Source organism: Bos indicus, chromosome 22, assembly GCF_029378745.1.
Source record: "Bos indicus isolate NIAB-ARS_2022 breed Sahiwal x Tharparkar chromosome 22, NIAB-ARS_B.indTharparkar_mat_pri_1.0, whole genome shotgun sequence".
Taxonomy (NCBI): domain Eukaryota; kingdom Metazoa; phylum Chordata; class Mammalia; order Artiodactyla; family Bovidae; genus Bos; species Bos indicus.
In genome coordinates, this window is record NC_091781.1 from 10,671,433 (window position 1) to 10,784,904 (window position 113,472).

Genomic DNA, 113,472 nt, shown 5'->3' on the forward strand with positions numbered 1-113,472 from the left:
ACCTTCCGGGAGCGACCCTGCAGCGCGCATGCGCGGGCCGGACTTCCAGCTTGTCCCCTCCGGCGCTCGGTAGTGCTCCCTCGCCGAACTCCACGTAGGCCGCGCAGGCGCCTTGTTCTCACTGCTCACCTGCTGCCGTTGTCGCCGCCGCCGCCGCCGCCGCCGCCGGGGCTGGATGGGGGGCCGAGGCCAACCGGTGGCATCCAGAACAGAGAGACGCGGCGGCGGCGACGCCGACACCCGCAGGACGAGTGTCCCGACCGGCCCGCGAGCCCAAGGAGGAGGCGGCGAGGCCCGGCCCCCGCGGTCTGTGGTGTAGAGAAGCCTCCGCCGCCGCCGCGGCCGGGTCTCTCTGAGCACTCGCCCCCCAGGTTTCATCCACCTCAGGACCCCGCGTTGCGCGATGTTCAAGAAACTGAAGCAAAAGATCAGTGAGGAGCAGCAGCAGCTCCAGCAGGCGCTGGCCTCCCCTCAGGTACTATGGCCTCCGTGCTCCCCTGGTTCCCGACAACCCTTGACACCGGCTCGTGGGCAAAGGAGAGCGGAAGTTTTGTCCTGACCCTTGACTTCTAACCAGAGGCTTCCCCCAGATCTTTCCCTGGGAATGAGCTCAGGGCGGTCCAGGTCCTCCGTGAGTCCTGACCCCGGCCCCCCATCCCAGAACTCAGTTCTGGAGAGTAGGTTGTGGGTGGTTGGGTTTGTAACACCTGACCTCTTAATTTACCCCTGATGCCCAACCAGGTCTGAGAATGAGAGGAGCTCTGATCTTGCAAGATTTTTGACCCATACAGAAGGTTTCCCCCAGGCATCCGAGACCCCCAACTCAAGAGTGAGGGCGGAATGGGAAAACCAGGATCCCTTGTAATATCTAACCTTTGGACTGAAGTCCCCCTCTCTCATCCCCGACCCGAGACTGATTAACGGAGGGGCCCCTGGCCCGTGACGGAGTCTTAATTCCAAACCCTGGTCCAGGCGTGAGGGCCAGGGGTTGAGCCATTCCTGGCCGGGCTGCTTGCAGAAGCGCTGGACCCGAGAGAGGTGGCGGCGTGGCCGGCGTCCAGTGCCCGAGGCTGTCACGAGTTCGTCACTTCGCATTACTGGGTTGATCCGGGACGGGCGGAGGGGCGGGCCACTGTGGGGCCCGCAGGGCTTGCGCGCGTCCGCAGCTCTGCTTCTTCAGGAGTCTTGTTAATGTTTGTTTTTCACGAATGCTGTTGCTTCAGGAAATGACAATTTCCAGGAAAAAGGAGGCGCGTTAGTAGTGTTAATTTAAAGAAGCAGAAACAGTCTCCTAAGCCGCTGTGAATGTGTGTTTTGGTTGCCGGCAGCACGTGGTTCTTTCAGCAATGAGGAGGGCTTCTGCTAAATTGCTTCCCAGCTTTTCTGAGTCTCAACAGATTTAGTGTCTACACGAAAAGCTGGGTTTTGACTACTTGACAGGCATTTCTAAAACATTTGAAACAGAACATTTATCTTACATAACTTTTAAAAAACTAACGACCAATAACTACTAAATCAAGAATCTATTGCATTGAATTTATTCTGAAACTGTAAATTGAAGTTTAAAGCTTCTGTAGAGTGAAACAGTGGTTGAGGTATATTATATTATGGTACCTGAAAACTTGTTCATTCTCCCAAGGGAATTGTAAATAGTGATTAAGATTTGGATACTAAATATATTACTTTCAATACTAAATATATTACATTTACCGTGCGCTTTTAAAATTTTACAAAACACTGTTAATTTAAGAAAGAAAGAAAAAATAAAATGAAGTGAGAAATGTGGGGAAACAGGCACAGCAGTGAATGTAAGGGACTGTATACGTATCACTGATCCAGGATGCCACCTCTAAAAATTCTAAAAGAGAACTCAGGATGTGTTACGGAGTTAGCCACATGGAATTTCACTTCAGTGTTGTTTTTAATAGGTAAAATGTGGCCAAAAATATTCAGCAGTAGAGAATTGGTTAGATAAGTTTTGTCATATGGTTGGTTATTCTGCAGCCTTAGAAAAATGCCAGTATTTACTAGGTTTTTACTGTGCTAGGTATTTTGCTTGGGTAATTTGTTTCATTGTCACATAAATCTACAAGGTAGAATCTTTCACACCTGGAATGGGATTCAGAGAAATTAAGTAACTTGGCTGATGTCAGACAGCTAGAGTTAGAGCCCACAGAGAAGTAGGCTCTAACTGGTATTAAAAGACAGATTGGAAAACAGCATGTAAAGCGTGATCCCAGTTTTGTGGGGAAAGTATGACATGGTGAAAATAGTTTAAGAAGGACATGCTCCAAGCTGCTGGCGCTTTATTTGTCCATGTTATCTTTTTTTCATGAAAAAGAATTACTATCGATCTTCAACAAAGGGAGGTTGTCTTTGTTGTTGTTGTCGCTAAGTCCTGTCCCACTTGTTTGCGTCCCCATGGACTGTAGCTTGCCAGGCTCCTCTGTCCACGGGATTTTTCAGGCAAGAATACTGGAGTGGGTTGTCTTTTCCTTCTCCAGGGGATCTTCCCAACCCAGGTATTGAATCTGTGTCTCCTGTTTTGGCAGGCGGATTCTTTACCTTCTGAACCACTTGGGAAACCTGAGGTTGTCTTTAGAATCATGGTAAAAGGGCTAGTTACAGGTAATGCATTAGGGCTCCCAGTTCGTATGTCTTACTCTGGTAAGACAGTGCGTGTGGAGCAAGAAATGGCACTTTGTGTACAGATTTAAAACGATCCTTTTTGATGACTGTATATATATAGTAACTATATGTGTGTGTATACGTAGTGGATATATATATGTATATATATCGTGGGTGTATATATGTGTGTATATATATAGTGAGTATATATGTGTGTGTATATATAGTAGATATATATATATATATTTATCCAGAATGCAAAAGTAAATTGTTAGTGATCAATTGCTGATAGAAACTTGATTCTGTTCCTTGTCTTGATCCTTAACTATTCAGAACCCTTCAAGTTGAGAAATTCTGAATTATTATTTTTAGAGTTAAGGATTTCTTTCAAGTGTGAATTAAGCAAAACAAATATTTTTGGATGGGATAATCTTTTTGTAACAGATAAAACATGTCCTTGTTTTCTCATGCAAAGGATCCTGAATTTTTATAATATTATGTCTTGTTTTTTGACTATAAATTATTTTGTGTTGAGGGTGCCATACCCTCAGGAATTTAATGGGGTGTGAAAGACAATTTGCTTTTACCTGCTCAGGAGGATTTATGTGTTTGTTCTTGGTCTAGTTTTCCTGATTACTTTGTAGCCTCCCTTGCTATCTGCCCAATGTCTGTCTTCTCCCAGGTTTTAAATTGCTTTGGGCTTTAAATCAAGACAAGACCCTGAATTTCTAAAATTTTGTGTAAAATAAGGGCAAGTACCTAAGAGATTCTTTAATGCATTTTAGTGCATTAATACAAATTGAGACATTTGATTTGAGATTTTGGAGGCCCTTGTGTACATCTTTCCTGGTTCTTAGCTTGATTTCCAGAGGTGATATTGCTTGACAGGTATGTTTCAAATAGAGTGAGTCATCAGGTGTTGATAATTCTGGGATAAATGAACCGTTTACATCACAATACTTGCAAAACTTTTCAGTAATAGTAATAACGATAGTGTTCGTGATATTAATACTTTGGGCTTCCTTCAGTTTTTGAAAGTATTCAATAAATGCAAGACACCGTTTTGTAGTCCCCAGTCACTTCTCTTTGGAGCTGAGATTATTTCAACCCTTCTTTGGCAAATATTATTTTAAGTAAACATTTGGTCAACTCTGACTTTAAAAATAAAATTAAACAATTTCAAATCAAGTTTCACTTAATTTTTTAACAACAAATATCTATACTTAGATTTTTAAAATCCTTAGAATAAATTTGATAAAAATTAATAAAGAGTAATATAGGATACTTACTAATTTGTTAGGATGTATATAGTGCCGTGAATAAAAGAATATTGTTTTAACATTTGCAGCCCTTTTCATATATTACTCGGAGAAGGAAGTGGCATCCCACTCCAGTATTCTTGCCTGGAGAATCCCATGGACGGAGGAGCCTGGTAGGTTACAGTCCAAGGGGTCGCAAAGAGTCGAACACGACTGAGCGACTTCACTCACTCACTCACTCAGATATTACTAAAACTTAATTATAAAAAGCAGCGGCACAAACGGACTATTTTGTGATTCCACTTGTGTGAGTTACCTCGATTAGTCAAGATCAGAGAGGCAAAAAATAGAACGGTGGTTATGGCTGAAGAGAGGAGGGGGAAACGAGGCATTGTTGTTTAATGAGGATAGAGTTTCAATTTGGGAGGATGAAGAAGTTCTGGAGATGGATAGTGCTGATGGTTGCCCAACAATGTGAGTATAATTAATACCACTGAAGTGTCCACTTATAAATGTTTAAAATGATAATTTTTATGTTGTGTATACTTTACCACAATAAAAAACAAAACAATGTGGGCTCGCCCCAAACTTGCAGGATTATAATTTTTTAGAGTGGGGTCTCAAAATAATAGTTTGTGTAATAGGAATAAAAAAAAATTTCACAAGCAGGGAAAAGAGTCCCTTTCTGAAGGAACATAGTCTTTTTTATAAATGTCGCTTGGCAAAATAATTATCCTCAATCTAAAAAGCATAGCTCCCAGAGAGAAACATTTAGATCAGAAGAATCAGAGTGTCTTGAGTGTTAAATCTGTATTTTGATCAGGGAGCATATAGTGGCTATTTCTATTGCTTTGTATAGAATATACATTAAGTTCTTATATTTTAAGTAATAGAACAGTTCTTGTTTATGTAATTTAAAAAATCAGTGTGAAACTTGAATAGGGTAAGGGCCGTACAAAGTTCTTTCATCTGCCTCTTAGTTTGATAGGAAAAACTGGAGGAAAAACTTCTGAGAGAAGCTTTGTCTCTTGAGCTTATTGTGATATTCAAAGACCTTAAGACATAGATGCAAATTATATATAACTTTACATCCCACTGAAGCTGTGAGCAAATTCAGAAGCATCCTCCTGGGCCCAGGTGAGAAAGCAAGACTGGAAACTTTGATGCAGAACTTCAGTTAATGTGTTGTTAAAAATACAGGATTTTAAATAACCATTTAGTTTCTTTACCTCCTAAATCACAAAATATTAGGAAGATGTTTTCATTTACGTAAACATTTACTTGACTAGCTATAAAATTCTAGGTTGAAAAATTTCCCTCAGGCTGTTGGCTTTATTTCTCCCTTATGCTCTGGCAGCCCATTCCAGTGTTCTTGCCTGGAGAATCCCAGGGACGGGGGAGCCTGGTGGGCTGCCGTCTATGGGGTCGCACAGAGTTGGACGTGACTGAAGTGACTTAGCATAGCATAGCATAGCATATGCTCTAGCATCCTGTGTGCAAATGAAAAGTCTAATTCAAACTTGTTTTTTTCTGTATTGGTGGTTAACTTGATCTTTGAATCTTTTTTCTTTTTCTTTGATGCTAAAAAATGTCTAGTTTTCTTCTTTGCTTTTTTTTTAGTCTCCCCCTTTTCTTTATTTTTAAAATCTTATTAATGTTTCTAAATAAATTCTCTGTATATCCTTTTCCCCTCTTTTGAACTATTCCTTTTTTCCTTTTTATTCTATTGCTTTGATAGATTTCAGATTTTTATTTCAGCTGCTTCTATTGAATTTATTCTGGTCATCACATTTAATTTCCACAAATTAACACTAGTCAACTTGGGTAGTTATTATTACCTAGATGTTTTCTTGGTGCATTGCATGTATTATCTAAATTAATACATGAAATAATAAAAGGTATGGATTTTTATTATCCTCATTTTACAGATAAGAAATTGAGGCCAAGGGAGATTAAGTAACTTGTCTGTGTAGACAGCTAGTACCACACAACTCAGTGATAAAGCTGAGATATGAACCCAGGCAGTCTTGCTCTAAAGCCCATTCTCTTAACCACAGTACTTTTAGTTTGTTTTTTTTTTTTTTTTTTTAGCAGCAGCAGCAGCAGAGCTTCTCAAAACTCTCCCAGGATGTTATGTGTTATGTATACATGCATATTTAAAGTCTGTTCCTTGATCTGTCAATTGTTCTAGGTTGTTATACTTGTATGTATTCATACTGGTCATATTGTTTTTCTTTTTTTGAGAAAAATGTCTTGTTTTTATTAGTTGTTGGTTTATATTTATGAAGACCAGGTGGGTGATTTATTATCCAAACATTCTTAATGAATGGGGACACTGGTAATTATCTTGAAACTTAAACTGACGTGGACTGGGCAGGGCTGGGATTGCTGTGGTGAAGCTGGGGTGTGTTGTTACCCTGCTGCTGTATGGTGCCAGCCTCTGCAATTGGAGCGCTAACTCCTCCAAGGTGTTACTCATTGTATTTGGCTGTTTGTTTTGTCTGGTGAAGTGTTTGGGTTGAAGGAGGCTGACCCCGTGTAGCTGTTTGTTTCACAGACGTGAGACACGTTCCTGAGAGTAGTGATATCCCTTCTAGTGTATAAAGCTGATTTCCCCTGCCCCCCTGTTGCAATAAGTATCTTTTGCCTCTCCCAGAGCTGCCTTCTGTGTATGTTTGGAGTTATGGCTTCATTGCCCTGACTTCCCCACCAATTAGAATCCTTTTGCCTTTATTCTTCAAAAATTTGTTCTTTTTACTTATGATTTTCCCTCTCTTGTTCTAGAGTTTTAGTTAATCTGCTTTTCTACTTTTTTTTTTCAATCCTTCATTTCAGTGGGTTTTTGGGAGGAAGAGAAGTAAACAGTGTTCAGTCTGCATTCTTGTACTGGAAACCTAATACCACTCTGCATAAACATGCATTTATCTTAAATATTTGTCTTTTAAATTATGAATTCTTAACAAATGCATATTTCTTAGATTAGTAAAGATGTCTGATTTTTCTATTTTATTTATTTTATAGAGTTATTTGGCTAAGTTAGCATGGATGATGTTATCAGTATCTAGTGTCTGAAATGTTGGGAATAACATCAGTTCACTTATGATTTGTTATCAACTGTTGGATGAGATTTAGGATGAGAAATAGATCATCTTTTAATCTGTGTATTATGCTTTTAAATCATATGGGGTACCTTTTACTGGATATATTAGATACTCATGATTTTTAAATAAACATTTAAAATGAAATTTTGCTTTTATTTTTATCAAAGTAATACATTCTGTAGTTTTAAAAGATAAAGTCCTGCTAAAAGACTGTTATGCTAAAACAAAACAAAACACACTGTCTCCTCCAGCCTCCCAGCTCTGTCCTCTGTGTTCTTTCTGGAGACTTTAGGATCTTCTCTTGTTTTCTGAAATTTTATGGTGAACATGCCTTTGTGTAGATTTATTTTTGCATTGTGCTTCACTAAGTATGGTGACTCCTGCGCTTAAATTCTTGGAGAATTTTAGATATTATTTCATTGATAATACCCTCTCCTTTGTTTTTTCTCTTCTATTCTGGAAGACCAGTTAGTTTTTGTACCTTCAGGATAGAGTCTCTTATTTATTATTTTTTACTCTTCATGGTCTATTTTAATTTATTTATTTGTTTTTTGTTTTATTTGCAGTGGAAGTGTGGGGTCTTACCACTGGACCACAGGGAAGTTCCTTTTTTTGTCCTATTTTTGAGAGTTTGCTTCAATTTATCTAACTGTTCAATGAGTTTTTTGTTTTCTTTATTTTTTGAAGTATGGTTAATTTACAATGTTAGTTTTCAGTTGAATTTTTAATTTTTCCTACTCTGTTTTTAAATTTTCCAAAGGCTATTTTTGTCTTTTGCTTTTTCATAGCATTGCTCTTGCTATACTGATATATCTTTAACATTAAAAAAAAATTATTTATTTTGGCTGCACCAGGTCTTACTTGTGGCATGTGGGATCTTTATTTGCAGCATGTGGGATCCAGCTCTCTGACTAGGGATCAGACTTGGGTCCCTTTGATTGGGAGTGTGGCGTCCTAGCCACTGGACCACCAGAGAAGTCCGCTGATATATCTTTTATAGCTCTGATTTTTTTCTTTTGTTTTGAAGTTTTCTTTTAATTTCTTTTTTTGGTGGATTTTGTTGTTGTTGGCTCTTACATTGGAAATTTTCTTTACTGACTGCTCTGGGGTATCCATATTTAAAGGCAGGACACTAAAAATCTGATGCTATCTAGAAGTATCATGTGGTCAACACTGGGATTCCCTGCTGGGTGATAGGCTGCAATTGGCTTTATTATCGGGAGAAATATCTACCTGTTGATAACCTGAGATCTTTAAGATGTCATTTGATTTCTCCAGTGAAGCCTTTTGTTTTTTGGGCAGGGGGTGCCAGGTTATAAGCCGAGCTGCTTCGGAAGCATTGTGCTGGAGGTTCCACTGTTCACTGTGCAGAATATCACCTAATTAGTCCCTCTAGCTTTAGTCACACACTTTGCCCTTCACTCCTGTCTTACTGTGCTTGGTTTCATCCAGGTTGGAGCTGAAATGGCTCCAGAAAAATAAACCTTTGGTTTTTCAGAGGCTATGTAAGGTGGGACCAGGGACATGGGGATCTTTCAACCAATTTTTCTGATTTTGGTCCTGCCTCTGAACTTCTTCATTATAACTTGCATTGTAACTTTGAAGTCTTAAATCTTTTTAGGGCTCTGGAGATGAAAATAGGCTTGCTTCTTATCAGTGTTCCCTTCTCCATGGGATTGTAGTATCCTTAGCTGTATTATCGGAGAAGGCAATGACACCCCACTCCAGTACTCTTGCCTGGAAAATCCCATGGGCGGAGGAGCCTGGTGGGCTGCAGTCCATGGGGTCGCTGGGAATCGGACATGACTGAGCGACTTCACTCTCACTTTTCACTTTCGTGCATTGGAGAGGGAAATGGCAACCCACTCCAGTGTTCTTGCCTGGGGAATCCCAGGGATGGGGGAGCCTGGTGGGCTGCCGTCTATGGGATCGCACGGAGTCGGACACGACTGAAGCGACTTAGCAGCAGCAGCAGCAGCAGCAGCAGCTGTATTATCACTTTAGTATTCTTTCGTCCACACCCATTCTTCTGAAAATTGGTTGAAATTTAACTCTTTGGGTGGTGTTTTAGTTGCTAAGTCATGTCCAACTCTTGCAACTCCATGGACTGTAGCCCTCCAGGCTCTTCTCTTCTGTCCATGGGATTTCCCATGGCAAGCATACTGGAGTGGGCTGCCATTTCCTTCTTCAGGGAATCTTCCTGACCCAGGGATTGAATCCAGGTCTCCCGCATCGTAGGCTGTCTCCTGCATTGCAGGTGGATTCTTTACCGACTGAGCCACCAGGGAAGCCCCAATTCTTTTCAGGGGAGAGAAAAATAAGAAACTTTGGTTCACCTACCATATTTTTAACCAGAAGTCTCCTTAAATTACTTTTGAATGAGTGGACTTCACTATATTAAAGGGCTGTTTTTGAGAGGTGAACATTTATAACATAAGCAGTAATATTTGATTTCTGGCACTACTGTTTAGACATCAGGATGTAGAAGGTACTTTACTAAAGACATGATGGAAAGTTCTAATAATTTTGTAACTAGTAGATAAAGGCTTATGTGACATATTAACTCCAGGTTACTTTGGCATTCCTTTATAGCTGGGGTGTCAGGTAGATTGGCAGAGACTTTCAGGAGTACATGGTGAGGAGGAGTCTGTGACTGTGTCCTTGCTGTGATTTGGTTACTCGTGGGTCTGGCGGGGAGAAATGAAGCCAGATGTTAGGCTTGTGTAAGAATGCCATTCGTCTACTTGGGCTATAATTTGAGAAGTAAGTAATGTCAAAAGGCTTCTGGGCAGCCAAAATTTTAATGTCACTAACTTAATAATCCATAATTAATGTAAGTTATTAATAAAGACAGTTTAAAAAAATCCCTCATTTAGAATTTCCTTATGTTTATTTTGTCTGCAATTCTATTAGATGTAGTTATCTAGTTTCTAAACTAGTAACAGGCTGAAACAGATGGAGGTATGGAGGACAGTTATCCCCAATTTCCTGACAAGAAAGTGAAAAGCTGAGAATGCTTATGTGGCTGGATCAGGGTGCACGCTGCAAGATCTGGGCTAGCGTGCAGTTCTTCTGAGTCCCTTATCTGCTTCCCCGGTACTCTCTGGATCACTGTTTCTCAAATTTTTTTCACTGGGACCAGCAGTTAAACAACAATACCATTCTTTTTGCACAGACACTTCTAAGACAAAAGTTTTATAGAATCTTCATCTTTACGACATAAGATGCCATATTTTGACCCAAAATATTTCCTTCATTAAAAAAAAAAAAAGGTGATCCCCACCCTCTAACTGATTCCACAACCCAGCCGAAGTGCTTTCACCATACCATGCTGTCTGTATAAGATAATGTTAATAAACGTAGCTGCTAACTCTTAAATCTCTATTACATCAAATGTATCTAATATATTTTAACTATACCAAAAAAATTAGACATTGAAAAGCATTAATCTTAGGCTGAACAGCACACTCTAAAGATAACAACACAAATTTTAGATATTTGTATTACTGAGAAATTCTATATTAGTCAAAACTATGTTAATCAAAGTTTATTCCATTTGGGCTCTATTATCTGAGAGTTTTCCTATAAAGAGCTACCATATTCAAGACAGCTGAATTGTCAGATAGATACAGGTATCTAAAGTTATAAATTCAAGATGGTTAAATCTTAAGGCTACTGTTCTTAAAGGTGACTGCGTTAGTTTCCTGATGTTGAGTAACAACACATCACCACAACCTTACTGCCTAATAACCCAGTTACTGTTTCACAGCCTGTGTGTCAGAAGTCTGGCATGGCATGACTGGCTTCTGTGCTCGGGCCTCCCAAGACTAAGATCAAGTTGCTGTCCACATTGTGTTCTCACTGGCGATGAGGATCCTGGTCCATGCTCATGCAGTTGTGGCTGTGGGACACAGGTCCTTATTTCTCACTGTCTTTTGCAGCTAGTGCTGCCCACAGTTTCTCACCGCTTGACCCTCACAGGCCTTGGCTTTCCTTCAGGGTTGCAGGAGTACCTCTTTGCTTGCTGCCCCACCGCTGGACTCTGGACTCTGGACTCAGGACTCATTTGAAGGGCTTGTGTGATTAGGTTGATCCCATTCAGATAGTCTCCTTTCTGTGAGTTAACTTAGAGTCAACTGAGTAGTAATCTTAAATATACCTGCAAAATCCTTTTTGCTCTGAAAGGTAAGATCATCAGGGCAATGATACCACATATTTGCAAGGTGAGGGTGATTTTGGGTCATCTTCGAATTCTGAGTACCACGGTGACTAAAATTTTTTTTTCTTATAATGAAGTTGAGGGCTATGGTCAATTAATATTCAGTTGGCAATAAAAATATTGTGAGCCTGGATATAACCATCAGGTTTCTTGAAAAACAGCTTAGACATCTGTCTTCAGATTTCTCATGGCTGTGAGGATTAATTAGAACAAATTTAGTTTGAAGGAATGTAAATTCTTACGTATTTTAAAGTGAGGATAGCTGTTAAAGATGCAAGACTTTGGGATAAATACTCAAATACAGTTAGTTGGTTTTTTTTGCATATTTTCATACTTTGCAGTCACATCTATTCCCTCATTTGATTCCTACTTTTGCAACTCCAGAGGAAGACCTACAAACCATCAGGCCAAGCTTGGCCATGTGGTACTACTTTTCTGAGGGCAGTGTGTGTTAGAATCTATACTTTAACTTCATAAACCCCAACATTTGATTTTGCTGATTTTTCCAGAGCTGATGAGGCTCCAGTTAAAGATTAGGCTCATATGAGAAATCATTGTGCCAATTAAGAAGTTTCACAGTAGAGGTGTACTTTTCAAGTGATTTGGAGATCCTTGTCTGGAGTAGCCCTTTCTTGGCATCTGACTATTTGGAAAGCTGAATTATTAACCCCCAAATTTTTTGGAGATGTTGTAATCACGGCAGAGAGGGTTGGCTATGAGTTACTTCCTGTGGCCTAATAAAACTAAATACTTTCCTAACTTTTGCCCTCTCAATAGCCGTTTTATTAAAGGAGATACTACATATAACCATATAAAAGGAGATACAAATGGAGCTTCTCCCAGTCTTATTGGTAGTGTTTGAAACATCTAGAGTCTTTGAAGCTGGTATGAGTTGAAATTCATGGCTATGGGTGGGAAGGGTTATTACGTTTCCCTCAACCTCAGTGAGAATTATTTCTGAAGTGCTCTGAATATTTGTGATTTAGTTTCAGTCCTGGGTAAACACTGTCCAGTGACTGCTTTCCTTTCCCATTTTCTAAACACAGTGTTGGCTTCTAGTCATACATTTTTTGGGGGCTTCCCAGGTGGTGCTGGTGGTAAAGAATCTACCTGCCAGTGCTGGAAACATAAGAAATATGGGTTGGATCCCTGGTTCAGGAAGATCCCTTGGAGAAGGAGATGGCAACCCGTTCCAGTATTCTTTACTCGAAAATTCCATGGACAGAGGAGCTGGGCAGGGCTACAGTCCATGGGCCGCAGAGAGTCGGACACGACTGAGTGACTAAGCACACAGAAGCACATGTAAGTTTTCTCAGTTCAGTTCAGTCGCTCAGTTGTGTCTGACTCTTTGTGACCCCATGATTCGCAGCACGTCAGGCCTCCCTGTCCATCACCAGCTCCCAGAGTTCATTCAAACTCAAATCCATTGAGTCAGTGATGCCATCCAGCCATCTCATCCTCTGTTGTCCCCTTCTCCTCCTGCCTTCACTCTTTCCCACCATCAGGGTCTTTTCAAATGAGTCAGTTCTTCGCATAAGGTGGCCAAAGTATTGGAGTTTCAGCTTCAGCATCAGTCCTTCCAGTGAATATTCAGGACTGGTTTCCTTTAGGATGGACTGGTTGGATCTCCTTGCAATGCAAGGGACTCTCAAGAGTCTTCTCAAACACCACAGTTCAAAAGCATCAATTCTCCATCACTCAGCTTTCTTCACAGTCCAACTCTCACATCCGTACATGACCACTGGAGAAACCATAGCTTTGACTAGACGGACCTTTGTTGGCAAAATAATGTCTCTGCTTTTCAATATGCTATCTAGGTTGGTCATAACTTTCCTTCCAAAGAGCAAGCATCTTGTAATTTCATGGCTGCAATAACCATCTGCAGTGATTTTGGAGCCCAAGAAAATAAAGTCTGTCACTATTCCCACTGTTCTCCCATCTATTTGCCATGAAGTGATGGGACCAGATGCCATGATCTTAGATTTCTGAATGTTGAGTTTTAAGCCAACTTTTTCACTCTCCTCTTTCACTTTCATCAAGAGGCTCTTTAGTTCTTCTTTCTGCCATAAGGGTAGTGTCATCTGCGTATCCGAGGTTATTGATATTTCTCCTGGCAGTCTTGATTCCAGTTTGTGCTTCATCCAGTCCAGCGTTTCTCATGATGTACTCTGTGTATAACTCAAATAAGCAGGGTGACAATATCCAGCCTTGACACACTCCTTCCCCAATTTCTAACCAGTCTGCTGTTCCATGTCCAGTTCTAACTGTTGCTGCTTGACCTGCATACAGATTTCTCAAAAGGCAGGTCAGGTGGTCTGGTATTTCCAACTCTAAGAATTTTCCAGAGTTTGTTGTGGTCCATACAGTAAGGCTTTGGCATAGTCAATAAAGCAGAAGTAGATATTTTTCTGAAGCTCTCTTGCTTTTTTGAAGATCCGGCAGATGTTGGCAATTTGATCTCTGGTTACTCTCCCTTATCTAAGCCCTCTTCCAATTTCTAAATCCCTTGAACATCTGGAAGTTCATGGTTCATGTACTGTTGAAGCCTGGCTTGGAGAATTTTGAGCATTACTTTGCCAGTGTGTGAGATGAGTGCAATTGTGCATTCTTTGGCATTGCCTTTCTTTGGGATTAGAATGAAAACTGACCTTTTCCAGTCCTGTGGCCACTGCTGAGTTTTCCAAATTTGCTGGCATATTGAGGGCAGCACTTTCACAGCATCATCTTTCAGGATTTGAAATAGCTCAACTGGAATTCCATCACTTCCACTAGCTTTGTTCATAGTGACGCTTCCTAAGGCCCGCTTGACTTCGCATTCCAGGATGTCTGGCTCTAGGTTGGTGATCACACCATCGTTATCATCTGGGTGGTGAAGATCTTTTTTGTATAGTTCTTCTGTGTATTCTTGCCACCTCTTCTTAATATCTTCTGCTTCTGTTAGGTCCATACCATTTCTGTCCTTTATTGTGCCCATCTTTGCATGAAATGTTCTGTTGGTATCTCTAATTTTCTTGAAGAGATCTCTAGACTTTCCCATTCTATTGTTTTCCTTTATTTCTTTGCATTGATCACTGAGGAAGGCTTTCTTATCTCTCTTTGCTGTTCTTTGGAACTCTGCATTCAGATGTGTATATCTTTCCTTTTCTCCTTTGCCTTCTAAAACATTGATAAGGCTTCAACTTTATTTCACATTCAACTATTTTGTTGTTTAAAATTTTGAGGCCTCACTCTTCCTGTTTTTTGCCTTGGTTGAGTCCCTTAAGGTACCCTCTGCACATTCCTTCTATCATGTGTTGATTTTTCTGGTTCATCTTTTAGAAGGTACGTGTGTGTTGGAATTCTGAGTTGTAAGCAACAGAACTCAGCCCAGCTAGTTAAGCAGAAAAGGGATCTGTTGATGAATAAATAGTTGGTGACTTACAGAATTTTAAGGAGGGCCTGAAAGTCTGGGCTGATGGCTTTGCTCAGCCAAGCTGGGGGACAGCACTAAGAATGTTGCAGCCGCCTCAGTCTGGCGCACTGCTTCTCGCATGCACAGCTCTTGTGTGTGACTGCAGGAAGCTCTGCGTCTCCCTGCTCACCAGCTGACGAGCTTTATTAATTTTGCATGTCTGTTTTCTCATACCGCCCATATATGACTCAGAGTCTCATGTGGGTGTGTTCACTGGGCGAGCTCAGGTCACCTGCCCTAGATGAAAAGAAGACTAGGTTGGTGAGTTTTTGGAGTTCAGACTTAAGTACTTATAAGAGCTTTTTAGAAAAAGAGTTTATTTAACTTTTGTCACATTTTGTTGATGTTTTCTCCTCCTCCCAATTAAACTGTTCCTTTTGATTTCTGCTTCTGACATAAAAATATGTTTTATTCAGCTCTTAGTTCCCCAATCAGAGGACTGCGGGATTTGCAGTTCCCTGCAGTGGAAGTGAAGAATTTTAACCTCGGGACCACCAGGGAAGTCCCGGAAATCATTTAAATCTTTAATATAGCTTAAGTATAAACTAAAGGTCTGAGTGATTTTGTTCCCCCATATGGATGGCCATTTGTCCCAGCACCATTTACTGAACGTTTGTGTTGATTAGAAATGTTAAACTTAATTGTACACTGAATATGTACATATGTGTGTGTGTATGTGTGTACACAGTTTCTTGTGACCTCTCTGTTCCAGCATAGACACAGCAGCACACGCTGACTTGACAGATGGATGTTCCATTTGTTCATTTATTTTAACAAATATTTACTAAGTACTTTTTATTTATGTGGTGCTATACAGACTACAAAAGGGTAAGACATCAAGACGTTATTTTTTGTGTAGATGGGTTAAGGCCTATCTTGTTATGGATGAGAGGGCATCTTGAAATGTTGGTTTTATATTTTTAGGACTGTTTTTAGCTCACCTTAGAGTGGACCTCAGGCTCTAGTTTCAATTTGGAGCTTCTTGTTTACGTTTATCCTACGCGTTTTTGTACTAAGGATTGTAGGAGTCTTGAAGTCCTTCACAGAACTAATGGACTGGCATCTCAGTACTGGGCTGTGGTGTGCACAGTATTCTCAAAGTAAGACCTTTGATTAGAGACATATTTACCTCCACAGGTCATTATAATTGAATATTAGAGCTGGAAGGCACTTTCACAATTGAATTGACAAACTTGCTTTTAATGAACTTGGAATAATTTTGATTTATAGGAAAGCTGCAAAGATAGTATAGAAAGTTTTCATATACTTCTCACCTGGTTTCAGTCTCCCCTAATAAAATAATTTTATCATCACAACCTTATTTTGAGGTTTATTTTAGCATTCAGAAAGTTAATTTAGTGAAGGTCATAGTTCAAGTTGGTAGCAGAATCAGACCAAGGACCCAGTGGGTAGCCTGGGTCTGCTAGTTGATGACGTTTCATTTACCTTTTTTCATTTTCCATGTATTTGCTCTTTTCCTTCCTTTTACTGGGTTCTTTGGGCATGTACTGTGAGAAAGGACTATATAGTATGTCGTGTGCTCACGAGTGTAGTCTTTCTAATTTGTGCAATAATCTTTTAATCTAGGCTTCCTCCAGTTCTTCAACACCAACGAGAACCAGGAGCAGGACGTCTTCATTTACAGAGTCACTTGATGAGGGTACACCCAACAGAGAGGTAAGTTTAGAATTTCTTCCTTAATAAACTTACAAGAAGCTTATTATGCTTCTGTTTATAAGAAAAATGGGAAATTTTTTTGACATGTCAATTATTTAATTCCTAGATCTTTTTTTAGTAACTTTTTTTTTTTGCTAATAGTAATTTTGCTTTTATAAAGTGTGTTTTCTTTATATAGCTTAATTTGAGAGGATAATGTACTTTGCCTTTAATATTTGAAATTTTCAGAATGATGTGCTAACAATTTGTTCAACATTATTCGGGGAGAAGTCCCATATTTTCAGATTATGATTGGAAGCACTGAAGTAACTACTGATTCCAAGTGACATGCAGCTGGCACCATAGCTCAGATTAGATTTTTTCCAATATTTTTTCTTTCTGTGAAGGATTGTAAGAGTCCCAGAAGTACAGAAAATAGGGTAAAACAAAGTGCACACATCAGTGAATTTTTATGAAGTGAATCCCCGTGTGGCCACCATCAGGTCAAGAAGAGGCAAACTGCTGGCACTGTAATGCTTCCTCCCTCCCCTACAGAAGAGTACCGTCGTCCTGCCCTTTTGATATATGCTGCTGCTGCTGCTGCTTTTTCTAAATAGTACCTCTTAAGTATGCTTTCTGTCGTAAACATTATAATTAAACTGTGGGTTGCCTAATTTTTGGCTATGTCAAATTGTGCTGCTGTGAAGAGTCTTGTGCACTTCTCTCGCTGCCCACTTACAGGAAGAGAGCCACCGGGTTAAAGTGTATATGTAGGTTAACACTTTGGAAGCTGATGCCTGTGGTCTTTTTCAGGATAGTTGTAGAACTTTACCTTCCTACCAGGAGTTGATGAAAGTTGTCTTGAATTTCAGCTCTTCTGGTGGCTGTAATGTTCTCTTGTTGTAGTTCTAATTTGCATTTCTCTGATGACTGATAAGATTGAGCATTTTTCATCTGTGTATTTCATCTAATGGGACTGAGCATTTTTCATCTGTGTATTGATAACTTCTTTTGTGAAGTGCTTATTTCAGGCTCTTGCTCATTTTTCTGTTGGTTTATCTTTGTTTTATTGATTTGTAGGAGTTCTTTTTTGTACAGTATGGATAGGAGTTTTTTTAATTGGATATATGCCTTCTAGATATCTACTTCCTTTCTGTCTCTTGCCTTTTATTCTCTTAATGGTGTCCTTTGAACAGAAGTTCTTAATTGTAATGTCCAATTTATCAATATTTTATTTTATGTCTAGTGTTTTTCATTTCTTATTACAGTATTCTTTTCTTATCCTTGAGAGTATTTGCCTGTGTTATCCTGTTCTACCTTTCACATTTGAATCTATACTCTGCTTGGAAATGAGTTTTTTCAATATGGTATGAGGTAGGGATCAAGTTTCACTACCACCCTTCTCCCCCTGTAGCTATCCAGTTGTTTGATTCTTTCCACACTGCTCTACTGTGCTACCAGAAATTGTGTCCATATTTGAGTGGATTTGTTTCTGGACTCTATTTTCTCTTCTCCTGTTTGCTCTGTCTTTGACTTGTTCCCGTATTGTCTTCATAACTATTTTATATTAAATCTTGCCTTCAGTGTAGAGCAGGTCTTCCCTGTCTTGGTTTTAAAACCAAAATTTTGTAGATTGCTGGCTTAAACAACAGACATTTATTTCTCAGAATTCTGGAGGCTGGGCAGCCCAAGATCAAGGTGCCAACAGATTCAGTATCTGGTGAGGACCCTCTTCCTGAGATGCACAGAGCTATCTTTTCATTATGTCCTAGCATAACTTTTCTTTGTTGCATGCACCTAGGGAGAAATGGAGGAGTAGGGAGCCTGCTGTCTTTGTCTTTCACTTTTTGTAAGGGCAGTAATCTCATCATAGAGGTCCCACTCTTTTTACCTCATCTAACTCTAATTACCTCCCAAAGGCTTTGCCTCCAAGTACCATCACCAGATATCACTGGGGTTTAGGGCCCAAACATTCAGTCCATAGCACTGCCTTGTTCTTCTGGAATGTCTTAGTTATTCCTATACCTTCCCATATAAATTTCATGCAAATTTTAGAATCAGATTTTCAAGTCTTAAAAAAACAAACTCAAAACACAACACTGACAACAACAACAAAAAGCACATGTACAGAGAATTGAATTGGGATTGTACTGATTCTATAGATTAGTTTGGAAAAAGTTTCAGTATTATGAATCCAATTTTATAACCTTTCAATATTTTAAGTAGTGTTGGACTGAGAATTGTATGTAATGCATAATTGGCAATGCTGTTATTCTGTAAGATAGATTTCTAAGAATGGGATTGCTAGGTCATAGGGTGTATTTTTGAAAACCATTATTTAGTAGATGTTGATAGCAAAATAAAAACTTCATAGTAGTTTTTGCATTGAAAGTTAATAGTATACTGTGTCCTTAGTGTATATATTTAAATAATCTGACAAAGTTATATACGAGTATAGAGTATATGCATACTTTCTTTGCAATCTTATTTTCTTATGCATTATTTACAATATTGCATTTTTTTAACTTTAAGATTTCAAGTTAATGTTGTTGAATTTAGTTTATATGTGAAAGCAGTTTGAATGAAAGCTAGAATATTGAGCAGCAAAAACACTTTTTGCAGCGGTGTTAATGGCATCATTCCTACACTTAGTATATTGGTTGATATTATGGTATATTGGCTTACATACAGTTGAAACAATGAAAATAACTGTTGATTGCTACTATTGGTTTTTTTTTTTTTTAAGATTTGTTTTTTCTAGGATACTTTAAGACCTTTAAATTGAATGTATCTTTACAAAGTAATCCTTTCTGAAAGGGATGGTTTCAGCATTCTTTTACAGCAGGCTAAGTAAGCTAAAGGTTATTTTTAATTTTTCCCCATATTCCAGCACTAAAGCTCCTGTGCTTTTAGGTATAGCTTAGGAAATGGTTTCTGGTTGACAGCCAAAGCAATATCATCACTTCGTCCAAAGCATTTTTAAACAACTCTAAAAAATATTTTTGATCACAAAGTGAAATGTAAACCTTGGGTCAACTTATTTTGAAATAAATAAGGGACTTTTAAATTTCATGATCAAGTTACTGATTAAAAGGACATTACATAAAATTATCTTTTTAAGTCATCAGCTCTCTCTCAAACTCCCTGGGTTTTTCATTTTGTTAAACTTTTGAGGTGAAAGATACTCTGTCAGTGATGGGATCCTCACTTTTAGTTTTAAGTTTCTTTTTAGCAAAATGTGGAAGTTTAATTCAAAATACAAATATTTATTTGTCTGTCTCTCCAGGAGGTACATAAAGTCTGTGTTATCTAGAAAGCTTGAGAAGTAGAATGGTTTCATTACATTGATTTTCTGGTCAATTTAATGTTTTGCCTGTTCTCAGATATTGGGGAAAATCCTAATGTGTCTGGTTTCCCGTGTTAGTAAGTATTTTATATAAATCTAAATAAGTCTGTCTTTGGTAGCAGTGCCTCAGGCTTCCTTGTTGTTGTTTTGTCACTAAGTCGTGTATGACTCTTTGCGACCCCATGGAGTGTAGGTAGCCTGCCAGGCTCCGCTGTCCATGGGATTTCCCAGGCAAGAATACTGAAGTCCTGACCCAGGGTTTGAACCTGTGTCTCTTGCATTGGTAGGCAGATTCTTTATCAGTGAGCCACCTGGGAAGCCCCAGGCTTCCTTACTGCTACTGCTTCTGCTAAGTCGCTTCAGTCGTGTCCAGCTCTGTGTGACCCTATAGATGGCAGCCCACTAGGCTCCTCTGTCCCTGGGATTCTCCAGGCAAGAACACTGGAGTGGGTTGCCATTTCCTTCTCCGATGCATGAAAGTGAAAAGTGAAAGTAAAGTCGCTCAGTCATGCCCTTAGCAACCCCATGGACTGCAGCCTACCAGGCTCATCCGTCCATGGGATTTCCCAGGCGAGAGTACTGGAGTGGGTTGCCATTGCCTTCTCAGAGGCTTCCTTATAGGGATGTAAAAAATCATCTGTATGATTGTAGACATTGAAGGCCAAGGGGAGTAGGTTGATGTGCCCTGACACAGAGGTCTGTGGGGCTCTGGGATCTCATCCTGCACAGACAGTGAATCTGTCCAGTTGGGCTGATACTCTCTCCTGGGCTCCTAGGCCCAGCCTCAGTACCCTCAGCACAGGCTTCCTTCCCCTTTGTGTTGCTTGAGTTGAATCTTTGCCTCTGGAGCTGCGTGCCTTTGAGCAGTATGGAGTGTAGGATCAGGTAAAGGGCTAACTAGGCAAATGAACTACCTGCCCTCTGCTCCACTCTGATTTTTCTTTTTACTGAGATAAAATTCCTATAATATAAAATTTACCGTTTTAAAGTGAACTAAAGGTGGCTTTTATTACATTCACAGTGTTGTGCATCCATCACATCTGTCTAGTTCCACGACTTTTCATTATGCTAAAGGAAACTGCTTACTCATTAAGCAGTCATTCTCCCCTTCTCCCAGCCCCAGGTGACCGCTGATGTGGATTAGCTCTTCTGGATATTTCGTGCAAGTGGATGCACACAATATGTGACTTTTTGCATTTGGTTTCTTTCACTTGGCATCATGTTTTCAAGGTATATCTGTATTGCAACAGGTGTAACTCCTGCATTCCTTTTATGGCTCAGTCTGAAGACTTTTCTGAGAGAATGAGAACATGTTTGTTTGTTTGGAGTAATACCTGGAATAGATGAGTGAGAAGGGGGTGGTTTTTGGAACTGTCTGGCTTTGCTGGCTGAAGGATCTTTGAAAGTTAACTTTTCAGTGACTTAGATTTTCTCATGTGTAGGATGGGAACCGGAGAAGGCAATGGCATCCCACTCTAGTACTCTTGCCTGGAAAATCCCATGGACGGATGAGCCTGGAAGGCTGCAGTCCATGGGGTCGCTGAGGGTCGGACACGACTGAGCGACTTCACTTTCACTTTTCACTTTCATGCATTGGAGAAGGAAATGGCAACCCACTCCAGTGTTCTTGCCTGGAGAATCCCAGGGACGGGGGAGCCTGGTGGGCTGCCGACTATGGGGTCGCACAGAGTCGGACATGACTGAAGCGACTTAGCAGCAGCAGCAGCAGCAGGATGGGAACAGCAGTGCCTTCCTCCTGGGATTGTGGGGATAGCCAGTCGCACAGCATGTCCCTCTCCTCACATGCTGCTGGGCACGTGGTGGGCGCTTCCTGCGCTGTTATTGGGGGCAGCCTGGGAAGACAGGGTGGCCTGCTTCACTGTCTCTGCTTAGGTCCCATCCAGAGGGGAGGGAAGCAGATGGAGCCTTACGTGGATTAGGGCCCCATGGGGGTTACCTCTCTCTCTGTCTTTGCCTGCTGAACTTTAGTATTTGAGTTGTTTGACGGATTCTGTTCTGTGAGTAGATGTCTGTGCACATGTCCTGTATGTTCTTTTGCTTCCCTACATGCAGCACAAGCCTGGAGTAGAAAAGGATCCTAGGATTCCATCCCTACATGCTGTGTGGCTTTAGGCAGCTTCCTTTAACTTCTCAGAGCCTCAGCTTTAAACTGTGGTAAAATGAGTATCCATTCTCACAGGGTTCTTGTGAAGGGCAAGTGAATTCAGAAGTATGAAAATACTTGTAATTTGTATATCATATACAAAAGATCATTATTGTACAGAAAAGAAAAAGCTTTATCTATACTCACCATCTGTTGAACAGCACAGACAGGACATTTTATATTAAGAGTGACACTGTAGGGAAGGAAATAATGAAGCATCAGGCTGCTTTGGACTAGATGCTTTCCCAAGCTTCAAGAAAGATATCCCCTTTTCTTTCTTATTCTCTTGATATAAGCTATTTTTCAGAAACAAAATGCCGTCTCTTACCTCAGTAGTTGTCTTTGTATTTCCAGAAAATTTTCACTGTTTCATGTGATGACCCCTAACAGGGATTCCTGATACTCTCAGCTTTTGACAGGTCCTAAGCATTTTTTTGAAATTTATTCTTTGTTTCGGGGCTTCTGAAGGTGTTGTTCTTTAAGAATTATTAAGAATTATCTTCCAAAGTGATGGGTGAGAAATATTTTTTCATAAGTTTGGAATTAATTTTGCCCCTAAATGGATTGACTTTCAAAGCTGGATATGCTTTTTTCTTTGTTAGACTGTTAGATTATAACCTACCTACCCTCTGTCAGTTAATCAAAATAGAAGATAAGCCTGTTAGATTGCCTTTGATATCTATTCAGTTCTCATATTTTTTCTTTTGCTCTAATGATAAAACATGAATTAAATCAATAGGTTTCCTGATATTAAGCCAGTTGGTCATTCCTTGAATCAATTCTACTAGTCAGAGTGCATTATTAATATCCTGTTGTTGTCTGATACTTATTTTATTTACATTTCCTCTGTTTGTAAAGAGAGAGATTTATACTTTTCTTTTTGTGCCATCCTTATCAGAGCTTCCCTGGTGACTCAGATGGTAAAGCGTCTGCCTGCAATGCGGGAGACCCGGGTTTGATTCCTGGGTCGGAAGATCCCCTGGAGAAGGACATGGCAATCCACTCCAGCACTCTTGCCTAGAAAATCCCATGGATGGAGGAGCCTGATAGGCTACAGTCCATGGGGTCACAAAGAGTTGGACACGACTGAGCGACTTCACTTTCACTTTCACTTATCAGATTTAAATAATTGGAAACTTACTATTTCCTCTTTCTTTTCCCTCTACTCCTTCATGTATTTAGATCTTCTTTATTTTTTTCAAAAAATTTCATAGTTTTCACAGCTTAAATTTTATACTACTTTTGTTAAAATTTATTCACAAATATTCTTTTTAATGTTAATATACATTGAATTGTTTTCTTAATTTCATTTTAGTTTTCTTGTTCTTCTACAGAAAAAATAGGATTTTTATAAATTATTACTAATCTTGTTATCCTATAACCTTGCTGATACTTATTAGTTGGAATTAATTTTGCCCCTAAATGGATTGACTTTCAAAGCTAACCTTATTAGTTCTATGATTCCTTTAGTGGATTACTTAGTATTTTCTTTGTAGAAGATCACGTCATCTGGAGGTAGAGGCAGTTTTATATCTTCCCTTAATCTGCTGTCTTTTATTACATTTTCTTGCCTAATTCCCTGGCTAGAACCTTCAGTTGAGCAGTAGTGAAAGCAGACCTACTTGTCTCTCAGAGGGAAGGCGTTCAGTCTTAAAGGGAAGGGGGAAGGCGTTAGTCTTTGTGTCATTGGGTATGATGCTAACATGGTGTTTAGTATATTCCCTTTCTCATGTTGAGGAAATTCCCTGCCGTTCCTAGTTGGTTGAATGTTTTTCCCGTCAAGCAGTGCTGGATTTTTTCAGATGCCTTCTTTGCATCTTGAGATTGACCTGTGACCTTGTCCTTTACTCTGTTTGTTTGATGTACTGTATTAACTGGTTTTGGGTGTTAAACCAACCCTGTATAGGATAAGTTCCACTTGTTCATGGTGTTTAATTTTATATTGCTGGGTTTGCTAGGTTTTTTTTTAAGGATTTTTTTGGTCTCTATTCATAAGAGATATTTGGAGAAGGCAATGACACCAAAAAATCCCATGGATGGAGGACCCCGGTAGGCTGCAGTCCATGGGGTCGCGAAGACGAGAAGAGTCAGACACGACTGAGCGACTTCACTTTCACTTTTCACTTTCATGCATTGGAGAAGGAAATGGCAACCCACTCCAGTGTTCTTGCCTGGAAAATCCCAGGGACGGGGGAGCCTGGTGGGCTGCCATCTATGGGGTCGTACAGAGTCGGACACGACTGAAGTGACTTAGCACCAGTAGCAGCAGCATAAGAGATATTGGTCTGTTGGTCTTCAGTATTTTGGTGTCAGGAAAATATTGGTCTCGTAAAATGCATTGAGAAGTGTTCCCTCATATATATACACACACACACACATATATATATATATATATACACATATACATATATATGTATACACATATACATATATATGTATATGTGTATATATATATATATTTTTTTTAAGCTTAGTATTAATTCTTTAAATAGTTGGTATAATTTACTAATGATGCCATCTGATCTGGGCTTTTCTTTATGAGAAATGTTTTGATTACTAATTCAGTCTCTTCACTTTTTACAGTTCTGTTAATAGTTTGTGTTTCTTCCTGCATCAGTTTTGGTACTTTATGCCACCCATATTGTTTGTTGGCATGCAGTTATTGCCTTGTAATCCTTTTTATTTTGTAAACACAGTAGTAATTTTCCCTCTTTCATCCCTGGTATTAGTAATATGAGTCTTCTGTCTGTGTTTTTATCTGTTCAACAAATGATGAACCAGTTGGTTCCATTCTCTTGCTGAGTGTACTGAGCATCCTCAGGATTGCAGTGGCAAGCTGATCTTTTTTTTTTTTTTTTTAACTGGGGTAGCAGGCTGATCTTTGATGACTTATTTTTCTTAAGTCTCAGGTACCCTGAGACTTTACCAGAAATTCCTTGAATCTGTGTTGCTACTTTCCCAGTTTTCTGGCTTGATATGTGGGTTTGTTTTTTCTTTTAGTTTTTACCATCTTTATATACCCTTGGTCTTTTCAGTGCTAATTAGAGCTAGGGAACATTAGACACCTTGTCCTTTTTTTGCTGTCTTTTCAGTTTAAAGACTGTATGTTTTTATGTTTAGTAAAATTACCCATATAGACAAAATAGGGCTATAATTTATGATCTTGGATTTAATCAAAATGATTTAACCTCAGTCTGTACTGTGTATTTTCTCATATACTGCTATAGTGGATTTTTTTTTCTTGTATTTTCTAAGTGTATTATGTACCTAATGTATACGTTACTGCAAATAAGAATGAAATAAATTTGACTCAAAAAAGTAAGTTGTTGCTACAACAGCTATATATAACAGAGTTTGGGAAGATAGAAACAGGGCCTCTTCTCGTCACAGTAGAGCTACTAGAAGATTCTAAACTTTTTGGAAGTTCCCTGGCTGTCCAGTGGTTAGGACTCTCCACTTTCAGTGCTGGGGCCCAGGTTCAGTCCCTGGTCGGGAAACTAAAATCCCACAAGCCATGCGGTGTGACAAAAAAATAAAACCCCAAAGCTTTTTAGGGTCTCTTTCCTAAAAGAGGATAGAGTAGTACATAGGGGATATACTAATTCATGACATATAACAGTGGATGCTAGCTAGCAGATGCCTCAGGTCTGGCATTAGGACTTAATTTTCTCTTTGAACTCTGGTTGAGAAGGACCGGGAGGGTTCTGTGCTGCCAGAATTTGTTTTAGTGCTACAGGCCAGAGGCTAAAGTGGGGCTCACGGCACGCATGAAAGACAGCTGAGAAGAGCTTTTCCCAGCTTTTGCCTAGAGCTCTCTGTGGCCCATTGTGAGAAGCTGCTGTCTCTAGGGAGGCTTTGTGACCAAGAACTGAACCATACCTCCCTCACATGGGCTTAGTGACTGAATCTGTGATAACCTCTGTGTTGCTGTGGGGCTGGAAACCCAGACTGGGCCCCAGGGAGTCAGACTGACTGGATAAGGAGGGATGAGCACAGAAGGAAGGGGAAGGGTAATGCTTTCCTGAAAAGGAGCCTGTAAATGAAAATGATAAAAGAAATGCTGAGAAGACAACCAATAAAAACAGAAATTGGGCTGTAACAATTTATTCCAGGTGAAATTAAAATAATTAAAAGGGCAGTCTGGACAAGACTTTGAAAAACAAGTATCTTCAGTAAGGTAAATGAAGTAATAATAATTTCCTGAAAAAGAAGAGAAAATTGTGGACAGGAAAAAAAAAAAAAAAAGCAGGCCCCAAGATGGGCTAGGTAGGGAAAAATAATTAGAAATGTAATTTTTTACTTGTGTGTTTGTGTAACCCCCACCATCAAAAAGTTCATTTTAATTATAATTTCTTACACATCTAAATCATGATAGTATTTTGGTATATAGTATACAGTTTATGAAAGAAAATTATGCAGATAAGAATGTATATCAAAAGAGCTATCAGTAGTATAATAGAATTTATCCTTAAAACTTACTATAAATTTGTTTTAAAAATTTCTGCTGTATGTATTGGAGAAGACTATTTGTATATAAGTACAAATAAATGATTAAAGTTTTGTGTGTTTATCTGCCCCATAAATTTCCATGCTGTCTTTTTCTGTCTATAGAAAGGAGCAGCTCAGTATTTAAGACTTTGTGTTGTTTACCATGAATTGTTCTTATTGGTGTAGACTTTAATGCTGAATTGCCAGACGTGGTGTGTGCTAGGGTGCCTGTTGCATACATCATTTGTCTGTCAATAAGCAAGCTGTTTAAAGTTGAGTTTTGAGGTCCAGAACAGCTCAGCTCATCTCCCTGAACTTTCCCAGGAACTTATTATTTCTGTGGGTGGAGTGGTGCTAGCGCAAGGCCACTGGAGTGTGTGCGTGCTTGTGGGATGAGAACTTTGCAACATGCCCTTATGATTTGTTTTTCATCCTTTATTTTATGTTTATGCCTCTGCTCATTACCCTGAATGAGACAGCTCCTAGCCGGGATGATAGCAGAGCCTGCTTTTCTCTCTGAGTATACTATCTTTGCTTTGGATTCCTCCAAGCAGCCTAAAACCCAGACTGAAAGTGTGGTGAGTCCTTCCACCGCTTTCTGCACTCCCTGTGTGGGGAAACAGAGTAATTTGGTCATTCTAGAAGCATATCTCATGTTGCTTGTCACTGACCACCTCTCAAAGCATCTTCAGTGCTGTGCTGCTAACCTTGCTCTAAAAAAATCAGAGCGTAAACTGCTGAGTTCTGATGGCTGGTGTGTGTTTGCTAGCTTTTTAACAGCAACAAAATTTAACACTGTTTTCATTAACATAGCGAAGAATACTTTCACTTGGTATGAACTCTTAAGTTTTCCTCCCTAGGGAATGTTTGCTCATTAACTAAAAGAGGTATGTATTGCTAGGAATCTCTGTTCTACTCATGGTAGGAGGCCAAGAATATTTTGAGATGTGACTCACATTTTTAGGAATGAAAAAATCATTGTATATAAATCCGTAATTAAGCAATATTGAGTAGGCAGGTGGAGTCTACTGTAACAAGTTAGTTGCATCTTATTTTGGGAGACTACCAGTTTTCTGTGTATAAAACATTTGAAAGGAAACAATTACTCTTTATCTTTCAGCTGACTGAATTCATACAATTTTGAATCTTGTGTATAATTCCACTTTGGAAAATTTGCTAAATTAGTAAATTTAGCAAATTAAAAGTTAGAAGTTTGATTGCCAAGTAAGGTTAGCTTTTGGTGTTAGAATGAACACCAGCTGAACTGGGACTGAGGTTTTTTTTTAAACAATAAGAGTTGGTTTAATTTATTAAGCAGCTGGTGATGAAATTAGAACATTTCTGTACTTAATCATGGGGCTTCCAACTTGGCTTAGTGATAAAGAATATGCCTGCCAGTGCAGGAGATGCAAGAGACACAGGTTTGATCCCTGGGTTGGAAAGATCCTTGGAGGAAATGGCAACCCACTTCAGTATTCTTGCCTGGAAAATTTCACGGACGGAGGAGCCTGGCGGTCTGTAGTCCATGGGGTCTCAAAGAGTCAAACACAACTGAACAACTAAGCACGCACTCACATACTTATTCATGCAGCCAGCAAAGACTTGGTCTGCATGTGGTCAGTAGCAATCCTGTATTACCTTCCTTCTCAACTGGGTTTTAGGAAAGAAAGCAGCTGAGAGTTCTTGTGACGCCTTAGGTTGGCTCTCAGGAATAGAGGTCTCTTCTTGGTTCTGGGCTACCAGTTATACCTCACTGTTTTCAGTCCTGAGAGGGAGACAGGAGTCCCAGTTAGAGATAACTTACCAACTTATTTTAAAAATATAAAATGATGTTCCACTTCATGTAGTAGTAATGGAGGCTTGACAAAAAAAAATAGAACTTCTTCTAGGTCCACTTCCATAAGTACACAAAAACAATTCATATTGAATACCTATCCTATTACAAAAAAATGCTAATAATTTTAAAATGAAGCCTTTAGAACTATTTAAAATATGGTAAGTAGGCTAAAAGTCTGTGATAATCTTATTTAAATTTTGTTTGTTTGTTTGTTTATTCTGGTAATAATATTTCTCCTCACATAAAACCATGGTATAATCTTACAGCAGTTAAAAGTGATTGTTGAAAGATGTAACAAATCATAATTGAAGACAAATCTGGCAGGGAACCTGTGTGTACTTTTAAATTAAATGCACTTCAGAAACATTTTTTTGTTATCTCACAATTGCCTCCAGGAGACAGTGTTGGTGACCATTGAGTATTGACGTGTGTTGAGCTAGTTCTCTGGGCTTCTGTTGCCGGGAGGCATTCAGAAGTCTTCTTGCACTGAAAGATGGGCTGCATAAGGGGTTAAGAAGCAATTCCTGAGCCTCTGCTATCAGTCAGGCAAATGTAGGGTTCTTGCTCTCTAAGCGTTTGTAGTTAGTACTGAGACAAAAATGTCAAAATACGCTTAACAATTCAAAAGAAGTAAGGCTTTGTAGAAGAAAATACAAGCATAGGAAATGTGTTAGTCCCTCAGGCCAGCCATAGGAGGCTTCACAAAATAAGAGGTGTTTGAAAGTTGAAAGATGAGAAAGAATTTGCAGGGCAGAAATGAAGAAGGCATTATATGTAGTGACAATATCTGTAATTTTTGTTTCTAGAGATTCCTAACTTACATTTTCATGGTAACATAGTTCAGTACTTTCTTTAGTTGTCTTGCATTTATTCAGATATATAGTATTTTTTGCACTTACTCAGTCATGTCTGACTCTTTGCGACCCCGTGAACTGGGGCTTTCCAGGCACCTCTGTCCATGGGATTCTCCAGGCAAGAATACTGGAGTGGGTAGCCAGTCTCTTCACCAGGGGATCTTCCTAACCCAGGGGCCGAACCTGGGTCTCCCGCAAGAATCTTGTGGACAGATTCTTTACCGTCTGAGTTACCAGGGGAGCCTGATATATAGTATAGCAAGTAAATTAAAATATAGGTACAGGAAAGAAAAGTTTTTAAATATTATGCTGTTTGTTTGGTAGAGTGGTATTTCAAACAGTTGTAGAATAGCTGTTTTTGTATGGATCACAATAATGTACCAGGTTTTTTTACTACATACAATAGAATATCTTATGGAGCCCTCTTGTTTGCTTTCTCCATAATTTAAAGGTCAGTTACTTTTCTTTTTTTCCCTTGATAAATAAAATTCATTTAATTTAATTTTATTTATTAAAGTTTTAGTCTTGAGTAAACATCTTTTTAATATTCTATGCAACTGAATATGAAGTATACATAAAGCATTTTTACTGCACATAGACAATTACTTTTCAATTGCCTGGCAGAGAGACTTGCTGATCTCTGTGAAATATGTCTTTTATTTTAGAGTGTGTAGTGTAGGATATTTTTAGGGCTGGAAAGCATTAATTGCAATGTTGTACAAATGTATGCCGTGTATCCAGCTTCTAATTCTTTGAAATGGCAGAGAAGAGGAAGATAAAAGTTAATTCCTATATTCCCCTAACTGTTCTCCCCTGTGTAAGTTTAAGGAGGTGTCTTGGACTGATAAAATTTTATAGCTCTTTTTATGTTAGAGGGGCAAGGTATTTAAACTTTTATAAGGGAAAAATTTAAACATATAGCAAGAGTGGAAATAGCAATAAAAATTGCATAAGATTACTTGTCCTTCCCCCAATATCCATTGTCCGGTGTCAGCAAATAATAACTCATGGCTATCTTATACCATCCCCTCACACCTCCCTAACCATACCCCTCCCGCCCTCATCACACATGCAGATACCCCTCTCCCCCATCCCCATGGGATTATTTGAAGCAAATTTCAGAAATCTTACCTACCTATTTTGGTATATATTTCTAAAAGATGAAGACTAAAGCTACAAAATCATAGTACATTTATCACAGCGAAAATTAATAATTTCATAGTATCAGATACCTAATGAGAGTTCAGAAATTTGAGAACACTTTTGCAAAGTTGCATGCTTTCCCCACTTGTATTTAAGAATAAGAAGAGTCATATATTTGACCTTTTCTTGGTTAGCCCTAAGAGGTTGTAGGGGAAAACTTGGTACTTTTTAAGCACCAAGTTACTGAAACATAGTGACTAGTATTTGGTTGAATGCTTTTGTTTAAAACATGGATGTTACTTTATCATGAGCTGCTTCTGTAGGTTTAATTTTAGTTAGACACTTAGTGTATTATGAATAGTGTAGAATTTTGAATCTTGAAGAATATCAAACCTTACGGAACTAACACAGGTTTGATGTAATAAGTAGAATGCTGTGTAACTTAGAACATTTGTCATACCAACAGAACAGAACAAAAAACTTTCATTTGTGGAAGAAATTATTTTTAATTTTAAGTTTTTCTGAAAACTGTCCTACCAATTTCATTTAGACTGGTGGCTTTAAATGAATGAGGCATTTCCATTTCTTATTAGGAAGATATTTTTCAGAGCTTAGCCCGAATAACTTTAAATAGTATTTAATTGTAAGGAACAGTTGACATTACTTCCTCTGGATAGTTTTCTACTTGAATGAGTTTTGCTGACTGAATTCCTGATGTTAATTTTGTACTGAGGGAAAAAACTGGGGTGATGGTAATGGGGAGAGGCATGGGATTAGTTTGTAAATTTTGCTACATACTAATCCTTGCTATTTAGTTACAGATAAAATAGCAAAATGAATTTTCTAAAATACTTACCATACTAGTTTTGCCTTGCATGAAAAAATTCTAATAATTGAGCAGTTACTAATTTTGTTTAATAGATATGTGTGTCTAATAGGTTTTGGTACTTGGCCTTTGTTCTTAACGGTTTTAAAACTTTAGTTTTCTGATCCTCTCTTTACAGTGTTTCTTTGTTTTTCTTAGAATGCGTCTTTCCAAGCCACAAAATCTCCCGACAGTGTTAATGGAAGTGAACCCACAACTCCTCAGGTTTGTTTTAAATGTTATTTAAAAGAAAGAGCAAGTCATTTCAGTGTCAGTCAATCTATATTATTAGCCACAGTGATGTCCAAACACTTGATACAGTATGTATGGTAAATCCAAGTTTGTTGATGGTTTCTTGGAAAAAGTTTAAAGTGAAGTAATACATGTGTGTGTGTGTGTGTGTGTATATATATATATATATATATACACACACCAGTCTTGTAAGTTTCCATTATTGCTCATTTAAAAACTTAATGGCACCGAAGATAAAACTTTGAAAAACAGACTGACTTTATAGTTGTAAAAGATTAGGAGTAAGCCATACTGAAAGACATGTTGAGTTACATATTCTAGAATGGGGATGTAAAGAAAATGGCATTTTCTTTTAAAGTTTGTTCTAATGCAGAATATCTTATTACTAGCGAGTTAAGTTTATCTTTGACTTTAAAAAGTTATTTGGAGAGTGGGACTCATGTAACCTTCTTTTGACTCCTTCCAAAAAAGAAAGAAATTCATTAAAAAAAAATCTTAATGATAGCAGTGTCTGAGATGAACATTTATTATTTTTGGCTTTACTGATGATTATTCATCATTAACCTGGCTATTCTCAACAGTGTCTAGTGTAGGGCAGTAACATTGCTGATTCTGTGGACCTGGAGCACGAACATGGGCAGTTTCTCAACAGTCTGATTTATGAACTAAATCATGCAGACTAAACATTCTAAAGTATTGTCTAGCTTCCCAAACTCCATGAACAGCTTACCTGTGAGCTGAGAACCTCATTCTTTTCAGGGAGGCCAGTCAGATTCTGGGCCAAGTCCCTGGGCCTTGAAACATCCCCAGTTAATCCCAAATCCTTTTCAGTTCAGTTCAGTTCAGTCGCTCAGTCATGTCCGACTCTTTGCGACCCCATGAATTGCAGCACGCCAGGCCTTCCTGTCCATCACCAACTCCCGGAGTTCACTCAGACTCATGTCCATCGAGTCAGTGATGCCATCCAGCCATCTCATCCTCTGTCGTCCCCTTCTCCTCCTGCCCCCAGTCCCTCCCAGCATCAGAGTCTTTTCCAATGAGTCAACTCTTCGCATGAGGTGGCCAAAGTACTGCAGTTTCAGCTTTAGCATCATTCCTTCCAAGGAAATCCCGGAGCTAATTTCCTTCAGAATGGACTGGTTGGATCTCCTTGCAGTCCAAGGGACTCTCAAGAGTCTTCTCCAACACCACAGTTCAAAAGCATCAATTCTTCAGCGCTCAGCCTTCTTCACAGTCCACCTCTCACATCCATACACGACCACAGGAAAAACCATAGCCTTGACTAGACGGACCTTTGTTGGCAAAGTAACGTCTCTGCTTTTGAATATGCTATCTAGGTTGGTCATAACTTTCTTCCAAGGAGTAAGCGTCTTTTAATTTCATGGCTGCAGTCACCATCTGCAGTGATTTTGGAGCCCCCCCAAAAAAAGTCTGACACTGTTTGCACTGTTCCCCATCTATTTCCCATAAAGTGATGGGACCGGATGCCATGATCTTTGTTTTCTGAATGTTGAGCTTTAAGCCAACTTTTTTACTCTCCTTTTACAAATACATAATTTCTTGCAAGTGCCTTGAAGGAGGGGTAAAATATTGGGAGGCATCAGTCTAAATGTTACTGGACAGATCCAGTGATCTTTGAGGAATATTTATCAGAAAATATTATTTAGAATGCTTATTCTATTGTAGAATAGTCCAAACAGATTGAATATAATTGTGAATGCAAGAACTAGAGTGAATAACAACCAATGTTTTGATCAAATTCAGGAGAGACTTAAGTTTTGATTAAGGTGAGGAATGAACTTGTGTGATATTCAGAAAGTTAGTTGTGTTAATTGCGTTTACTGTGTCTCAGGTGTTGTTGATCATTTTATGTACATGATCTCATTTAATTCTTGTTACAAGGAGACACCTCCACTCAGAGTCCGTTTGCTTTTATACAAAATTCTGACAGGTTGGTTGTTGGTTGCTGTTAGCAAATTAGGAACAATGGATATCCCTGAAGCAGGTAGAATGCTTACTGTAATTGGGAGCAGGAAATCAGAGTTAACACCAAGGTAGAAGAGATGGTGAAAAGCAAGCCCAAGAGTTTATAAAGTGTAGCTGCTTGTGACCCCCTTACTACTGGGTAGATCATCTTCTGTAAATCAGTAGATTTTGGCACACAGTTTGTGGCAGAGATGTCATTAAAAAGGGTTACTCACTGTCTTTATCTAAAAAAGCAAAAAAGTGTAGTATACCCTTTTCAAAAAAATGTCTGTTATACTTAACAGTAGTTAACTCTTCAGTTTAATTTGGTACACAAAATTCAGGTAATCAGTACATAACATTCAGCTAATCAAAATGACTCTTCATTCATAGGTTGACATTTTACCTTGCTGCTGCTGCTACTAAGTCGCTTCAGTCGTGTCCGACTCTGTGCGACCCCATAGACAGCAGCCTACCAGGCTCCCCTGTCCTTGGGATTCTCCAGGCAAGAACACTGGTGTGGGTTGCCATTTCCTTCTCCAATGCATGAAAGTAAAAAGTGAAAGTGAAAGTGAAGTCGTGTCCGACTCTAGCAACCCCATGGACTGCAGCCCACCAGGCTCCTCTGTCCATGGGATTTGCCAGGCAAAAGTACTGGAGTGGGATGCCATTGCCTTCTCCGGACATTTTACCTTAGACAGACTTAAAAAAAACTCAGACATTTGAAAATAATCAGTGTATGCCACCATGTAATAGAGAAAAATATAGTTTGTAAAACAAGTATATATGAGCATTCATCCTTATCTGAGAAGCTGTGAAATAGTTTGATTATAGTTTTAGTGTTTTGGCAGTTTAGGATAACTATAGGATCTAGTATTACTGTCTTATTGTGTAGATAAGATATTAGGCATGAAACCTTAAATTACTTGCCCAGAGACTAGTGATTAGTTATTGATAGTGGAATTATCATAGATTGACAAAAACATCAGTCTCCCCAGCTATAATTTTTTTTTTTTTGCCATGCATTGCCTCATTTAAATTTCTATGTTGTTAAAATGAGATATGGAGAGCAGAGTAGTGGTTGCCAGAGGCGAGGAGGGTGGTGGCACGGCGAAATGGGCGAAGGGATAGAGAGCTACAGACTTCCAGCTATAAAATAAATAAGTCATAGGGATGTGTAATGTACTGCACTGGAAATAGAGTCAGTAATATTGTAATAACTTTGGTGCATAATCTGTAAAAATATCTAATCAGTATGTTTCATGCCTGAAATGAACATATCATTGTATGTTCTAAACTTCAGCAAAAACAACAAAAAATAACAACTGAGTTTCACTAAATTCAATAGAGCAAAACATAGGAATTTAAATGGCCATTCTCATATGCTGTTATTTTTTTTTAGGTTGTGGGAAAAAGTCTGGTTTTGAAAATCATTAATTTTTTAAAAAAGAAATTATAGTAGTAAAATTAAATTTTGAAATTTTCGTTGCTGTTTTTGAATACTGCTAGAAGTGAAAGACTGCTTTTAATTTTATTTTCAATAGTTATGAAACATTTCCAACATACAGAAAAGTTGAAAGAACTTTATAAAGTGAACATATGTGTACCTAACGCGTCAGTTCTGTCACTGATGCATTCATTACCATACTCTTTTTTCTGTCCATATATTCATTCCTCTATTTGTACCTCAATCTATTTTATTTTTTTGATGCCTTTCAAAGTTGTAGGCCACAGTACTAATGTTTTAGTATGCATATCGTTATCTAGAGATCAGTGTTTATAATTTCTTTTTTGAAGTGAATTTTACATAAAATGAAATGTACAAGCCTCAAATGTGCACTGACTGAGTTTTGACAGTTGTATGTGCCAAACCCAGCCACAGGTTATGGAAGATTATCATCACCCCAGAAAGTTCCCTTGTGGTGCTCCTCTCAGAGGCAACCTGGTTTAATTTTTTTCCACCATGCAACAGATTAGTTTTGCTTATTTTAGATTTTCATGTAAGTGGCCTCATAGAGTGCACTGTTCTGTGGAAGGCTTCTTTCACTCAGCACAGTATTTTTGGAATCTCATCCTTGCTGTACTTATCAGTAGTTTGTTCCTACCTGTTGTTGTGTAGTTTTTCTATATGAATATTCTGTAGATACTCACCTATTGATGGACACCTGGGCTGCTTGAAGTTTTCTATTATGAATAAAGCTTATGAACGTTATTGTAGAGTGTTACTGGTGTCGTATTAATGCTTTCCCATGATTTCTAGAATAAGATATACTATATAAAAAATGATATGTATCATTTTGATCAATCATTGAGTATTTCAAGTTTTCCCATTAGATCATCATTATCATATTGCCAGGTTAGGGTTCAGCTGAACAAATGTGTCCTAAGCACCTCCTGTGGAAAGCACTGAGGCAAGACTACAGAAATAGAGAATATGGATCCTGTCCTAAAAGAGTATAAAGTTTGGGGTGAGGGTGTGTGTGCAGTGGATACAATGTAGGAAAACATATTTAGTGCTTCCTATACGAGACATTATTTTAAGTGTTTTTGGCCATTTAATCCTCATAACAATCTACTAATTTTTTTTTTTTTTAAATAAATGAGGAAATTGAAACAGAGGTCTTAAAGTTAGTAAGTAGTAAAGCTGGAATTCAAATCAGGAAGTCTGTTCTTAACCACTGTGCTGTATTATCTCTGTAGTTGTTTTAAGGCATAAACAGTTAGTTGTTGTATCAGCGAGTAAGTAATGTTGAGTCAGAAGGCAGTATGTGCTCCAGGAGTGGTCCTGGTAAAGTGCTTAGCGATTAAGAAAGGCAGTTTCTGATGGGAGAAATCCTAGAAATTTGAACTCACTTCTGAAGGATGTCTGGGTTTCCATATGCATAGAAACTGTGGGCGATAGCACAGAGGCACACAGACAACGCATTTGCTCAGGAAACAGGAAGTTCCCTAGTAGAACTTAAGTTTCTGTTACGTGGAGGGGTGATTTTACAAAGAAATGGGTCTTGGGAACTGGGAATCTTGAACATAAGTGAAGGATTTTGATCTTTCTATTAAGTGAGAGTTCAAATTAAGAACTGGAATGAAATGAACCGAATTATATTTTAGGAAGAAATCCTAAAAATCCTAGTGACTGTGTGACACAGCGGCAGACCGGTGGGTAAGAGATCTGACAGAACAGAAGGTTGCTACAGATATCCAGCTGGCAGAGGATAAAAGTCTGAACAATAACACTGTTGGGGAAATAGGAAGGAGGAGTGAAAACAGGGTCAAGCGGGTGAGACAGAAAGGCGTTAAAAAGTAACTCTGTGTTCATTTATTCTTCCTTATACATTTTCCCCCTAATCCCCATCAGCTTTTTAAACAGTAGTTACAAATCAGGGAATGTCTTTGGTGCCAGAAGCCTGGCAGTGGTTGGAGCCCGCGGGAGCTGAGTTTCTTATGTAGCAGAAGCGCTGGAGACAGTTGTTAAAGACCCTTTCCCTTTGGCTTCCTGTCCTGCCCTCCGTTTTTCCTCTCATTCTCATCACTGCCTTTCATCCTCACAGTTCCAAGTTTGGCCTCCAGGAAATACATCTCCATTCTCAATAGGACAAAAGACACATTCCTTATCAGGAAAGTAATATTTCTTCTAGAAGGTTCCATCGTGGTTTTTGGCTGCACTGTGTGGCTTGTGGGCTCTTAATTCTCTGACCAGGAACTGAACCCAGGCCCCCACAGTGAAAGGGTGGAGTCCTAACCACTGGACTGCCAGAAAACTGAGGAAGGTCCCATCCTTTAGAGTCCCACTCAGTAGTATCCATTATTGGCTGAGCTTTGGCACACAGCCCACTCGTGGCTGAACCAGAGTCTGGGAAAAGCTAATTTTATTATTATTTTACATTTATATTTTTAATAATTTTGTTAGTTCTTTTATTTGTAGCTGTGCTGGGTCTTTGTTACTGTGTGGGCTTTGCTCCAGTTGCAGTGAGCGGGGCTGCCCTCTAGTTGTGGTGTGCGGCTTCTCATCACCCCGCCTTCTGTTGCACAGCGCCTTCTAGTTGTGGTGTGCGGCCTCTCATTGCCCTGCCTTCTCCTGTTGCACAGCGCCCTCTAGTTGTGGTGTACGGCCTCTCATCGCCGTGCCTTCTCCTGTTGCACAGCGCCCTCTAGTTGTGGTGTGCGGCCTCTCATCGCCGTGCCTTCTCCTGTTGCACAGCGCCCTCTAGTTGTGGTGTGCGGCTTCTCATCGCCCTGCCTTCTGTTGCACAGCGCCCTCTAGTTGTGGTGTGCGGCCTCTCATTGCCCTGCCTTCTCCTGTTGCACAGTGCCCTGTAGTTGTGGTGTGCGGCTTCTTATCGCCCCGCCTTCTCCTGTTGCACAGCGCCCTCTAGTTGTGGTGTGCGGCCTCATCACCGTGCCTTCTCCTGTTGCACAGCACGGGCTCCAGGGCAGCCAAGCTCAGCAGTTGCAGCTCCCGGACTCCAGAGCACAGGCTTCATAGGGGCGCAGCTTAGTTGCTCGGAGGCGTGTGGATCCTCCTGGATCAGGGAACGAACCAGTGTCTCCTGCATTGGCAGGTGGATTCTTTATCACTGAACCAGCAGGGAAGCTCAGAGCTAATTTTAAAAATCCTTTAATTGAAATGTAATGTATCACACTATAATATCTACATACAGAAAAGTATCATGTATTCCATATACAGTTTTCTGAATTTTCACAAACTAAACACAGCTTTCTAACCAGCACCCAAAATCAAGAAACAGAAATTACCAGCTTCCCAGAAACTGTTGTGTTCCTTTCTGTTCTCCTCTCACACTGGGGGCGGGGGTAACTACTGTTGTGGCTTCTAACACTATAGATTAATTTTGCCTGTTTCTGAGTTAATGTAAATAGAATCAGAAGTGGATATTCTTTTGTGTCTGGCTTCTTTTGTTTAATACTGTTAGTGTTAGATTCATGTATATTCTTGTTTGTGGCTATTAATCTTTCATTCTTGTTGCTATCTGCTGCTGCTGCTGCTGCTGCTGCTGCTGCTGCTAAGTCACTTCAGTCGTGTCTGACTCTGTGTGACCCCATAGATGGCAGCCCACGAGGCTTCCCCGTCCCTGGGATTCTCCAGGCAAGAACACTGGAGTGGGTTGCCATTTCCTTCTCCAGTGCATGAAAGTGAAAAGTGAAAGTGAAGTTACTCAGTCGTGTCTGACTCTTAGCGACCCCATGGACTGCGGCCCACCAGGCTCCTCTGTCCATGGGATTTTCCAGGCAGGAGTGCTGGAGTGGGGTGCCATTGCCTTCTCCGTGTTGCTGTCTAGTATTCCATTGATGATCAGACAACAGTTGATTTTTCCTGTCTGTTATTGATGAGCATCAACAGTAGTTTCAGGTTTGGCACTGTTTTGAACAGTGCTGCTGTAAGATTCTAGTGCATGTCTTTTGTTGAACATAATTATACATTTGTACTGGATATACAGTGAAGTGAAAGTTGCTCAGTCATGTCCGACTCTTTGTGACCCCTGTGGACTATACAGTCCATGGAATTCTCCAGGCCAGACTACTGGAGTGGGTAGCCTTTCTCTTCTGCAGGGGATCTTCCCAGCTGAGGGATTGAACCCAGGTTTCCCGCATTGCAGGCGGATTCTTTCCTAGCTGAGCCACAAGGGAAGCCCAAGAATACTGGAGTGGGTAGCCTATCCCTTCTCCAGCAGATCAAACTGCTGGTCCACAGAGTACATATGTGTTTAGTTTTAATGTTAATAAATGCTAGTAGTTTTCCAAAATGGATGGCTTTATATCCTCACCAATACTTGGAGTTTTCCATAGTTGTATTTTAGCCGTTCCAGTGGATATGTGGTAGTGTGTCATTGTGGTTTTAGTTCATATTTGAGAAGGTGAATGTTTAACCTGGCTGTATTGTTAGCCTGAACGAAACTGGCGTCTGGTGGAAAGGAAGAAGGGAGGATTAGATATCTCTTGATAGATAGTGTTGGATATCTGGTGATGACAGCTCAAGCCAGTCATGGCGTGAAGTGCTTCACATGTCCTTGTGTAGTACTCCTCATGAGCACCCTGGGAGGTGAGTGCTGTTTTCCCCAGTTTACTTATGAAGAAACAGAGGCATAGAGGGGCAGTGTAACTTGCCTAAGGTCATATTGCTGGTCAGTGGTGGAAGGAAGACTTGAACCTATGAAGTCTGGCTGCAGAGCCTGTGCTCTAAGCTGCTGCATCGTAGAGCCAGAAGAGTCTGCCACATAAGCTTGAGTATGGTGCTTAAGTAAAGTTTGTCTTTTAGTCTTCTTTCTCTAATACTGATAATCAATGTTTATTGCATATTTGCTACATTATAAGCAATTTGCGTGTACATGTTAACAAATTCAGTCTTTGTGGCATCCTTATGAGGTAGGTAGTATTACTATTACCATCATTATTATTTTTATCATCCCTATTTTAGAGAGGTGGAAACAAAACTCATGAAGTTAAGTAACTTGACTCATGTCTTGAACATTGATTGTGGTGGAACCAGGATTTAAACTTAGGCAGCTTTGCTCGGCAGCCCAACAGGCTAAATCGTGACACTCAGTCACCTTCCTGCCAAGCAGAGTAGATGTGACAGTTACCCAGCTTACCAGCTTCTGCACATAATGTCCTTGACATTGTTCATTAGTCTTGGCTCACCTAAAATAACAGTTATTTCTAGTGCTAGTCAGATTTCTCACTTGTTTGCCCTAGGCAGGTTACAAGGAGATTGTCTGTAGGAGCTGAAAAGCACTTTTTGTGTGGGTCAGAAGTGGCTGGTAATGGAGTAGGCGTAAAGTGGGTCTTCAGGGTTTTGAGCATGAGGGTCCCTCCTCTCCCTTAAGACTTTCTCCACCCTGTCCCAGAAGAGAGGTAAAACTTGCACATTAGGAAAGAATAAATGGCAAAGTACACGAAAATAGAAAAATGAAAGTAAAAATCACCTAAAGTCTAACCACTCAGACCCACCGTCTGTTAACTTTTTGCGTTGGTCCTTTAACAGCCTGGTTCTCAAGGTGTTTGTGGGCACATACATACCGATTCAAAACTATACGTAACTACTTTAATCAAAACGACCTCACGGTGTATGTGTCATTTTATAACCTGAGTTTTCCCGTTTAATAATAGTATGTCTTGAATCTTCGTACATACACCGTACTTGATATATCCTCCAGTGGTGAATATTTGGGTTGTTTTCAGTTTTTACTGTTACTAATCTGTGGTAAATCTCTGTGCTGATGAAGAGGGTGAGCCCCTGCTAACTCACACCCTGCCAACTACTATTATTAAATCTCTAAAATCTATAAAGTATTCCTGGTCTGATTTTTTTTTATTGTGTATTAAAGAGACTGTTTCTGTTGTCTTGTAATCTTTGCCTGCACATGGCCTCAGTCTCCTCTGAGCATTTCGTTCCTAGCATCTTTGAGATCTTGCAGTGACCCTGTTGCACTAATGAGAATGAGTTTCTAGGAAACACCTTAAGTACTGACTGCTGTCATGTGAACAAAACAATGCTGCTTTAAATAATGCAAGTTATTGAATTATAGTATTTTCCATGGCTGTTTTACAAAATAATGCATTATCATTAATATGCTAATTAAGAGAATAGCTCTTGCTGATGACTGTTTCTGATATGAGGCTTACTGATCCACGCAGAGGGGCTTGAGCTCAGACTCTGACTGCCCTTCATGATTTTGTAATGCTTACGTTTATTCCCCGAAGACAGTGGTAAGTAGAGCAGAGCCGAAAGTCGCCAGTCAGCTCTGCCTTTTGTTCTCTTACTGAGCAAAATGGGTTCACTCTGCGTTACCTACTCTCTGCCTGAGAAGAGTGTTAAGGACTGCACCTCCAGGCAGACTCCAGATTCAGCCACATACTTCACACCTCACAGTACATATCCCCATTTGCGGTCCTGGGTGTACACTGTGGTATTGTTGGCCCCTGCCTCCAAGGATCTTAGTTTAGTGGATGAATCTTACAGCGCACAGGTGAGGTCTGCTGGGAAAGCATGGCTTCCTTCTTTTTTACAAATGGGCAAACCGAAGGGAAGTGACTCAGTGAAGGTCATTCCACTGCTCAGTGACAGACCTGGGACCTATAACCCAGTCCTCAGACTCAAGGTCCAGAGCCTTTTCAGAAATAACCGGGCGTCTCTTGTTTTTCAGCAAACAATTTATTGTGTAAAATGTCAGGAATGAAGTTAAATGTGCTAGAGCTTTTAACAGATTCTTGCTGGTGATTAGGGAATAATAGAAGTCTAAATGTGTATTTTAACTCCCATGTTCTGTTGTGTTTTGGTTGTAGTCAAGTGACACGCAGTCTTTTGCACAGAAGCTCCAACTCCGGGTGCCGTCTGTGGAGTCTTTGTTTCGGAGTCCAGTAAAGGAATCTCTAGTCCGATCTTCCTCTAAAGAATCTTTGGTACGCACGTCTTCTAGAGAATCCCTGAATCGGTTCGACCTGGACTCTTCTGCTGCCTTCTTTGATCCACCCTCTGATATGGAGAGTGAGACTGAAGACTCACTTGGGAATTTAGACAGTCTCAGCAAAGAGCAGTTGATCCAGTGGTTGCGGAGGACGGAACGAAGGTTGAATGGCTACAAAGGGAAATGTTGTGAGGTAAGGGCATGATTTTTTTTTGCTAGTGTGAAAATTTCCTCCTCATGTTCTCTAATTCATGTTACGGCCTGGTCTTTACGCCTGTCGTTGGCTGAACTGTTGATTCCCTAGCTCCGCTGGATCCTGGTGGTGAGTAGTGTGTGGCAGTATCTAGTTAAAGACCTTCACCGGTGCTGAGGCCCTTTGGCCAGGACTCTTAGTAAAATTTTGGAGCAGATTGTTGCCTGTAGCCTTCTGATTCTCACATTGCTCTTTCTCCACCCTCCCTCTGCTTCTCATTCAGTTGGTGTGAGGTGGGGCCTAAGAACTTCTATTTCTATTAATAGCAGGCTCCAGGTGATGCTTTTGTTTGTGAGACTGATCTGTGACCATAGTTTAAGTAGTCTTTAGGCGATGGGCTGTAATCCCATTTTATGAATTAGGTATGTGAGGTATGTGTTTAAGTGAGATCCCATTTTATGTGTCTAGGTGAAATCCCATTCTGTGAATTAGGTATGTGAGGTATGTGTCTAGGTGAAATCAAATGTAATTTAGTATTTTTATAATCAAGTTACACTTTATTTTTTAAAAATATATTACCTATATTATTTAGTTTCAACTGCATATGCATCTAATTAGCTTGAATTGTCTATTAAAGGGTTCTTTTGACTTATTTTTTGACTTTCATAATGAGATGTTTTAGCAGAGCTTAGAACAATTAACTGCATTTATGTAGGAATGACTGATGTTATTAATGACTTTTTCTTTATTTTAGCTTGTTACAGCTTATCAGACTCTTCATAGAGAGAAGAAAAAGCTACAAGTAAGTGATTTATTGGCTATTTATATTGATTCATATGTAATTTTAAAATTAGAAAGGATATTGTAATAAGACCCTGGCTTTTAATAATTTTTCATATGACCAAAGTATTTAACCTGTTTTACTATTAGGAATTTTGATGCAGAGAATGGGAGAAGTCTCAAATGTTTTTGCCTCTGGTAGGGATGGGCTTCCTCAAGTATGCAGTATATAAGAAGTTTGGATTTAATTTGCTTGCCTCTCTCAAGTCTGTTTCCTGGTGGGTCAGTCTGTAGGCTGCATGTTTGTTTTACTGGTAGATAAATATACAACTTGAAGGAGATGGCAACCCACTCCAGTACTCTTGCCTGGAAAATCCCATGGATGGAGAAGCCTGGTAGGCTACAGTCCAGGGAATTGCAAAGAGTCAGTGGGACATGACTGAGCGACTTCACTTTCAAATACCTGAAGACATCTGTTTCTTATCCTTGTGTCAGGGTCCAAAAATAAGCATCCTCTCTTCTGTTTGCTGAGGTTGCTGCTCATAAAGCCCTCGGTTAAGTGTGTAGAGAGCAGGAGTGATGATAGTTCTCCTGGTGACTTACTTCTGCCCTGTTCTGTCATCCTCTTCATGGCCAGAAATCTCCCAGCAGGTGTCCCAGGTGATAATTCACATGTCAGAGCTAAGGGGAAGTAGCACTCCAGTTCAGATGGTGCTGTTATTTGTAAAATGCAGATGGTCTTCGTTCTTACTGTAGAAGTTATTTAAAACAGTTTAATGTCTTGTCCCATTTAGAGACATTAATTGTATAACCAAAAAATTATTTGTAAAGTGAGTTTTGGTAAACTTTATTTCCCCATGTATATTATTTTCAAATATTTAATTTACCATTAATAATAGTCTGCTTTGAGTACAACATTAAATTATATGACTTTGGTTTGGAATATAACCAGTTGAGAATAGTAACATCAGTTATTTGTTGCTGATTTCACTATTATAATTGTCCGTAACAAGTGTGGAAATTAGATTATTACACGTAAAGTATTTAATTTGATAATTTTTTAAACATGTGGTCTATAGAAGTGGGAGAATAGTTCTGATTTAATGCATTGTATTATTAATAATCCATAAACTCATTCTCAAAAGGTCATCTTATTCCTAAGTTCTGTGAGTACCTTGCTTGTGTTTCTTTGATTTGTCTGGTTTTTTGTTTCTAGATGTACATAAATCTACCACTAAGTGGCAGGAGAGAGTTGTGATTGCATAGTTGCAGAAGTAAAGGATGTTGGAAATAAAATTCAGTGATTTGTGATCTTTTTAACTTGATTGTCATTGATATGTCATGTGATTGTTTGAACCAGCTTTTTTTTTTTTTTCCTTTTAAATTAAAGGGTATATTAAGTCAGAGTCAGGATAAAGCACTTCGGAGGATTGGAGAGTTAAGAGAGGTAAGTTGAGAATAGTACTTTGAGAATAGTGACTAAATTTCTCATATTTATCAGGACTGTTTTATGTTTTGGGGTAGTTTCATATGTACCCCATTATAGTGAAAACTAGCCAGATCAGCCTACAAGACCAGGGGTCAGTTCTTTTAGTTTTTATTTGTGTGGTTTCCCTAAGATACATGTTGGTGAAATTACAGGCAGACCTTATTTTATCGTACTTTACTGTGCTTCAGAGATCTTGCAGTTTTACAGATTGAAGGCTTGTGGCAACCCTTTGTTATCAGATGATGGTATCTTTTAGTAATAAAATATTTTTTGAATTAAGGTATGTGCTTTTTTAATGCTGTTGCACACTAAATAGTTACTTAGTGTAAATAGTGTAAACATGACTTTTACATGCTCTGGGAAACCAAAAGTATTGTTTTATTGCAATACTTATTTTATTGTGTTGGTCTGAAATGAATCCATTATATCTCTAAGATGTTCCTGTAATGACTTAAGAATGGCTTATTTAACAATAGAGTATAATTTGCCTGCATAGACAGTCAGTGACAACTTCTAAGGCTAACCTGTCTCTTTAGGTAGTTCAGGCTTCTTCTTGTTTTTTCCTAATCAGCAACCTTTTTACCTTTTTGGTGAAGTAAAACAAGAATTATGTTTCTTGTAATTTGGGAGGAAGGGTGTAATTTTTACAATAAACTATCATATCCAGGCAAATATTTATCATTTGGAATCATGCTTTGCTAATTTCTGTTTCTGGTCCTACCTTAAGAAGATTCGAAAATATTGGCTTAAATTGGTTAGCGAACAGCATTTTAGGTCTCTGCTATATCATTTATCATAATCTAAACTATAATAGATGTAGAAAATCATGACAAAAATATAGCTTCCACATATGTAGTGACCACTGTGTAGCCATCACCAAGGTCAAGAATGTTGCTGGCCATCCAAAAGCTCCTCTGTGCTTCCCAGCCCATTCACAGCACCTTCTCTTTCTCCAAAAGTAACTGCCATGCTAACTTAAATGTATTTCCTTGTATTTCTTTTAAGGTTTTATCACCTAAGTGCATACCTTGAGATGTTATAGTCTTGCCTATGTAAAAAATTTTTTGATGTATCTTTTAAGTCTCTCTAAGTCTACTTGTCTTCTTCATCCCTCTCTTTTCCTTACACTTAATTTGTGGAAGAACCTGATGATAATTGAGAAGATCCAAAATTGCTCATTGGCCATAATCCCAACATTATAAACCTCGTAGACTTGAAATAACATCATGAACCCCTTATTGCGAAATTCAGACTTAAATTAAAGAAAGTAGAGAAAACCACTAGACCATTCAGGTATGACCTAAATCAAATCCCTTACAGTTATACAGTGGAAGTGACAAATAGATTCATAGGTTTAGATCTGATAGACTGCCTGATGATCTACGGATGGAGGTTCGTGGCATTGTACAGGAGGCAGTGATCAATATCATCCCCAAGAAAAAGAAATGCAAAAAGGCAAAATGGTTGTCTGAGTAGGCCTTGCAAATAGCTGAGAAGAGAAGAGAAGTGAAAGGCAAAGGAGAAAAGGAAAGATATACCCATTTGAATGCAGAGTTCCACAGAATATTAAGGAGAGATAAGAAAGCCTTCCTCCATGATCAGTTTAAAGAAAAAGAGGAAGGCAATAGAATGGGAAAGACTAGAGATCTCTTCAAGAAAATTAGAGATACCAAGGGAACATTTCATGCAAAGATGAGCACAATAAAGGACAGAAATGATATGGGCCTAACAGAAGTAGAAGGTATTAAGAAGTGGTGGCAAGAATACGTATAAGAACTATACGAAAAAGATCTTCATGGCCCAGATAACCATGATGGTGTGATCACTCACCTAGAGCCAGACATCCTGGAACGTGAAGTCAAGAGGGCCTTAGGAACCATCAGTACAAACAAAGCTAGTGAAGGGGATGGAATTCCAGTTGAGCTATTTCAAATCCTAAAAGATGATGCTGTGAAAGTACTGCAGTCAATATGCCAGCAAATCTGGAAAACTCAGCAGTGGCCACAGGACTAGAAAAGGTCAGTTTTCATTCCAATGCCAAAGAGTGTTCAAACTACGACACAGTTACACTTATCTCACACGCTAGCAAAGTAATGCTCAAAATTCTCCAAGCCAGGGTTCAACAATAGCATGTGAACCATGAAATTCCAGATGTTCAAGCTGGATTTAGAAAAGCCAAAGGAACCAGACATCAAATTGCCAGCATCCACTGGATCATCGAAAAAGCAAAGAAATTTCAGAAAAACATCTGCTTTTGCTTTATTGACTACGCCAAAGCCTTTGACTGTGTGGATCACAACAAACTGTGGAAAATTCTTCAAGAGATGGGAATACCAGATTTCCTGACCTGCCTCCTGAGAAATCTGTATATAGGTCAAGAAGCAACAGTTATTACTAGACATGGAGCAACAGACTGGTTCCAAATTGGGAAAGGAGAACATCAAGGCTGTATATTGTCACCCTGCTTATTTAACTTATATGCAGAGTATATCATATGAAACGCCAGCATGGATGAATCACAAGCTGGAATCAAGATTGCCAAGAGAAATATCAATAACCTCAAATACGCAGATGACACCACCCTTATGGCAGAAAGCAAAGAACTAAAGAGCCTCTTGATGAAAGTGAAAGAGGAGAGTGAAAAAGTTGGCTTAAAGCTCAACAATCAGAAAACTAAGATCATGGCATCCAGTGGAAACAGTGTCAGACTTTATTTTTTGGGCTCCAAAATCACTGCAGATGGTGACTGCAGCCATGAAATTAAAAGACGCTTATTCCTTGAAAGAAATGTTATGACCAACCTAGATAGCATATTCAAAAGCAGAGACATTACTTTGCCAACAAAGGTCCGTCTAGTCAAGGCTATGGTTTTTCCTGTGGTCATGTATGGATGTGAGAGTTGGACTGTGAAGAAGGCTGAGCGCCGAAGAATTGATGCTTTTGAACTGTGGTGTTGAAGAAGACTCTTGAGAGTCCCTAGGACTGCAAGGAGATCCAGCCAGTCCGTTCTAAAGAAGATCAGTCCTGGGTGTTCTTTGGAAGGAATGATGCTGAAGCTGAAACTCCAATACTTTGGCCACCTCATGCAAAGAACCAACTCATTGGTAAAGACCCTGATGCTGGGAAAGATTGAAGGTGGGAGGAGAAGGGGACGACAGAGAATGAGACGGTTGGATGGCATCACCGATGCGATGGACATGAGTTTGAGTAGGCTCCAGAAGTTGTGGATGGACACGGAAGCCTGACGTGCTGCAGTCCATGGGGTCGCAAAGGTCGGACATGACTGAATGACTGAACTGAATACTATCATCATCAATTATGATTACTGAAATTAGTTAAATGCACTTTTATATGCTATTGCAATCCTTCCAACATTTAAAAATCCTTTTCCATATCTATGCTGTTAGATCATAAAGCATAATATATACATTCTTTTTTTTTTAACTCTTGTGGTGTATTTGTTCTACAAGTATAGTTAACGTTCACCAGAAAGAAAAGATGCCCAGCTGTTATACTCGCACCTCCTCCAGCCTCTCCACTGCATGGCCCCTGACCCCTATGCATGGTTTTCTGAATATTAACACTTCTGTGACATGTCTTAGAGGTCAAACTAGAAATGTGGAGTCTTGGGCTGAGTAGGAGTTCAGGTTTTGTTTCTTCTCAGTCACACTTTCTATTATTACTAGAAAAGAGGGTACATTTAGCACTTTGTTGAGGGACAAATAATATGGCACTTTTACCCAAAAGTTTTTTTTAAGTTAAAGATATTTGATACATTCCACTCATCAGAATACCTGGGGAAATAATCAGAAAGATCTTATAAAACTTCTGCATAAAAATGTTAATTCCAGGATTTGCCCGAATTTGCAGACAGTCCAAATGGCCCAACAATAGGACAATTATTGAATTGGTTGTTATGTTTAGTAATGGTACAGAGCCATTTATTATTGTGCTAAAAAGTTCAAATAGTGTAGCTTTACATCAAAGGTCAGTTTCCTAGATACCAAATATATAAGGATGGATAAGACAAAGTCTTTGACCAAATGAAGCTCGTTTTCTAGTGGGTAAGACATAGACACACATACGTATATGCATACATATACAACACGCTGTTAGGTAGTAAACAGTTCTATTAGGGGAAATGAAGCAGCATAAAGGATTGAAGGTTGAGTGAGGCCTTTAGAGGGTGGTCACACACTGGTTACTCTCTGAAGAATTCATTATAGGGAATCAAGAATGGAAGTGAGAGCCCTTTAACAGGTCTTACAGCTGTAGTGCTGGTAGGAGTGGTGGCAGGGATAGAAGTGGTGGGAAATGGCCAGACTTGCTATTACTTTGAGCGTTTGCTGATGATTGAGAGGGAAAGAGAGGAGTCAAGATTGACCCCAACACTTTTGGCTTGGGTGACAGTGAATTGCAGCATCATTTGTTGAGTTAGGGGATAGTGAAGAGGAGATTTATTGGGAGAGGAATCAGGCTTCAGAGTCTGTAAGTAGTGTCACATGGAAGAAGGATTAGGGTTGTTCTTAGTGACCCCAAGGATCTAATCAGAAGAACTTTCTGAAAGTGGAAAGTAACCCCTGGTGCTGGGTCCAGTTCTGGAGCTGGTGGGACCCTGTTACAGTGGTGGTGGACAGCTGGCTAGCCACCCTGTAGGCTGTAGTCAGGATGTAAGTAGACAGTTCCTTTATAACCATGGTCTCTATTATTTGTGAAGTTTTTAGTGGTAGAATAAGGTAGCAAGAGGAAGGAGGAGGGGACATGATTAAAAATTGTTTCCATTGTATGCAAGGACTTCTTAAGATGAGATGAAAACATTCAGAACCTGAAAACTGTCATATTAATATAAATCACAGAAGTTTTTGTGGGCTGGTATCTAGTATGGTAGAAAGTAGAAAATTATTTCGGAGAAGGCAATGGCACCCCACTCCAGTACTCTTGCCTGGAAAATCCCATGGATGGAGGAGCCTGGTAGGCTCCAGTCCATGGGGTCGCTAAGAGTCGGGCATGACTGAGTGACTTCACTTTCACTTTTCACTTCCATGCATTGGAGAAGGAAATGGCAACCCACTCCAGTATTCTTGCCTGGAGAATCCCAGGGACAGAGGAGCCTAGTGGGCTGCCATCTATGGGGTTGCACAGAGTTGGACACGACTGAAGCGACTTAGCAGCAGCAGCAGCAGAAAATTATTTGGAAGAAATGAATTTTAAAGAAAGTAAAGGACTGCATTGCTATTAAGGAGATGCACAGCTGTTCCATACTAAAGAATTGTCCTGTGCAGGTTCGTGGGGGACAGTGGCTTTCCAGACTTTGGGATTTCATGGACTGAGAAATTACCTTTCATTTCCTTCCAGAAATGGGGGACCAGAGACTTGTCATAGGGCTACTTTTATTTTTTTCAAGTGAGGACATTGGGAATGAGGAACTAGGTTCTTTTATTGTCATTATTTCATGAAAGAAAAATTTTTTTTAATAACAATTAGGAAGGACATAGTCTCAGGATAAGATACAGTTGTTTAGATGAAAGATCTTTAGGTCTAAGAAAAACCTGTATTGATCTTAAGACCAGCATTTGGAGACTCCGGCTGTGGGGGAAGGTCAGGCCAGTAGTGAGAGGAGCAGACCCTGTGCTGGGAGACCTTGAGGCTGTGTGGGTGTTGGGAAGAGAGGACAGTTAGTACCTCAGCATTTTGAGAATTAGTAAATTTGAAACGATTCAAGAAGAGGGCGTTGCTTATGAGTCCTTGAAAATATTGTTTGAAGAAAAGTTTCTAGAGTTGTGTGAGGGATGGATTAAATCAGATGAAAACTTGAGGTAAGAATTCTCTCTGAAAGCCTACTGAAGGAAATTAATCTTCAAAATTATTAGAGATTGGGATTATGGTTATGTATGGGGAAAAAGGACCTAAACATTGTGGAGAAAGTAACGAAAGAATTTGGTTATATGCAGAGATCGGCAAAGAAAAATAAAATATGACTTTGACTATTTTGAGCTTAGAGAATGAGAAAAGTACAAATCCTAGAAAAAGAGAGGGGTTTGGATGGAATATCCACTGTGTTCCAGGTGTTAATCTCCAGCATTCTAATGGAGCACGTGTCAGGGAGAAGCCCTGAGGACTTGAAACTGAGCCCAGAGGGATAGCTGCCGATAGAATCAATGAAGGACATGGTGGAAACTCTAAAAGACAGGACTATAGGGAGGAGCTCTGCACCTGCAGAAAGCAGGTACCTCACTTAAGGAAGTAATTATTAGAGACTGAGTGGAGAGGTAAAGACCATTGGATTTAGTTAGGAATGCTTATTAATGCAGAGAAGGCAATGGCACCCCACTCCAGTACTCTTGCCTAGAAAATCCCATGGATGGAGGAGCTTGGTAAGCTGCAGTCCATGGGGTCGCTAAGAGTTGGACACGACTGAGTGACTTCACTTTCACTTTTCACTTTCATGCACTGGAGAAGGAAATGGCAACCCACTCCAGTGTTCTTGCCTGGAGAATCCCAGGGACGGGGGAGCCTGGTGGGCTGCTGTCTATGGGGTCACACAGAGTCGGACATGACTGAAGCGACTTAGCAGCAGCAGCAGCTTATTAATGACCTGAGAAAAGCAGTGTTTTAAGTAATGTCAAGAACTTGAAATATCACTGTTTGGTGATCCAGTAGGTCAACCTTTTCATTTGAGGAAGCTTCTGATTTTGGCAATTCATGTATTGGAAAAAGGAAGGCTCTGTTGATTATCTAGTTACTTACTGTATAACCATTCAGTTTTAGATCAAGTGAGTTTAAGATAGCACAGGCAGTAAGATGTCTTAAAGTAGGATAAAGTTTTACCTTTATCTTAAGTAACATTTTTTAAATCCTTTCTACAGAATTGTTAATTCAGCAATGATTAAGGTCTAAAAGTATGTTTTCTCTTCTTGGATCTTTATACTGTTTAAAGAACAGAATTATTTGTTGAGGTAAATACTACTGTTTTAAATGCTAATTATTCTCTAATTATTGTTGCTTATACCTTAAGAGTAATACAGTCTGGGTTGATCAGTTTTTAAGTTTTGAAAACTTCAGGTTCATATTTTTTGTTTTATACTGAAAACTGCCTGTGAATCCTTTATGTTTTAGGAGCTTCAAATGGACCAACAAGCAAAAAAACATCTTCAGGAGGAGTTTGATGCATCTTTAGAGGAAAAAGATCAGTATATCAGTGTTCTCCAGACTCAGGTAAAAAAAAAAAAGTGTGGAATTTTTGGATAAAGGAAAATAAAGGGATTTTGATGGAATATCTGATAGGCTCTAGATTTTTTTTTTAAAGGCCTATTTTTAAAACTCTCTGCTTTTCAACTGAGTTTTAAGGATAATTTTTGATTTATTGTGTTTTCTGGCTAAGATATCACTGAAAATAGCAAATACCAAAATTGGTTGCACTGGGAGTAAATTTGTACTTTTATTGTTTTCCCTCCATTATAGCAAAAATGATACCTTTTACTCTTCCCTTCTCTGTTTTAAAGAAAGTACTACTGCCATAATTTTTTTTTCCCCCTAATGAAAACCTTTTTGTTTTTAGGTTTCTTTGCTGAAGCAACGGTTACGAAATGGCCCAGTGAATGCTGATCTACCAAAACCACTGCCTCAAATGGAACCAGAGGCTGAAGGCGTCACTAAAGAGAACACAGACAGTGATGTAGAGCCAGTAGGTAAGCTTCAGCTTGTCAGGAGGTTAAGTTAAAACCTAGAGGAGGATGTTGAGAGATTCTAGGGCGGAAACTAATAGCCATGGACTGAGGTAGAAGTAAAATGTCCCTGACCCTCATATTTCTAGAAAGATGCGTTAAAAACAAAATTTAACTGAGTCCATCTAGAAGATCTTATTGGCATAATTCAGTGATTCATGAATTGGGCAGCATCTCCTCTAGCAGATTCAAAAGAGCTCCTGGGAGCTGTACAAAATGAAGGAATGAAAGACTTTTATAGACAGAAGAGAGTGGAACAAGGAAGTTAGAGTAGCAAAGAGTGGATTGGTTGTGACAAGGTCCCTTTCCTTTGGAGGATGCAGGGGTGTGTCAGGCATGTGACCTCTCTAGTGTTGACCAGGTGATTCCTGCTGAACTGGCTTAAGATTCCATTTCTGGGAGAGGTCAAAACTGTAATTAAGTCTCAGTTTGGTGGCTTGGGGCTTAACATATCCCTCCATCTTGGACCTGTTGTCTTGTTTTTAACAGATGCAAGAGTTTTGATGGTTTTGGGGCTTTTTATTTATTGTTATTTGGGAGAAAGTAAGTAAGTGTTTTACTACTTGAAAGTCCATGAGTAGCATACATTTGCATTGTCATTGAAATTCATTACATTATACTGTTTTATTGAGAGTGGTAGCTAGACTTCATATAAAAGGTCAGGTCTGCTCAAGATTAAGGAATATGCTCTTTGTCATATTTGTCGTCTTTTGTTTTTGAGTAATACTGCTTACATATTTCTACTTTAAAAGATCCCAGTATTTGCCCTATTATTTGCTTTCTAACTGAAAAGAAAGAATAGTTAAATTCTGTTTTAAAATCCAGTTGTAGTCCATCCTAGTCTTAGAGACTTTGAGCTATCTATTCAGTAAAATTCCCAGTTTTTGTTTACTAGCTTCCTTGCAAAGAAATTGATGATAAACTTTTGGTCCAGCCAGCACCAGAGCAAAGAGCTGAACAGCCATCTGTCTGAGCAGCCAGCCTGTAAGGGCTCTTGAAAAACTCTCTGGCCTGTTTCGTTAATGTAAGGAGGTGGAGAAAGTTTACATGCCAGGACTCCTTTCTGGACAAGATGAGAATGCTTTGGAAGGAATGCTTTACAGATCATTTTGTTACAGGCACTGAGACACAGGGGCCACTGGCAAAGAGTGAAGGATGGCCATGAGACTGTCTTTTAAGGAGGGTGGATTCAGTTAACTAGTGTTAACTCAAGAGTGCTGTGTGTCATTTGGGCTGGGGTGCAACCACGGAAGAGGTGAATGTACTGCTCAGCTCCTTCAGCTACAGATCACACAAACAGCTGCAAAGTAGAAGTTGGCAAGGGCATCCCTCTCTTCTCTGAGTGGCTCAGAGTATAGCAAAGCGTTGGGATGACCATACATTCCTGTGCACTAACAGAATCCAGGGGAGTCCTCAGGTTCTTTACTGACAGCCCCTGTTTATGCTGCTTTACTGTTGACAGTGGGAGATGGAGCTTCTGCTAAAGCAGTGGAAGCACTTCAGCAGAGAGTTAAGCGTCAGGAGAACCTGCTGCAGCGCTGCAAGGAGACCATTCGGTCACATAAGGAACAGTGTGCGCAGTTAACTAGTGAGAAAGAAGCCCTGCAGGAGCAACTGGATGAAAGACTTCAAGAACTAGAAAAGATGAAGGTAAAGAGCGAATGAGTGTGGCTTACCGTAGCCCAGTGACGGTAGATCCACAGGCCCCAGCGCGGCCTGCACCTCCTCTGGAAGGCCTGCCCCTTCCTCCGTAGACAGCGTGGAGAGGGCCCCCTAGTGCCCTGGGAGTCTACCGTTTACCGTCCTTTTGACACATCCTGTGTTCTTTTCTCCTACTAGACTTGTAGGAGTATTCAAATTTAGATAAAATGTTTAGAGTTCGCATATAAGAAGAAACTTTATTAGAGATGGAAATGAATTTTTAAAATTTTTTTAGGAGCTTCATATGGCTGAGAAGACTAAACTTATCACTCAGTTGCGTGATGCAAAGAACTTAATTGAACAGCTTGAACAAGATAAGGTAAAACAACAAAACTTACGATACTAAAATTTGTTGAAGGCCCCCCGCCCCAGTTCATTTTTGGAAGCAATTGGAAGCATTCAGACTTCTGCTTTCCAAAATTATTATGCCTGCTTCCATGAAAAAACCTCTTTGTTTTCATTTCTAGATTTATATAACTATTAGTTTTGTATCATGTGAAGCTGAATCTGTGATTTCTTGATCCAGTCAGCATTTTGATTTCTAGGTTAGAATGCTGTTGCAAAAGAAATTTGTTTATAGTACATAACTACTTTTTAGAGAAAAGTTAAATTAGTTACAGTTAAGGCATTACTAAATGTGAATGATGTAAGTATTGTCTTTCGAATATAATGGAAACAGATTGCCCAAAAAGTACAGCAGTGGTAATATATACATTAGCATAAATAAAAATTTCTGAAAATAAACTTTACAGTGTATAGGTGAGATTGGCAGTTTAGAGTTGGGACAGTAGCTTCAGCTATGACAGCAAAGACAACTAAAAAAATTCATAAACAAACAAACAGTTTTGACTAAAGTTTTTCAGCGCCAAGTTCATGGGTCCTTTTTTTTTTTTTCAAAGTAGCTTCCAATTAGTTCTATACCATCCACCATGTTCTTTAGTTTGGTACTTAGAGCTACAGATTTTAAGTGACCATATGATTAAGAAAGTATCAGAGCTGTTCTGCTGTTGAAATGTATTGTCAGTCTTTTCATTCTGTCCACTTTACTAGATTATATTCCATTAACTTCATAAAGACTTTGCTTAAAAAAATTTTTGAGAAAATTATTATAGAAAATACGGAGATTAATAAAAGGAATTCCTGTGAATCTATCACCCAACTTCAACGCTTAACATCTCATGGCTAATTTTGTTTCATGTGTATATTCCCAGCTGCCAGTATCCTCATCCTAGGATTGTTTTAGAGCAAATCTAAGAAATCTTTATCATTTCTTCTATAAGTATTTTAATATGTCTTTTAAAATAAAGGACTATTTTTATTTTTATAAAAATATAATGACATTATTATAATCACATCTAAAAATTTAATAGCAATTCCTTGATAACAGTCAACTATCTCAGCAGTTTCAGATTTTCCCTTTTGTCTCATACACTTTTGCTCTTTTTTGTGATGCAGAATCCAAATGAGGTTCTTTTATTGCAGTTTGATGTTGTGACTCTTAAGGCTTTTTTAAATCTATAGGTTCCACTCCTCTCTCTATCTCTTTTTTTCCACTGTGAGTTGGTTTTTGAGGAAACTGAAGGCTCACAATTTTGTTCTGAAATTTGTGTAATAATGCCCCTCTTACCTGGTTTTTAATCTGTTCATTAATATTAGCTGTCTGGAAGAGTCAGACCCTAAAGCAAGAGTTGACAAACCCTAGAAGTAAGGTTAATATCATAAACTAGCTGTCACAGAGTCTTAGTTTTCAAGAGACAAGTTGAACTACACTTTTTTTTTTGTTGTTAGTTGCAAATGACTGATTTAACATCTACTGTTTGATTATATTTCCCCCCAGCGACCTTCATTTCTTGTGTAGATTATCCAGAAAGTGGGAAGACAGTTAGCAAATTGGAGGAATGGGATTGCCCCACTGACAGTAATAAGGAGTGGTGTTGGGACCAGAGATTGTCACAAGAGGAAAGAGAAAAACCAGGTAGATCTGTACCACAGTCTTGGTCCATCCAGTATGGCAGCGGTGACCTTATACTCTTGGCAGCCTTTGGGTCTTCCCCCATATTAGAGCACAGTTCAGTAATCACGGTTGGTTGTGAGCCAAGTACAAAAGGCTGTATTTTGTTGATTTATTGTAAACTGTTTAATAAGACAGGGAAAATTATAGTAAGCATTTATGAAAAGATGATAAATCTTTTAACTAAAATGTGTTTTTAACAGTTTCAACTATTATTAAAACAATTTTTATATTAAAAATACCCTGATATGCCAGGTAACTGAAGTTACTGTAGTACATAGTGTAGTGTATACTCAGGACACAGACTTCAGTTTGTGAAATACTGAAATAATTCTTATGCCCTTGAAAGTAAGTTTGTTGTGTGCTCTTAATAATGCAGTTTTGTTATGCAAATGCTTTAGAGTCTGCACTTCTATTTAGGGAATGGTAATAGCAGAGACAAAACGTCAGATGCATGAAACCCTGGAAATGAAAGAAGAAGAAATCGCCCAACTTCGCAGTCGCATCAAACAGATGACTACCCAGGGAGAGGAGTTACGGGAACAGAAAGAAAAGTCTGAAAGAGCTGGTAAGAAATCAGGGGTTACTTGTTTTATATTGGAACTCAGAAGTCAGGTGAAGTGCTTGATTAACCAACATTTAGAAAAATTAGTTAAATATGGATAAAAACGTTCAACTCTAGAGCCTCTTTATAAAGATACAGTAGACTGTTCCTTAGAAGAGGCAGGGCTTGGTAAACTATGGCCTGTGCTGGTAATGCAGCTCATGCTTGGCCTAGAACCCTGCAAAGCCTACAGTATTTATTATCTGGCTCTTTGTGGAAAATGTTTGGTGACCACTGCCTTGGACTATCAAAATTTAGGTGTACATTTTGGAACAGCCCAGGTAGGCACAGTGTGGTACATACTAAATAACTGCTACCTTATGGATGCTTTGGGATAAACAAAAAGTATAAGATACAGTTTGCTTTTTTTAAGAGAATGATGGAATAATTCAGCATTGTACATAGCAGCATTATGTTCTGACCCAACAAATGCTAGGCTGTGAAGTGTTGAGACCAGCACAGTGTTCAGCAGGGTATGATACTGAGTAATGCAAGACAAAAAAGGAGAGGTGCTTGAAAGAGGTGAGAGTAAGTGAATGGGACCTTCAGGTTCGTGAAGATGGGAGTTTTGAGTTGGGCCTCAGACAGTGAATAGAGTGGGCCTATGCAGACAGGCGGGGGCAACACGCATTTCAGGTTCTAGATCATAAGCAGGCACAGTGACCACAGGTGGTGTGTGTCAGCTGGAAATCATTCTTGCTGAAGTGGAAAATGAAGTTGGATGTGAAGGAACTGACTGTTAAAGTCTGTAAAGATACTGAGTAGCTGAGTTTAGACTTTGGTGTGTTTTCCATGTTAGGAACCAGTAATAGGAAAGTATAAATGTGATGGAAACCAGTTTTGTATGTAGAAAAGAAATGAAGTACAAAGTTGAACTTAAGAGCAAAGGTAGAAACCCAGGTTTTGGGAACTGAGAGCTTTGGCCGCCTTGTCTAGGATGGTGGATCTGGGAAGAAGAGGAGGGGTTGATTCTGCAGAATTTGGTATCCAGCCAGCTTGAAGGGGCAGAAGAAAAGTAGGAGTCTAAGAAGACATCAGCGATTTAAGGTTTGAAGACTGAATGAATCACATGACGCCAGAATAAAGGAAGTCTAAATGGGGACACTGAGGAATGGAGTGAAATGATGAGTTTGCTTAGATTCTCTGAATTTAAGCCAATTATGAGCTTTCCAAATGGAATTGACTTGTAGAAATTTGGAAATAAGAAATTGGAGCATCTTTCTGGAGTCATTAGCCTAAGGTTGAAGGCTATGGTTCAATTTACAAAAGAGGCTGATTTCCCTGAAAGACTGCTTTCCTGGCAGCAGCAGCAGCGGTGGCGCCTGCTGCGGATGGCCGGCAGTTACTTTATGCGAGGCTCTGTCATGAATGCCTTGCTCGTAGTCACTCATGTATGTATTTGTATTTAATCCTTAAAATTTCTATGACATGTGTGTTACTTTTATTCTTATTTTACAAATAAGGAATGAGACAAGAAAACTTAAGAAGGTAGAAGTTAAGTAACTTGCTTAGATTCACCCACAGAAACTAAATGGGTAGTCAGGATTTGAATCTGGGGCATTTTGCATCCGGTGTCTGGGCTGTTAACATAGAGATCTTGCATTTGGTGAAGAGAAGTAAATGAGAAGAAAAAAATTAACTTGGGACATCATAGGAATTGTGGAAACTTAGGCTTCTGGGGAATATAGGAGGCATTTCCAAAAATGCAGAAGGTGGGATGAAGATTTTTTAAAATTTCTTTTAATTTGCATGAGGATTCAATTCCTAGAATGCAATTTCAGAAATGATTTTAGAAACCAGATTGTAAGGTTTAAGGAGAGGAATGGGTCTGAATGGGAGGGGTAGTTGGTTCACACTAGATGTGCTCCAAAATATCTTCTTGAAGTTGTTTGAAACCTAAGAAGATTTCCCTTTAGAGAACATTAGTAGAAAAATCTCTCAGGTTATAATCTCTAACAACTTCCTGGAAGCAGTTGGAGACTTGTGAGATGCTGTTAAACACTGGTTTCTGTGAACGGAAGAACCTACTGCAAAGTCTCAGCTTCTCATGTCAAGCCTTTTCATTTTTAGGATTGCTTTTGTTGACTGTTGTAGCCAGCTGAGAGAAAATGATGCTGGTGAAGGGTTTCATTTCCTTTTTAAATTGAGGTATATCTTGATGAGGGGATAGAAACCCATGAATAACAAATAAATTGGGGTGAATGATGAAAAGGCAGGTGAAACATACAGTTAATTCATATGTAGGATAACAATTTCCCAGGCTGCTGTTGCAGTCAACGGTTTTGTAGTATAGTCCTCCTCCTCTTACTTCTCTGAAACTCGGGTATATTTTGTCTTGATTTGTTTATTTTTTAGTTGAGGTTTAGTTGATATATACGTTTCAGGTATATAACATAGTGATTCACAATTTTAAATGTTGTATTCCATTTATACGCAAAATATTGGCTGTATTCCTTGTGCTTATACATGGTAGTTTGTACCTTTTATGTATTTTGTCTTTAAATATGATTTTCATAAAACTGTTTATAAATATTTCATAGCCTATAAGTTTAAAAACTTATCTGTTTATAGTACTGTCAAAGTATTTAAAATTAATAAATACTTAGAGAATTAACATTTATAGTTATTTAATAGAAATACTTACTTTGGAAAGTCTTTGGATAACAACGAGTGCTTTTATAGATATTTTTGAAATTATATTTGTAGTCATAATTATTGGGCTTATGATAGAAAATTGTAGCATACTGATTCCATATGAGGATGTTGTCCTTTAAAATCTATAATGAAACTTGGTTTTGTGCATCAACTGAATTTCATCTAATGGTTTTAGTTTAGTCTGAACAGAATTGTTCAAATATAATATGGTTCTTGGTTCACCTATAAGTGATTATTCCAATTAACAGAAAAGTCCAAATTTAGTACTAAAAGTAAGAAAATGTCTTTGTAAAGGAAGTAGAGTTTCTGTAGTAGCATATGAATATCATCTGGCACTTGGAGAATTTAGTTTCTCTGTTAAATGTTTGTCTTTCTCTTAGATTTAAAATTCAAAGGCTAAACAAATGGTTAAGATTTTTAGAAGTAAATGTGTAGATAAAATAATTATCAAAGAATCTGAACTCTTCTAATGCATTTTTTTTTCTAATGCATTTTTTTTGTAAAAAATTAATTTATATATTTAGCAGTTCTTGACATGTGGGTATTTGCAGACAAATAACTAATTTTGGGGGCACACTTATTCTGGAGGTCAAATCAGCTCAAATACATTCCTCACTACTTTTCTTAGAAAACAGTCTATTGCACTGCTTCTCACAGTTTTTCTCGACGAACTGTGATGCTTCTCATACGTTGGAGGACAAAGGAAATCTGAGTGTCTCTGATTTTAAAAAGAATAATACTATCATAAAATACTTAGACTGTGGGTGCATGGTAACACGCCTGCTTGATGTTGTATCAGCCTGTAGTACTTACTCGGTTCAGCCCTACAGTGGAACTGCTGGGCGTGTTTTCTGAAGCCCAGTACTGTAGCACTTTTGTGGTGTTAAAATTACTTATTTCAGTGGATAAAGAAAGCCAAAAAAGAAATATTTTTGTTACAAGCATTGTACAACACTGTTGATAGTATTCCTTTCTAGGTGTTATTTTAAAATAGATGGTCATATCATCAAGTAACCAGATTTTAAATTTGGAGAATTCTCAGCTTAAATATGTAATGGTGTTTTTTCACGTGCTGGGTATTACTACTAATTGTCTAGAATATTATCTCTTCAGTTCAGCACCTGTAGAGAATGTTAAGTTCACACTAAGTCTTGGCTATTTTGTATGTGCGTATGTTTTTAACTGAAATAGGAGGTAGAGTAGCTGGCTAATCATTAATGTAGTATATTACAAAAAACAAATTGGGAAATAGAGAAAATGAAAGCACATCACTGTTGTTGCAATACACTTCGATTTAGTCTTTCCATAATCCTTATTTTATATAGTTGTAATCATAATTGTCCATATAATTTTGTATGCTCCCTTTTCTTTATTTAGCATTATATTAGGAGAACTTTTCCATGTTGCTAATGTACTAACATATTTTAATGGCTTTATCAGAATGCATGTACATCGTTAACCATCTCCCTGTTGATCAGCACTTAGATTATTTTCTATTTTCATTATTATGAATAATACTATAACAACTTTATAATATAGCTTATTCCATCTTTGAATTTTTTCTCAGGATAAAGTCTGACCCATAAATTTCTACTCTTTTTTGTTAGTTATTTTTAAGTTATTTAAATATAGCCATTATAAAAGAAAACCCGCATCGTAGTATTAACACCTTCCCCCCATTGTTTTTGCCTACAATTCTGCAAAATGAGTAAAATATTCTGCTTGGATTAGGAAAGTTTCCAGAGTGAATTAACTTTCATAAACCCTGTTTCCTTTTCATGTACCCTGTTTTTGCTGAAGTTCTGTGTTTTATATGATTGGCTGCACTTTAAAATGTAGATTAACTCATAACATTGTCTGCTTTTTTATTGTCATGTTGTGTGTGTTCAGGAAATAAGTTGTGTTTTTTTTTTTTCCTTCATTTGTATAGGATAGGCCTGATAATGCCAAAGGCATTCAGTGGAACATATTTATTTGAAGAACCCTTTAAAATAGTTTCTTTTTAAACAATGTGTAAGATTTATGCATATTTATATAACAAACAAAAATCACATGTGTATTTAAGTGTTTTGTTAGTTGCTGATAATTTGTCACAGAGTTTTCTTGGAGTCTTAAGTCTCACGAAACATCTTATTTTTGTGCATCCACACATGCCAATAAGTGAATCATGGTGCCTTTCCCAAGCCTTGTATGAACAGGACTGGGGTAAGGGCTGTTTTTTTTCCTTATCATGGGTACTTAGTATAAGCTTTACAAAGAAAATTCCATGTTTCTCAGGCAAAAAATTAGGAACTAAAGTAGAATTTAAGAGTGCCATTTTAGGCAAATAGTAAGTACACATTTTGGCACTGAATGAATACCTGATGGAAAACTTGATTATTTTAAATGGGATTAGATTTTAATATAGGTTGTTTATTTAACAATCATATATTTGTAGGTGCTTGGTGCATTTCTGCAGTAGTAGCTGTGCATCCATATCTTTGGAAAGTCATTGTCACCCTGCACTAATTTCTGTTCTTGGCAATTGTCACTGTTACTGGAAAGCATCAGCAACTAGAGGAACACATTTATTACAGAATCATATTTTCAATTTAATTAAATTTACTTAGCTTTAGCCTAAGATTTTTCAAGGTCATCCTGAAGTTTTCAAAATATTTGATAGATAAATTCACATGATTAATGTAAGGAGTATGTGAAAATCTGGATAGATCTGTAAAAACTTGAAAGGTCAAAGCATAGTTAATCTGTTAGAGTGAATTTTGTTATGTATTTTGGGAAGTGGCTTGAAAGTAGATTTCCGTTGCAAAATGTGATTATTTATTAGATTTCTGAAGGCCCCAGCTTACAAGTATTGGCACTAGCTGGTTTATGCTGCTGGGTGGTAGTATCGTTTTATTTTCATTTATGTAAACTCTAGACCAGTGGTTTCCAAACTTTTTAGACACAAGGATCTCCTTGTACTCTTAAAGATTATTGAGGATTCCAAAGAGTTTTTATTATGTGGGTAATATGGATTGGTATTTATTATATTAGAAATTAAAGCTAAGAAATTTAAAAAATAGTTCATTTAAAAATAACAGTTAAAAACCTGTTACATGTAAGTATAAATGCTTTAATGAAAACTACCTGTATTTCCCAAAACACAATTTAGTGTGAAGAAAAACCTTATTTTACATCTTTGCTTATCTATTGTTTAACTTAATAGAAGATAACTGGATCTTCATGCCTGTTTCTACATTCAGTCTGTTGTGATATGTTAATTTGGTTGAAATAGATCAAGAACATCTGCCCTCATGCAGATAAGTATTTGGAAAAAAGAGGATCTCATAGCTCCTCAGAGAGTCTCAGGACTCTAGGATTTTGAGATCAGACTTTGAAACCTGCTGCTCTAGACTTTTGCTTTTATTCACAAAAGAGGCTTGATGATTGGGTGGGAATTCTGATAAGAACTTTTTGTTGTTTTTTTCTGTTAATTTGCATTTTATTCATTTCGTAGTACTAGCTTTTTTTTTTTTTTTTTAATACCTCATGCATTTCTGGCAGCTTTTTGCTGGAATAAAGAAATAGGCACTGGCTTACTTACTCATTCTTGGTGTTATTATTCATCTTCTTAGTTAATGTAGAGGTTGCCAGCCTCTCCACTTTTCTGCCTCTTTCCTTATTCTCTGCAGGGGGAGTAGAGTGGGTCTTGTTATTTTTGTCATAAAGTGTCTTCCAGGACAGTGCTACAAAATAGTAACACTGCCTAGAATCTCAGAATTCTGGCATTTGCTATTATTAATATGACTGGTTAGGACTTTGAGGATGGTGCGGGGAAGGATGCTGAAGTGACAAAAGCAAATGCCACAATTGTCCTAGCTTAGCCTGAGGCTTAGTTCTTTTATACTTGCACCCCCCGCCCCTGACACACACACCTTATAACTTCAACTGTCTTTGTGAAATACTTTCTTGATATCACCCAGTGCCTAGCATATGCTTGACAAATGGCAAACATCTAATAAATATATGATGAATGAATGGTTGGATTACTGAGCTCATGTAACTTGTATAGTGAGCATTTGTTCATTTTTATACCTCCCACGGATGTAAGAGAACCTTGTCTAAGGGGAAGGTAAGGAGCTGGCAGTAAAAGGTCTGACCTGTGTTTGTAACTGATAGAGGACTATTCCTCAGGTATATTACATTTTTCGTAGAAATGTTTTCACAGGTTTTTGTTTGAAAACGAAAATTGCCTGAGATACATTGAATTTTGCTTTGGAAGAACACCATGTGTTCTTGCAACATTTGGCGGCAGCTGGTGCTTAGCCTTCCCGTTGATGTGTGCTGTGGCCACGGTTTCCCCGCGCACTCCTGCATGTTGGCAGAAGGCTCGTCAGCTGGGGCTGATGCACGCTTTCTTTCTCCCCACTCACTCATGTTGTTTGGAATTGGAAGGTAAATTACGTAGGCCTTCAGAACATACCTCTTTAGTACTCAATGTTAAAATCCTAGTGTAGATTCCTTTTGGAAAGGGGAGGGGGAATTCACATTTAGAATATTACAGGCCATGGACTCCACTTACTGTATCTGGTGGTCGCAGGATCAGAAGGTGAGATGTTTCTGGTTAGTAAGTAGGCTCTCAGCATATCCTCCTTCAGCATTGAAATGGGACTCGTTTTTGGAGGCAGACTTCCTGTAAGGAAGTGGCTTCATTTGTGGTGCAGTGTAGAATGTGTTTGAAATAAGTTTTCTGTACATGGATATAGAAACGTGTTTTGCTGCCTCTTTAAAATTTTGTTTTGGGGGGACTTAACATTTTCATAAAGCACGATGGAGATGGAAAGCAGTGAGTTTTTCTAAGTCTATCAGAGGTATAACATGGTGAATTTTGTTGAGAGTTAGAAGCCATCAGTAACTGGTTCAAAAAAGTTCTGGTTCAGTAAGGTATGTTACTGCTCAGCTGAGCCTGATCAATGCCAGCATTCTTAGTTTTAGAAAATAATGCAAGGTAAGGATTGTTCCTCCAACCTTGTATAGTTAAGTTGATTTATCATCCAAAGGAAAAGTTGGAGGACTCAGTTCTTACATTTCAATAAAGATGTTGAATTAAAAGTCTCAAAGATGTCCTTTTAGGTATAAAATTACATGGCTTTTTGACAAGGTGGCAGAGCATGGGAAGAAAGGATTAAATTTAGATGAGAACTTTGGAACCAGATCTGTCCTACATTAATCATTATATGATGGATAATCAACTGATTTAACTGTTTTGGAGTATTAAAACACTAAAATTACAATGCCATATAGAATGTACTAAAATTTACTGAGTATGGTTAGGAAGATTAACTTTTGGAAAATTATATCCAAAAGGAACTTTGTGGCATTGATTTTTGTTGTTATTGATTAAGAAAGTGAGAGCCCTGTATCTGTTTTTATACTGTATTGGATTCTGGAATTTAAAAAACGGAAGTTTCACTTGGTATTGACTATGTACAGCTTTGTTTTGCTTAATTGATAGAAGCTTTTCATTTAAAACTGGGTCTTGCTGGAAGAATATCATAACTATCTTCAGGTTCTCTAGAGCCTGATTTAAGATATTTCTGTGAAGTGCTTAGAAATGCTAAGATACAATGTTATATGCCGAATATTAGCTGTAATGAAAAGACTGTGATGACATCCAAACATTAAAAAATACCATCATTCCTTTTTCCATGTTTTTCTTTCCCAGATGTAAGCCTTCAGCTCAAACTTAAGCAGTACGCACCCTGTTACAAGATTTCTTTCCTGTAATTGATCACCTCACTTGACTGGTTTTTGAGAAACAAGGAAACTAATTTCTTATTACGAGCAAGAGATGTTTATTTATGCTGTACACTAGAATTTATAGTAAAAGAATATCTAAAACAAATATATCATATTCCTTTAAATATTTTATTTACCAGAATATTTATGTCTAAGGATTATCATCTTGGTGTTTGCAGGCAAATATCACTGAAGTTGGAGTAGGCAATCTTTAAAAATAATTAAACTTAATTAATATTTCTTTAAAATTTAGACCTTATTTGAGCTATGGTTTTATACTTTGGGCATATAAAATGAATAAGTTGGATAGGTTTTTTTTAATATCAAATGCATGATTGCCAGAGAAGTTTTTTTTTTTTAAGGTAGTAAGCAAAGTAAGTTGTGTTTCCCAATTGTTAGCAGAATTCCACCTTTCTGTTGCCTTTTTCTATACCTACTATACTTCACCATTAAGAAAATGCTTTAGAATACAAGTTTGTCTTTAGTATGCAGTTTGTTTGTGAAAACCACTATCTGTTAAGTGAAATTGTAGTTAATGAAGGGGCTTTTTTATGGGATACCACCAGTTGAAGTTCCACATTTCTTACACCACTGAAAGTGAAAATACTGCATGTGTCAATGAATTGTCACCCTGAATATTTATTTCTTAAAAGGATTAAAACCCATCTTGAAAATTGGTGTTTTATTTATAGTTCTTCTCTTTGGTAAAGGGGAGTCTTCTATTCTTTGAGGACTGAAGAAAATAGTTGAGGATGTAATAGCACTAGGATTTTCACAGGATATTGTTCTGTCAGTAGAGAGAGAAGGGGGGAGGAGAGAGAACGTGTGTGTTTACACACATACAGCACACACATGCATACACACACATGCACGTATACACAAATATACATAAACACACATACTCATGTATTTTTGGTGTCTAGTTACTCAGCTCTTGTACCCATGCTGTCAGATTCTGTTTGATGCTGGGTGAGCTGTCCTTAAAGATCTTACTGTTGTAGCCCAGGTGACTGTTTTTGCAGAGCTGTATTCTTACTTATTTCACCCCCAAAACTCCCTGCTAGTAGTGCCTTTTTGTACACTTTTGAAACAGGAAAAGATTTCTTACTAGTTAGCTACATTAATTTGAAACTTACATAAGTAGTAGGTGTCATATCAAAATACATTGGTTAAATATGTGATTCAGTCAGTAAATGTTTAGGGAGAAAACCCTGGTTTTATTATATGGTTAAGAGGTTTGTTTTTTTTTTTGAAAATACGATTAGTCAAAGAATAATTTTTTCATTCTTAAAAATATCCCAGTGAGTATACAATAGTGTTACCTAGTTATTGATAATAGACAAGAACTTGCATAGCAGACAAAGAAGCAATTGCAATTATATGCTACAGAAGTAGGTACAAGTATTCATTTCTATGAATTTGCTATCCATAATGACACTTGTGGGGAGAGTGGGGCAAATCTTTAGTCATTTAATATTTTTTCCAACTTTGAGCCTAAGTTCATACAGTATAAGCCATCTTAACATCTGAATCCAGAACTCAATGACAAATTGCTTTCAGTGACTGGACCTTTCTTGTGGCTTTGTTAAACTACCAGTCAAATACGTCTTGGCTTTAAACAGTGATGAGTTTTTTAACACGTCCTGCTACTGCTGCTCTTAGTTCCCATCAATTGAATTTAAACACTTTAGCTCAATAATAGTATTTCTTGAGATACTTGTTTTCTGCTGTTTTCATTATAGCTTTTGAGGAACTTGAGAAAGCCCTGAGTACAGCCCAAAAAACAGAAGAAGCACGGAGAAAAATGAAAGCAGAAATGGATGAGCAAATAAAAGCCATTGAAAAAGCAAGTGAGGAGGAACGTGTCAGACTTCAACAGGAATTAAGTTGCGTGAAGCAGGAGGTTGTTGATGTCACGAAAGTAAGAATAATTCTAGATTGCAGTGGGTTATAGCAATTTTGAAACTTAAGTCTTATGCTCTTCCTACACTGTCTGCAGTAAAGAAGAGTAATTTATATTTTAGACCGTGTCCATTTCATGATGTTCAGGATATAGGAAAAAATCATTCTGATAAAGAAATGAATGTGTATCTTTTTGAGTATACTTCTCAGAGATAATCTCTGCATATAATTTCTCTTGTTTGCTTTCTAACCCTCTCTTTAATTTTTTTTTAAATAAAAGATGGCATGTTATTTTTAATGTTCTGTATTTTGCTTTTCCAAATTAATAATCTGTCTTGGTTATTGAGTTAATAACGATGCCCCTTTTGTTTTAAAGACAGCTCAGGACTTCATTTTATGAATAGCTCATAATTTTATCAGTCTTATGCTGATGGATAGATATTTAGACTTTCAGTTTTTATTGTTGGAAATTGTGAATATCCTTATCATATTCACTAACATCTGTTTCTTTAGAATAGATTCCTAGAAGTGAAATACTACTCAGGCAAAAGTTATGTGTATTTTTAATTATTGCCTAGTTGCTACAAGCTTGATGGAGGACCATTTATATTCAAGTATTAGAATATGTTCCCACCCCGACAAAGATGTTGTTACCTGACTTTTTAAAAGTCTTTATGAGCTAAGTTAAAAATGACATCATTGTAGTTTTAATATACATATCTCTTACCAGTATGACAAACATGTTTTTGTATGTTTACATGGAATTTATAGTTTTCTGTTTTGAGTTGCCTGATCAAATCCTGATTCCTTTTCCTCTTGGACTGTTGGACTTTTTCTTACTGATTTCTCACAGAAGTTTTTTATTTGTAGTAAAAATTAGCCCTTGGAGATAGATATTTTTATCCAAATAATTTTCAATTTGTTGTCTTTATCATTTTTTGTTGTTTTTTTTGGGGGGGGGGGCGCGATATGCAGAAAAGTTTTCTTTTCCTTAAATGTTAGCAAATTTTTCTTCTGCTTTAAGACATTCTCAATTGAGTAAAAAAAAAAAAAAGTGTTTTTCTCATGTGACACTTTTATGCTTTCATTTTTTATGGTTAAATTTTTGATCCAACTAAAATTTATTTAGTGTGAGGAGTGAGGTAGGGATCCAACCTAAATTTTTTCCAGATGACTACTTAGTAGTCTTCAAATCATTTCTTTCGTAACCTGTGTTTTCCCTTCTGACATGCCATACTACCTTTATTACATACTAAATTATTGTAGTGCTGTGTATGGGTCTTCTGGATTCTCTGTGCTCTTCCACTGCTTTGTCTGATCATATGCTGGTATTACACTAATACTAGTTTTACAATATGTTCTAGTTTTATATTGTTCTACTGCTTGATAGCCCCTCCTCATTACTCTTATGTTAAGAAGAGATTGGCTATTATTCCATGTTTATTTTGTCCAGTGGGCCTTCCCTCATTTGCTTGGTAGTTTTATTTGATTTTATTAAATTTTTGAATTTATTTAGGGTGGTTTGACATGTTTATAAGATTTGAGTCTTCCTATTCAAAAAAGAACAAGACCAATACTTAAACTTTTTAGTAAGTAGTAGTACATGCCTGGAAAGGTAGGCATAATTAGATGGGTGCAGCCAGGGCACCTTGCCCATGATGGAATGCCCTCTCTCAACGCATCCGTATTCCCCTTGCTACGCTTCTCCATCTTGTTTGGTGGGAACATATTTGTAACATGTGGAATTGGAGCTTCAGCCCCATAGGATTGACTGTTGAAGCTGTAGCCCTTCATGTCCTAAATGAGGAGCAACACTTTACTGGTTTTTCTTTAAACTCTCAAGAATTTGGTGAATTTTGATTTATGTGGGAAATATGTTCTGATTGTTCCTCCTAGGAATCTGTTAGCTTGATGATTGAACTATAATAAAGTATTATTTTGTTGTAGAGTGACATGTTTTATCTGGATGTTTCACTTTTAACTATTTGGCTGCTTTTTAGAAATCCTCAGAACAAATTGCTAAATTACAGAAGCTTCATGAAAAGGAGTTGGCTAGCAAAGAGCAGGAACTGACGAAGAAGCTTCAGACCCAAGAAACAGAATTTCAGGAGCAAATGAGAATAGCTCTTGTAAGTACCTACAGTATTTTGTTTTTCCCTTATTATAAAGTTGTCACGCCCTCATCCCTGCCTTCTAGGTTGAGATCACACTACTCTCAGCCTTGGCCTTTGAGGATGCAGAGAGACTGACTGTAGGCAGGAATGAGGCTGTCAGAATTTGTTAATTTAGTATTGTCTGAAAATTAAATTTGCTCATCTAACAAGCTTTCATTAATCAGTTTGTTTGTAGATCATTCCTCTCACCCTGGCTGTAGGCTATGATTGGGGGAAATAAAGGGGAGGATAGGTTAATTGAAGCAATTGGCCAGCAACTCCATAATTTAGCAAGAATGTCTTGATAGATATCAGATACCAGACTGAATGTATCAGAGCTTAAGGCTCAGAAAGTTTGCTTGAATGCATTTTAAAGAGGACAAAATGAAAATGACCAAATTCACAGATGGCACATGGTAAAGAATCTGCCTGCCAATGCAGGGGACACAGGAGATTTGGGTTTGATCCCTGGGTTGGGAACATTCTTTGGAGGAACAAGTATTCTTGCCTGGAAAATCCCATGTACAGAAGAGCCTGGTGGGCTGCAGTCCATGGGATCACAAACAGTTGGACACGACTGAGCACATATGCAGTTTTCCTTTTATGTAGAATGATATCAGTAATTTTCAGTCTATATGATGTTAAAAAAAAAAAGTAAAATAAGAAAAAATTGGCTGAACTAACTAAAACAATAACCAAAAAAGCAAAGATAAGAAAGAGTTGTTGGCATGGTATAATTTGAAAGTTTGAAACAAAAAATATTTTACTTAAATAGTGAAAAGCCTATTTAGATAAGTTACCTTAAGAAGTATTAATGCCAAAAATGTAGATTATTGTTTTTACATGAAGTTATTATCCATAAGATAATAGGTATAATTAAAAAATACTTTTAGTGTGAAAGGATGAGAAATAGTTTTTATAATTTTCATCTCCTTTCTTTTCCACATTTCTGTTTTCACTCTGCTTTGGACCTGGGGCTCTGAGGCTTTCCAGCAGCTGTGATCCTTGAACTGAGTCAGGGAGTTCTGTAATCTCTGTGGGGCCAAGAGACACATGGATTTACAGTACTGTTGGCTGAGGTTAGGGGTTTAGTTCATGGTTGTGAAATATACATCTGTATGGGCACATATTTGTATTCTTTGTTGGTCCAAAAAGGATTTGAAGTTGTTTACAAGAGTACTTAAAAATTACAACAGGACAGCATAAATTTAAAAGAGTAGCATGGAAATTAAAGGAACAAAGCGAGACACTAGGGACATAAATACAGCAGGGGATGGTGCTAAAAATTCTTGTCGTTAAAACCTGCTGTGGGTTTTCATGCTGGAGTAATTGGGGCACTGTAATTGGAGAAGGAAATGGCAACCTACTCCAGTATTCTTGTCTGAAGAATCCGATGGACCAAGGAGCCTGGCAGGCTACAGTCCAGGGGGTCGCAAAAGAGTCGAACATGACTGAGCAAGTAGCACACAATTGGGGCACTGCACTCTGAACATTGACCTTGTTAATACTGTGTTTTGGGAATCGATAGTTTCAGACATACTCAGCCTAGTGAGCGCAGGACACAAATAACACATGAAGCACACATACCTGCACACGTGCTCGTCCCCTTCCTACCTAGTTTTTCAAAGAAGTTAGTTTGGCATTGAGAGTCAATTCTGCAGACTATTAGCATTTCCTCTTTTATATTTATGGGCATAGATGGCAATGCATTTAAATTATAGTTCATGTTAAACAGTTTAGTATGTTTAAAATGATGTTTCAAAATTGATGTTATAGAAACTAATTTTTAAAAAACCAATCTGCTTACAGTATGGTACAAAATCTTTCCTTAAAGCAATATACTTCACAGAGTGAAATGGGCCAGATCTTAGGAGCTGTATAGGTTTTTAGAGTTCCTTGATCTAATCCATGTATTCACATGTAATCTCATTTTGATTAGCTTTTCCATGTGGTATTCCCTATTATAGTAAGGTATTTCTCACAAATTATACAAATTTACAGCCTAAATTTATATAAATTATATGTCTGTGGCCTAGAGTAGAAATATCAAACTCTAGAGAAGTGGTAGTGGTAATGCTGAAGATCTACATGGGTCTAAGGTGGTATGATTGTTTTTGGCACAGAATTATGTGACCCTGCACATTCAGTGATATTTTGCAAAGCATTTTAAGTAGTGAGTACATAGTAGACACACTTTCCAGGTAGTGCTCGTGGTAAACAGTCCACCCGCCAGTGCTGAAGACGTAAGAGACACAGGTTTGATCCCTGGAAAAGAGCATGACAACCCACTCCAGTATTCTTGTCTGGAGAGTCCCATGGACAGAGGACCCTGGTGGGCTGCAGTCCATGGGGTTGCGGAGAGTTGGACATGACTGAAGTGACTTATTTAGCATGCACTCGCACAGTAGGGTTACTGGAAACAAAATTTTTCATATTAGTTTTAATTGTGGCAAAGACTGGCCAGACCATACTGGAAAAGCCACTATGCCCTGTTTCTGCAGACCAGAGTGTGAGAAGAGAGAGATACGATGCTGCCTGCCTTGCAGGTCTGGTGTGCAGATCAAATGAAATGAATGATTTCTGTGGCAGTGCTTTGAGAATGCTGAAGATCTACATGGGTCTAAGGTGGTATGATTGTTTTTGGCACAGGAAAAAAGTCAGTCAGAGTATTTGAAGATCACTCAAGAAAAAGATCAGCAAGAATCGTTGGCCTTGGAAGAGTTAGAGTTGCAGAAGAAAGCAATCCTCACAGAGAGTGAAAATAAACTTCGGGACCTTAAACAAGAAGCAGAGACATACAGAACTGTAAGTTTAAACACTATTCAGGGCCCTGGGCTGTGGGGTTATTTGTATTAATACATGAAAACTCTTACTATCTCTACAGTCAATATAAAGTTGTAGCAAAGACTTTGTTTAGATACACATATACGTGTGCTCCTGGAAATGGCAACCCGCTCCAGTATTCTTGCTGGGGAATCCCGTGGGCAGAGGAGCTTGGTGGGCTAGAGTCCATGGGGTCGCAGAGTCAGGACGCAGCTGAGCACGCACACATACGTACACTCCATTTTAGATAGTCAGAGCTATTTGTGGGAGTGGTTTGGTGTCTGCCTATGGTGCTCCTGACTCTCTGCCTTTGGTTGACTGTGTTTGTCAGGCACTCACTCCGATTCTGTGCCCTCAGTAAGCAGTGCAGCATCCTTGCTCCACTGCTTACTCACCTTCGTCCTTAGGAAGAGGCCTCCTTTTGTAGGCAGCACTTGCCCTGACACCTTCTTACCTCTTCACCTTCATCTCATGCCATGTCTGGACATAATTCATTTTCTGTTTGTATCAGTTTAGTTACCCTGTTGCTCTACTTTTAGACTTAATTTTTCTCCCGTTTTCCCATATTAAAAAATCATCCTGTGATGAGCAGGTAAGTATGTCTATCTCAGTGTTCACATTTTTAAGGCCCTCTGTTCTTTCTCTTAACAGTGCATGAAATATTTGACCTATTAGGAGTGAATTAATAGTACTTAGACTTTTTAAGCCTTTTTGCTCTGATTTAGACAGTGAAACAGTCTCAGTTCTTATGCGTATTTCTAAACTGTGTCTTACTAGCCCACTTCCAACATTTTGTAAGGTGGCATAGTCAAAGGGAATGGGTACTCAGGAGGCCTGCATCTTTCACTTGTTAGCTTTATAAATTAATTATACCTTAATTTCCTTACATGTCACATGAAGAGGTTGGATCTGATAATTTCTTAATACCATTCCAGTTCTGATATTCCTTGGCTCTGCCTTAATTAGCTCTTTTTCCTTCAATCAAGATTGATATTTTCATGAGATAATAATATTTTACTATTAACTTTTTCTAAACTACTTTGGTAAAATTTGGTAAATTACTTTGATGTAAGTTCCTTCTTTTTGAAAAACATGTTCTAAGTAATAATTTTTTGTGTAAAAGCCAGATACATTATTTTTCTTTCAAAATTAAGTTATAAAAGTAATAGAATACTATAATAGGGCTTTTTAAAAACAGAAAAAAACACTGATCTTTCAACCAACAATTACTGTTATCTAGTTTATCATTTCCCCCCGCCACTATCCGTTCAGAATGATTTTGAAAAGTAGATAGTTGAAATAGTTACCCAAATAGAATCTGGAATTATGAGCTGTGTAAAAAATAGAATGTTTTTTTTCATTACATGATTCCTTTAGGAACCGAGCACAGATTCTTTGCCCTTTCTGGTGTTTGATATGACACGCAAAATTGTTTATCTAAATTGTAATTTTTAAGGAGGTGTGGACATCGTGTTGTGTATATCATTGCTAATAAATTAAAAACACATCTGTTTTCATTAACAGAGAATTCTCGAATTAGAAAGTTCTTTGGAAAAAAGCTTGCAAGAAAATAAAAATCAATCAGAAGATTTAACTAGTCATTTGGAAGCTGAAAAAAATAAGCACAATAAAGAAATTACTATCATGGTTGAAAAACACAAGACAGAATTGGAAAGTCTGCAGCATCAGCAAGATAACATTTGGACTGAAAAGCTCCAAGTCTTAAAGCAGCAGCATCAGACTGAAATGGAAGAACTTAGAGAAAAGTACGAGCAAGAGAAAGAAACATTGGTGAAAGACAGAGAGACACTCTTTCAGGCCCACATAGAAGAAATGAATGAAAAGACTTTAGAAAAGCTTGATGTGAAGCAAACAGAATTGGAATCATTATCGTCTGAACTGTCGGAAGTATTAAAAACGCGTGACAAGCTAGAAGAAGAACTTTCTGTACTAAAGGATCAAGCTGATCGAGTGAAGCAGGAATTAGAGGCCAAGCTGGATGAACAGAAAAATCATCACCAACAACAGGTTGACAATATCATTAAAGAACAAGAGATTTCTATCCAGAGAACTGAAAAGGCCTTAAAAGATGAAATTAACCAACTTGGGCTTCTTCTGAAGGAAAAGGACAGGCATTTAAAAGAACATCAGGCCCGTGTGGAAAGTTTAGAGGCAGACATCAAAAGGTCTGAAGGGGAACTCCAGCAGGCATCGACTAAGCTGGAGCTTTTCCAGTCACTGCAGAACACAACGCATGAGCAGGCTAAAGTCCATGAGGAGCAGCTGGCCCAGTTGCAGCAGCAGTTGTTGGATTTGGAAACAGAAAGAATTCTTCTTACTAAACAGGTAGCTGAAGTTGAAGCTCAAAAGAAGGATGTTTGTGCTGAGTTAGACGCTCACAAAATCCAGGTGCAGGATCTACTGCAGAAGCTTGAAAAACAGAATCGTGAAATGGAAGAAAAAGTGAAATCTTTAACCCAGCTCTCTGAATCCCAACTTAAAGATAACAACACAGAGCAGGAACAGAGAAAGCAACTCTTAATGGAAAAGGAAAATGTTATTTTACAAATGAGAGAAGCCCAGAGCAAAGAAACAGAAATACTCAAACAGAAATTATCAGCCAAGGAGGACAGTATTCGTGTTTTGCAAGAGGAATATGAAGCCAAATTTAAAAATCAAGAGAAAAAGATGGAAAAAATTAAGCAGAAAGCAAAGGAGATGCAAGAAATATTAAAGAAGAAATTGTTGGATCAGGAAGCCAAACTTAAAAAAGAGCTTGAAAATACTGCTCTGGAGCTCAGTCAGAAAGAAAAACAGTTCAATGCCAAAATTTTGGAAATGGCACAGGCTAACTCAGCTGGAATCAATGATGCAGTATCAAGACTGGAGACAAACCAAAAGGAGCAAATAGAAAGTCTCACTGAGGCACACAGGCGAGAGCTCGATGATTTCATAGCAGTCTGGGAACGGAAACTTAGTCAGCAAGCTGAAGAACTTCAGGAAAAACATGATATCCAGTTACAGGAGAAAGAACAAGAGGTAGCAGAACTGAAGCAAAAGATGCTCCTGTTTGGGTGTGAAAAAGAAGAGATGAACAAGGAAATGGCATGGCTGAAGGAAGAGGGTGCTAGGCAGGATACCGCGTTAAAGGAATTACAGGGACAGTTGAAGCAGAATGCTGCTCTCATGGATTCTCTCACACAGAATGAGGCTAAACTAAAAGCTGAACTTGAAAAGCTGGAGGTTGACTTGAATGGCTCTCTGAAGGAAAACATTTTTCTTCAAGAGCAAGTAGCTGAACTGAAGGTGCTGGCAGAAAAAGACAGGCTCAAGGTTTTGGAGTTTACTGAGAAGCTGAAAACCACAGATGAAGAATTCCAGAGTCTGAAATCTTCACACGACAGCAGTAAGAAAAGCCTAGAGGACAAAAGCCTGGAATTCAAAAAACTGTCCGAGGAGCTAGCAGTTCAGCTAGACATTTACTCTAAGAAAACCGAAGCCTTACTACAGGCTAAAACAAGTGAGCTCATCGACATCAGCAGTAGTAAAATCAGTGCCATTCTCTCTAGAATCTCCCATTGTCAACAGCACACAGCTAAAGTGAAGGAGGCACTACTAAGCAAAACTTGCCAGGTTTCTGAATTAGAAGCACAACTTAGACAGCTAACAGAAGAGCAGAATATACTAAATAGTTCTTTTCAACATGCTGCACATCAGTTGGAAGAAAAAGAAAGTCAGATTCAGAGCATGAAGGCTGATATCGAAGGTCTTGTTACAGAAAAGGAAGCCTTACAGAAGGAAGGAGGAAATCAGCAACAGGCAGCTTCAGAAAAGGAATCTTGTATCACACAGTTGAAGAAAGAGTTGTCAGAAAACATCAATGCTGTCACCATGATGAAAGAAGAGCTTAAAGAAAAAAAAGCTGAGATCAGCAGTCTTAGTAAACAGCTAGCTGATTTGAATGCTCAGCTTCAGAATAGCATCAGCCTAGCTGAAAAAGAAGCAGCCATCTCATCACTAAGTAAGCGACATGATGAAGCACAGCAGGAATTGCTGGATCAAGTGCGAGATTTATCTTTGAAAGTTGAAACTCTGAGTAAAGAGAAAACGTCTGCTCTGGAACAGGCAGATCACTTGTCCATTAAATTCTCAGAGTGGAAGAAGAAAGCACAATCAAGATTTACACAGTACCAAAATACTAGTAAAGAATTGCAGGTGCAGCTTGAGTTAAAAACAAAGGAAACCAGTGAAAAGGAAGAGCAGTTAACTTTATTGAAGGAGGACCTTGATCAGCAAAAGAAAAGATTTGAATATTTAAAGAGTGAGATGGAAGATAAGAAGAGTGAGATGGAGAAAAGGGATTTTAATTTAGAGACTGAGTTAAAAACTCAAACAGTGAGAATTGTGGAATTAGAGGAGCATGTTGCTCAGAAAACAATTGAAATTGAGTCCTTAAATGAAGTTCTTAAAAATTACCATCAACAAAAGGATAGTGAACAGAAAGAAATGATTCAGAAACTCCAACACATCCAAGAGTTAGGAGAAGAGAAGGACAACAGGGTTAAAGAGGCTGAAGAAAAAGTCTTAAGACTTGAAGAGCAAGCATCTTCCATGAAATCTGAACTTGAATCTGTGAAGAAAGAATTGGAACATGTGAATTCAATTGTGAAAGGCAAAGAAGAAGAGTTAAAAGCATTGGAAGATAGACTTGAATTAGAAGGTGCTGCGAAATTAGCAGAATTGAAGAAAAAAGCTGAACAAAAGATTGCTGCCATCAAGAAGCAGTTGTTATCACAAATGGAAGAGAAAGAACAGCAATACAGAAAAGACAAAGAAAGCCATCTGAGTGAGCTAACTACAAAACTGCAGGAAAGAGACAGAGAAATTCACATCTTGGAAGAAAAACTGAAGTCCGCGGAAAGTTCACCACAATCTGAAACGTCAGTTGTACCCAGATTGTCAGAAAATGTGGCAGTGTGTACTGAGCAAGAAGAAGCAGATTCCCAAGGCTGTGTGCATAATGCATGTGAAGAAAAACTTGGTGTCTTACAAAGAAATTTAATTGAAAAGGAAATGCTAGTGCAGAGGCTGGAGCAGGAAAAAGAAGAAATAATTTCCTCTCATTCTGAAATACAGTGCAGATACCAGGAGCTCTTAATAAAGATAGAACAGGCCGAAGCAAAACAACATGAGGATCGAGTGATGATAAATCAGCTTCAAGAAGAACTTGAAGGAAAAAACAAGAAACACTCCTTGGTTTCTTCCCAGCATTTGGAAGCAGAAGGAGACAAAAATAACGCAGGGGCAAAGCAGAACTTGGAAAATGTGGTTGACAATGTCCAGAAAACGCTACAGGGGGAGGACTTGACCTGTCAGATCTTGGAGCAAAAAATGAAAGAGCTGGATTCCTGCTTATTGAAAGAGAGGGAAGGACACAGAATTGAAATCGAAGAGCTGACCTCAAAACTTGAAAGTTTACAGGCTCTACAACAGATGAATGGAAAAAGTAAACCCACAGAAGTTTTGGAAGAAGGTGCTGAAGGAAAGTCCACATCACACGTGGTTCAGCCCAGCTCGCTTAGTAACATGGAGGCCGATCACAATGACCTGGAGTTTAAATTAGCAGGGGCGGAGCAGGAGAAGCGGAAGCTGAGCCAGGAGGTGGTTAAACTGCAGAAAGATATTCGAATGCTACGGAAGGAGCATCAGCAAGAACTGGATATAATAAAGAAAGAGTATGAAAAAGAAATGGAAGAGAAAATCAAGTAAGCTTTTATTTATTTTATTTATTGACTGTGCTGGGTCTTTGTTGCTGTGTGCAGGCTTTCTCTAGTTGCCGTGAGCAGAGGCTACTCTTCGCTCGCTCCTCACTGTGGTGGCTTCTGTTGTGGTGCACGGGATCTGGGCAGGTGGGCTCAGTGGTTAGTAGTGCATGGGCTGAGTTGCTCCGAGGCATGTGGGTTCTTCCTGGACCAGGGATCAAACCTGTGTCCCGTGCATTGGCAGGGGGGGTCTTAACCACTGGACCACCAGAGAAGCCCCAAGTAAGTTTTTTTTTTTTTTCCCCAGTATGATTATTTTTAAGGTAATCTTCCCTAATGAAATCTTTTTTGTGTCTTAATACAGTTAAATTTCATAACCTAAATTTGTTAGTATCAAGCATAAATATAGTAAGTTAAATACTGAAGAGAAATAAAAGCAATTAAATGCAAGAAGCAGTGTTTTTCCATGTCTACTTAAGGGGAAAAAACCCTTTCCTTGCATATGAGATGATGATTATTAGGTACATAACCCAGTAATTATTTTTTGTTTTATTATTTTTAGTATTAATGTTATATAGATGTATATGATATATATGGTATATGATGTATATGGTAATTTTAAGTGGAAAATGAAAATTCTCAAATCCTCAGGACCATTCCCTAGAGTTAATCATAGTTTACTTAGCCTTCCAGAAGTTTTCTGTGCCTGGAGACACACACATGCGTGCTCACACACACACACCCTTAAATATGGTTGATACCAGTGAGATCAGACTATATGCACTGCTTTTTTTGTATAACAACAATTAGCTCTTCATATTTTGGTACTCAGACAGGAGCAGGAAGATCTTGAGTTGAAGCACAATTCCACATTAAAACAGCTGATGAGAGAGTTTCATACACAGCTGGCACAAAAGGAACAGGAACTGGAAATGACCATAAAGGAGACCATCGGTAAGTAAACTTTTGAATTCAATAAAAACCAAATGAGAATCAGTCAGCAGTGGCTATTTATAATTTAAGCTTATTCTTTTCACACTGTGCTAAGTGCTTTATGTAATTACAAACAGTAGAAACAAAATGATTCTTGCCCAAGGAAGTTCACTGATGGAAACTGTGCTGCCTGAAAGTGACTTGCCTTTCAGAGGGAAGGAGCAGGTGGAGGAATCTGAAAGCATTAGCTGATTATTACCTGATGAAGGCACTGCTGCTCCCTGAGCAGGATACATTTGATCAATTTGATCAGTTGATTTTAATCAAGTTTATTGATAATTTGGAACAGGGATTCTTACAGATACTGGGATATAGATATTAATTCTTACCTAATATATTTTCTTGTATGTGTCCATTTTTTTATTGATTAGATAAAGCCCAGGAAGTGGAGGCTGAACTTTTAGAAAGCCATCAAGAAGAGACAAATCAGTTATATAAAAAAATTGCAGAGAAAGAAGATGATCTAAAGAGAACGGCGAAAAGATATGAAGAAATCCTTGATGTACCTTATTTTCTCTCTCTCTCTTGAAATTTAGGTGAAATAGATTTCATGGTAAAGAAGACTGGGCTGTCAGATTTCCTGTTTTTCTAATGTAGAGGGGTTTTTTTGGGGAGGGGAGTTCAATGTTATTCAAATTAGTATTTTTCCATTGTTTGCAGATTTATGAGGAGTCTATTTGATTTCTGCTAGGTTTGTAGTTTTCTGATCAATGTCTGCTTACCAGGCATACTTGAAGCAACAGCGTGTTAGTAAGGGGAAGAATGGACTTTCTTCTCTGTCTCCCAGATTCAGATCAAATTGTGAGATCAGCAGACTAAGAATTGAGAGCTTGTGTTTAAGACAGTTAGTGTGTGTATGAGCTTAACTGGGATCTTTCTGGGAGGGCTAGTTAACTTTATTCATCCCTACCCAATTTGCATAGTTTTGTTGATCTCAAGGGAGGAGATAGATGAAAAAAAAGAATACATCAGCCAAATCTTATATGCAGTTGAAAGATAAATTCAGTATACTATTTATTCTACTAGTGGTAGATTAGTGTTGTCATTTTTATGTATAAAGATAAGCCACGAATGCTAGTGAGTATTCAGACTCCAGAATATTTTTGAATATAAAACAATGTAAATTATTCTTTCTTGGAGTGCAGATTCTTAGTTACTGCAAGCCTTAGTTCACAATGTACTGAGAACCATTTGATGATTAGGAATAGGTAAACCAGAGAATCCTGCCTTAGTCTGGCTGTGGCAGCAGTAGAGGTCTGAGCCAGGAATAGATTCTAATCATAATTATTTTAAGTATAATTGAAAAAGCTGAAATTCTGGGATATGTTACATGAATATAAATGTTCAGTTCAGTCACTTAGTCGTGTCTAACTCCTTGTGACCCCATGGACTGCATGCAGCACTCCAGGCTTCCCTGTCCCATCACCAACTCCCAGAACTTACTCAGACTGATGTCCATAGAGTCAGTGATGCCATCCAACCATCTCATCCTCTGTTGTCCCCTTCTCCTCCTGCCTTCAGTCTTTCCCAGCATCAGGGTCTTTTCCAGTGTGTCAGCTCTTTGCATCAGATGGCCAAAGGATTGGAGCTTCAGCTTCAGCATCAGTCCTTTCAATGAATATTCAGGACTGATTTCCTTTAGGTTGGACTTGTTGGATCTCCTTGCAGTCCAAGGGATTCTCAAGAGTCTTCTCCAACACCACAGTTCAAAAGAATCAATTCTTTGGCGATTTTTTAAATATAGTTTTTGAGCTATAGATTTCAGTATGAAAGAAAATTTGAATAATTTCACATTTTCTTATACTTCCGTAGAGTATATGTGTGCAAAGCTTTCAAAAATATCATTGTTTCTTGAATGCTTAGAGAATGTTGGGATTGGAAGATACGTTAAAGCTAGTTTTAGGTTTACTTTCTGTTTGTTTTTTTTGTTTGTTTGTTTATTTAATTTTTTTGCAGAAGGAGAATGAGTTCAGTATAGTTAAATGATTTCCTTAAAACTACAAAGTGAGCAGTAGAGCGCTGACTGTTAGTTTCATGTATTTTATAAAGGCTTCTCTTTAAGAAAGGAACTTGGGGAAGGGAACAGTTATATATCATGGGCAGTTAAGTCAGGGAGCTTCATGTGCAGGGGACAGACTGTGCCAGAGCTGTACTGTTCCCTTTTGTGAACTCTCTCTCTGTCTCTGAATGTGTGTGTCAGGGGACCAGTAGCACAAGGTAGACTTTGCAGGTCACAACACACCTCTGTAGGTAGAGAGGTCAGTGAACAGGGAGACAGGTGACAGTTGACCTCTGTATGGTTCCTTCTGGAAGATGTGGTGTTTACTAGAAGATAAATGGTCCCCCCAGCTTCAGGCTTGGAGCAGTAGAGCAGTAGAGAAAGGAAGTAGAGGATGGGCCAGAGGAGTTGGGTGGACTCTTCCGCAGACCCCTTCCTGTACCTTAGACCAGCACTGTCCACTAGAAATACAATGCAAGCCACAAATGGGATTTAAAATTTCCTGGTATCCACATTAGAAAGAAAAGAATCAGGTGAATTTAATTTTAATAATATGGCAACTGACCCATTATATCCAAGGCATTGTCATTTCAGAATATAGTCAGTATAAAAATGATATATATATTTTATTTAACATATTATATATATATATTAATTCTTTGAGAGTCGGTGTATTTTTGCATGTATAGCCTGTCTCAGCTTGGATTAGCCACATTTCAAGTGCTCATACCTACTACACAGGGTGGCCAGCGGCTACTGTGTTAGACGGTGTGGCCTCAGAGCTGGTCCAGTGCCAGCTCCAGGACTGACTTGGTAATTAAATCAACTCCCCATCTAAACACCCAGATACATACTCTGTCTTGAAGATTTTTTTTTAAAGAGTAAATATAACTAAAAGGTATTAGTATTACCAATACTGAGCACACACCATATTGCTTTGGTTTTGAGACATATTCTGTTACCATTCTCCCACTTAAAAATTTCCAGAATTGGAGTTTTATATGAGATTTGTATGTATTATGTAGTAGTGTTTTTTCCCTCTAAAAAAGCTATTATCGGATCGATGATTTGTCTTAATGATGACATTGTAGAATGGTGTGTTTTTGTCATCCATTAAAGTTATTGTGGGATTTGTTACTAGCAAAGTGGAACACAGAGACAGTTTCACTTTCCTGCCTTTACTGTCTTAGCTCACGTTCTTAGAGTTGCTTCCCCACTGGAGAAAGCTGAGAACTTTGTCATCCTTGATTCATGCCTCCTGTCTTTCTCAGCGCCTAACACATCCGCGTCCACGTCCACACACCTTTTAGGACATGAAATCTGTTTATTTTCCCTGACTTCCTAAGGAGAGAGCAGGTTTCTCCCTTTAACTGTGTTATCTCCAGCATGGTCTCCAACATGTAATAGACTTTCAGCTGTAGTGTTTCACTGAAGCACATTGAACATTCCCCTCCTCTTAATTCCACCACTTCTTCCACGGTCCTGGCTACTGTATTGCATCTGGTCTGGTCTGCTGTATTAATTTCCCAGTTGGCCTCTTTGCTCTTGGTTTTTCCTCTCTTCCTGTCAGAGTGTCTGGAAATGAAGGTGGGGTCGTATCCCCTGCCCTGAGCACGTGTAGTGTCCTCCCTCTGTCCTGGTGCCCCTCTTCTGGGTCAGTCTGTGGTGCAGCCGAGCTCAGCTTTAACTCCTTCTCCTCGTATTTCACCTCTGCTCCTGCTTTTCCTGGCGCCATAAGAGCTCATTCTCACACTTCATGAGTTAGTACTGCTGGCTGTCATCTCTCTTTGGACAGTTTTTTAAGTTTTAAATTCAACTTGTATTTAGAAAAAAAAAAATTGAGTCAAATATGTTCCATGGTTTAAAGATCAAAATAATATAAAAAGTATACTTGGAGGATGGTGCCTAATGAAAATTGCACCCACACTGTTCTCTGTATTCTCTGACCTGTTCCCTTTCTCCCTCCACAGGTGACCGTTAGTCTCTTATGTCATAGTCCTGTGTTTCCTTATGCAGACTGGGAAAAAAAAATTCTTATTAATTCTTATTAAAAAAATTGTTATAAAAAGCTACCCAAAGTTAGCTTTTTGAATGTGCTTTTCTGCAGCATATTGTTTTCAGTTAGGTTTTTTGCAACCCTTTAAAACAGAATGAATTGCACCTGTCTTCCTTTGATATTCTATATTTATTTATATTTATTACTTCCTTTCGACATGTCATTTTTATCATACATACATATGTGTGTAGGAATGTATTAATGTATCTGTCCTCTCCCCTAGACTCTTAGTATCTTGTGGCCAGGTATCTTGCTATCCATGTTGAGTCTTAAGGACCTAGCCAAATGCCTGGCACATACTAGACACTTGGTGAATTTGAAGGCAGTGACACCTGGTAGGCAAGGGAGCATTCCTTTGGGAAAAGATGGTGGTGACATCTGAAAGGAATTGAGTCTGACAAGTAAGGGAGCTGACTGCCTTCTCAACCTCAGAGCAGCCTCACTGGGAGGGAGGCACTCTTACAGCTATGTTAGATACAAGACTGATTTCTTCTTGACATTTAGCACATTTTAGTGATTTGGCTTTGGCATAATAGTCTTTAAAACATAATTTCCATGTATGTGCATAAATAGTTTAGTTTTTCTTACCATTTTTACTTAAGAGTAAGCAATATTGCTCCCCCTCCTCTCTGGAAGAAGACAAAAAACTTTTACAAAGGAAACCACAGACCTGTTTCTTCAATTAGAAATGACACATCAAGGATTCTTTTCTAATTCTTAGTGGGCTTGCTCCAGATTGGTTTCTCCCAGCTGTCAAAGGAAATGTCAGATGTAGCTAATTGTCATAGCAGAACTGGAGCCTAACCAAATTCGTAGCTGTAGAGGTGATCTTTCAGACAAAGCTGGGCCACATCAACAAGACATTCACACAGTATATGTGATGGTGGAATAAAAATGGTAAATAAGCCAGAACTGCAGGCAGTTATAGATTTACAGTAGTTTCTGGTCAGTAATGTGTGAGGGGTGGAGGCTATATTTGAGTGCCTCTGTGGCAGATGTCGGAGGCTAGTTACGAGAGACCTCTGCTTCGCTTATGTTTTGAGAAGGGCTTCATTCTTTTTTTATTTGTTTGAATTTTCATGACAAATTATAAGTTATCAAGTTATTTAGACTTTTGAGGTGTCTCATGGTTCGTTTCTTTATTTTGTGCCTCTGGACCTGTTCTTGAGAATGATGACATTTCTTGGTTCTGACAAGTCAGCTTCTGTTAAATCAAGATACCTGCTTATGGCTGTTTTCCTGTTTAGCCTCTTACTCAGCAAATACTTGTCCTGTCTTCATTACTCAAATCTGATCAATATTCCAACGCCAAATGTCCTTTTAGCACAAAGGTTATTGCAAGATTTATAAGAGCAAGGAGTGGTCCAGACTGCTTTATACAACAAATGATGGCAATTATCAAGACAAATGAAAAAATGTTAAGATGGGCAGGCCTTTTAGCAGGGCAGTCAGAACAGAAGAGAGAATGATTTGTCTGCCAAATTTTGTACGAAGAGTTTTCAACCAATAAGTGACATATTACTTCTGCAGCCTTGTCTGTGTTCTGCCAAGGTCAAGGCAAATGGATACCTTACATTAGTTAGTTACTGATATATTGGACAGTTTTTTTTTCCCTTCAGAAATGGATTATAGTTGAACACTTTACTCCAAAGAAGAACTGGTATGGTTTTCAGTCTGATATGTAGGAGACGTGCAGGTTTGCTAACTAAGACAGAGAACCATCTTGACTTGAGCAGCCCATCCCAAGGAGCTGGGGGAGGGAAAAACCCATACTTCTTTTGATTAGTAAGCGTCTAGCTAGTTGATTTGTGCTGTGCATAAAGCTAGTTTATATTGGATATTTTCTGGAAATTAAATCCTAGTATGGAAGTCTTAAAACATAGATTGTGTATTATAGTTCAGTCACAATGCTGTCACACACCTGTATGTTGCTTAAACCTGGGAACCCGAGTTTAAGGGTCAGGTTGACGAGCTTTATGGGGTGGGGATAAGAGGACTAAAGGTGGGAAAAGTGATCCTAGGAATAATGAGCAGCTTTAAAAAGGGCTTGGAGTTAAAAGTGAGGCATGAATGGAAGTTTTCAGAGCACAGAAATGAATGACAATAAAATAGTGGTTTATATTTCAGAAAATATGTAGGTGTTTGCTTCTCCTCCAGAGGTAGTTTGCAATATCATGTTGCTTCTTTACTGCATTCTTTTTGAGATGTTTGTTAACATATATATCTTTTTTTATTCCAAAGGCTCGTGAAGAAGAAATGACTGCAAAAGTAACGGATTTGCAGACTCAATTTGAGGACCTGCAGAAGAAATACCAGCAAAGGCTAGAGCAGGAGGAGACTCCCGGCAGCGATAAAGTGAGGGGACCTGGACTGGGCTTTACTCAGTCCTTGAAAACATTGTCGTTTTTGTTGACTCGCCTCCTACTATGCACACCTACCTCATCTAACCCTAACAAAAATCTTTGAAGAGAGAAGTTGTAGCCTCTCTTTATAGAGTATGAAACTAAATTTCAAAGAGATTAAATAAAATGTTGGCACTCACACAGTAAATGTTGTATTGGGAATATAAATCCACTCTACCAGACTTCAAACCTAGGTGTTTCTGTGATACCAAAGCTTCTCAGGCTTCCCTGTGGAAAGGACAGCAGAGGACAGTTAACCTTGTAGCCCTGGGGCAGAGCCAAAAACAGTCCATAGAATGTATCTCAGTTTTAGATTTTTATATTTTGTGTTAAAAATTTAAACACATTTTATATTCTACTCTATAATATATCCTTATTTGTAGTCACATAAAAATGGTTTTCGTTATATACCTTTGAGAAAAACAGTGTTTTCTCCTTGGTTGTAGATGCAAGGGGATTATTTTGGAAAATTGGGTTCAATTCAAAGAGATCTGGCACTACATATCTAGGCTTTTTTATAATCCCAGTCTTTAAGTAAAAATGATGCTATGAAAGATGGACCATGTTTACCCTGTGGCTTCTTGACCTGCTGTGCACCCCAACAAATGCATATCCTCAGGGCTTGTGAGCCCTCATTCGAGAGGCCAGGGCAGTGTGCCGTCCTCCTTCTGATATGTTCTAACTCATCTAGTGTGATCTTCATAGCACTGTCAAGAGGGCCATGGGAGAGGTGGACACTGTTCATGGCTTCATCCTCCAGAGTTATAGAGGATTCATCACAGAAGTCAGTGACCAGATAGTAATTTTCTAGATAACCAGTTGCATGGATCAGTTTTCCAAAATGGAGAGAAAAGGACTTTATAAACAGCTCTGGAGAAGGAACTGGCAAACCACTCCAGTATTCTTGCCTGGGAAATCCCATGGACAGAGGAGCCTGACGGGCTACAGTCCATGGGGTCAAAAAAGAGCTGGATGTGACTGAGTGACCAAATAACAACAGCAAGACCACTGGGCCACTTGGTGCACAGATTCTGGGTTTTAGCAATGAGCCAGTTTCCTTTCTTTCTTCAATAGCTACTAGTTACATTTAATATTTACTTTTTTTTATTTTTAAAATTTTTTGCCACTTGGTCACTATTTGAATATACTTGGTACTGTGAAATGTTGCTTCCTATGAGATGGATACATGTATTGTACTCTCTAAGGTGTTCTCCTCAGTATCAAATTAAGTACTGATGTTGTATAAAGTGGCCTTGAGACCTGTGTCAAGATGCCAGAGTATTGAAACGTTGTGAAATTAATATTCAGGAGGTCTTTTGAGTCCTTTAACTTGTAGCATAAGAAAGGAGAGAATATCCTTAATTTTTATTCCTGCTCTAAAAAAATGTTTTTCTATTTTATTCTTTTTGAATTTTTATTATTTTCCTTCTTGAACATCTTTGGTGCTTCTGAGAGGTCTTGAACTATATATCAGTGTTGAGTTGGGTGAGAAATAATTTGTGATTATTGCATACAGTGGATTCCCAGAAATGGTCCTTTAGAATTTTCCCTAAAGAGCCCATCTGTTATAAATAGATGTTAATGTGTTTAGTTTTTAAAATTGTACAAATAATAGATAAATATATTCTTGTAAAAAAAAAAAAAAAGATAATACAGATGTATATAGATAAACCGTTCCTGGTGGGTGCCTTCTTTTCCCAAGTGGTCATCATTCTTAGGAGTTTCACAAGTGACCTTCTAGTCATTTTTCTTGGTGTTTACCTGTGTTTATGTATATTTACCTCTGGAGGAGGAAATGGAAACACCCCTCAGTATGCTTGCCTGGAAAATTCCGTGGACAGGAGTCTGTCAGGCTACAGTCCATGGGGTCACGGAGTGGGATACAGCTGAGCAACTGAGCGCACACATGTATATTTACATTGTAATAGTTTATATAGCAAAAGAGACCAGGTTTAAAAGCAAGTAGTTAAAGTTGCCTCATGTCAAATCTGACCACTCTCTTAAGACTGTAACACTGAATTTTTGTTTCCTTGTGATTTCATATTGTTCCATTTTATTGTTTCTTGTAGATTTTAGTGTATGGACTTATTTCTTTCTTTTTTTTTTTTTTTCCATTTTTAGGTAACAATTATGGAGTTACAGGTAAGACTAGTTTTTCATTGAATTTGAGTGAAGGTAATCCATTTTCAGGAGCATTCTGTATTTTAAGTTAAAATATGAAGAGACTTGTTTTAACAAGGAAGAACTTACCAGGCAGTATAGAAATGTGTCCAAGTGATGATGAAACGCACAGTCTCAGATCTGACCTTTTGTTCTTTCAGACACAACTAGCACAGAAGACTACTCTAATCAGTGACTCAAAGTTGAAAGAGCAGGAGTTCAGAGAACAGGTACAGGTCTATTTGGTGCTTTTAATTTTGAAATGACTTCCTTGATTTATATAAGTATATTCTTGGAACTCATTTAGCTAATTTTTTAAAAAGAACTGATTTAATACTCATTTAATAGTTGGTTTTCCAATCTTGTCTCACAGGAAATTTTATTTTTAAATCTGAAAGTGCTGGAGGATATCTTTATAAATTTGTGATCACGTATATTTAAACAGGAACATTTGCATCCTGTTATTCTAGTGCTTAACATGTTGGATAACAATTTGTAATGACTTAAGTTCTATAGAAGAAGCTTTTATCAGAGGGAAAATACATTAACGTCAGTCTTTCCTGCTTTTTCCTAGTGGTTATAGTGTCTTGGTCTAATATTATTTGTCCGTAAGTTATCTAGTGATTAAGTAGGATCGTGTGTGCACACCTAGAAGGATGCACAGGCATGCAGACACCAGTATATGTATACCTGTGGTGCATGATACTTAGTCTTTTTCCAAACTCTGGAGGAAGAGTGACCTAAGTCAACTGGCTGAGTTTGAAGACTAAGTCTTTAGGAGTTTTCCAGTTTTTTACAATTCATATGTACATATAAATGTTGATAATTGTTGAAACTAGGTGACGGGCATTAACTGTAGTATACTTTCTGTATTTGAGTATGTTTGAAACTTTTCATAATATTTTTTAAAAAATTCCCAAAGATAGATACTAAGTCCCAGTGTTACCTTATTATTTTTTTTCCTAGTGTTTTTGCTTTTCTCATCTATCTCAAGTTTACTGCTTTAAAATTCTCTTCTCTTAGCACACGCAAGTCTTCAAACTGTCCTAGCATAACAATTTTTGTACTGATTATTTTTATAGTAGTAAACACATAAAATTGACCATTTTAATCATTTTAAAGTACACAATTAGTTGACATTTAGTTCATTCACAGTGTTCTGAAACCATCGTGATTATCGAGTTCCAGATCATTTCATGACCCTCAAAAGAAAAAACCCTGTACCCATTAAGCATTCATTCCCCATTACCTTCTCCCCAGTATCTCACAACCACTAATCTGTTTTTTATGTCTGTGGATTTACCTGTTCTGAGTAGTTTATATAAATGTGCTTACTCGTTCAGTTGTGTCTGACTCTTTCCGAGCTCATGAACTATAGCCCACCAGATTCCTCTGTCTGTGGGGATTCCCCAAGCAAGAATACTAGAGTGGGTTGCCATGCCCTCCTCCAGGGCATGCTCAACTAATCAAAATACCTATTTTGAGTATTTTATGTAAATAGAATCATATAATACATGACCTTTCTAACCTAGCCTCTTTCACTTAGCATAGTGTTTTTAGGGTTCATCTATGTTGTAATATTTGTTAGTACTTCACTCCTTTTTCTGATGAGTAATAATATTTCATTGTATGGATGATACTACAGTGTGGTCATCAGTTGATGTGTGTTTGGATTGTTTCTTGTTGCTATTCAGTCACTAAGTCATGTCTGACTCTCTTACTCCATGGACTGCAGCATGCCAGGCTTCCCTGTCCTCTCTGTCTCCTGGACTTTGCTCAAATTTGTATCCATAAAGTCAGTGATGCTATCTAACCAGCTCCGGTTATGCTATCTAACCAGCTCATCCTCTGCCACCACCTTCTCCTTTTGCCTTCAGTCTTTCCTAACATCAGGGTCTTTTCCAGTGAGCTGGCTCTTCACATCAGGTGGCCAAAGTATTGAAGCTTCAGCATCAGTCCTTCCAGTGAATAGTCAGGGTTGATTTCCTTTAGGATTGACTGGTTTTATCTCCTTGCAGTCCAGGGGACTCTTGGGAGTCTTTTCCAGTACCACAATTCAAAAGCATCAGTTCTTCAGTACTCAGCCTTCTTTATGGTCAGCTCTCACACCTGTGCATGACAACTGGAAAAACCATAGGTTTGACTATACGGACTTTTGTTGGCAAAGTGACGCCTCTGCTTCTTATTATGCTGGATTGTTCTCCCTTTTGCCGATTGTGCATAGTGCTGCTAGGAACACTGTTTACAAGTTTTAGTTTGAACACTTCTTTCCTTCTTTTGAGTTACGTACTCATTAATGGTATTGCTAGAGCATATGGAAGTTACTTGTTTAGCTCTTTGAAGAGCCTTCAAATGGTTTTACATTGTGGATACTATTTTACATTCTGATCAGTAAAGTATAAGAATTTCAATTTCTTCACATCCTCCCCAGCAGGTGTTTTGATTATAGCTATCCTAGGTGGTATGAAGTGCTATCTCATTATGGTTATAATTTGTACTTCCCTAATGAGAGTCCCTTGGACTGCAAGGACATCCAACCAGTCCATTCTGAAGGAGATCAGCCATGGGATTTCTTTGGAAGGAATGATGCTAAAGCTGAAACTCCAGTACTTTAGCCACCTCATGTGAAGAGTTGACTCATTGGAAAAGACTCTGATGCTGGGAGGGATTGGCGGCAGGAGGAGAACGGGACGACAGAGGATGAGATGGCTGGATGGCATCACTGACTCGATGGACATGAGTCTGGGTGAACTCCGGGAGCTGGTGGTGGTCAGGGAGACCTGGCGTGCTGCGATTCATGGGGTCGCAAAGAGTCAGACACGACTGAGTGACTGAACTGAATGACTGATGATGTTAAGCATCTTATCATTTGTGTATCTTCTTTAGGGCAGTGTCTTTTGTTCATTTTTAACTGGGTTATTGAAAAGAAGAGAAGTGAAAAGCAAAGGAGAAAAGGAAAGATATAAACATCTGAATGCAGAGTTCCAAAGAATAGCAAGGAGAGATAAGAAAGCCTTCTTTAGCGATCAATGCAAAGAAATAGAGGAAAACAACAGAATGGGAAAGACTAGGGATCTCTTCAAGAAAATCAGAGATACCAAGGGAACATTTCATGCAAAGATGGGCTCGATAAAGGACAGAAATGGTATGGACCTAACAGAAGCAGAAGATATTAAGAAGAGATGGCAAGTATACACAGAAGAACTGTACAAAAAAGATCTTCACGACCCAGATAATCACGATGGTGTGATCACTGACCTAGAGCCAGACATCCTGGAATGTGAAGTCAAGTGGGCCTTAGAAAGCATCACTACAAACAAAGCTAGTGGAGATGATGGAATTCCAGTTGAGCTATTCCAGATCCTGAAAGATGATGCTGTGAAAGTGCTGCACTCAATATGCCAGCAAATTTGGAAAACTCAGCAGTGGCCACAGGACTGGAAAAGGTCAGTTTTCATTCCAATCCCAAAGAAAGGCAATGCCAAAGAATGCTCAAACTACCGCACAATTGCACTCATCTCACACGCTAGTAAAGTAATGCTCAAAATTCTCCAAGCCAGGCTTCAGCAATATGTGAACCGTGAACTTCCTGATGTTCAAGCTGGTTTTAGAAAAGGCAGAGGAACCAGAGATCAAATTGCCAACATCTGCTGGATCATGGAAAAAGCAAGAGAGTTCCAGAAAAACGTCTATTTCTGCTTTATTGACTATGTCATAGCCTTTGACTGTGTGGATCACAATAAACTGTGGAAAATTCTTCAAGAGATGGGAATACCAGACCACCTGATCTGCCTCTTGAGAAATTTGTATGCAGGTCAGGAAGCAACAGTTAGAACTGGACATGGAACAACAGACTGGTTCCAAATAGGAAAAGGAGTTCGTCAAGGCTGTATATTGTCACTCTGTTTATTTAACTTATACGCAGAGTACATCATGAGAAACGCTGGACTGGAAGAAACACAAGCTGGAATCAAGATTGCTGGGAGAAATATCAATAACCTCAGATATGCAGATGACACCACCCTTATGGCAGAAAGTGAAGAGGAACTCAAAAGCCTCTTGATGAACGTGAAAGAGGAGAGTGAAAAAGTTGGCTTAAAGCTCAACATTCAGAAAATGAAGATCATGGCATCCGGTCCCACCACTTCATGGGAAATAGATGGGGAAACAGTGGAAACAGTGTCAGACTTTATTTTTGGGGGCTCCAAAATCACTGCAGATGGTGACTGCAGCCATGAAATTAAAAGACGCTTACTCCTTGGAAGGAAAGTTATGACCAACCTAGATAGCATATTCAAAAGCAGAGACATTACTTTGTCAACAAAGTTTCATCTAGTCAAGGCTATGGTTTTTCCCTGTGTTCATGTATGGATGTGAGAGTTGGACTATGAAGAAGGCTGAGCGCGGGAAGAATTGATGCTTTTGAACTGTGGTGTTGGAGAAGACTCTTGAGAGTCCCTTGGACTGCAAGGACATCCAACCATTCCATTCTGAAGGAGATCAGCCCTGGGATTTCTTTGGAAGGAATGATGCTAAAGCTGAAACTCCAGTACTTTGGCTACCTCATGCGAAGAGTTGACTCATTGGAAAAGACTCTGATGCTGGGAGGGATTGTGGGCAGGAGGAGAAGGGGACACCAGAGGATGAGATGGCTGGATGGCATCACTGACTCGATGGACGTGAGTCTGAGTGAACTCTGGGAGTTGGTGATGGACAGGGAGGCCTGGCGTGCTGCGATTCATGGGGTCGCAAAGAGTCGGACACGACTGAGCGACTGATCTGATCTGATCTGATCTGATTGTTTTTTGTTGTTGCTGAGTATCTTAATAGATATATGATTTGCAAATATTTTCTCCCATTCTGTGGGTTGTCTTCAATTTCTTGATAATGTGCTTTGAGGCACAGAAATTTGATGTTTTTCCTTTTGTTGTCTCTGCCTTTGGTGTCATATCTAAGAAACCATATGTATTAATTTCTTTTTGTCTATATTCTGTATTGCACATTATAAAAATCTAGTGGCTATAGCAGTCTTTTTTTAAACATTATTTCCATATGAATCTTGTGATTGAAATATTTGTTATTTTTAGATTCACAATTTAGAAGATCGTTTGAAGAAATATGAGAAGAATGTATACGCAACAACTGTAGGGACACCTTACAGAGGTAGGAGTGATTTCTCGTCATGTTATCCATGCATATCTTGTGTTGGGGGACTTCTGGATGATTTTTATTTTTGTCTTTGCTAATCTCATTCTTCAGAAGGAATGTATGTAAATTCATCAATAACAGCTAGTTTTATGGAAAGAAGAATAGTAATCTAAAGCAAAATTAATGTGTATTTGTTGTTTGGAAAAAAATCAGTGTTGCCATGTAGAAGTGAAACTGCAGGTTCCCACTTTGTTCTCCACTTTCCAAATGGACCTAGTTTATGATTTGTGTATATTTTTCCAGACTGTTCTGTGTATATGCAAACATTCATAATTTCTACTGCATGTACCCATATAAACACAGAGTTATATATTTTAAGTGCTTCTGGTTTGGTTTTGTTTTTACTAATTACAGTAATACTAATTGCTATATTTAAACCAGGATTTAAGGATAAAAGAATTTCATAAAAATAACTTATTTCAAAGTGGTGAAGGATGATTTAGAAGTATTCTTGACTTAAATTATATATGCTGCTTACAAAGAATTCTGAAGACAAGCTTGAGTCTTTATGTAGTTGTTCCCTTGAGATGGTCATGACTTTGAATAATCTTGTAACAATTTCCCATTCTCAGTTGCACAGCCTCGCTGTATTACGAATAGTTTTATTTTGCTAAATGTTTTGTAAAGCTTTCTGCTTTTTCCTGTAAGGCAGTCAGGCATGAATCTAAGCCATTTCACATTCTTTTGTGTTTTTGAAAGCTCTTACTTATTGTTATGAAATAGCATAAGTTATTATACAGTTTTTAATTAAACAAGGACTTGCTTTAGATTCTTTCCAAAACACACTTCAAAAAGAAGAGAAAACCAACATGGATGTTTCCTATGGCTCATTGCAGAGAAGACTCTTGCTTCAAAGACTGTTTTCCATAGCTAAGTCAACATGTGTGATTCTTAGGATAGAACTGCTAAACTGGTGCCCAGCAATACATAAAGAATATAGTATTGATTCTTTTTTTTTTTTAGTTTCAACTTAAGGATTTTATACTTTCATTTTTTTTCTGTTTTAAATTGTAAAATGAACACACATGTAGTTTTTTAATAACTGACACACATATAGTACTAGGTGTTAGGCACTGTTATAAAACAGTGTGTCTATCAGTTCACTTATTCCTGTCCACAGTCCTAGCAATATGGTTGAGTCTGCACATTAATCTCTTTGCTATGCTTTTAGATAGTTCTTAGTGCAGAAGGCTTTTCAGATTGCCTAGTGTGCCATTGTACTGGAAGTGAATGCGAGTTTAGACTTCACATAACACAGAATTATGAATTTATTCAGATGAAAGTTTTTCATATTACGATTTCATATACTTGAACTGTATTTATTCTTTATTTTTAAATTGAAATGGAACTTGATCTAATAGATGAACTATATATTTTGTGACAGTCTTTAAGATATTGAATCAAAGTATTTGAAAACCACTAAAATGGCATTACTACTTACTGCATTCAAGTTATTTTATCTACCTTATGTTTCGAAACAGTTTAGAAAACTTGATATAAACTTCAGTGCTTTTAGGTTTCAGTTCAGTTCAGTTGCTCAGTCGTGTCCGACTCTTTGTGACCCCATGAATCACAGCACGCCAGGCCTCCCTGTCCATCACCAACTCCCAGAGTTCACTCAGACTCACGTCCATCGAGTCAGTGATGCCATCCAGCCATCTCATCCTCTGTCATCCCCTTCTCCTCCTGCCCCCAATCCCTCCCAGCATCAGAGTCTTTTCCAATAAGTCAACTCTTCGCATGAGGTGGCCAAAGTACTGGAGTTTCAGCTTCAGCATCATTCCTTCCAAAGAAATCCCAGGGCTGATCTCCTTCAGAATGGACTGGTTGGATGTCCTTGCAGTCCAAGGGACTCTCAAGAGTCTTCTCCAACACCACAGTTCAAAAGCATCAATTCTTCGGCGCTCAGCTTTCTTCACTGTCCAACTCTCACATCCATACATGACCACAAGAAAAACCATAGCCTTGACTAGACGGACCTTTGTTGTCAAAGGAATGTCTCTGCTTTTGAATATGCTATCTAGGTTGGTCATAACTTTCCTTCCAAGGAGTAAGCGTCTTTTAATTTCATGGCTGCAGTCACCATCTACAGTGATTTTGGAGCCCAGAAAAATAAAGTCTGACACTATTTCCACTGTTTCCCCATCTATTTCTCATGAAGTGATGGGACCAGATGCCATGATCTTCGTTTTCTGAATGTTGAGCTTTAAGCCAACTTTTTCACTCTCCATTTTCACTTTCATCAAGAGGCTTTTGAGTTCCTCTTCACTTTCTGCCATAAGGGTGGTGTCATCTGCATATCTGAGGTTATTGATATTTCTCCCAGCAATCTTGATTCCAGCTTGTGTTTCTTCCAGTCCAGCATTTCTCATGATGTACTCTGCATATAAGTTAAATAAGCAGGGAGACAATATACAGCCTTGACGAACTCCTTTTCCTATTTGGAAGCAGTCTGTTGTTCCATGTCCAGTTCTGATGAGCTACTGAACTCCTTAACAAAGTAAAAATAATTGTTCATTTTAGTCACCATAGACTATCTGAAGCCAACCACATAGTATTTGGGAGAGAAATACTGGTTTTAAGAAATCTTCGTCTTCCCTAGGCCTTGTCTTTTTAAATTGTTATGCCAGAAAGATGAAGCAGAAGAAGGTCAAGGCTTGGAGGAGGGGGAAGATGTGAGAAATAAAACTGCTGCAATAATACTTGTTTTCTCTTCTAAAGGAAAAATACCAGTTGGAATGCTATATACATTATAGTATACAATGTATATACATATCGTAGTGCAATCTAATATAATACAGTTGATACAAGAGTAAAGCCTCTCTCTTTGTTACTTTGTGTTTTAGTTTATCTTTTTCTAAGTGCTAAGTAGCTTATCTGGTTTTCTCTTTACAGTTTAATCTGTTTGTTTGTTTGACAGGTGGCAATTTGTACCATACTGATGTCTCACTCTTTGGAGAACCTACGGAGTTTGAGTATTTGCGCAAAGTGCTTTTTGAGTATATGATGGGTCGTGAGACTAAGGTATAAATTGTGTCTGGTGATTTGTCATATGGTTAAATTTAGAAGGAAATGTATCCCATTTTTAATAAACATATTGATGTTGTGTGTTTACTGCTAGCAGACCATATATGCTGATAGTAGGCAGTAGGTAATTGTGTTATTGCTCTGAGTTTGCAAAAGTGAGTTAGCAAATCTTGCTTATATTTGTTACATTTATAAAATATTAATTTAAAAATACTGATTGTTGATGCTAAATAATAAAGATAAAAATTTCTTTGACTTAATACTTTGTGAAGCATGTGGCTATTTTTGACTTCAGATCTTAAGATTAGGAGATGAAATTTCATTTTCATGGAGACTTAAGGGTAGTGTGGATAGTATTGGAAATGGTCCTAATTAAGAATGACTATGTAGGGGTATTTAGAAATATTGTACTTTGGTCAGTGTAAGAAAGTTATTCTTGTACATATAGAGTATTGATCATTTAAAAATGACCCCACTGCATAGGTAATAATGCTTGGTTAATTTGTTTTCTAGGATGTTAAATTTGCTATAAGGTCCCTTATAGAGTGGAGTCTAGTCTTATTGTTATTTGTATCCCTGCAGTGTTTTTAAAAGCCTTATAGTGGGCATTTTGTAAATACATCTTTAATTAAATATACTTAGGAAAATTCATGAGCATTGCTTAAAACAAAATTTTTCATTTGAAGCAGTTTCTGTTTTTGATACTGTTTCAAATTTTTACCTTCATGAATTTTTACATTGTCCTTATATGTTTGCTGAGAATGGGATAATGCATTTTCTAAGAAACAGTCAGTCAGTGTTTTAATTCATTGGTTTGTGGGAGTTACTAAGTGCTAAATTCAGGAATTAAGACAGTTCAGGGGTTGTTTTGGCAAATAAGACCTAAAAATAAGGGCATTAAAAAATCTCTTAAGAGAATATTAAGAATTTATAGGTTTTAGATTCTGCTAAACATCAGGAATTACAGGGCTAGAGATCATTTGAATCCTTGATACAACAGAAATCTAATTTCAGTGTATGAAATAGTTCAAGTTAAAGAAATATCCAGTGTGATCCTCAATGTGCATCATAAGATGGATGTATTAATTCACAGTAATTCAGTGCCTTTTTTTCTTAAAAACTTTTTTTTTTAATTCAAAGGATAGCTAAAACTGAATTTTCTCCTTATCTTTAAAAAACAAAGCTAATGAATTGTAACTTTCTATTACTATGCCCTTGTTGGATAGCAGCCTATATTTGAGGTGGCTTAGGTAAAGTTACCTTGTTATTGCAGGGAAGGGAGAAAAGCATTTCTTTAAGAAAAATAGCCTCTCAGAAGTTTAGCTCCTTTGGTTATATTTGTGAGTCTAAAGCTATGATCCCAGAGTTGTTGCTAAATTAGCTATTTAGCCTTTTCTCAATCTATGAAATGAGAGTGTGACTGCCTCAGCCTGTGTGTCCTGGAGGTTGCAATCATGTATGGGGTGAGATCCTTTCAGAGTCTGATTCCTAAAGAAAGGCCCAGCCCAGCAGCAGTTACCTTCTGGGGTGGGGCCAGTTCAGCCAGGTCTCAGCCTGTGCTTTCGGAGCTCTGCAGTTATCCTGGGCTGTGACTCGGGAGACAGCTTATATTATAAGGAATGTTTTTGAGGCCCAGGCAGCTAGGCATCTCTGCTGAGGAGCCTCTGTGTGAGCTGTATCTTCAGCATTCAGTGTGCTTTCCTGGTTACTAAGAATGAGTAGTCTTTCATTCTGCCATCACATTTTATAAGTCAATATTGAAATAGATACTCAGTTTAATTTATTGCATATTTATTGAACACTTACTGTATGTGGCCTGATGTTTATCTCCATGATGAATCTGGAGATGAAAATGGATATCATCCCTACTTTTAAGCTGTTTACCATATAGTGGGAAGGTGGACCTGTTCTCACTAGGCACAGTGTGATACAGAGTGTAGCAAGGGCTCTGAAAAGCAGCACCCCCATATTTACTTGTGGGGAGGTCAAGGGCATCATGGAGAAGGAGGTGTGTATACAGGCCTTTACCAGGGGGCATAAATTTTGATAGATGAGCTCAGAGAGGAGGAAAGCCCAGACAGAAAGTCCTAGACAGGAAAGTAAGTGTGGGCTTTCGAATGACAGGGAGACTGCTCCAACTAAAGCACTGCCTCTGTGATGTGGAAGTGACTCTGCTTAGGGCTGCAGGGTGTAGACGGCCTGGAGTGTTTCAGAATTCTACCTGTAGGTTATTGGAGGGTGGCCCTAAAAATTTTCAAGCAAGGGTTGATGCACTCAAGGGTAGACATGATGTCTGTTTTTAGACATTTCTTTTGTTGATTTGCCCAGTTCCTGTATATTAACAAAGAATTTGAAATGGAGACCAGGCTGTGGTTTTAGGATGAGCCAGAATACATTAATGGCCTTTGTGATTTGGTCATCATCTGCCGTTGTTTCTTGTCCAGCAGGATCTGTATGTCATCCCACCTGTCTTTCTTCATCTTGCTTTTGCACACATTGTTCCTTACTTTATGAGGCAGATGATTTTTTAGACCACATGTGTGATACACATTCTTACAGTATGAAGTTAAGTAAACTCCGGTCTTTCTTCTGTCCTGGCACTTTTTTTTCTTGGATTTTGATCCTTCATGCTATTTTTGGTACTTAAATTCAGCCTGTTCTCCTTTTCAATAGAAACTGTTTCTCATTCTATCCTTTATTGAATTCTCTAAGGAAAACCTGGTAGGAGAGGCCACTTCTAAACCAGGTGGCTCATTTGAACTTTTCCTTACTTCCCAGGGCCTGAGGATATTGTATGTAGAGTAGACAGGCTGATTTCTTTCCCATGGTATGGCAGAGAACCTGGGCTTTCCATTAAAGCCAGGGAAGAGCTGTAAGTCTTTACTGGGTAACAAGCTGCAAATTCAGCATCGCTGATGAGTTTAGAGGTGGGTTTCCCATTTAATGTTTTTAGAAGTGTGTTGAGGCAACTAGCCACAGTTCTTTTTTTTTTTTTTTTACATGTTTGTGCCTAAGTGTATAATATATATGGTTTCATAATGGGTATAAGTGGACTTTCGGGTTATTCGAACTTGATAAGCTAAATTTACAGAGTGTTAATAAAAAGAATATTGAAACAGTTACTACTGCTTATTTCTCTTGCCATTTCATGCCACATATATGCTTGGTTTCTAGACTTCAGTTTAGCACAGAAGATTCTATTCTGTCTAGGCAATACAGTTTAAAGGGTGAGGATTTTTGTAAAATGCCTTTGGTATTCTCCAGGAACTAAGTTGTATTAAAGGTTTTTTTTGATCATCAGGCTGGCAGCTGCTGCTGCTGCTAAGTCACTTTAGTCGTGTCTGACTCTGTGCGACCCCATAGATGGCAGCCCACCAGGCTCCCCCGTCCCTGGGATTCTCCAGGCAAGAACACTGGAGTGGGTTGCCATTTCCTTCTCCAAGGCGTGAAACGGAAGTCGCTCAGTCGTGTCCGACTCTTGGCGACCTCATGGACTGCAGCCCACCAGGCTCCTCTGTCCATGGGATTTTCCAGGCAAGAGTACTGGAGTGGGGTGCCATTGCTTTCTCCCAAGCTGGCAGAGGCAAAGATAAAGGAAGGAGAGTCAGACTCTAAAATCTTGCTCTTTATGGTTTGGGGTTTGGGGTTGAAGAATAGTGTTAGTTGACCTGTTAGTTGAAATAAGTATTAGAAATACATGAAGTGCCTTGCCTAGGTTTAACACATAATAGGAATTTAAAAAATGTTAGTTCTTTTCTAACATCTCCATTCTTCCTGGAAATAATTATGCTTTTCTCCTAATGCTGTGTGTTCCTAAAATTTTGATTAACTATATTATGTCATCTTTTGCTCCGTGACCTTCTGCAGTCACACTTCCCTCCCTCCCTGCAGTCTGCCCAGAACACATGCACAGTCACGTAACTGTGAACACAGAATGTTAAGAGTCAGTTTCCTGGGTGAGCCTCCCCGTCCTCTGTAGCCCTACAGTAAGGAGCACTGCTCCTCGTCCTCAACAGAGCACTAGTACCTGAACTTGTATGTGAGCGCTGACCTTGTTATCCTACTTATTTCATAAGTGGTATCTTCTTTCCTCTCTGTCTCCCTCAAACCATCTCATCTTGATACAAAATAGGGAATTTCAGCCTTTGAGGAGAATTTTCCACGAGCTTATGGGTGACAGTCTGGCTTACGGTATATTTATTTAGATCTGCACAGTTTATGATCTTGTTTTGCAAGCCACCATGTGTAATGTTTTGATTCATCCTGTTTTCTACCAAACAAAACATCTTGTGTTTATTTAAAATGTAATTTGTATTTCTATTAGGCTGATGTGCTGCATGTCTTAAAAAAATACCTATAAGCATGTTCATGTTCATGCAGTAGCCCATGTTTATGAGATATATGATGTGATTTAGTTCAAGCGGAACTTGGGAGTATCTAATTCTGATTATTTAGAGCATATGTTTTGGCAATACATCACTTATTAGATAGATTTCTACAAATAAAAAGCCTTATAAAATGAATGAGTAATAAAGTTTCATTTTAATAAGACAAAGGGCCAAGAACATTAGAACTTTATATGGCTTCATGCTATTGTGAATACATCTTCTTAAAATAATATCAACCCAGGCATTGTGAGGGGTCCTTTCAAATTGAAATTCTGTAATTGACTGTTATTTCCTTGACTGATACCTTCACATCATACTTCTTTGGTCGTGGCTTCCATTGAGAGCACTAAAGAATCCCGCTGGCAGGACATGTCAGAATGGGGTGAGAGCCATCTGCCCTGCTGCCTGGTGACTGTCTCCTGTCTTTCTTGTAGACCATGGCAAAGGTTATAACCACTGTACTGAAGTTCCCTGATGATCAGACCCAGAAAATTTTGGAACGAGAAGATGCTCGACTCATGGTAAGCTTTAAGTATAGCCTACAGATAGAAGACGACTTTATCTTGTCTGTTTACATTCTGTCTCATTTACAAAGACTGAGTTGGTAAGAGAAGTTTAAAAGTTTTCATCTTTATTGTAGTATAGCCTGAAAAATGAAACTACATTATGAATATTAAACTGAGGGCAAATCTGAATGGATGCCCTCAAGGAAAGAACAATCATATTTAATAATATATATGAGGTTGACACTTACATGAGCTGTATGAAATTTCTGGAACTTGGGCTCTTTCTGGGAAGGACAGAAAAGGCATTTGTTCTGGTATGTTGAGTAATAGTTTTTTTAAACCAAATTATATCATGATGTAGGTGTTTGGTAGATTATAGTTCCTAAATCTATTTCAATTGATTTCCAAATATAATAATTCTTAGTGAAAGAAAAGCATTTTTTAGCTTTTGGCCTTTACCCTACAAGGGAAAATATCAATAGATAACTGAATTATTGGGAAATTTTTGTGTGAAGTCAGCTATGATTGAAATGAAACAAGTACACACTTCATAAATTATACAAAATTGCCCTTGCCTAACTTCTTTTTGTCTGCACCAATACCAGAATAAGATCCATTCTAAGCAGAGTATGAACTCTGTGATGTTTCCTGTCTGACCCCAAACTTTCTCTTTCTTCTGTCTTTTCTTGTCTTACTAGTAGCCTGCAGGACTTGCACATCTTCCCCTGCAATCTCTTTACCTGTTTTGTGATGACAGTACTGCTCTTCTTTTACTCTCCTATTTAAAGCAAACAAAGATCTGCTCTTTAGTGATGGGTTAGCCTACATCTGAGTGTCTCCAGTAAGAAAGACTAAGTCAATAAGTAGTTACATCTCAAAGAATACCATCTTATCTCTACTGACTGTGTGTGTTTCTTAAACAAATTCTGGCTTATCACGAGCCCAAATAGCCCTTTCTGTTGGGGTCGCAAGTCTGTTCTGGTTCTAACCTGTGGAACTCAACCAAAAACCCTGAGATGGCCTGGATGGAAGGCTTTTATCCTACAGGCTAACCCCCCTGGCACTTATCAGCCCCCTGTGATGCTCCTTTTCTTTGACCCAGTGCGTACTCTGACATCTTCCTGGCATCCTTTAAAGTCATCCAGCATCCCTGACTTTAGGCCCAACTCCATTGTATATTGTGTTATCTGTATATATTTTCTGGGACAACTGCAGCTATTCTGGCTAGCCTTTAATTATGTGTTTTTTTTTTTTTTTTTCTTAAAACATTTCTCCCTGGTATCTAGTGGTCTGAAAAATATTCTCATACCTCTGTAGTTAGCTCTGGTTATAGGTATTTTTGATAGAGAAGTAGGTAACTATAATGTATGCCCTTCATCACTAGAGAGAATGTTGTTTTAAATTCTAGCAAACATCCAATTCTGTAACCTGTAGTTCACTCAGAGTGGTTTTCCTCTTCACTGAGTAAAACAATTGTCTTTATGAAAACAAAATCTCCAATGCAGTTTGAGCCTGTTGACATGATTCTGTCATTATGGTCCAGATATGTAAGAAAATATTTTAAAATGAAGTAAATAGAAAGTTTTTTTTTTTTTTTTAATCTTCATTCATTCTCCTGTAGCTGCTACTTGATGATGAGGTATGGCCAACCTCTCCTCTTACTGTTAGGCTGCAGTTTGTCAGGATTTGGAATATAGTATAGGCTCGTCCTAAGTCACTGCTTTGGCAATGTGGTAGGACATTTGCCCTCATCCTGTACCGGTACCCCTGGCCCCCCTGCCCCGGCCGGTCCCCCACATGCAGCCTTAGATTGTTTTGCCTTGAAAGAAACTATTCGAATAGATTACATGTAAATAGTGAATCATGTAAAATGGGAACACATGTACACCCATGGCTGATTCATGTCAATGTGTGGCAAAAACCACTACAATATTGTAAAGTAATTAGCCTCCAATTAAAATAAATAAATAAAATTTAAAAAAAACACACAAAAAACCTTTGAAGACAGATGGAAAAGTTTCTTTCTTTCTTTCTTGAGTTTAACTGAAAAGCAATCTTTGCAAAATATTACATTGTTTATTCATGAATAAAGTGGTATTCATTCTAGATAGGGATGAATTGGTGACTGATCCTTCCTAATTACTTATCCCAGAGGCTGACCTGCTCAGAAAGAAAGCCCCAGACTTCCACTACTATTTTAAGCAGTCTCATCCATCATTCAGTTCAGTTCAGTTGCTCAGTCGTGTCCGACTCTTTGCGACCCCATGAATTGCAGCACGCCAGGCCTCCCTGTCTATCACCAGCTCTCGGAGTTCACTCAGACTCAAGTCCATCGAGTCAGTGATGCCATCCAGCCATCTCATCCTCTGTCGTCCCCCTTCTCCTCCTGCCCCCAATCCCTCCCAGCATCAGAGTCTTTTCCAATGAGTCAACTCTTCGCATGAAGTGGCCAAAGTACTGGAGTTTCCAAGGAAATCCCAGGGCTGATCTCCTTCAGAATGGACTGGTTGGATGTCCTTGCAGTCCAAGGGACTCTCAAGAGTCTTCTCCAACACCACAGTTCAAAAGCATCAATTCTTCCCGCGCTCAGCCTTCTTCATAGTCCAACTCTCACATCCATACATGACCACAGGGAAAACCATAGCCTTGACTAGACGAACCTTTGTTGACAAAGTAATGTCTCTGCTTTTGAATATGCTGTCTAGGTTGGTCATAACTTTCCTTCCAAGGAGTAAGCGTCTTTTAATTTCATGGCTGCAGTCACCATCTACAGTGATTTTGGAGCCCCCAAAAATAAAGTCTGACACTGTTTCCACTGTTTCCCCATCTATTTCTCATGAAGTGATGGGACTGGATGCCATGATCTTCGTTTTCTGAATGTTGAGTTTTAAGCCAACTTTTTCACTCTCTTCTTCCACTTTCATCAAGAGGCTTTTGAGTTCCTCTTCACTTTCTGCCATAAGGGTGGTGTCATCTGCATATCTGAGGTTATTGATATTTCTCCCGGCAATCTTGATTCCAGCTTGTGCTTCTTATAGCCCAGTGTTTCTCATGATGTACTCTGCATATAAGTTAAATCTTTTGCTTAATAAATGAGTTCAGTTGACTCTTCTATTGATGCTTGTTATGGCGAATATAGGAAAATTGAAGACTTGGAAGGTATGGTTGTTGACCTTTTGGAATCTTTCATTTTAGGCAGAGGGAAAAGCATCCATTCATTCATACATGAATAAAAGACATGGTTATGTAATATAATTCAAGTTATAAAAGCAGATGCTTAGGAAATTTGAAATGTTATAGTAAGCATGAAGTGAGGGAGATCTCAGAGATTACGTATACATCGATTTGATTAAACTTTTGTCAATATAAAGAGATTTTTGGTACTTGATAGAGTCATTCATGATTGTTCCTTATTTGATGGAAAATTAAGATTATATGGAGAAAGTGGAAGCCTAAGTCACATTGGCTTTAAGGTCATTGTCATTCATAAATGAATGATGGGAATCATTGTTTTTGAACAAACCTCTTAAAGAAATCACAACTAACTTCGTACACTGATGAGCTGTACCTGATGAGAGTGAAACACTGCTAAGAGTGATGACTGCTCTTTCTCTGTAGAAGTATCCAGTAGAAAGACGTCTAAATGTGTAGAAAGCAAAGCTTTTTAGAAGGTTTTTAAATAATCATTTTAAAGTTACTTAGTCACCTTAGCTTTAATTTAAATGTATGTTCCAGATGGGCCATTTATGCAATTTGTTATAACCACAGCTACAGTTTCCTCTCTATTAAAATCAGCAGTGTTGACTGCTATGTTATTTTAAATTTCAGGGCTGCAAAGCTGGTATAAGTAAGCCAAGCAAACCCCACCGCATTGCAGAGCTCCCTCCTCTGTCTGTTAGTAATTGGGGCGCTTGAGAGATGGTGCATTGCACTTTGTGCTGACAGTGTGGGCCATATCAGCGTTGGCATTATTTAACAGATACTAGAGGAGGGATACTGTCTAAAACCTTTGCTTTATAATCCTAATGATTATAAGTTTGCTTTCTGGCATGGATCAAAAACTGTCCCTGACTGCTCATAAGGTATTTTTCAATATAGCACCTCTGTACCATATGTATCTCCCTTCCCCTCAGTGAGTTTTATAGTCTTTGAGAAACCCCACTACAGAATTCAACAGTTATTATTTAATAAGTGGTTTCAGAGTTTAACCTAATTTCAAGAACATACTTTGTAGATGAGAAACCATTATCTGTTAAGTAAGATTACATTGCTGAGCCTAATTAAAGTCTGTTTACTTAAGGATCACCATGTGGAGAGAAGGAATTCTAATCCTTCATTTGACAAGTCTCAGAATCTCTGAGACTTGTTTCTTCACAGAGTCTTTGTTTCTTCACAAAACTACATTATCTTGCTAGGATTGTTGAAGAACCAAAGTATGTTTACTGCCCCAGCTGGAGTTTTGTGATGCTGGGGCGACTGGTGGGGCTGGTGGGGCTGGTTCCTTAGCCACCATGTAGCAATGGATAGGACTAGTCTTTCCTAGAAAATGAGATTTGGAAAGGTAATCTAATAATGTTCAAGATAAATCATGAAAGACCTCACTGAGTACGACAGTCAAGTCATTTAATGGGAAGGATACCTGCTCCAGCCGTGTCCCATCTCCAGTCCCTGCACCTTCGAGTGTCAGCAGCTTTGTTGTGGGGAGAACTAGTTAGTGCTCAACAGCTCAGCCCCTGGATGACTTTGAGCAAACAAACACTTTTCATATTTCTGGCCTTGCTTGGCGAAATGAGTATGTTGGATTATTCTATCTGCAAGGTTTCTTTTCCTCTGAAGTATTAAGTCAGTTGTAAATTTTGAAGTTCTTTCAAGTGAGAAAAAAAGGTCTTATATGCAGGAGTCAGAAGTTAAAGACACATGCCAGATGCACATAGCTTTGTGTTCCCTAAGGCAGCCTTTTTACTCCTCTCAGTTTTTAGCATCTTGTGCCTGATACTTGATTTTGTGATGGTTTAGGTAATTTAAATGGCCAGAGTAGTTTGAGTTTCAGGATGGGAGCAATAGTGAATACGCACGTGTTTAGCTCATCTCATTGTCTAATTGAGTAAGACTGCCCTTACACCATCAGATTTTTTTTTTTTTTTAAAGAAAGTCTTATTTATTTAGGATAATTACAGTAAGAAAGTTTATTTTAAAATGAGGTGCTAAATGATCTCTTGGGATTGAGAAGTTCTTTTGTTATTTAAAAAGTGGTTCTTGTAGGGTGCTAGCAAACTTAATGACTATTTCCTTTGACTCTGTTAAAAGAAAATTTTTCTATTCTATTGAATAAGGTTTGGCTTGCTTTCATTTCCCGTCTAATCTGGTCGGTTTTAAAGACCGACCTTCTGTTGACCTTGTTATTGCCTTGTTTTCTTGCTGATCCTTTGTGTCGTGTCACATCCTCGATCAGTCTGAATTAATAAAACCATCAGAACTTTTCAGTATCAATAGGTATAAACATTCTCCATTCCAGTGGACATTTCCGTTTTCCTTTGCATGGTCTCTGTAGCTGCATGCAAGGTGGGTTCAAGAAACAGATGCACGTAAAACCGATGCATAGTGAAAAATATGGCCCCTGTAGACCATGTATTTGTTTTCTTAAAAGTGGTTTTGCCTCTTAATTTTGTTCAGAATACATAGTGTGTGATCATTGCAAAGAAACACTGCAGACAATGCAGGAACATTGCTTAGAAAGGGAGACCTCGATGATCTTCAGCCTCCCAGCTCTTTCCACCCTGACAAGATCATGTTTGCTGTTGGTGTTGGGAACATCCCCAGCTTTATAATTACATAATTATATTTATTCCTCTATCATTTAGGTATTTGACTTTATAAAAATGAGAGTGTGCAACAGCTTGCTTTTTTCACTTATTTTTATATTCCACCTCATTACAAACTGATTTACCTTCTTCTTTTGATTGGTTGATATATGGATGTCCTGCAGTTGAGTTCATCAATTTCCTATCCATAGACACGTAGGTTATTTTAGTTTTTCAATACTTAACATTCATAGACACAGGGAACATACATATATATATTTTTTGCATACTCCCACAAGTTTTCCAATAGGATGTTAGCCTTATTGTGTTGTGTGTGTTGCAAATATTATTTTCTAGTTTGTCTTTTGATTTTGTTGCTTCTTACTAACTGCACATTAAATATAAATGATAAATAAAAGGATGCTTCCAAGGTTGGTCACACTAAGAGTAGGCTCAGATCTTATAAACAATTCCTGTCTTTGCTGATACTGTTTTAAAGCAAACTAGGAAGTCAGTTAATAATCTTGGATTATGACCATGTTAAATAGGACATTGAATTTATTGCAAAAGGTTGCTACAGTAAAACTGTGTTTGCAGAGGTTGGGTCCCTTTGAAGGCAAACTTTGGTTTGGGTCATCATTCCTGAAACCATTTTCTAATATGGTGTTGAATTACAAGAGAGTTGTTCGTTGATAAAATTAACATATTTTAGGAGTAAATTCAATGTATGGATGCACTGTATTCACGTTCATCAACATTTCCCCCCAAATTGTTGGTGGTAAAATGAAATTACGTAAATCAAATTGTAATGTATGCTTGAATGGAATTATGAAGCAGATCCTTTTATAAACTGAATAATCATGACTTAATTATATCTAGCATATAAATATGTAATTAAGTATAAAGTACATCTATAATTGTGTTCTTTAAGTTCCGAATAAAATCTCCACTGTGTAGTGTTATAGTTATTTAGGATGGGAGGAAGTGATTATAGATTCCTTGGTTTGGGGATATGTGAGAAATTTAAGTACATTCAGTTTAATCCTTTGAAGTTCATAAACACATATAATCTCTGTGTTATGTTAAGTCTTAAAACTAACCCAATAAGCTTTTTTTCTTCCTGGCTTTGTAGTATACTTCACCTCGCAGTGGTATCTTCTGAGTAAACCATCAGTCTGTGCTTAGTTAGCATGTGGTGAGTGAAGAATAATATGTCTTGTGTCTTTTGTGCAAAAAATCAAATGTATTGCATGATACTAACCATTTTGCTGGAATTCTTTTTTCTTTTGTTTAATGAAAATATGATTATGCTATGGGTTAATACAGGGATTCTCTGTTAATTTTGCTTTAATATGTAGATTAATAATCACCACCACCAATGTTACATAATTCTAGGAAATTTTAGTTCTTTAAATAGCAATTGAAAGTTTCAAAATTGCTGTTTGAAATTTTGCCCAAAAATCCCCCTAAAAATGTTTATGTATTTTATATTCCTATTTGTGTTTTATTTCTTGAGAATGGTCTTCAAAGTTAATAAAGATTATGAGAGAGAAATGAAAAATCATTTTCTAGATAAGAGTGATATATTTCACAAATCCAGAATGTAAAATATTACACAGCTTGCTTAGAGTCAGGCTAGTCTGAAGTAATGAGCACTGCTGCTGCTGCTAACTCGCTTCAGTTGTGTCCGACTCTGCGACCCCAGAGATGGCAGCCCACTAGGCTCCTCTGTCCCTGGGATTCTCCAGGCAAGAATACTGGAGTGGGTTGCCATTTCCTTCTCCAATGCATGAAAGTGAAAAGTGAAAGTGAAGTCGCTCAGTCGTGTCTGACTCTTAGCGACCCCATGGACTACAGCCCACCAGGCTTCTCTGTCCATGGGATTTTCCAGGCAAGAGTACTAGAGTGGGTTGCCATTTCCTGCTCCAGGGAAGCATACAGTATAGCAAAGTAACACATTTGTCCTGAGGAGACCCTTAGGCAGCTGCTTTAATTGAATGTGGCTGTTTCTAATTAATGTGTTAGTACAATGAGGTGGAGGCATCTAAAATGTTTGGATACACTTGATTGTCCTCACATTTAAACACCCCTCCCATCACCTCTACATATTATCCATGTTATTAGCATGATTTAATACTCCCTAAAAATTTAGGGTATGTCTTTATCTCAAACTTTGCATGAATTTTCACAAGTGACAAGCTGAATCACAGTCAATAGAGTTTATTTATAATTAAAGATTCTCTGTGATTATTAATTGAACTAACATGCAACTAACAGTATCAAGTTTTAAATGTTAATGTACAGCATTTTTTTAACCTTCTAAGTTCAAATATCCTTTCTGCCTACATTTGAATCTCATTTTTATTTTTAATGTGTATCAGTTAACTTGTTTTGGTGATTGTCTAAAGCTATCATTAGTCATGTAAATTCCATATCTAACTCAGTAAGTCCTCACCTTTACCTTTGTTTATAATATTATAAATACTGTATCATGCTCCTTACTGCATTTAAATAGCATCATTTATCACTTAAAATGCTACCATGTAGCATTTCTGTTGATTGGTAACTTGATTGTCTTCTCAACTTTCAGTTAGAAAAATTTCAAGCAAGATTTGTAAAATTTAAGTAAATACTCATACACCCTTCACCTATATTTACCAGTTATTAACGTTTTGCCAGATTTTCTCACTCTCACTCTTGATTTCTCTCCATATATATTTTTTCTCCTCTATGACATTTGACAGTTGCTTGCAAACATTGTGCTTGTAAGCATTTGACAGTTACTTGCCAAACATAAATCAAATATCTTACTAAGTATCTTCAAAAATAAGGACCCTTTTCCTATATACTCACAATACAGTTGCCACTGTTTGGAAATTTAATATTAACACAATGCTGTTATCTAATATATAGTAAATACTCACATTTCCCAGTTTTCCAAATAATGTCTCATAATTTTTAAAATTTCAGGATCCATTGGGAGATTGCATTTTGTCGTCATATTCTTCAGGTCTCTTTTGAACTAGAAAAGTCCTCCCAGCCTTTTTTTGGTCTCTCATGACATTGACATTGTGCAACATTATTGAATCACACATGAACTTCTCTTCCTGCAACAGTGCAAGCTCACGTTTGAAAATAATAACTGAAAAATGGTTTTAAATATCACAGGAGATCTTTTTCTTATCTTCTCTAGATTTTTAGGACTAACGTGTGTTGAATGAGTTTTATATTAATAAATTGTAAACTCTTGGAAATACGTCCTGAGTGGTGGATTATAATAAAGTCGGGACGACTGTAGTACTTTCTCTAGAACTGAAAGACTCTCTCTGTTACTTAATCTTTTTTGGTGGTTTATTTTTATGCATTTTTAACTTCATACTTGATTTGACCACTGGCTTTTAGAATCTTATCTAGAGAAATCTTATTAGGAAGGTTTAACATCATGTCTTCTAAACATATTAAGGTTTTAAAATTAAGTTTGTTAATTTCAGATGAGGCATACATAATTTTTTTAAACCAATAGGTAGTTGTCCCTTGCTGCTATGCCTAGCATCCTAGGAGAACTGTAATATATAGAAACATCAATAGAGAAGAAGGAAAAGCCTTTTCTCCTCTTAAATCTAGCCTGCATCCTTGAAGGCTTCTCCCATGCTAGCACGCTTTCTCCTGGCTTTCTCTAATCATGACCTGGCAGCCTTCGGTATGTGCTGCAAGGCTGCAGTTTCTGATTTCATATACAAATACTGCTTTCAGGACTGCTGACTAAAAAGATCATTCTAAGGACGTAATGTTCAGAAGATTCCTTCAGGATTTAATATTTAGAATATTTGTACTTCAGTCTTCAGACTATATAATTTTAATATAATTTAACTTGAAAAAATAAATCTCCCAAAAAGTTAGCTTTAAAAGTTTTTTTGTTTTTTCGTTTCTTTTTTCTCCTCATCCTTTTTCTTTTCCAGTCATGGCTGCGGCCTTCATCTTAAAGAAGTTGGGAGAGTGATGCTGGACAGACCTGGAAAACTGTGTACATTTGCTGTTGGTAGTACGAAGCTGTATTCAGGGCCCCTCATGTAGCCCGAAGACCAAGAAAAATCTGACATTGGCCCTCGGAAAGATTGCAGACTGCCTTTAAAATAGATTATTATATCAGTGGAGAAACAATAATAGTTTTGGGGGTTATCAATTTTTTGTTGTTGTTGTTGGGAAGAGTTTTGTGTTGTTTAAAAGATATTTTGAATAACTTAACCTGATTTATGGGCTCACTTCATGTTCCTTTCTTCCATTCTTTTTGTCCCTCTTTTTAAAGAACTGCTTGACTTTCCTATTTATTTCTAGGGTGATTTTTTTTTTTTTTTTAAAGACTTGTGCAATACATTTTGAGGTGAAATTTAGTGGATTTTTTTCTGATAAATTAGAGCATTTAATTGACTATTTTATCCAGATTGATTTGTTGAATATTTGCTGAAGACTAGTTCTTTAAGCTCTGACATATGATAAATCCAAATGGCAGTACCTCATTGTTTACTTAGCTTTTGTACTTATATTTTTCAGAGGAAAAAATACTACTGTAAATTGTAAATAGCCAATACATAACTGTATCGTATGCAAATCTGTGACTGTTGGCAATATCATCTCAGAACAGAAAAATAAAGTTTATTTACTGTATGAAATGTGCTTACTGTGTTTTTTCCTAAATTGAAATCTCTTCAAAGTAGTTTAGAATTTATGTTCTGTCTGGGCGAATTATAATGAGGAACTGTTTGTCAAGAGAGCTGAATTGCTAAGTATTTGGAAAGATTCTTAATGCATTTAATCATGGAGTATTTTTCTAATGTGTCAGAGCTTGTATGGGAGAATAGGCTCTGTGTGTGTGTGTGTATACATGCTTACAATGATAAGTCTATTTATATTAAGGCCCATTAAAATTCCTGTGATTTTAATTGCATGATATTTTATCCTCAGGATACTATCATTTAACACCATGTTCTCTACTGTTGAACATCTAGGATGGTCATTTTGATTCAGTACTCCATGATGATCGGCCTGTCCATATTGTAAGCACACTGGAAAGAACAGTCCAGGACCAACCCGTCTTTCTCTCAACAACCTTTGATTGCCAAACACGGACACACTTCAGAAGACCGTGTGCCAGGTTTGTCTGGCACTCTTTCCCCAAACATTCCAAAGATGTGATGTGTGGGCGAGCATTCGGAATCAGTATACTCTTAAGAGCACTGCTTCAAAACTGAGCTTCACTCAGATCTGAAGTGTCAAAGATGCATTGAAATAGCAGTGCCTGCAGCGGTGCTACAGGGGTGTGCAGGTGGGGGTGTGGGCGAGGCAGAGGCCTTCCTTCCACACTCCAGCCATTGTTTCTGTAGTAATAACAGTTCCCTTATGCCTTCCTTTAAAATCCTCTTCAATCAGGTTTTGTTGTCAAGTTCTTCAGAAGTGTCCAAACACCAAACATATGTGAATATACGACACTCGGTAAACAATACGGCCATTTAAAATTTTACTCTGAAGAGTTAAATTGTGGGTATGGGTGCATCTCTTACAATTTTTCCATTGCTTATTCCCCTGCTGCAGGAAGGCTGCTTCTTGCTTACCACACACCTGGATTGGGCCACCCTCCCCTATATTTTGTTTTTTGGAAAATGGTTATTTATTTGACTGTGCCAGCATGTGGGATCAAGGTCCCTGACCAGGGATCGAACCTGGGTCCTCTGCATTGGGAGCTCTGAGTCTTAGCCACTAGACCACCAGGGAAGTCCCATGCCCTGCTGTTTTAAATGGGGAATGTGTAGTGTGTTTCCCTGCCCCTTTTTATCATCCCACCACTGTGTGTTGGGGGTGGGTAGGACAGATAATTCGTATTTCTCATTCACAGGTTTCCAAGAAAAGTTAACTCAAGATCTGGGGTGGCTCACGAGATCCTGGATATAATGTTTGATGCTACAATTGGGTGAGACTTTGGGGAAATTTTGGGAAGATGATGAATGTATTTGACGGGCAGTCAGGAAGGAAATGAATGTCTATGACCCAGTGAGCAGATTGTGGTGGACTAGATTGTTGCTTCCAGTTCTTCTCCCCCTCCCTGTATTTGGATCATGCATCCACATACTTTGTTATCAGGGTTCACAGTACCTACTGTTAGAGTGTGTGGAGTACATTTCTTTACCTAAACACTAAGATTGGCTGTATGACTGTGGTCAATGAGTTTTGAGTGGACATGACTTTGCCACATCTGAGCGGCAGTTTTAAGAGCCCTTGCATAGTTCAGCCATTGCCTTTTTATCTCTGTCATGAGACTATGATAAAGACATGAGACAGAGTTCTGCCTTAGCTTGGGCCCTGGGATAAGTGATACATTGACCAGATGTGTAACAAGAGTAAGAAATAAGTAGTTATTATTATAAGTCACTGAGATTTGGGGGTCATTTGTTACTATAGCATGCGAGTGCGTGCTAAGTTGCTAAGTTACTTCAGTCGTATCCGACTCTTTGCAGCCCCATGGACTGTAACCTGCCAGGCTTCTCTGTCCATGGAGATTCTCCAGGCAAGAATACTGGAGGGGGTTGCCTGCCCTCCTCCAGGGGATCTTCCCAACCCAAGGATCGAACCCAGGTCTCTTGCATCGCAGGTGGATTCTTTACCATCTGAGCCACCGGGGAAGCCCTACTCTAGCATAACATAGTGAAAACTGACACACTGTGCAAAAAAAGAAAAAGTTGTTGCAGGATAGTGTGATGTCTTCAGTGTTTAGAAGTTTGACTGTGATATCTTGGTGTGGATTTCTTTAGGTCTCTCTTTGCCCAGCTTCTTAAACCTACAGGTTTATGTCTTTTACCAAATGTGGGAACTTTCCAGCCATTATTTGAGTATTTTTTTTAGCCCTTCCTTCTTCCTTTCCTGCTCTCTTTCTGGGACCCCAACGACAGGTTAGATGCTTTGTTATAGTCCCACGAGTCCCAGAGGCCCTGTTCCCCCCCTCCCTTTTTTTTTCCCCAGCTTGGTTTCTGTTGTTCAGATTGAGTAATTTCTCTTGTTCTATTTATAAGTTCATTGACTTTTTCCTCTGTCCCTTCCTTTCTGCTGTTGAACCCATTCACTGAGTTTTTATTACTATGATTATTTATTTTTTTGATGTGGGCCATTTTAGAAGTCTTTACTGAATTTGTTGCAATATTGCTTCTGTTTTATGTTTTGGTGTTTTGTCTGTGAGGCATGCAGGATCATAGCTCCGTAATCAGGGGTTGAACCCACACCCCTGCATTGAAAGGCAAAGTCTTAACCACTGGACCACCAGGGAAGTCCCCCATCCATTGAGCTTTTAATTTGAATGATTGTATTCTTTAGTTCTAAAATTCCCACTCAGGTCTTCATATCTTCCATTTCTTTGCAGAGACGTTCTGTTTCTTTGCTTTAAGCGTGTTTGTAATTGCTCATTGAAGCACATGTCTGATGGCTGCCTTAGAATCTTTGTCAGGTAAAGGATGGGATAGAAGTCCAGATGTTCTACTAGGCCTTCATTGACGCCAAAGGTGGGGAGGTCCTCCTCATCACTGCTGGGTGGGGGTATCGAGTTAATAGTTGCCCACTAGACCTCTACTGACCGCACAGGAGGGTGATCTCTTCACCTTTTTTTTTACCTTTGAGTAGCAGTGAAAGTCCACTCTCCATTGAGCCTGCTCTTCTTCTACACCTGC

At 38.4% G+C, this 113,472-nt stretch overlaps 1 protein-coding gene across 8 annotated transcripts; it reads left to right on the forward strand.

Moving 5' to 3' along the window:
* Positions 1–342: 342 nt before the first annotated feature.
* Positions 343–110,433, forward strand: GOLGA4 (golgin A4). Of its 8 annotated transcripts, XM_070777080.1 has the most exons (27): positions 343–475; positions 3,977–4,060; positions 16,246–16,335; positions 26,792–26,890; positions 31,171–31,236; positions 41,527–41,841; positions 42,596–42,643; positions 44,012–44,068; positions 51,227–51,325; positions 51,669–51,798; positions 53,297–53,484; positions 53,771–53,854; positions 55,967–56,114; positions 66,326–66,504; positions 68,486–68,614; positions 71,288–71,443; positions 72,986–77,226; positions 78,056–78,177; positions 78,588–78,718; positions 84,513–84,626; positions 86,795–86,815; positions 86,995–87,063; positions 91,921–91,996; positions 94,962–95,065; positions 99,891–99,977; positions 106,896–106,958; positions 109,723–110,433. In XM_070777080.1, the coding sequence occupies exons 1-26, from the start codon at positions 404–406 to the stop codon at positions 106,923–106,925; spliced, it is 6,939 nt and encodes a 2,312-aa protein (XP_070633181.1). In that variant the 5' UTR covers positions 343–403; the 3' UTR covers positions 106,926–106,958; positions 109,723–110,433. The 8 variants fall into 8 exon arrangements, with proteins under 8 accessions (XP_070633181.1, XP_070633182.1, XP_070633183.1 ...); XM_070777081.1 differs by lacking the exon at positions 106,896–106,958; XM_070777082.1 differs by lacking the exon at positions 53,771–53,854.
* Positions 110,434–113,472: the final 3,039 nt, after the last annotated feature.

Bases quoted from the DNA above. Each gene is read 5' to 3' on its own strand.
- GOLGA4 (XM_070777080.1), top strand. From the start codon at position 404: ATGTTCAAGAAACTGAAGCAAAAGATCAGTGAGGAGCAGCAGCAGCTC. The intron at 51,799-53,296 runs GTAAGCTTCAGC...TACTGTTGACAG, and splicing joins CAGTGATGTAGAGCCAGTAG to TGGGAGATGGAGCTTCTGCT. The intron at 86,816-86,994 runs GTAAGACTAGTT...TTGTTCTTTCAG, and splicing joins TAACAATTATGGAGTTACAG to ACACAACTAGCACAGAAGAC.